Source organism: Rhinoraja longicauda, chromosome 17 (assembly GCF_053455715.1).
Source record: "Rhinoraja longicauda isolate Sanriku21f chromosome 17, sRhiLon1.1, whole genome shotgun sequence".
Lineage (NCBI taxonomy): Eukaryota > Metazoa > Chordata > Chondrichthyes > Rajiformes > Arhynchobatidae > Rhinoraja > Rhinoraja longicauda.
Genome location: NC_135969.1, coordinates 37,057,079 through 37,201,257, shown reverse-complemented (window position 1 = coordinate 37,201,257; position 144,179 = coordinate 37,057,079). Strand labels below are relative to the sequence as shown.

The 144,179-nt window shown below is 42.9% G+C and overlaps 4 protein-coding genes and 3 non-coding genes across 10 annotated transcripts in view; 4 read left to right on the top strand and 3 right to left on the bottom strand.

The window, feature by feature from the left end:
- Positions 1-3,070: 3,070 nt before the first annotated feature.
- tmf1 (TATA element modulatory factor 1) lies at positions 3,071-40,734 on the bottom strand. 3 transcript variants are annotated; one of them, XM_078414523.1, is made up of 17 exons: positions 40,339-40,734; positions 27,867-29,161; positions 26,892-26,995; positions 25,776-25,902; positions 24,623-24,728; positions 23,360-23,502; positions 22,867-23,033; positions 20,717-20,873; positions 18,890-18,982; positions 17,063-17,219; positions 15,654-15,846; positions 13,721-13,790; positions 13,541-13,633; positions 13,248-13,367; positions 8,240-8,392; positions 7,058-7,183; positions 3,071-5,456 (listed from the first exon to the last, which is right to left on the bottom strand). In XM_078414523.1, the coding sequence occupies exons 1-17, from the start codon at positions 40,496-40,498 to the stop codon at positions 5,313-5,315; spliced, it is 3,408 nt and encodes a 1,135-aa protein (XP_078270649.1). In that variant the 5' UTR covers positions 40,499-40,734; the 3' UTR covers positions 3,071-5,312. The 3 variants fall into 3 exon arrangements, with proteins under 3 accessions (XP_078270649.1, XP_078270651.1, XP_078270650.1); XM_078414525.1 differs by having other exon boundaries at positions 25,785-25,902; XM_078414524.1 differs by having other exon boundaries at positions 27,867-29,158.
- Positions 40,735-42,043: 1,309 nt separating this feature from the next.
- LOC144602018 (U4 spliceosomal RNA) lies at positions 42,044-42,184 on the top strand. The gene has a single exon (XR_013548405.1). It is a non-coding gene; the product is annotated as a U4 spliceosomal RNA (small nuclear RNA).
- A 16,993-nt stretch (positions 42,185-59,177) lies between these two features.
- On the top strand, positions 59,178-59,318 carry LOC144602017 (U4 spliceosomal RNA). Its single transcript, XR_013548404.1, has one exon. It is a non-coding gene; the product is annotated as a U4 spliceosomal RNA (small nuclear RNA).
- A 1,099-nt stretch (positions 59,319-60,417) lies between these two features.
- LOC144602016 (U4 spliceosomal RNA) lies at positions 60,418-60,558 on the top strand. The gene has a single exon (XR_013548403.1). It is a non-coding gene; the product is annotated as a U4 spliceosomal RNA (small nuclear RNA).
- A 4,090-nt stretch (positions 60,559-64,648) lies between these two features.
- On the bottom strand, positions 64,649-101,548 carry uba3 (ubiquitin-like modifier activating enzyme 3). 2 transcript variants are annotated; one of them, XM_078414520.1, is made up of 18 exons: positions 101,525-101,547; positions 101,317-101,355; positions 98,534-98,654; positions 94,576-94,656; positions 93,268-93,350; positions 92,200-92,280; positions 88,963-89,006; positions 85,907-85,971; positions 82,551-82,706; positions 81,515-81,617; positions 79,370-79,483; positions 79,225-79,278; positions 73,627-73,663; positions 73,452-73,533; positions 71,118-71,218; positions 69,927-69,990; positions 69,779-69,833; positions 64,649-67,753 (listed from the first exon to the last, which is right to left on the bottom strand). In XM_078414520.1, exons 1-18 carry the CDS (start codon positions 101,542-101,544, stop codon positions 67,665-67,667), a joined length of 1,389 nt encoding a protein of 462 aa, XP_078270646.1. In that variant the 5' UTR covers positions 101,545-101,547; the 3' UTR covers positions 64,649-67,664. The 2 variants fall into 2 exon arrangements, with proteins under 2 accessions (XP_078270646.1, XP_078270648.1); XM_078414522.1 differs by lacking the exon at positions 101,317-101,355 and having other exon boundaries at positions 101,525-101,548.
- An 11,085-nt stretch (positions 101,549-112,633) lies between these two features.
- Positions 112,634-137,779, top strand: LOC144601927 (PRA1 family protein 3-like). Its single transcript, XM_078414516.1, has 3 exons — positions 112,634-112,956; positions 134,448-134,665; positions 136,377-137,779. The coding sequence occupies exons 1-3, from the start codon at positions 112,781-112,783 to the stop codon at positions 136,547-136,549; spliced, it is 567 nt and encodes a 188-aa protein (XP_078270642.1). The 5' UTR covers positions 112,634-112,780; the 3' UTR covers positions 136,550-137,779.
- A 4,430-nt stretch (positions 137,780-142,209) lies between these two features.
- Positions 142,210-144,179, bottom strand: part of lmod3 (leiomodin 3 (fetal)) — a 14,453-nt gene continuing 12,483 nt past the window's right edge. The window contains exon 3 of the mRNA XM_078414515.1: positions 142,210-142,634. Coding sequence (XP_078270641.1) covers positions 142,608-142,634 — 27 coding nt within the window. The 3' untranslated portion in view covers positions 142,210-142,607. The remainder of the gene's footprint in view (positions 142,635-144,179) is intronic.

Genomic DNA, 144,179 nt, shown 5'->3' with positions numbered 1-144,179 from the left:
GGGGAAGAGACATCACCAAACATATGCATTTTCTTAATTTCTCTTGCATTGCAACATTGACTGCATTCCGTGTGTAATTCGTTGCCTATAGAGCATTTGGATCCGGAGTGAAAGGCATCAAAAACAGAAAGTGCAGGCAGTTGAAATTGGTGGGGTTTTTTACATCATGTTGGGCCGATGGCCCCATCCCTCTGCTATATTGTCCTGTGTACTGCCTTTTTGTTCCCCCAAATAAACTTTACTCAGAATAAAAAATATATATACACAAAACAAAAATTGTGCAAAATCTCTCCACACATCCTCAGTGTCTATACGTTGAATAGTGAGTCACACAGTAATGCTCACATCCATCTTTAGACAAAACACACAATGCACTCATGTGGCCTCCTGGGGTGATATCCCTTGCATTGTTTGAGGTGTGTCACCACTGGATTCAATGTCCAACATCAGAAGGACCCTAGTCAGTTGTCGTCCCAGATAGTTTCAGTGTTGGCTGCACCGAGCTTCAGTGTGCCTCCCAGCACATACGCCCGCAATCTGGTATGGGCCTGTCGACAACATTGCCTGAAGGACATCTCGCTCTGCTGGGTCTCCCAACAAGTTGATTTTGGGTAGACCAAAGTTCATCTTTCAGAAAGTTGCTTATCTTCACGCAGCACTTGATGTCCATCTCCGAATGTGTCGCTGGGAGTAGTCCGTAAATCTGAGAGCTTGGCTGCCTGGGATGAGCCACGACAAGGCCCCTTGCATCATTTCTCTTCACAAATCCACACTCTGCCAAGAGTTCAAGTCGTTGAAATTACAGTTCTTCGACTTTGATCTTGGACAAAATTATTCCTGATGAAACGTATATATTGTCCAGTAACAGAAAACATAAGAATGGTTCAACTTCACTATGGAAGATTTTTTTTTTTTTTTTAAACATTATTAAATCCATCACTCAAACTTTGCTAAATGTGAAAAGCAACAGAAGTCCGCATAAACCATTCAGATTGTTAGTCATGAGGGTGTTTCCTGCGGTTTCATTCATTGCTACATCCAGGAGATATGAGAGCCAACATAAAAACAAAGCTTACCCACTCAGCCGTTTACAAATACATGCAGAAAATTTTATACCCAAGCAAAAATATTTTGGTGACTTAACATAACCCTTGCACTTTGTAAAAACAGGAAATGGAGGATTTTTTTTGTTCCTATTATTAAATATTGCTTATGATTTCTAAATGCTGATACAAAGATCTTAAAGGAACCAGTTGAATTTGTTCCAGCAACCGGTATTCCATAGTTCCTACACATAAGAGCCAGATAGAGCTCTTAAGGATAGCAGTCAGGGGGTATGGGGAGAAGGCAGGAACGGGGTACTGATTGAGAATGATCAGCCATGATCACATTGAATGGCGGTGCTGGCTCGAAGGGCCGAATGGCCTCCTCCTGCACCTATTATCTATAGTTCAGAGTCAGAAATAATATTTTTTTAGGGTAAAATGTTTTGCCAAAAAGGGGGAATTTCACAATCCTTGAAATATGCAGAATATTTCCCAGCACAATAACTAGTCAATGAACAAAATCTATTTGTAAATTAGTCCACAGTGATTAGTAAGGAAAAGGGATGAAAGGTTAGAGTAACCATCTGCTTTTAAAATACAGTTTTTAGGCATATATTTTAGCAATATAACAATCTTTAAATAACGTCACATCTTGGTAAACAAATAACTGTTATTCATTCATACAAAGCAGAATGACCGAACACAGAGGTCATACCCCTCCATAATAATACATGGTTAGCAGGGATGGACACGAAGTTCACAAGAATCTAATTGGAAAAGATTTACACAGAGTAAGCGAAATAGCAAGTTCAGCCCAATTTGGGAATCTGTTACCTAAATAACAAAGTTAAGGGATTTGACCAACGACGCATCAGAAGAGTGTTCAGATGTTCTCAAGAAATTATATTCGTATTAACAATTTTTGGATGCTGAGAAATTTACCAACAGATCAGATTTGAAATACAGCAGCTGTTAAAAGCATGCAGATTAAGTTAGTTTATGCAGGAAACATTGACAATGCATGTAAGCAAAGGCATGTTGTTTCCAGATTGTTGTAATAAACAATGATAATCTCAGATGTGACATGCATCAGATCAAGGAAAGCAGATGAGACAAAGTACACACAATGGCGAGCAACAGTCTGAGGTGATCCACATCTTGCTTCACATTGATATTCTGGTTAGTCCAGAGTTGTGAGGAAGATTGGCAGCATCCATCCAATCTGGCTGGGTGAACATGTACCGACTATGTCTGAAGAAGGGTCTTGACTCAAAACATCATTATCCATGTTCTCTAGGGGTGCTACCTGACAACTGAGTTCCTCCAGCACTTTGTATCATTCCTTGGTAAAGTAGCATCTGCATTTCCTTGCTTCTGCATGTACTGAAACAATTGTGTTACCTTACAATGAGTGCATTGTAACTGACTGTTAAGTAACATTTTGTTTTTGGAAATTCCGTCAAAAATAATTAAGTGTCAAATCTTTGGAAAATCCCCCCAAAAATCCTATATTCTAACAGATGTCACTTAAGGTTAGTTCATTAATGTCCATTACCTACTGTAATTTCATTTAGAGATGTCAAAGGATTTGAAACAAAACCAACCGTGAAACCACTAAAAATGAAGAATTGCAGTTTAGTTTAAAAAAATAAAAAAATAAAAATTCTGCATTTACAGAGTTCTTGTAACCTGGCCTGATTAATCGTATTTCATATTACCAACATACGTCAAAGTTACTCAAGCATCTGACCATAATTTTGGCTATCCCTATCAATACCACAACACCAACACTTGCAACTGTGTATACAATTGACTTTAGTTCTCCTTTTATCCAGAAAGCCACTGACACCACAATTCAGGGGTGATGTAGTCTAGCATTGGCCAGCTGGCTGTTATCATCTGAGACTTCTTGAAAGCAGAAGCTTGAAAAAAATCTTTATGAAAAGGTAAATAGGGAATTATTTACAATACCTATTATTGTCAAACTTTACCAAATGAGTAGGAACATATCCAAAAAATGACCATTGTAAGAAAAAAAAATTGTGATTTATTCAAACCCTTCAATGAAGACATAAGAAACTGAAGTTAGAAGACACAGCAGAATGATGTGCTCAGAGAAAAGCATTTTACTATCCAACTAACAATAAATATTAAATAAAAAGGCACATAACAGCACAATAGGAAATCACCAAACACTAAGATCTGCAGATAAAATACCTTGTCCCTCAGTCACCAATAACTGAAGATATGCATGCAGTACCTTCTAAAATGTATTTTTCAACGTTGAACACAGTGAATGAGAAGATAAACAATCCAAATATTTGTTAACAATATCCAATGAATATTAAAAAAAAATTAAACGATCTACTTTTTCAGAAATTGGTGTCATGTTCAGAGATGTAAAGCAAATCTGCTAATTGTCTTAGTCACGAGATACCGAATCGCCAAACATTGCCATTCATAATTGAACAAAGCAAAATCATTATTTTTATAAATATACGAGTTGAACTTAGAAGTAAAATATTATATTGAAATATGAACATAAGATCACAATTCATATACATTGAGCTTTGCCATAAATAAATACTCTTCCAAAGTTTGCACATGTTATTTAGAAATATAGGCACTTCATGTTTTATGCATGTTTGAATTACGCATTTTTGGAATAATCCGCTTGTCTAATTACTACCAATGTTTAATTTACGCACTCCTCTATTTTTAGAATAACGCACTCAAATTTATACCTGACATCGTATAGCAGTGTAGTCGCCTGGCATATTTTATTTATATGCTTAATTGACATGCTGCTTTTCAAGCATAAAACCTGAGGTGCCTATATAGTGTGACATAAATGCTTTTCTTATAAAATCAGAATAGTGATACTCCACTAAATTTACTAATCGCTAAAATTCATGTTTTTCCAGAGCCAATCAACTGTGCTAATCAATAATGATGTGCCAACTTCTGCTCTGCATAGATACTGAATAGTTTTGATCATTATTTCTTTCCTTCTTCTCAGTTTTGGTGTTTAATCAGTATTAAGGCAAGATGATTTATGAGGGAATGAAAGGGACCAGTCATTCCTGCACCATATTTTCTCAAGGCAGCAAGATTACTTCTAATACTTCACTGAAACCAGCAACCGACTGACAGGACTGACTATTGGTTGAAAAAAATGCTTGGTGCTTATATGGAAAGAATAATTCACTACCAGTTTTAAAACTATATTTAAAAGAAAAACAATCCTCTTTAGGTTCCAGCCCAAGGAAGAAATATTGTTGAAGTCATTTTTCAGTTACTATATCTGACGAAATGTTTAAAGTTTATCCATACCATAATGAACAGCAGCAGATCAGATCAGAGACTTTATTACCCAAGTCCCACTGTTACACAAAGTAAATTATTTACATTTTAAATTTACATTTGAAAGGTATAATAGCGCAGATTATGAATTCAAGATTTAGAAAATTTGTTTAAATAAAGCATTTTAATTTACTTTCAATGCACAGAATATAGCACCAAAGATGATCTATTAATATAACTAAGTGCATATGCTATGCAGAAGAATCCATATTAGTAGACTTTAAATCATGTACTAAATTAGTGCAACTATTAGCAAAAGTAGACCAATATACAGGTTCTTTTAGCCAATTATCAATAGCAAGACATCTTGTATTGAGATTGAGATCTATTTATATTCCCATAGCAAGTAATTTTGAAATATTTGTATAGTTTAATAACAATTAGAACATTGAATAGTATTCAACAAATTGGATTTATTTTCAAATCGTTTAATAGTACATTTATCTGAATGTCATGGAGTGTTTGAGTATTTGATTTACTAAAACACTTTTCCTCTTTAACAGATTAAAGCTTTGTGCAACGTAACAGCATCTAGCTGGTCAACTAAGTCTGATAACAAAATTGGTCCACCTTATACTTGGAAATACAATTCTGCAGAGAAAATGACATTTGTCAGATCTTCACCCAAAGGATCAACTCCCGTTTACTTGTAATATTGCACTTGAATATTGTATTTCACATATGTACATGTTGCATTAGTAATTTTTTTCAACACCAAAGTATTGTGTAGTTTTCCTCTAAGGCAACAACAGATGATTAACAAAACACACTAAAGAATAACATTATATTTACAAATCGTACATTCACACTCGATGCCAGATAACTGTCAGCAGTATTGCATTTCACATTAAGGGAAATTTTGGGGGGGGGGGGGAGAAACAGTCAACTAAAAGATAAAGCAAATCAGGTCAGCCTCTGTTTTAATAATTCATCAATCTGGGTCTTGTACATGTTTTTCACATCTTCCAAGTCCAGTCGCAGTTCCTCGGCCTCCTCAGCTTTCTCACCATACATCTGCAAGATGGTGTTGTATCGTTGATCAATATCCTAAAAAGTAAATTATAAAAGTTTATTGGAAACAAGCATTATTACAGTACAAAAAAAAAGACATGCTGAAATGAGTAACTTTTGTTTCTTTCAAAAAATCTTAACTTAAAAATTGTAACCAAATGACAAAGTTCTTTAACAATGCTGCAAACACTGGATAAAATATGCAAGTTTATATTTACATTAAAGACTAGCAAGAAAAATACTCAAATACTTTTAGGTGGACAGTATGAAGAAAATACAAATTTCAGAGGCCCCACTCTCGAGTTGGTGGGTCTGATTTACTCCTCTCGAGACTGAGCTAGAGGGAGAGGTTGAACAGGTGGGAACTTTATTCCATGGAGCTACGGACAGAGGTTGGACAGAGTGGTGATCTTATAGAAGTGTATAAAATCATGAGGGGCAAGGACAGGGTGAATGCACAGTATGTTTCCCCAGGGTTGGGGAATCAAGAACGAGAGGGCATAAATTTAAGGTGAGATTTAATAACAACCTGTGCAGCAACTTTATCATACATTGAATAGTACATATATGGTACAAGCTACCAGAGTAAGTGATTAAAGCAGGTACAGTAACATTTAAGACATTTGGACAGATACATGGACAGGAAAGGTTGAGGGATATGGGTCAAATGCGGGCAAGTGGAACCAGCATAGATGGGCATATTGGTCGACATGGACCAGTTGGGCCGAAGGGCCAATTTCTGTGCTGTATGCCAACAAATTATCGTTCTGTGGTGGTTCCCAAGGGTCAGGCCACTCCCACATCAAACCCTTCGGCACAGTGATGGACAGGTCCGGGGACGGCCCCCAGCTACGGGTATAAGTAGCAGGGGTTTTGGAGCAAGAGCAGTCTTCAGCCTCTCACTGAAGCGGAGAGTAGTGTGCTGCTCGAAATAAAAAACCTTTACGGAATTTGGCTGGCTTCTCGACTTCATTCCAGGCCCATTTCGCACACCAGCTACAGTTCCATCTTTTGTCAATAATGTACTACTTCCAGCCTTTTTTCCTCTTTGCTTCAGTCTAAGTGGTTCTTTGATGGCTTGCATTCCAGAGGGCAAGGTGTCCTTCAATTGCTTTCGCAGGTAGTTAATATTAACATGCAGGTTTTGGCAGCGAGATGGTACATCAGCAAAAACTCAACCTCTACTCATGCGACATGTATTCTGTCAATGTTCCTACTTACTGATTGAGAATGTGATGCATTGCAGTGCTTATTTTCCCAATTCAGAGACAGTGACTAATTTCAATCTACCTACCTTCCCAAGTTAGAAACAAAATGCTGGAGTAACTCAGCAGGACAGGCAGCATCTCTGGAGAAGGAATGGGTGGCGTTCCGGGTCAAGACCCTTCTTCCGAAACATCACCCATTTCCTTCCCTCCAGAGGTAGTGCCTGTCCCACTGAGTTCCTCCAGCATTTAGTGTGCATCTTCGGTTTAAAATAGCATCTGCAGTTCCTTCCTACACACTACCTACCCAAGTCTGAAGAACTGATCATTTTAATAGTAGAGATGAACGATTGAATTAGACAGCTCCTGCAAAATGCTGCAGCTACTGCTGTTAATAATTTTCACCTGAAACTGCAAATAGATAGAACATACCCAAAGCTGTGCACGCAACTTGGGGATTTCATCCACTTTCTCTTGCAGTTCATCATTCTGGGTGGTTAATTTGACAAGTTCCTCAGCCATGTTGGCTCGACTTCTTTCAAGATTAGAAATCTCAAACTGTAAAGAATAAAGCTTGATTTAGTTCATCCGTAACATTTTAATTGAGGAGGAAAAAGATCAAAGTGATTCATTTAATCATTAATTTGACAGTGCACAAAACAAGAAGAAAGATGCAAGCAATACTTGCTCAAACTTCAAAGTAAATGTCATCAGTTTACATTGATAATCGAAAAACGGGGTTGATTCCACAATCATTTGAAGCAAGGCACAGTTGGGCAGTGGTAGAGTTGATGCCTTACAGCGTCAGAGACCCGAGTTCAATCCTGATCACGGGTACTATCTGTATGGAGCTTGTACGTTCTCCCCTTGACTTGTGTGGGATTTCTCCCGGTGCTCCAGTTTCCTCCCATGTTCCAAAGACGTACAGGTTCATAGGTTAATTGGCGTTGGTAAAATTGTAAATTGTCCCTAGTGTAGGAAAGTGTTAGTGTGCGGGGATTCTTGTCGGCGCTGACTTGGTGAGCCAAAGGGCCTGCTTCCGCGCTGAATCTCGAACTAAAAAACTAAACTAAAAGGGACAATAAATAATAATTGTTAAACAGGCACTGCAACTTAAAACCCAAGGTAACTTTTTTTTTAAATCAGTCATTCCATTTTTAACATGGTAAAGGAAGCATCGCTGCGGAAACCAAGAAACAGCGTTCACAAAAAGTCTCAATGCTGACGACATCTCAGCACAGCATTCTGGAAGGAAAAGTTGCCAAAAATAAATAATCTTATTCTATGTATTAATTCTGCCAATATCCAAATTTAAAAAAATTCACCCTGACAAGCCAGTGTAACCCACGACTAAGTTAATGTGAAAAAGATGTGAAGAATAGTTTCTACCACTGTCTTCAACAGGCTGTCAGACCAGATTTGAGACATAAAGGACTTGTGCCAGAGGTACAGTGCATTTCAAAACAACTGGTGGCTGTGGCTGAGGGAACCCCCACCTCAAATTAAACACCAAATCTACTAATGCATCAAATACAGTCAATATATTACAAAATGAGATGTAGTATATTTATAGATGTCTTTACACATCACATTAAATCCTTTATTGATACCAACCTGCAGCTGTGCAATTTCCCCCTCACGTTGCTTTAGTTGAGACTGCAAATTTTCAAAGATGCTTGATTCTCCCCCCATTCGGAGGACTTCGTACAAGTTGTTATTACTGGCTGATGTGGTTAGAGGTGTAAGTGAATGTTCAAACAGATCATCCTGAAAAAATGCGCATCATTACTGAACTTGCAGAGTCATAGTTATAGAGTCATACAGCATAGAAACAGGCCCTTTGGCCCAACTTGCCCATGCCAACCAAGATGCTCCATCTACACTTAGCTCAATGTAGGTTTGAGTTAAGTTTATTTTATTGTCACGTGTACTGAGGTGCAGAGAAAAAGCTTTTGTTGCATGTTAACCAGTCAGCGGAAAGATAATACATGATTACAATCAAGCCATCCACTGTGTACAGACACACGATAAAGGGAATAACATTTAGCGCATGGTAAAAGTTCAATAAAGCCCGATCCAAGGTAGTCCAAGGGTCTCCAAGGAGGTAGATAGTAGTTCAAGACTGCTCTGAAGTTGTTGGCAGGATGGTTCGGTAATGTAATGTTCAATGCATTAAGCATTGTTATGCAATTTGTGCAAGTCAGTGAGGAGAGGGGACTATCCATCTGGCCCAGCCACTTAAATTTTGCCTGGCACAGAAACCAGCACCCCAACTCAAGCTAGACCCTGCAGCCACCATAGGCGTTTATCTGCATACCTTTGCATGGGAACAGAGCCTGTTGTGTGCGTGAAAAGTGTCTGTACGGATTCTCTCTATTTTGACACCACATCTTTAATTTATGCCAGACTGGATATAGAGTGCCATTGGGATGGGGAAAGAGTTAAAATCAAGCCCATTGACTGAAGCACAAGGAAACATTTCCCAGATTAAATATGAAAAACACATCAAATTATTTGTATTAGGCGAATCATCATACAAGGTGCCAATGCGTCCATATGGATTTGATTAATTATTTGGCTACTACACAATATCAAACCTTGCATATTACTGCCATGTTTGTGAGATGATAACAACATACATCAGTATGCCACTATGGCAAAATCAGAAGTTATGCCTGTTTCAAACCAAGCAAAAATGCCAAGATCATTACTGCCATTTATCTCCATTGCACCAGGACTCCAAAACCGCAATGACCTTTCCAAGTTGTTAACATGTCAGATTCTCTGAAACCCTTCCAGGCAGCTTTGCTGCTAAATTTTATTTCCCGAGTCCCTTCAATGATCTGCAAAGTTACAGGGGCCTACAATAGGGCTTGAGAAATTGGACTCAACAGTATAATGATGTTATGTTGCCTCAAAACAGCCAAGTCAGGAATCAAAGTTAAGATCTCAAAACAGGAAGCATTTATCATGCTTCCTTTTTAATTGCAGATTATTAGAAACCTTACAGAAACAACCAATAAGCTGATTTGAACAGGCCATTCTCGACTGGGTATTGAGTAATGAGGAAGGGTTAGTTAGCAGTCTTGTTGTGCGAGGCCCCTTGGGCAAGAGTGATCATAATATGGTAGAGTTCTTCATTAGGATGGAGAGTGACAAAGTCGATACAGAAACAAGGGTTCTGAACTTAAAGAAAGGTGACTTTGAGGGGATGAGGCGTGAATTGTCCAAGATAGACTGGCGATTGATGCTGAAAGGGTTGACGGTGGACACGCAATGGAAGGCATTTAAAGGTCGCATGGATGAACTACAACAAGTGTTTATCCCAGTTTGGCAAAAGAACAAACCAGGAAAGGTAGTGCATCCATGGCTAACAAGGGAAATCAAGGATAGTATTAAAACAAAAGATGAAGCATACAGATTAGCCAGAAAAAGTAGTCAGAGGACTGGGAGAAATTCAGAGTCCAGCAGAGGAGGACAAAGGGCTTAATTAGGAAAGGGAAAATAGACTATGAGGGAAAACTGGCAAGGAACATAAAAACAGACTGCAAAAGCTTTTATAGATATGTCAAGAGAAAAAGATTAGTTAAGGCAAATGTAGGTCCCTTGCAGTCAGAAACAGGTGAATTGATCATAGGGAACAAGGAGATGGCAGACCAATTGAACAAATACTTTGGTTCTGTCTTCACTAAGGAAGACATAAACCGTCTGCCGGAAATAGCGGGGGACCGGTGGTCTAATGAGATGGAGGAACTGAGGGAAATCCAGGTTAGTCGGGAAGTGGTGTTAGGTAAATTAAATGGATTAAAGGCAGATAAATCCCCAGGGCCAGATAGGCTGCATCTCAGAGTGCTTAAGGAAGTAGCCTCAGAAATAGTGGATGCATTAGTGATAATTTTTCAAAACTCTTTAGATTCTGGAGTAGTTCCTGAGGACTGGAGGGTAGCTAATGTAACCCCACTTTTTAAAAAGGGAGGGAGAGAGAAAACGGGGAATTATAGACCAGTTAGCCTAACATCGGTAGTGGGGAAAATGCTAGAGTCAGTTATTAAAGATGTGATAGCATCACATTTGGAAAGTGGTGAAATCATCGGACAAAGTCAGCATGGATTTACCAAAGGCAAATCAAGCGAATGGTATGTTGGCATTCATAGCAAGAGGATTTGAGTTTAGGAGCAGGGAGGTTCTGCTGCAGTTGTACAGGGCCTTGGTGAGACCGCACCTGGAGTATTGTGTGCAGTTTTGGTCTCCTAACCTGAGGAAAGACGTTCTTGCCTTAGAGGGAGTACAGAGAAGGTTCACCAGATTAATCCCTGGGATGGCGGGACTTGCATATGAGGAAAGACTGGATAGACTGGGCTTGTACTCACTGGAATTTAGAAGACTGAGGGGGGATCTTATAGAAACATATAAAATTCTTAAGGGGTTGGAGAGGCTAGATGCGGGAAGATTGTTCCCGATGTTGGGGGAGTCCAGAACCAGGGGTCACAGTTTAAGGATAAGGGGGAAGTCTTTTAGGACCGAGATGAGAAAACATTTCTTCACACAGAGAGTGGTGAGTCTGTGGAATTCTCTGCCACAGAAGGTAGTTGAGGCCAGTTCATTGGCTATATTTAAGAGGGAGTTAGATGTGGCCCTTTTTGCTAAAGGGATCAGGGGGTATGGAGAGAAGGCAGGTACAGGCTACTGAGCTGGATGATCAGCCATGATCATATTGAATGGCGGTGCAGGCTCGAAGGGCCGAATGGCCTACTCCTGCACCTATTTTCTATGTTTCTACGTTTCTATGTTTGTAGTAAGTAAAATAAAAGCCAGTTTTTCCCCCACATTAAAGCACAACAGCACCAGAATAGCAGTACACCAACGCTGGAAATAAGGAAAACAGCACCTCATATTTCGGTTGGACAGCTTCCAAACCAGCAGTATGAATATTGATCTCTCCAACTTCAAGTAACCCTTGCTTTCCCTCTCATTCCAGCCCTCCCCCACCCAGGTTCTCCAACTAGTTTCACTGTCCTCCCGATTAATTTTACTGTTTGATTGCCTTGTTGTCACCACCCCCTCAGCCAACAATGAACCATTCTAGTTTTCCTTGCTCATCGTCTGCTTTGATCTGTCGTGTTCACACCTCCCCTTCCATATTTCTAGTTTCCCTCTCCCCTGACTCCCAGTCTGAAGAAGGGTCTCGACACGAAACGTCACCCATTCCTTCTCTCCAGAGATGCTGCTTGAGTTACTCCAGCGTTTTGTGTCTATCTTTGGGGTAAATTATTGACGGATAAAAAGCATGAGTGCTTACAATTAATGTTTTAATGAAGCAAATTAATGAATCATGTTGATGTTGCAGTAATAATGTTGCCAGTTCAGCTCCTTTAAGTTCTGCTGTGCATTCATCAGCACAGAATATTTCTCTAACAATTCTACACTTGTTACAAAACTCGGATAAACCAGCATCCTCAAGACTTGGGTGGCATTGGGTTGGCAAACCTTTCAGACAACTTGATATTACTCTTAATAATACTCCAACACACTTATAATTTACTTCTTTTAAGATCTTGCATAATAGTATAATAAATTATATGAAACGGGGATAACATAGTGTATGGGTGATTGTTGGTTGGCATGAACTCGGTGGGCCGAAGGGCCTGTTCTCACGTTGCATCTCCAAACTAAACTTTTCAATAGACAATAGGTGCAGGAGGAGGCCATTTCGAGCCAGCACCGCCATTCAATGTGATCATGGCTGATCATTCTCAATCAGTACCCCGTTTCTGCCTTCTCCCCATACCCCCTGACTCCACTATCCTTAAGAGCTCTATCCAGCTCTCTTTTGAATGCATTCAGAGAATTGGCCTCCACTGCCTTCTGAGGCAGAGAATTCCACAGATTTACAACTCTCTGACTGAAAAAGTTTCCACCTGAAAGTCGGCACTCTGTATCTTCCCCTTTGCTCTATCTATTGTACTTAAGTTTCAACGAATTGTATTTATGCATGGTATCTCTGATCTGTTTGGGTAGCATGCAGAGCAAAGCCTTTTACTGTGCTATGGTACATGCGACAATAATACACCTAAACAGCCTGGTGAACCAAGAGAAATGAACCTGTAGCTCTACACCATCTGAACGGCTTAATATGACGCTTAAAACTGGTAACATCTCATGAGAGATATGACATGTTGGCCTCAAATTTCCACCCGTCTCCCCTGTGAGTACCTACTCCTGCGGGAAGTAAGTTTAAAAGAGGGTGTGACCTCTCCCCCAACAGGGAACTTTGTGTCACTCAGTTGCAAATTGCAAGGCAGTGAATCGCTCTAAGAAATAAAAATCAGGCAGTCACGAGACTTGCTGTTGCTTTCCAAAACTGAGTTGTAAGGGAAATCAGTTCCTGTCTGCCTTCCTATGTTTATCATCTAGTTGTGTAGAGTTTGATGCTTCACCCCTCAAAGTGGTGAATAAGAGTACACTATTCCTCTCTGCAGAGCTATTTTGTCATCCTTCCCATTCTCCCACATTTGTACATGCCCTGATCGTGCTTGAATATTTTGACAGAGAACATCTTTTTCAGCCCCTGAACACTTCCCAGTCAATTATTTCACCCGACTTCCCTCTTGGGCATTCCTACCTGTAAATGATTGGAGGTTTGTAAAATTGCCATCTCAGTGCCACTGATGGAACTGGATCGAGAGAGCGTTGGAGTGCTTGTCAAAGCCTCTGGTAGCTGATTAGTAAGCAGCTTCCTCTCCTTTGAAAGAAAGAAAAATTGCAAAGAAATTGCAAAACATGGAAAGTAACGTAGTCCATAAACAATTATTCCTTATTCATAATGGCAATTCCAAGTAAATAAAAAGGATCCAAATATCAATTAGATATACTAGGTTTTCATATTTACAATTAAAAACAAAATAAGCTAAATACCTTCTCTTTTAGTGTATCTTGTGCAAGGATTGCTTTTTGTCTTTCCTGTTCAACTTTCAACTTTTCAATTTCCAACTGATTAGTCAAGGCATTCTAATGTGGGAGGAAATATCATGAAAAGGATTGAGAGACACTGATTCAGTTGACTGATCGAATTAATTAAATTTAAATTTTTGTTACCTTATCTTTCTTTGCTTCTTCAAGAGCCTTCCTGTATTCAGTCTTCAGATTGTCAAATGCCACATGATGCCTGAAAATAACAAGTGCTTATTTTCTAATAACCCAATTGCTTTTCTGGATGTACGTTAACATTAAGTAGAATAGTTTAATCATTAAATCCAGACTTGCATCTGGGCAACATTATTAAAAAAATATTGTTATTGATGTCAATTTTAAGAGTTTCATTACACATCTGCAAGTCCTATTGAAATACTTGTGTCAACATTTTAACATTACAAATTTCTGTATCCATATTTGTAATTGCCTTTGTCCATAGAAAACAAAATTGCATTGAGAGGGGTTTGCAGCACAAATTTTCCAGTGATTCGGATCATCATCGTAAAGCCACATCATATAAGTTACATATTCACAAAGTGTTGGAGTAACTCAGCAGGTCAGGCAGCATCTCAGGAGAGAAGGAATGGGTGAGGTTTCAGGTCGAGACCCTTCTTCAGTCTGCTGAGTTACTCCAGCACTTTGTGAATACCTTCGATTTGTACCAGCATCTGAAGTTATTTTCTCACATAAGTTACATATGTAATTGAAAAACCAGATGATTTGCTTTTTATTTACTTTGTCTAATGTTAATGTTTCAATTAACTTTTGTCAGTTAAATCTATTTTTCTATAAATATGTTATCAACTTTCATATTTTTTTAAATTCTGTAAATCACATTGAACATTTAAAGGCAGTTCAAATGCCTTTGGCTGTAGCGAGCAGTCTCATTACTACTAGTGGCCACATTTCCTTAGGTAACGACTGCAGCAACAGAGCCGACAGGACAACTGGGTTTTGTAGAGTTACAAGTACAGCCCCGGAAGTTGCTTGGGGGAGGTAGTGGCGGTGGTTGTTGGGAGACCAGACACCCCACCATTGACTCCATCTACGTTTCTCACAATGCCTTGGAAAAGCAGCCAACATAATCAAAGACTTGTTCCACCCTGGCCATTCCTTCACCCCGCTCCCGTCAGGCAGAAGGCACAGAAGCTTAAAAGTTCCCACCACCAGTCCCAGCTTTTCCCACTCTGTTATAGGGTTTCCGAACTGTCCTTGCATAAGGTTGGGTATTGTTTGATTCACCTCTACCCCTTTGTGGACAGTGGACTTTGTCTTTAGAACCATAAGTATAAGAAAATAACTGCAGATGCTGGTACAAATCGAAGGTATTTATTCACAAAATGCTGGAGTAACTCAGCAGGTCAGGCAGCATCTCAGGAGAGAAGGAATGGGTGACGTTTCGGGTCGAGACCCTTCTTCAGTCTGAAGAAGGGTCTCGACCCGAAATGTCACCCATTCCTTCTCACCGGAGATGCTGCCTGACCTGCTGAGTTACTCCAGCATTTTGTGAATAATTGTCTTTAGAACCAGTCATTACAATGCTGAGAAATGTGTTCTGCAGTCTCTATGTTTCGATTTCACCTATTGTTGCGTTTGTCTTGATTGTATTTACGTGCAGTATTATTTGATTTGATTAGATAGCGTGCAAAACAACGCCATTCACTGTACCTCAGTACACATTCTGTCCTTCGAAGCAAGCATGGCAAAATATTAATTACTGCATAGATCCAACAGGTGACATTGTTCCAATTAAAACAAACATTTGATTCAAAACAAACTTCTTAAGTAGAAGATAGACGCAAAATGCTGGAGTAACTCAGCGGGACAGGCAGCATCTCTGGAAAGAAGGAATGGGTGATGGGTAATTTGGAGAGTCATGTCAAAAATTCCATGCGAGAGACAAAGAGTAAAACGGCATGGAAAATTATCAAAATTATTGTAAAGGCCAAGATTGTCAAAGGAAATTATTGAAAATTTATAAAAGTTCGATGTGATGGCACTTTTAATACCCCAAATTCTCTTTTTATACCATCTTATCAACCATGAGCTTACTCACCTATTACTTTCATCTTCAGTCTTCTCAAGCCTGGCTTGATCTGACTCCAGTTGAGCTGACAATCTGCTCTTCTCCTGACGTAATAAGCCGTTTTGTGAATCCAATGAAGAGACTTGCATTCGAAGGGTAAGCAGTTCTTCTGAGACGGCTCGTTCTTTTTCCAGAGCAGCAGCCAGCTGAGCTTGACCATCAGCTATGAAGAAAAACACAAATATTTTTTGGTGCCTAAACATCTCAAGAGTGTTCAATTGTCATAAATACAGAACACGGAACAATTAAATTCTCACTGTGGCTAATTGATGAACAGCAATTCTCAATTTGCGGAACTACAAAACATAACTCTAGTTACTTCATAATAACTTTAAAAATATTTCTCCATACTCCTGTCTGCCACAAGGGACAGCAGACTCAGGGATTGCTTCTTCGCCTCTGCAATCCGGTTTCTGAACAGATATTCCATAAGCTAAGGTTGTGTTCAATTCATCAGTACCCCATTGAGGATATTGGACTCTATCTAACAAACTCATGCATAACACTGCCGAGAACTATATTCTGCCCTCTGTATCTTCCCTTTGTTCTATCTATTGCACTTGAGTTTGAACTGATATCTATATATGGTATATCTGAAAAAGACACAAAGCGCTGGAGTAACTCAGCGAGTCAGGTGGCATCACTGGAGAACATGGATAAACGAGGTTTCGGGTTGGGACCCTTCTTCAGACATAGTGTCTTTTTTTGTAAACCAGCATCTGAAGTTCCTCGTTTCTCCATAGAATATCCAATCTGTTTGGATAGTATGCAAAACAAAGCTTTTAACTGTACCTTACTACATGTGACAATAATAAACCTAAACCTATTTTACCGAAAACATGATCACTGAATAAACATCTCGTGTGAAATTTACTTTGCCTGCATTTAGAAAAAAACAAAACACTGCTAGTGAATGGACAGCAGCTGAATTCAACACTCGGTTACTATGTATGCCAAGAATAAAAAAGTATTTCAAACAATATTTGCAATTCTAAAATAATGCATCTGCAAAACACAAACTGCTGAATTATGCACCACAATTGAAACAAGTCATGCCAACAGCCTGTTTCCATGCTGTTTGACTCCTACTCCAAAGATTATTTCAAATACTTCACGTCTCAGGCAGGAGAGATGAAAACGTCATCTTCAGATCTGGGTTAAATTCCCTTCAGCTTTCAGTATCTGAAGGCTGCAAATGGAATATATTGCATCATGGCCAGATTACAAATGAGCAATTGCCAAGGAGATCTTTCAGTATTTGGTAATGGGGTAATCGCATAATAGCAAGTAACGCTCAACTAACTGGCAAATTTGATGAATATTTGCATATTTGTAGTCACAATTCCTGTTCCCTGATCTTTAAAGATATTCATTGTTACCTAAGCGATTGGACAAGTTCTTTTCCAGTTTTTCCCAGGATGCGGACTGTGCCACAAGTGTGGCCTGTAGGTTTTCAATCTGTCGTAGAAGCGGCCGGCTTGCAGATGTAACACTTTGGCTCAGCTCCTGGTTGCGATTTTCCGCTTCCTGAAGTCTCTGTAAAATTCATAAATCAAAATGTTCAGGTTAAGAGGCATTTTAGTCTTACTTAGACAACTTTCAGGACAGCACAGTTGAATAGTGGTAGAACTACTGCCTTACAGCGCCAGAGACCCGGGTTCATCCTGACCAAGGGTGCCTGTCTGTACAGAGTTTGTACGTTCTCCCTGTGTTTTCTCCGAGATCTTCGGTTCTCTCCCACACTCCAAAGGCATGCAGGTTTGTAAGTAAATTGGCTTGGTATGAATGTAAAATTGTCCCTAGTGTGTGTAGGGTAGTGTTAATGTGCAGGGATCACTGCACATTAACACTGGGCCTGTTTCCTTGCTGTATCTCTAAACTAAATCATCCTAAACTAAACTAAAGCAATGTGGAATTACACGCATTAACATTTATAAATAAATCAAACTGTACTGAATGGTCCATAATGCAGGGACTGAAGTAAAACAATCGGGAGCAAGAAACTATATTAAATTTTGATTTTGAAAAAGTAAAAATATTCTGAGCTTGTTTTTCTTCCCAATCTTCTCCTTTTAAAACACCCACCCCCAATTTCACAGATGTACAATGATAATGTATACCCTGACCTCCCAACATTTGATTTTACAAATTCAGAATTTTGATGTCCAAAATTCAGAATTTTACATCAAAATTCATAATATGGCGCATTATGCAACTTTTCAGCAAAAAAAAGTATGCACGCCAAATGCACGTAGGCGCTGCGCTACATTCACGTGTGACAAAAACGACTAGTATTTCCAACAGTCTGTATGTAGTTCTTGGACTACATGTATAATGTCAGGCCTATAATGAGTATATTCTACTGTTATAGAAAAGTTATTGAACAAAAATAGTTTTTACAACAATGAAAAAATTGTTTTTGTTTTGTTTTTTCTAATTTTCCTTTTCCTTACACATCCTAATTCTCTTGGTATTGAATAAAAGAACAATGGTCATAAAATGTATGACTAAGTTATGAAGAAAGAGTTTCATTTAAAAATTGCACATACCTAATTTAATTGAAGACATACTTGCTCCAATGGTCAACAGCAAATCACAATGGTCCATGTCCCCCCCAAACCCATGTCCCCCCCAAACCCTACTCACCCCCCTCCCCCCTACTCCCCCCCATCTCCCTTACCCCTCCCACCCCCCTTACTCCCCCCACCCCTCCCCCCCATTCCCCCCAAATACATTCCTCCACAACCTCCTCCACCCCCCCGACCCCCACACCCTCCTCCCACTCCACTGCCCCCCCCTCCCCCGCACCCCAACCCCCCGCAGCGAGGCCGGGCCAGCGGCGAGAGGCGAGGTGAGGCCGGGCCAGCGGTGAGGTGAGGCCAGAGGCGAGACCTGGCCAGCGACAAGGCGAGCGGTGAGACCAGCGGTGAGGCGAGGCGAGCGGCGAGGACGGGCCAGAGGCGAGGCCGGGCCAGCGGCAAGGAGGACAGGCCAGCGGCTAGGTGAGGCGAGGCCGGGCCAGCGGCGAGGTGACGACGGGCCAGCGGCGAGGAGAGGCCGGGCCAGCGGTGAAGCGAGCGGCGGGGCGAGCGGTGGGGCATGTGTTTTGTGAGACGAAAAATGTGAGACGAAATCAGAATGGCGGAAATGAAATAATAAAGTGGACACTTTTCGCCAAATTCGGAAGGGTTGGGAGGTGTATATACCTGTTGTAATTCACCAATTTCTTGACGCAAGTAGTCTTCTTTCCTGACTTGCTGTTGTTCGGCACGTTGTAGACCTAACCTGAGATCTGCCACCTGCGGATGAGTCAAAAGTAACCAGATTCATGAACCATACAAAATGTTAACCAAAGATATTACTTCAGGATATGGTTCACTTTTATACTTTAATAATTTGATTATAAAGTAAAATATACAATTTAGAACTGAGAACAGTATTATTTGTCCATGACAATAAATATACAAGTTTAAATATTTTTAGAAAACAATAAATCACGCACAATTAATGCAACAAAAATTTTTTTTTTAATAAAACTGCTTTTCTTGGTTAACTCCCCCATTCAGTCAACATCAGGGAACGGCCTCGACATTTATAAACTGCATCAGTGTAAGTTTGCCTCTTTAGTTTGGAGATGCAGTGCGGAAACAGGCCTTTCGGCCCACCGAGTCCGCACTGACCAGCGATCCCCGCACATTAACACTATCCTACACACACTAGGGACAATTTACACATGCACCCACAATTAACCTACATACCTGTACGTCTTTGGAGTGTGGGAGGAAACCGAAGATCTCGGAGAAAACCCACGCGGTCGCAGGGAGAACATACAAACTCCGTACATACAGCACCCGCAGTCGGGATCTAACCGGGTCTCTGGGCCTGCAAGCGCTGTAAGGCAGCAACTCTACCGCTGCGCCACCTTGACCGCCCTGTTCCCAGCAAGTGCGCGAGGTTGGTCCAGTAACAACTTTCTCCAACTTTACTTCCAAACAGATGGAAGTATTTGGTTGCTGATTTGCTTGGACCAAGATTAGAAACTTTGTCAGATTGAAAGACAAGAAACTTTGCAGTCAGAACCCACTGCCACTATTTACACAATCTAAAAAATAAAAGCGTTAGATTCTGAAAAGTGGTTCTCTTCACTCCATATTTTTGATCTAATTGGATGCATGGCCAAATTCCACGCTTAATTTTAATTGAGGCACAGGGTTACTAAACATCAGTGGCCATGTGGCTTCCAGCCAGAAAGCATGTGCCTGGATTCAGGAGCCCCAGGCCAATATCACCTTACAGCCTCTCACACATCATTGCTGTAATATCTTATACAACAAAAATAATTGGATTAAAGGGGATTTTTAGATACATAAAAGTGAAACATATGTTAATACACATTGGTGTATTTAATTGGTTGCTTATCATGGGCATCTGAGTAATTTTATCAAGAACAGATTTTCAGGATGTCCACCTACATGTCATGTTTAATGCATGACTAAATAGTGTAACAATTGTACTAATTTATGATACACACAGTGTTGGAGCTACTCAGCAAGTCAGGCATCTCTGGAGAAAAAGAGTATGTGATGTTTCAGGGTGGGACCCTTCTACTGACTGACTGAAGAAGATTCTCTGTCTGAAGGGTCTCAACCCAAAACGTCAACTGTCCTTTTTCTCCAGAGATGGTGCTTGACCCACCGTTACCCCAGCATTTTGTGTCTATCCTGGGCAAGATTGTGCGGTGTCCTCTCTTGTAAGATATGAACCAAAAGGTTTTTCACAATAAAGTGGAAGTTTCAAGGTCACCAATATTGATTGTCTAAAAGAGAATGAGAATGTATTTAATAATCCAAATACAATTCCACAATCAAGTATAGATCATAAGATCTTAAGTGATAGGAGTAGAATTAGGCCATTCGTCCATCAAGTCTACTCCGCCCTTCAATCATGGCTGATCGATGTCTTCCTCCTAACTCTATTCTTCTGCCTTCTCCCCATAAGCTTTGACACCCGTACTAGTAAAAAATTATACTAACTTGATCAGCAAGTGCCTCTTGCTGCTGCCTGGCCTCTTCCTGGGCTCGCTCCAGTGCCACTGACAAAGCTTCCTTGGTTTTAATCTCGTGACTCAAAGCTGCCTCCTGGGCTTCACTGTCTTTAGCTGCATTTGCCTTATGTAGTTCAGCAAGCTCTCTGAAAATAATATAAAGTCAATGTTAGGAGACAAATTACAAGAGGCAGCCAAGTATCCCATTACCTGACTTATGGACAGCCCATTCATGCAAACAGGCATTTGGCTGTCTGATCGGATGGAGAGTGATGGATTTGCTGGCTGCCACGAGGCTGCATACATCTTCTACAAGATGGCAGCAGGGCTCCACCACACGCCTTGTTCGTTTAGTTTAGTGATACATGCCCTTCGGCCCACCAAGTCCCTACCAACCAGCCAACCCCGCACATTAACACTATCCTACACAAACTAGGGACAATTTACATTTAGACCAATATATAATTAACCTACAAACCTGCATGTCTTTGGAGTGTGGGAGGAAACCGAAGATCTCGGAGAAAACCCACGCAGGACACGGGGAGAAGGTACAAACTCCGCAAAGACAAGCACCCGCAGTCGGGATCGAACCGGGTCTCTGGCGCTGTAGGGCAGTAGCTCTACCACTACGCCCTCAACTCAAATCCCCCAATCAGTTCCACCATGCAAACATAGTTCCCAACTACAAGCAGTGGACTGCAGAATTAACTAATAAACTTGCTATTAATAGCCTAGTGAACTTAACCTATCCCCTTGAAAAGAGAGGAGGGTTTCTAAACACCTGCACACATTGAGAGCGCAGGAAGGACCTGGTAGGTACGGGGACCATGTATAAACACTGCTGTAATTTCTACATGGTCAAACTAAAATGTATAAAAATGGCCTTTATTAAAATCTGACAATGTGCACTTTAACATGTGATTTTTTTCTATTACAAATCTCAAATTGTGGCGCACAGAGGCAACTAAATAAATGAAGAAGGGTCTCGACCCGAAACGTCACCCATTCCTTCTCTCCCGAGATGCTGCCTGACCTGCTGAGTTACTCCAGCATTTTGTGAATAAATCGATTTGTACCAGCATCTGCAGTTATTTTCTTAAAATAAATGATGGGTCTTTGTCCCAAACATTAGTTGAATATAGGAGCAAAGAGGTCCTTCTGCAGTTGTATAGGGCCCTTGTGAGACCGCACCTGGAGTACTGTGTGCAGTTTGGGTCTCCAAATTTGAGGAAGGATATTCTTGCTATTGAGGGCGTGCAGCGTAGGTTCACTAGGTTAATTCCCGGAATGGCGGGACTGTCCTATGTTGAAAAACTGGAGCGGCTAGGCTTGTATACACTGGAATTTAGAAGGAAGAGAGGGGAACCTATCGAAACATATAAGATTATTAAGGGGTTGGACACGTTAGAGGCAGGAAAGATGTTCCCAATGTTGGGGGGGGTTCCAGAACCAGGGGCCACAGTTTAAGAATAAGGGATAGGCCATTTAGAACGGAGATGAGGAAAAGCTTTTTCAGTCAGAGAGTTGTAAATCTGTGGAATTCACTGCCTCAGAAGGCAGTGGAGGCCAATACTCTGAATGCATTCAAGAGAGAGCTAGATAGAGCTCTTAAGGATAGCGGAGTCAGGGGGTATGGGGAGAAGGCAGGAAGGGGCTACTGATTGAGAACGATCAGCCATGATCACATTGAATGGTGGTGCTGGCTCGAAGGGCCGAATGGCCTACTCCTGCACCTATTGCCTATTGTCTATTATGGAGGGCATTGTAAGTTTCTACTTCATTTAGATGAGAAATGCAGCAGCTTGAGGTCTAGAAGCAAAATGTCATGGGGAAACAGCTTCCACAAATGGAGGAATAAGTAACTATTGAATTTATCTCAAGTCAGTCCATTCACAGAACTTTTAAAACAAAGTTTAATGCTTCCCTTTCAGCCCTTCAAACAGGTACATAACAACACTTAAGTCATTTGGACATGTACATGGATATGAAAGGTTAGGAGGGATATGGGTCAAACACAAACAAATGGGGCTAGCTTAGAAGGGTGACTTGGTCGGTATGGACAAGTTGGGCAGAAGGCCCCGTTTCTGCACTTTTTGACTCTATGACTTTGGACATGAAATAGAAATCATATACTCTTACTTGTATGAGCCATCAAGTGCAGACTGAAAACTACGATTTTTTTCCTGAAGCTCATCCAAGTTTACTTGCAACTTGCTAATCTCTTTTTCTTGCTTCTCCACGACAGCATGCAGCTTTTTAATATTCTCTCGATGCTGTTTTTCCACTTCTTCTTTACCATCAAGCACCTGCAGAAAAGAAAATCACAAAACTTGAAGTGAATTTCTGTTTTAGCCTACACGTAGATAATTATTAAATTCAAATTTCCCAATTTTATAGTGTTTAAAGTCAGTCTAAAATTGCTCACGTTTTCCTGCAATGCCTTAAATCACAGCAGACAAACTGAATAAAACTTGAAAGGAAATTAGGTTTTCTGGCCTTGACCAAAGTATTGTTTTTAGAATTAATTGAGCCCCCACCCTCCTGAACAAAACATTTAGTCACATTGCACACCCAAGTAATATTTTAATATTTGAACTCATTTCCTTGAACATAATAAATCTCTTTCACTGACCTGCTGCAGATCCTTAATTTCTTCCTCTTGTTCTTTGGCCTTCTTGTTCTGTTTTGAAATTAGTGCCTCATGTTCTTTCTCTTTCGTCCTTAGTTTCTTTATTGTATTTGAATTGTGCAAGTGCTGTTTCGAGAGCTTCTCTCCTGAAACCAATGTATTTATTGAAAATGAAGTGTCAATTGTTTGGAATCGTTGTTTCCAGCAACCAAAAGATTACCAGAGTAAAAGGTTTACATACTTTTCTAACAACAGCAAACTTAAAATGAGGTCTGATTATTCAGCTCCCTGTAGCAAAAGGTCTGGTCCTGAACAAAAGCAGATTGTTTTTACTTTACTGGGAGTCCACATCAAAGAGGATCTGACATGGACAACACACATTGCCGCACTGGTGGGTAAGACAAAGCAGCGCCTTTACCACCTTAGACAGCTGAGGAAATTCAGAGTGTCTCTGAGGATCCTTCAATGCTTCTACTCTGGGGCTGTAGAGAGCATCCTGTCCGGCAACATCACAGTCTGGTTTGGGAACAGCTCTCTCTGCCCAGGACAGGAAGGCCCTGTTCGGCAGAACGCACCATGGGAAGTACACTCGCCCCCCTGCAGGACCTATACATCAGGAGGTGCAGATCGAGAGCAAGCAAGATTATGAGGGACCCCTGCCACCCCAGCAACAGACTGTTCCAGCTGCTACGGTCAGGCAAGCGCCTCCGCTGTCACGCTGTGAAAACGGAGAGGATGAGATGGAGTTTCTTCCCAGAGGCCATCAGGACTGTTAACTATTATAACTCCAGGGACTAAATGTTGTCTTTTCTGTATTAACTTTAATTTATATGCTGTAACTGTAATTCTTTTTTTTGCACATTCCGCAGGCATTGCCACTTTCATTTCACTGCACATCGTGTATGTGTATGTGACAAATAAACTTGACTTGACTTATAGCATGAATATATATGAACCCATGTATTTTGAGTATATAAATATACTCAAAATACACGGGTACACTCAGCGATGTTGTTCTTTTTCCTGACCTCCAGTCTGTAAGCAAAGAATCCAAACACTGTTAAAAGTGGGTTAGACATTGATATGTTATTTTATTTGTACAAGTATTAAATTTGGTCTTTTTATTTCATGGAGTTGTGCATAGATCTCTCTCTGAAGTGTAGAATATGAGTATTTGGGAATACACAAATTCTCAGTGATTGCTCTATTGAATGGTACAAATATTTAACATAGTTATGGTTTAATATCTTAATTTTTTTTTCCTACCTTCCTCCAGCAGTCCCCTGATCTGCTCATCCTTCTCTTGTACCAGATCTGCCGTTTCATTGGAAGTAAATCTGGTAGACAGTTCCGCTTTCAGTGTCTTTAATTCCTAATAGCTCACAAATCACATGGAGGGAAAATAGTAAGTTTCTAATAGTAAATTTCTATGTATAAACATTAACATTTTCAAATATTATAATTTATTCCACTCCATATACATGCATTTATTTATTCGGTAACTTTGATCATGCTCAAAGCTACTCATGCAGGAGCCAAACTTGCAAGAAATTTCAAATTATAAAAATGGGAAAGTTAGATAAATTAAAAGCTCATGTGTAGAAACAAAGAATTTCCCAGTTAAAACATGGTCATAGAGCCATATAGCAGCAGGAATCACTGGAGGAAGAACACCGAGGTGGACCTGTCTGAGGAAGGATCTCGACCTAAAATATCACCTACCCATGTTCTCCAGAGATGCTGCATGATACACAGAGTTATTTTGTGCCCTTTTAAAGTAAAAACTCAGTAACTTGGCATGTGGCGTTAATGGTGTTAATCAAATACTGTAATTAACCCAATGTCAGCCAAGGGTACTTCCTTATTGATGCCCTAATATCAGTCAGGTTCACCCTCACTGTCCCGACTTTAGTCTAGATACTCCATTAGTCATGCGCTGATATCAGTTAAATGTTTCCTTATCACTGTAGCAAGTATTCCCTCCATAATGTCTCAATGTCAGTGTAACTCAACCGTCAGCCTGGCCATTCCATGAGACTCATCCAGATATCAACCTGGGCAGCCCTCAAGGACTGGCCCACATGACCTGGGTGCTCCATCAGTACTGCCCCAATATAATCCGAACAGCCCAGGCTCTCCCTCACCACTGTCTCGGTGTCCACTCAGCCCCTCTTTAAACCTATAATAGTTTCCACCCAGTGTTCCCTCAGCAATCTTTGTGCATTGGCCCAGCGGTTCCCCTTCAGCCTGACTCTTCCCTCTGAGATCCCTGTCTGGAGCATGTCAGATAGTGAAACCCTCATGTCCCGAATAACAACATTTTCTCTGTATTACAAATCTTCTCCCCGACACTCCCCCCCCCCCCCAATTGTAGATTTTAACCCAAGAAAATCCAAACAGCAGTAACAACTCTGCTTACTTTTTTTACCTCATCCCTTTCTTTACAAGCAAGCTGGGCTTTCTTTTCAGTTTCTGCAATGCGTTGAGTAAACTCATCCTTGATAGACGAGATGCTGCTGGTTTCTTCCTTTAGTCTGATCATCTCGCTTCAGGTGTAGAAAATAAAGAACTTTAGCGCTTTTACAAACATTTACTGAAATCATTCAAAATTATTAACATATCAATTACCACATAAAATGAAAACCAAATTGTTATTTTTGTATTGAGTTCTGAAACACAAATTATAGTTAACTGTAAAAAATTGGGGGGAAAATTTGCCAAAAATGTCAACCTTACTTTCCTGACAAAATTGAAAGGCAGGAATGCACCTTGCTTACAAATGGAAAGACCGGAGGCAACTTTTAATCACTGTAAATTGAACTCAGGAACCCAGGAACACACAAAAATTAAACTTTTCTCTGCATTTACAGGTACTTCAGCAAAACATTCATTACTGTTACATTATGCTGGATAGAAAAGCAAACTATAGTTCAGAATGTAAACTAAAACTGATAAGAGCTGTATAATTTGGTTCCTTATTCTCTATCTTATCAGTGCTAATGTCCTCATTCAAATCTTTTATCATCCCAAATAGTTGAAAAATAAGAGATAACCACAAGCAGAACTAGATTTTGCTTCACCAGTCCTCAATTGTGGCTGAAACGATTAAATATTGAATTAAAAGTATGGATTACCTGCCGTTACTGCAACAAAGTGAGATGATGAATTAAAGGCCGAGTAAAATATTTTAATAGCAGTAACAATTCTAATTTTCAAAACAAAATACTTGCAATTATCCCACCACAAACGCATTAAGTAAATCAAAAATTGCATTATTTTATTTTAAATGGAAGATATACTCTGGCATATTTAAAAACTAATAAAGATTTGAGTGCAAAGAAAAATGTCCTGTTGTTCTCTTTGAAATAGATTTCAAAATGTTAGATAAATCAATTAAGCCAAATAATACTGGTGCATTCCACTCTTTTATTTTCTAAGGTATATAAATAAATGGGGTTTTTTAAGTTGTAACTCTTTGCAGCGACCTGTTATTATATACACCTAAACCAAGCACACTTTAATAAACCTTACTTACTCTTTTAGGTTATCAATTGCCTCTTCCAATGCTGCCTTATCTTTGCTAACACACAACAATTGTGTTTCTCGCTTTTCCAACTTGTCTGCCAAATCATCAATTATCTGAAGACCATTAAAAGATAAATATGAATAATACTCAAAAGGTTGAAATCAACTTTAGCAATAAAAAACAAACAAGAGTAAACCAGGGCAGAGTGGAATTGTGAAACACATTATTGTCAAGGGCTGGTAATCAATCCAGAGCAAAGAGAATCATGATTCAAACACCATTCTGCATTGTTATTATTTATTTCAACCAGAGAAGCACAGTGGCGTTAGAGTTGCTGCCTTACAGAGCCAGAGACCCGGGTTCGATCCCGACTACAGATGCTGGCCCTACGGACTTTGTTTGTGCTCCCTGTGACTGTGTAGGTTTTCTCCAGGTGCTCCAGTTTCCTCCCACACTCCAATGGCGAACAGGTTTGTAGGTTAATTGGCTTGGTATAATTGTAAATTGTCCCTGGTGTGTCGGATAGTGTAAGTGTGCAGGGATTGCTGGTCGGTGCTGACTCGGTGGGCCGAAGGGCCTGTTTCCACGCTGTATGTCAAAGCTGGACTAAATATCACCTGGGTTAAATGCAATAGGACAACTAATGGAACAGGGTATGGAATTGATGCTTTAAGTGCCAGCTCCACCTCAATTGATAATGGCCCTGCTTGAGTTTAAAAGGATATTAGTTGATCCCTTTCCAAAGATTTTATCTTGCATTTCTAAAGTGACACACGTGTAGCATTGAGGGAATACCAGACCACCATTTTTAAATTGCATCTGCTCTCAGGCAGAATTCTCCTGTGGGAATATTGCAAGTTACAGAAGGAAAGCAAAAAATTAATCTTGAGGGGAAGCTCCACACACTAATTATATAGGCAATCCAGCACATAAATCTTTAAAAATATTATAGATGTAAAATTATGGAATTATAAATAGGTTTACCTGTTGCAAATCATGTTCACTGCTGGGCTGACATTCATCTCCAGCAGTTCCTTCGGGAAGCCTGTTAATTACTGTACACTCCACACCTTGGTTCTCAATTATTGTTAGACCAAGTACAGGCCAGATCTCTGGCTGCTCACTGTTCACTGGTGTTGCACTCCGACCACTCTCCTCCATTTCACTTTCATCCAGCACGTTCTCCTTCTGAGCATCATTTGTGCTCTCGTCCACATTCTCCACCGGGTCAACAGTTGGCGATCCATTGCAGACAGACGGAGTAAGAGATCCCGAGGCAACATTGCCGTTTCGACCTGACGTTTCATCGTCCGAGTTAATCTCACTCACGCTCCGGCTGTCTAATGACTGCACGCTGAACGTGTCAATTCTCTCAAAAGCATCTGAAGAGCCGCTGCTCTCAGTGAGCTTCTGATATTCGTCCAGAGGATGGTACTCAGTGCAGGCCGACGTTGACAACAGCTGAAAGGATGTCTGCATCAAATGCAGATTAGCCTTTGAATCTGCAGCTTCCTGCCTCGAACTAGCTGAGCTCTCACTAATGACACTCTCGTGGTCCAGCACCTCAATGTCACTGGTAGTAGATGTTCCTGATGAAAATGTGCTAATGGGAGGGGAGGGAGTATTACTTTGCCGGTCCTCAGATTTTTGCTCTTTTGCTTCCAAGAGTGAATCCTTCTCTGAAGCAGTGTTCGATTTTGATGGACTGTTAGGCGGACTTGGATTTTTTTCTGAGTTCTTACGCACCCTTTCAATACTAGAAGCAACCAGTGCGTCTGGCTCGATTGCTTCTGCAGTCCCCGACACACATTCATTTTCCGTCACAATTAATTTTACTTCATCGTTACTCTGCAGCCCCTCACTTTCAGACTTTGCACAAAGCATCTGGTGACCATTTAGCTGATCTGTCACCTCCAAATCATTGTGTACATTCTGGGCTAAATCTGCACAGTCTTCATCGGAATTTGCCTTTTCTGGCACATTTAGCTCAACGGATTCAGTGAAATGAACAGTCAACGTTGCTTCTACTTCATTGGGCAGTTGAGATTTGCTCGGGGGCGTAGAGACAACTGGAATTTGCTCCATAATTTGAGCATCTGATGAATTAAGAAAGGCATTGAAGAAGGTCTCAGATTCGTCTACCACAGTTCGTGTAACTGGTGTGGTAATAGCTTTCGGTGAATCCACAGAGTGCAGTTCAGGGTTGTCTTCTGAAGATGATCCCCATTGTGTGGAAACCCATCCTTCGTTGATCAAAGAGCTTTTACCCAACAATGCTGCTGTAATTTTTTTTTAAAAAGATGCAAAATCAGAAAACCCATTTCAACATATTTTCAGAAATACAATCTCATCTCTATAGCAGTCAAAGGAATTACTAAAAGTGCAAATAAATTTAATGACATGATTGATTATACATTTCTTTCCATTGCAGCAATTGTAATAGCACCCTTCTTGGAAATCAACATATCTGTAAGAGAAAGAGAATATTACCATAAAAAGGAAAGGCAAAAGCAAGTTGAAGAGAAGGTTTTTTTTTAAAGCAACGGAAAGAAACAGAACAGTAGCAAGACAGCAGTTAGAAGTGAAAATGCTAATGAACAGCAGCATAAAGGTTTAAAAATCAGCCTTCAAAATAGGGGCATAACGATGGCAATGAAGCTGGGAAGCAGAGCAATCTGAGAAATCTGGTGATTAATACATAAAATACGTTTTCAGACAAAGAATTGTACCGATAAATGTACCTGTACCTTAATTGGTACAGTCACTGTACCTTAATTGGTACATGGGACAATAAACTGACCTTTGAAATACAGATATATCTTCTTAATTTGTTATTGTCAAGGGTTGACTGGTTTAATTGAGGCAATAATATTTTGTTCAAAAATTTTTTTTGAACAGTAGATAAAAAGTTGAAAGAACTGCTAGAGCTGAAATAGTGATAAGATTATTTTCATATCACAAATATACAAATGTTGCAAAAGCACTTCCCTTTCCAACAAATCTGTGCAAGAGTCATTGTTTGCAATTGAAACCACAGCTAAAATTTTACCATTATTTTCCTGTTGCCAATTTTTTGTCTTGCTGTGCTATGTGGAGCAATTTCAAAAGGTCCTTGTTGTCCATCCAGTGCTTCAAAAGGTGTACAGATGCTGGAGTAACTCAGCGGGACAGACAACAGCATCTCTGGAGAGAAGGAATGGGTGACGTTTCGGGTCGAGAACCTTCTTCAGACTGTCCCGTTGAGTTACTCCAGCATTTTGTGTCTATCATCGCTGTAAACCAGCATAGAAACATAGACATAGAAACATAGAAAATAGGTGCAGGAGTAGGCCATTCGGCTCTTCGAGCCTGCCCCGCCATTCAATATGATCATGGCTGATCATCCAGCTCAGTAGCCTGTACCTGCCTTCTCTCCATACCCCCTGATCCCTTTAGCAAAAAGGGCCACATCTAACTCCCTCTTAAATATAGCCAATGAACTGGCCTCAACTACCTTCTGTGGCAGAGAATTCCACAGACTCACCACTCTCTGTGTGAAGAAATGTTTTCTCATCTCGGTCCTAAAAGACTTCCCCCTTATCCTTAAGCTGTGACCCCTGGTTCTGGACTCCCCCAACATCGGGAACAATCTTCCCGCATCTAGCCTCTCCAACCCCTTAAGAATTTTATATGTTTCTATAAGATCCCCCCTCAGTCTTCTAAATTCCAGCGAGTACAAGCCCAGTCTATCCAGTCTTTCCTCATATGCAAGTCCCGCCATCCCAGGGATTAATCTGGTGAACCTTCTCTGTACTCCCTCTAAGGCAAGAACGTCTTTCCTCAGGTTAGGAAACCAAAACTGCACACAATACTCCAGGTGCGGTCTCACCAAGGCCCTGTACAACTGCAGCAGAACCTCCCTGCTCCTAAACTCAAATCCTCTTGCTATGAATGCCAACATACCATTCGCTTTCTTCACTGCCTGCAGCACCTGCATGCTTGCTTTCAATGACTGGTGCACCATGACACCCAGGTCACGTTGCATCTCCCCTTCTCCCAATCGGTCACCATTCAGGTAATACTCTGCTTTCCTGTTCTTGCCGCCAAAGTGGATAACCTCACATTTATCCACATTATATTGCATCTGCCATGCATTTGCCCACTCGCCTAATCTATCCAAGTCACTCTGCAGTCTCCTAGCATCCTCCTCGCAGCTAACACTGCCACCCAGCTTCGTGTCATCCGCAAACTTAGAGATGTTGCATTCAATTCCCTCGTCCAAATCATTAATATACACTGTAAATAACTGGGGTCCAAGCACTGAGCCTTGCGGTACCCCACTAATCACTGCCTGCCATTCCGAAAAGGACCCGTTTATTCCTACTCTTTGCTTCCTGTCCGCCAACCAATTTTCTATCCACCTCAAAACTGAACCCTCAATACCGTGTGCTTTAAGTTTGTACACCAATCTCCTATGTGGGACCTTGTCGAAGGCCTTCTGAAAGTCCAGATATAACACATCGACTGGTTCTCCCTTATCCACTCTACTAGTTACATCCTCGAAAAATTCTATAAGATTCGTCAGACACGATTTGCCTTTGGTAAATCCATGCTGACTTTGTCCGATGATTTCACCACTTTCCAAATGTGATGCTATCACATCTTTAATAACTGACTCTAGCATTTTCCCCACTACCGATGTTAGGCTAACTGGTCTATAATTCCCCGTTTTCTCTCTCCCTCCCTTTTTAAAAAGTGGGGTTACATTAGCTACCCTCCAGTCCTCAGGAACTACTCCAGAATCTAAAGAGTTTTGAAAAATTATCACTAATGCATCCACTATTTCTGAGGCTACTTCCTTAAGCACTCTGGGATGCAGCCTATCTGGCCCTGGGGATTTATCTGCCTTTAATCCATTTAATTTACCTAACACCACTTCCCGACTAACCTGGATTTCCCTCAGTTCCTCCATCTCATTAGACCACCGGTCCCCCGCTATTTCCGGCAGACGGTTTATGTCTTCCTTAGTGAAGACAGAACCAAAGTATTTGTTCAATTGGTCTGCCATCTCCTTGTTCCCTATGATCAATTCACCTGTTTCTGACTGCAAGGGACCTACATTTGCCTTAACTAATCTTTTTCTCTTGACATATCTATAAAAGCTTTTGCAGTCTGTTTTTATGTTCCTTGCCAGTTTTCCCTCATAGTCTATTTTCCCTTTCCTAATTAAGCCCTTTGTCCTCCTCTGCTGGACTCTGAATTTCTCCCAGTCCTCTGGTATGCTACTTTTTCTGGCTAATCTGTATGCTTCATCTTTTGTTTTAATACTATCCTTGATTTCCCTTGTTAGCCACGGATGCACTACCTTTTTCCTGGTTTGTTCTTTTGCCAAACTGGGATGAACACTTGTTGTAGTTCATCCATGCGACCTTTAAATGCCTTCCATTGCATGTCCACCGTCAACCCTTTCAGCATCAATCGCCAGTCTATCTTGGACAATTCACGCCTCATACCCTCAAAGTCACCTTTCTTTAAGTTCAGAACACTTGTTTCTGTATCGACTTTGTCACTCTCCATCCTAATGAAGAACTCTACCATATTATGATCACTCTTGCCCAAGGGGCCTCGCACAAGAAGACTGCTAACTAACCCTTCCTCATTACTCAATACCCAGTCTAGAATGGCCTGTTCAAATCAGCTTATTGGTTGTTTCTGTAAGGTTTCTAATAATCTGCAATTAAAAAGGAAGCATGATAAATGCTTCCTGTTTTGAGATCTTAACTTTGATTCCTGACTTGGCTGTTTTGAGGCAACATAACATCCTTGATCTGCAGTTCCTTCCAACACACTATCCTTGATCTGCAGTTCCTTCCAACACACGTCAAAAAGTGCATTTGTTCATGCGACATTTGACGGCGAGGGTTAATACTGCCCGCAGGGTTACCCTTTAATCATCACAAACTTTAGCCAGTCTTCTCTTAATAGAGAGTAGAGCAGAACTGCGTTACTAATACTGGTAACGGTCGGCCGCGGGATGTTTCAGCGCCCGGTGCGGCTCGGCCGCGGGGACTTGGGCTGGGGGAAGAGAGCGGAAGTTTTGTTGCCTCCATCACAGTGAGGGGGTGTTTGGAGTCACTGTGATAGATGTTTGTGTTGGGGTTGTGTGTCTTGTGTTTCTTTTTTTGTGTGACTGCTGGTAACGTAATTTCGTTCGGTACCTCGGTACCGAATGACAAATAAAGGGTCTGTATTCTGTATTCTGTATTCTGGTATCCCAGAGGAGATTAACTGCAATAGCTACCAGGCATTAAACTTAGACAACATTGCCTCAAGCACTGAATAAACATAACTTTCTTTGACAAGGGCGGGAATTCTGGTGATGCATCATTGAGCTCAGGAATTTTGGCATCATGTTCGGCACAGGCATTGTGGGTTGAGGGGGTCTGTTCTTGTGCCGAGGTGTTCCATGTTCGCAGAGTGGGTGGCTATATGGAACAAGCTGCCAGAGGGGTAGTTGAGGCAGGTACTATAACATTTAAAAGACATTTGAACGGGTACATGGATTGGGCAGGTTTAGAGGGGCAAATGCAGGCAGGTGGACTTGTGTAGATGGGACATCTTGGTCGGCATGGACAATTTGGGCTGAAGGACTGACTGTATGTTCTAAATATATAAATTGCTTATCTTCTGTAAGTGAACAGTGCTCTCTAATGCGTTGCCATAGATTGTGATATTAGAATGGCTTCCACAATCGTATTGATTTTGACTGAGAGTATTATCTATTAATTAAGAAAACTAAATTGCGTTTTCCTTCTGCAATGTCATCTGCTCTCTGTATTCAACATTGTCAACATAAATATGGAAGAGTGGTCAGAAAACTGAACATGTTCCAAAGGAAAATTGCAAGTTCAAGCCAAAGGTAGCTGGATGACAGGAAGGAAGGAGAAAGCTCAACGTGTTTTTTTGTGTGAAATAAATCATGGATTTAGATTTACACGCAAGAGACATTTGCTTACGATGCAAAAATTGGTCAAGTATTAAAGAAAGCACAGACTTCAGCAAGGTGTCAATGGCACCAATAGAATTAATTCCTGAAAGATGTTGAGCGTGCATTTGATGGTGAGTGGAGATGCAGACAAGACGGGGAGGGGGTTGGGGATATAAAACAGATGGTCACCAGAATAACCAAAGGCAGCACAAGTTGGCTAAAGCAACAGGATACATTGTTTTTATGCCAAGGTACAGAAAACCCTGGATGTCATGTCAGAAATATACAAAAGATTAGTCAGACGTCAGTTTAGAGAATTAAGAGATACAGCGTGGAAACAGGCCCTTCTGCCCACCAAGCCCTTGCTGACCATCGATCACCCATTCACACTAGCTTTATGTTATCCCAGTTTCTTATCACACATACTCGGGGCAATTTACAAAGTCAATTGATCTACCAGCCTGCACGTTTTTTGGGATGTGGGAGGAAATCGGAGCACACAGAGGAATCCCACAGTGTCACAGGGAGAACGTGCAAACATCACACAGACTGTACCCGGTCTGGATCGATGCTGGGTCTCTCGTTCTGTGAGGCAGCAGCTCTACCAGCTGCACCACTGTGCCGCAGTTCTACATATAATTGCAACCACCACATTACAGAAGAGTTTGAAGCTACTGGAGAGCATACAGGAAACTATTTCATAACTGAATTTAATCCAGATGTAACAAATAATAAATTGTCTCAATAGTGTGGATTTACACGTCTTGCTTCATTTAATATGGGTTTAACAAGGAGCATGTTAGAGCAGCAGGCAATCAGAATTACTTTCGACCAATTGATTTGGATGGGTGGAAACTCAATGCCCAATAGAATAGAAGCAGAAGCCATCTCTTTTTAATAAAACTGCTGGTCACTTGAAATCTGAACACAGAAGGGCAGGCATCCAGAATAAGAATTAGCCCTAATATTATACAACCATGGTGGAACTACTTCATTTCCCCCTGTGCTACAAATGAGGTTTTGTGGATGAGCACAAAGAGTTTATTTTCAGGATTTAAAGTTTGTTCTCACTGGGGACCATATATATTGGCAATGCTTAAGGAAACACAAAAATAACATTCAGCAAGTTTGCAGGCATTTATTTCCACCAATTTGCTTTCGGTGGATTTTATTTATTCGTGTCATCACACAACTGTTTGCCAATAGCGAGCAAATTTTAGTGCCACGTCGTTGGCCTCTGCAAGATCCTTTACAGTGCATGTGTCATGCAGCGTGTCGGTGGATGATACTAGCATTAGCTATGTTTTTTTCATACAGATTTTTAAAAACATTTAACATTTCATAAGGAGAATCAGTAAGATTATACCTGATTCTTTTTGGGGTATAGTTTACTTGCATTTCAACATGTAAACATGCAGGATGTAATCCGAACAAACAGCCTTTCCATTAGAGCATTCGTAAAACACTGGATGGGCGCCTCTTGGTATTGGTCAGCTCCCTCAGCACAGAAACACCCCCTGCACCCACTATCCCAGCCAGCTGGTGGCCAAGGCAAATATGATAGTGGCATTTATGAGGCATTTTGGAAGGCATGTGGATATGCAGGGAGTGGAGGGATATGAATTATGGGCTGGTAGACAGAGATGGTCTTGGCATCACGATCGGCACAGACATAGCGGCCTGTTCTTGTTCTTCTTCTATGTTGTAACATAATACCCAGTCAAATAAATAATTTGCAACTTAATTGCCATATTAAGCTTATTATATCTATCAAAGATATACCCTTTGTCTCTGAAGAAGGGTCTCGACCCGAAACGTCACCCATTCCTTCTCTCCCGAGATGCTGCCTGACCTGCTGAGTTACTCCAGCATTTTGTGAATAAATCCCTTTGTTCTCCACATTGTTCTCTGCCACAGAAGACTAAACGGTTTTCTCCCTTTGGTACATATGACAATAAACCTAAACCTAGACAAAAGGTAAACAACATGCATTACACGGTTTTCTCTTTCCCAGTTCAGATGCAGGGTCGGAGACTCAAACCGCTTCACCTTCTACAGGTGCTGCCTGACCTGCTGAGTCCTTCCAGCATTTTCTGTTTATTTTTCAAATTTCCAGCATCTGCAGTTTTTTTTTTTAAATTTTCATTTTGGTTATCAGCAGATGCCATCTGGTGGCAGAAATAATCAAAGTTTCAGATGTTGATCGTAATCTAGACAGGAAATGTCAAAACAAGAACAGTAGGACATTCATGGAGAACTGAGCGCATTGCAGATGTGGAAAAAATGTAGCAGCTAACTAAAATGATTGTATGCTCTCAGCACAGCCAAAATAATTAGCTGTTTAAAGGGTGGATAGAAGCATATAGATGGGTGGAACATTTTTTGTTGTTTATTATGGTGTTTACAGAGTACTATGTTTACATCAAAGATACATACAAAAAGTTGGAGTAACTCAACAGGTCAGGCAGCATCTCTGGATAAAAAGGTGACGTTTAGGAACCCTTTTCCTGACCCAAAACATCACCTATCCATTTGCTCCAGAGATGCTGTCTGACCCACTGAGTTACTCCAGCATTTTATAACATATATAACATATAACATATAACATACAACAACTACAGCATGGAAACAGGCCTGTCCGGCCCTACCAGTCCACGCCGACCATTCTCCCTGACCTAGTCTCATCTACCTGCACTCAGACCATAACCCTCCAATCCCCTCCTATCCATATACCTATCCAATTTACTCTTAAATAATAAAATCGAGCCAGCCTCCACCACTTCCACCGGAAGCCCATTCCATACAGCCACAACCCTCTGAGTAAAGAAGTTCCCCCTCATGTTACCCCTAAACCTTTGTCCCTCAATTCTGAAGCTATGTCCCCTTGTTGGAATCTTCCCCACTCTCAAAGGGAAAAGCCTACCCACGTCAACTCTGTCCGTCCCTCTCAAAATTTTAAAAACCTCTATCAAGTCCCCCCTCAACCTTCTACGCTCCAAAGAATAAAGACCCAACCTGTTCAACCTCTCTCTGTAGCCTAAGTGCTGAAACCCAGGCAACATTCTAGTAAATCTCCTCTGTACCCTCTCCATTTTGTCGACATCCTTCCTATAATTCGGCGACCAGAACTGCACACCATACTCCAGATTTGGCCTCACCAATGCCCTATACAATTTCAACATTACATCCCAACTTCTATACTCGATGCTCTGATTTATAAAGACAAGCATACCAAACGCCTTCTTCACCACCCTATCCACATGAGATTCCACCTTCAGGGAACAATGCACAGTTATTCCCAGATCCCTCTGTTCCACTGCATTCCTCAATTCCCTACCATTTACCCTGTACGTCCTATTTTGATTTGTCCTACCAAAATGCAGCACCTCACACTTATCAGCATTAAACTCCATCTGCCATCTTTCAGCCCACCCTTCCAAAAGGCCCAAGTCTCTCTGTAGACTTTGAAACTCTACTTCATTATTAACTACACCACCTATCTTAGTATCATCTGCATATTTACTAATCCAATTTGCCACACCATCATCCAGATCATTAATGTAAATGACAAACAACAGTGGACCCAACACAGATCCTTGGGGCACTCCACTAGACACTGGCCTCCAACCTGACATACAATTGTCAACCGTTACCCTCTGGTATCTCCCATTCAGCCATTGTTGAATCCATCTTGCAACCTCACTATTAATACCCAACGATTTAACCTTCTTAATCAACCTTCCATGTGGAACCTTGTCAAATGCCTTACTGAAGTCCATATAGACAACATCCACAGCCTTGCCCTTATCAATTTCCCTGGTAACCTCTTCAAAAAATTCAAGAAGATTAGTCAAACATGACCTTCCAGGCACAAATCCATGTTGACTGTTTCTAATCAGGCCTTGATTATCCAAATAATTATATATATTGTCCCTAAGTATCTTTTCCTTTAATTTTCCCACCACAGACGTCAAACTAATAGGTCTATAATTGCTAGGTTTACTTTTAGAACCTTTTTTAAACAAAGGCACAACATGCGCAATGCGCCAATCTTCCGGCACCATCCCTGTTTCTAATGACGTTTGAAATATTTCCGTCATAGCTTGATTTTGTGTCTATCTTTGCTATAAACCAGCATTCAGCAGTTCCTTTTTAATACTGTACATATCTGTTATGCTGCTGCAAGTTAAAATTTCATTGTTCCATTTCGGGAAATACGACAACAATAAAACATTCTTGACTTGATTGTCTTGAATTGCAGGCATGTTGAAGCTAATACTGGGTACAGCATTACTTGATGACTTGTAAGCAACTCATTAAAAGTGAGCAATCCTGTAGCCCTGCGTATGTTAGAACACGGCACAGTAGAAAATGCTCCCGCAACCAAGATTCAATCCTGATCTGCGTGGTCTGCAGATTCTTGCTGTGACCACAGGAATTATCCCCAGGTGCTCTAGTTTGCTCTAACAGCCCAAAGATGTGCTGGTTGGTAGGTTATAATTGGTTACTGTAAATTATCCCGAGCGTAGGAATCTGAGAAGTTCTTGGGCACAAAAGAGAATAGGTTACAGGGAAATAAGATGGGAGACTGCCATAATAGATTTGCTCAGAGAGCTGGAATTGGCTCAAAGAATAAAATGATCTTGTATGTCATTAGTAAATATTAAACAAGGAAATTGTTGTTTTTTTAAAAAAGCATGACATAGCTACAATTTTGGAGAGAAATATAGGGAAACAGAGTTTGAGTTAAACAAGGAACTGCAGCTGCTGGTTTACAGGACAAGATAGAGGGAGAACTGGGAAATGGGAGGGGAAGAGAGGGACAGAGGAACTATCTAAAGTTGGAGAAGTCAATGTTCATACCGCTGGGCTGCAAACATTGACTTCTCCAACTTTAGATAGTTTCTCTGTCCCTCTCTCCCTCTTCCCAGTTCTTCCTCTATCTTCCTGTCTCCACCTAAATCCTTCTTTTGTCCCGCCCCCCTGACATTAGTCTGAAGAAGAGTCTCGACCCGAAACGTCACCCATTCCTTCTCTCCAGAGATGCTGCCTGACCTGCTGAGTTACTCAAGCATTTTGTGAATAAATACCTTCATGAAGGTTTTGAGAGATGGAAGAAGGCAGAAATATTACAGAATCACAGAATAATCCTTTGCTTTGCCTGTCATAACATGCCTGTAAATTTGCTCTCATCACTCATTCAACTCCCTTAAGAACAATGCAATTGAATATGCCTGCACTGCTGCCTCCAGAACTACTGTAGACATTAATGACTAATAATGTAAACAAATACATTTTTCTTCCTGCTCTTTTGCCAATCGCTGTCATTCTTCATCGACAAGTTCCTCTCAGGGAAGTATTTCACTCAATCTACTCTATCTAATTACTTCACAACTAAAAGTACCTCTCACAGACCTTATCTATTAAAGGGGACAACCCTGGCCTATCCAGTCCATCCACAAGGCACATCTCAGGAATCATTCTGATTTTTTTTTAAAGCACACTGCTGGAAGAACTCAGGGGGGCCAAGCAATAATTGTGGGAAGAAATGGTTTCAGATCAAAACCTTTCTTTGAGCATTAGGTCTTAGATCCTCCTCATACCTACCCCATTACCATGACCCTGCTAACAAACATCAGTGACATTTCCCAAACAACAGATCTCATCACTTCTGGCAATCTCCCCTCCACAGCTGCCAACCTGACAGAGCTCCCTACTCCACACTGCCAAGTTCTATCTCCTAGCCAAAATCCACAAACAGGAATGCCCTAATAGGCCAATGTTTCCACCTGCCCCTCCAAACTCATCCCCTCAACTCCATCCCATATCTAGTCCCTTCCCATCTACAGCCTGGAAACATCACACACATCCTGAATCTGAAGAAGGGTCCCAACCCAAAACGCTGTCAATTTCCCTGTAGATGCTGCCTGACTCACCGAGTTACTCCAGAAGTTTGCTTTTTGATCAAGTTTCCAGCATCAGCAGTCTCTTGTGTCATTCTGATAAATGTCTCCCTCATCCTCTCCAAGGCCTCCACATCTCTCCTGTATCCTCCCAAAGCCTTCACGTCTGTACTATACCCTCTTCAAAGCCTCCACACCTCTCTTATACTCACTCCAAAGTCTTCGCATCCTGACTGCGTCCTCTCCAAAGCATCAACATCTCTCTGATATCTCCAAACCCTTCCCACCTGTCCTATAATCTCTCCAAAGCCCTCACACATCTCTTGTAATCCTTTCGAAAGACCACACCTCTTCTGCATTCTACCCAAAACTTCACGTTTTTAATGCATCCGCCTTCACGAGCGAAAGTGACGGCCAGAATTGCACACAAGATCCTTGAGCTGTAGGTGGAAGGGATCAACCCGGCTTTTTGTTGGACACAAAAAGCTGCAGTAACTCAGCGGGACAGCCTCCCTCGCTGGACGGGAGAGACGGGGAGAGCGGAGCGGAGCGGCTCTGGGCCCGGCTGAGGGGGGGAGCTCCGTACCTTGTTGGTACCCGGCCGCGCCGCCCCCAACACCGCCGGCGGCCACCCAGGGCCCGCCCTCGTCCTCCTGGATGTCCAGCACCCTGTCGATGGACTTCTGCGCTTGCGACAGCGCCTGCTTGGCGAAGCTCGACAGATGCGACGTGTTGAACCAGCTCATGGCGTGAGGCGGATCCGGCACGGAGGCCAAGGCAGAGGCCCCGCGGCGGATCCACCGACAGCCGCCGCTGCTGTCTCCCCCGTCCGTCAGTCCGCCCGCTAATCAGCCAGCCAGCAGGCAGGCTCCACGCCCGGTGAGGCCGTTGATTGCGAGTCTCCGGCTCCGTCTCCGGCAGCTCTCCACGTAGCAGCGATGACGCGCTCAACCAGCCCCCACTGCGCATGCCCCTGCCCAGCACTTCGTCTCTCACGCACACTGAGCATGAACCCATGCCCCGCACTCCCATCACGCATCGCGGCCCCATGCCCCGCACTCCCAGCGCACAATGCCCCACACTCCCAGCACACAATGCCCCGCACTCCCAGCACACAATGCCCCGCACTCCCAATCTGCGTATGAACCCTTGCCCCGCACTCCCATCACGCATCGCGGCCCCATGCCCCGCACTCCCATCACGCATCGCGGCCCCATGCCCCGCACTCCCAGCACACAATGCCCCACACTCCCAATCTGCGTATGAACCCTTGCCCCGCACTCCCTGCATGCACCGCGACCCCATGCCCCGCACTCCCAATCTGCGCATTCCCTTGCCCCGCACTCCCATCACGCACCGCGGCCCCATGCCCCGCACTCCCAGCACGCACAGCATACAATGCCCCGCACTCGAAATCTGCGCATGCTCTTGCCCCGCACTCCCACCACGCATCGCGGCCCCATGCCCCGCACTCCCAGCACGCACCGCATACAATGCCCCCCAATCTGCGTATGAATCCTTGCCCCGCACTCCCATCACGCACTGGTCGACACAAAATGTTGGAATAACTCAGCGGGACAGGCAGCATCTCAGGAGAGAAGGAATGGGTGACGTTTCGGGTCGAGACCCTGCTTCAGACTGACACAGCATGCACTGCTTGTTATTTAACTATTTTTAGGGGGGGAGGGGGTAAATGTGTCCTGGTATGAACATCGACTTCTCCCACTTTAGATAGTTCCTCTGTCCCTCTCTTCCCCTCCTCCTTCCCAGATCTCCCTCTATCTTCCTGTCTCCACCTATATCCTTCCTTTGTCCCGCCCCCCTGACATCAGTCTGAAGGAGGGTCTCGACCCGAAACGTCACCCATTCCTTCTCTCCTGAGATGCTGCCTGACCTGCTGAGTTACTCCAGCATTTTGTGAATAAACACCTTCGATTTGTACCAGCATCTGCAGTTATTGTCTTATACTGACCTATAATAGGTCCGTCGTTGAACTTTAAACCAACTCTTCAAACAAGCCAACGATCCCTGCGTATTACGTGACCTCGATTCCTCGTGACGCAACGTACACGATTAGCATACGTACATCCCATAATCCTTCTCTTTATCTTTATTTGTTAGTTTAAATGTTTCCAATACAGATATCTAAGTAGTAATGTGATATATATATATATAGAGATAAACTCTATTATAAACTATGTAACACTTCTGTACCGCAAGGAGTAATCTGTTCGCTGTGACTGAGAAGTGTATGCATCTGCGAGACAGGGGCTCCGAGCCGGTTTATCGGTAGCTTTGCGCAGTGGCAGTATCGTAGCCGATGAGGTTTATCCGAGGCGCGATTATTGCTTATTGAAAACTTTTCCCAATACCCCGCTATGACGACTTGAAATATAGTCGGCAATGGCAATTTTTGACAGTCTCTGCGGAGACTTCATTATAAAATTCAAAAACAGATTATATTTTCTAACTTGAAATCAAAGGTACTAGAGGAATAATTATGTTTGATGATACCATTAAAATGCAGAATATAACTTATCTATAAATTCACAGAGTATTGTTATTTTTCTTTTTTAATGTTTCTGCCTACTAAAATGGCTTTTAGTAGGTAAAAACCCTACTACGGTTTTTAGGGTCGAGTGGGTCTATCTTGTACCTCTAGTATCTTTGCTTGAAATATCTCATTCATATTATTTTTTAATAGCCATTGGCAGTCCAAACTGGAACCGAAACAATAGACAAAAGGTGCAGGAGTAGGCCATTTGGCCCTTCGAGCCAGCACCACCATTCAATGTGATCATGGCTGATCATTCTCAATCAGTACCCCATTCCTGCCTTCTCCCCATACCCCATGACTCCGCTGTCCTTAAGAGCTCCATCTAGCTCTCTCTTGAATGCATTCAGAGAATTGGCCTCCACTGCCTTCTGAGGCAGAGAATTCCACAGATTTACAACTTTGACTGAAAAAGGTTTTCCTCATCTCCGTTCTAAATGGGCTACCCCTTATTCTTAAACTATGGCCCCTGGTTCTGGACTCCCCCAACATTGGGAATATGATTCCTGCCTCTAACGTGTCCAACCCCTTAATAATCTTATATGTTTCGATAAGATCCCCTCTCATCCTTCTAAATTCCAGTGTATACAAGCCTAGTCGCTCCAGTCTTTCAACATATGACAGTCCCGCCATTCCGAGAATTAACCTAGTAAAACTACGCTGCACGCCCTCAATAGCAAGAATATCCTTCCTCAAATTTGGAGACCAAAACTGCACACAGTACTCCAGGTGCGGTCTCACTAGGGCCCTATACAACTTCAGAAGGACCTCTTTGCTCCTATACTCAACTCCTCTTGTTATGAAGGCCAACATTCCATTGGCTTTCTTCACTGCCTGCTGGACCTGCATGCTTCCTTTCAGTGACTCATGCACTAGGACACCCAGATCTCATTGTACGTCCCCTTTTCCTAACTTGACACCATTCAGATAATAATCTGCCTTCCTATTCTTACCACCAAAGTGGATAACCTCACACTTATCCACATTAAACTGCATCTGCCATGCATCCGCCCATTCACACAACCTGTCCAAGTCCCCCTGCAACCTCATAGCATCGTCCTCACAGTTCACACTGCCACCCAGCTTTGTATCATCTGCAAATTTCCTAATGGTACTTTTAATCCCTTCATCCAAGTCATTAATGTATATTGTAAATAGCTGCAGTCCCAGCACCGAACCTTGCTGGTCACTGCCTGTCATTCTGAAAGGGACCCATTTATCCCTATTCTTTGCTTTCTGTCTGCCAACCAATTTTCTATCCATGTCAGTACCCTACCCCCAATACCATGTGCTCTAATTTTGCCCACTAATCTCCTATGTGGGACCTTGTCGAAGGCTTTCTGAAAGTCAAGGTACACTACATCCACCGGCTCTCCCCAGTCAATTTTCCTAGTTACATCCTCAAAAAATTCCAGAATATTAGTCAAGCATGATTTCCCCTTCATAAATCCATGCTGACTCGGAATGATCCTGTTACTACTATCCAAATGCTCCGCAATTTCATCTTTTATAATTGACTCCAGCATCTTCTCCACCACTGATGTCCACAAGAATATCTGGGAGATTGTTTGTATCTTCCTTAGTGAAGACAGATGCAAAGTAGCGGTTCAACTCGTCTGCCATTTCCTTGTTCCCCATAATAAATTCCCCTGCTTCTGTCTTCAAGGGACCCACATTTGCCTTGACTATTTTTTTCCTTTTCACATACCTAAAAAAGCTTTTACTATCCTCCTTTATATTATTGGCTAGTTTACCCTCGTACCTCATCTTTTCTTCCCGTATTCCCTTTTTAGTTATCTTCTGTTGCTCTTTAAAAGAGTCCCAATCTTCTGGCTTCCCAATCTTCTTTGCTATGTTCTACTTCTTCTCTTTTATTTTTATGCTGTCCTTGACTTCCCTTGTCAGCCACGGGTGCCTCTTACTCCCCTTAGAATCTTTCCTCCTCTTTGGGATAAATTGATCCTGCAACTTCTGCATTATTCCCAGGAATACCTGCCATTGCTGTTCCACCGTCTTCCCCGCTAGGGCCTCCTTCCAGTCAAATCTGGCCAGCTGCTGCCTCTTGCCTCTGTAATCCCCTTTGCTATACTGTAATACTGACACTTCCGATTTTCCCTTCTCCCTCTCAATTTGTGGAGTAAAACGTATCATATTGTGATCACTGCCTCCTAATGGCTCTTTTACCTTGAGTTCCCTTTATCAGATCTGGTTCATTACACAACACTAAATCCAGAATTGCCTTCTCCCTGGTAGGCTCCAGTACAAGCTGTTCTAAGAATCCATCTCGGAGACACTCCACAAACTCCATTTCCTGGGGTCCAGTACCAACCTGATTTTCCCAGTCTACCTGTATGGGAGATAATACGATATTATTTTATACATTAGACATTGTTACGATATTATTTTATACATTAAACATTGTTGTTTAAGGTTTGTAACTACTTAGGCATTAGGCACCTCTCTGTAACTAATTAAGGCTCTCTAGACATTCCTTACCCTTGACACCTGTCTGTAAATGCTCTGCTCAGGCGGATAATTAATGGTGGAGCGAGGAGGAGAAACATATGAGTTGGAATGATGGATGAACCAGAATAGAAGATAATGGTGGCAGATAAAGAAAGACATAGGCCTTGGGGAGATGAATGGATGTGAGGGATGGACTAGCAGGGAAATAAGGGAGGCGAAGTATGAAGGGATGTGAGCATTGAGATAAGGATAAATTACTGAATGGGATTTAATGGTGGCGGGACAGACGGGTGACTGCAAAGAAATGAATGACTGAAGAAAGGAGTGTGGGTATGAGGTAATGTAAAGAAGATAAGGTTTGGAATAATCCTATAAATATAGACTGCCCGATGTACTAAGTGGGCAGTCAGATGGTTGACATCCTGATTGTTCCAGCCGTTGTTTGCAAATAAAGGCTTTTAGCTTCTTGAAGAATTCTCCGTGTCATCTGCTTCATTTTGAACACCAGTAACCACGACAAAATTGGCGTAGTCGGCAGGATCGGAAAGAGGCCCGTTCAATCATGGACGACAAGCTAAAGGCGCTTCCAAGCCCGTCAGGGGCTCCCCGGGACAACAGGAAAAAGGGTGGCCACCCGCAAAAAAAAAAAGGTAGGCAGTTTTCCGCTTTATTTGGACTAATAGCCTGTTGAAAACAGGGACCACTGGTGGCACAGGAGCGCCCAGGCGGTCCAAGGGCCTCTCCGATCCAACAGAACCTATCGTTAAATTACTCTAAAAAAAGGAGACCCGGAGGATTGCTGGAGAAGGCTGCGCAGTGGGGTAAGTGGATAATAGTCCAGTAAGATTGTGTGACGTCAATAAGACCTTGTGGATACCGCCCTAAGAGGATAGGTGGCTGGATAGACGAGGCATCCTGTGGATACCGCTCTAGTCAACTAGGGATCTGCACGGGCAAGATAAGACGTCCTGTGGATACCACTCTGGTTGGCTAGGGGTCTGGACGGGCAGGATAAAACGTCCTGTGGATACCGCTCTAGTTAACTAGGGATCTGCACAGGTAAGATAAGGCGTCCTGTGGATACCATTTTGGTTAGCTAGGGGTCTGTACGGGCAGGATCAGAGGATCTGTGGATACCGCCCTAAGTGAGTAGGGGTTTGTACGGGCAGAACAAGAATTGGAATAATTGGATAACATAAAAATAATAAAATTGCAAAATATTCAAGGAATATAGTAGAACTGTAGAAGATAGAAATAGCGTAGTAGGTAGTATAGTGACCATAAAGACGGAACGGAGTGAGAACAAGGACTGCATTTAAACTGACTGACCAAGTGCACTAAAATAAGACGAGTACAATGAATAAAATAACTGCAGTTGAACTACTAAGTAAGAAATTCCCCGTATCCAAAGAGGATATTAAAAAAATTCTGAAAAATGGGAAAAAAGGACGAAAAAATTGGTTACGAAATGGCCCACGGAATGATATAAATATGATATAAATTTTGATATAAATTTTGATATATTTATATTTGATATAAATATGTGTGATGAAATGGAAGTGTTAATTAAGAACTATAAGCCTAAAGATAAATCAGAAACCCGAGTAACGAAAAAGGAAAAAGAACTAGACGTGCTTAAATTGTTTAGAATAGAAGGAGAAAGGCTGAGGAAAGCATACCAGGAAAAGAATACCACCCCAAACAAGGGTGAAGAACCCGAAAAACAGCATGAAAGTCAGGAGCTTCAGGAGAAAAAATCAACTCTGTACCCCAGCCTAAGGGACCCTGGGTATCCCCCTCCCTATTCAAGCCAGGACGGAATAAAGCAGTGTCCTTTGCTGAAGGGAATAGTGGAGATAGAGGGAGAAGTCACAACTTGGAACGATGAGCAAGACATAAAGGAATATAGACAGAGAAGGGGGCAGCGAGAGAAGGAAAGGATGAAGCAAGAAGCACGGGAACTAGAAGCAGACATCAAAAGGCTGCAGGACCTCAGGGACAGAAAGATTTATGAGACCCGTCAGGCACCAAATGAGGAGTATGAGGGAGACAGCAAAGCAGAATCACAGGCGAGTAATCAGCAGGCATCAGAGAGAGGGCAAAACTATGAGAATGAAGCAGAATTAGAAAGTGATGGGGAAAGAACAAGGGAGTGTAGAAGGGAAATAGAGGCATCCATAAAGTGCTTAGAGATAGAGATGAGGGAGATGGAAAAAGATATGGAAAGAGAAAGAAAGGAAAGCCAGGGGTACGCCCAGAGAAGAATGAGGTGGGAAAGTATACAGGTAGAGCCACAACAAGAGATGGCAAACGGGATACAGGAACTGAGGGGGAGAATGATGCCATTACTTCTGAAAAAGGCAGGACAAACCCAGTATATTCCTTGGGCGGCCCGAGACCTAGAAGGGCTGAGAAACACCTTGCCCAACATATATGACGGGGCAGGAAAATGGATTAGGGCCTTTGAGGAGGAAACTATGGGACGATTATTGGCTATGGGAGATTTGAAGGCACTACTGGTGAAGGTAATGGGAACCACAAAATTCGCAGAGCTGTTTGAAATGGCTGGAATAAAAAACGCAAATAACCCGATGATTGATGGCCAGTCATTTGACCTAGTCAGACCAAGGGTATGACAGGCCCTCAGAGACTGTTACCCGCTCAAGGTGGACCCAAAGACATTGAGGGGAGACCCGCTGGGGGACACGGATGCTCCCTCCGGTTAAGTCCAGACTGGAGGAAGTGGTGGGATTGTCAACCATACCTCACTCCCAGTTCAGGGACCACCTGGTTCATGCAGTTGACAAATATTGTAAGGATAGAAAAAGACTGGTGGACCAACAAGAAGAGGTGCAGAGAAAAGTGATGCAAATGCAACTAGAGGAGCTGAAAAAGAAAGAACGTGAAAAAGGAAAGAAAATGCTGACAGTAACAACAGACCCGGCTGAAACAGCAGAAATAAACAATGCACTGATGCAGAGTGAGTCCTATGACAGAGCCAGGCAGAGGCCAGAGAATCCCATGCCAATAATAAATGTCTTTGGGGGAACGTTTCCTCAAATGTCCTATCAGGGGCAAATCAGATCAGGAAATCAGCCCCGACAGGCCTGGGGCCCCCAAGGGGGGACACAAGGAAGGGGACAAGGAAGGCCAGTAAGTAGATGGGCAGTTGATAAAATATGTTGGGGATATAATCAGGTAGGTTAATTCCCGGAATGGCGGGACTGTCGTATGTTGAAAGGCTGGAGCGATTGGGCTTGTATACACTGGAATTTAGAAGGATGAGGGGGGATCTTATTGAAACATATAAGATAATTAGGGGATTGGACACATTAGTGGCAGGAAACATGTTCCCAATGTTGGGGGAGTCCAGAACAAGGGGCCACAGTTTAAGAATAAGGGGTAGGCCATTTAGAACGGAGATGAGGAAGAACTTTTTCAGTCAGAGAGTGGTGAAGGTGTGGAATTCTCTGCCTCAGAAGGCAGTGGAGGCCAGTTCGTTGGATGCTTTCAAGAGAGAGCTGGATAGAGCTCTTAAGGATAGCGGAGTGAGGGGGTATGGGGAGAAGGCAGGAACGGGGTACTGATTGAGAGTGATCAGCCATGATCGCATTGAATGGCGGTGCTGGCTCGAAGGGCTGAATGGCCTCCTCCTGCACCTATTGTCTATTGTCTATTGTCTATTGTAGGGCACCTGAGGAGGGACTGCCCACACTGTCCGTGGCCCGGTCCATACCCACAGGAACCCACAGGGGCTGAGCAGTGTTTTAACCCAGGATCGGCCCCAACGGGCCCGACTGGAGGCCCAATTGGACTCATGAATCCCTATGCTAGATATTAGGGGTGCCCAGAGAACCCGGATGGGAAGGGACTTTACCCAATGATAACACAGGAGGCAGAAGAAGAACCCATGGTTCAGGTAATTTTGGGGGGACGAGTAACACCTATGATGATAGACACTGGAGCCACATACACTTGTGTGCAGCCGCAGTATGCCTCCCACCTTCTCATGTCAGGAACTTTTATTAAAACTGTAGGGTTCTCTGGAAAAACACAGTTAACACGATACCCGACCCCCGTAAGTTTGAAAATGAATAATAAGGAAATAGTATTGCCGGTATTGGTGTCCAAAGGAACCCCCATTAATCTGCTAGGTAGGGATGCCTTGTTGAAGCTGGAATAAAAGTTAGAATGTACCAGAAATGGCCTGAACGTGGAGAAATTGAATACCCAGTTGTTTATGGGGGAAGCTAGGAAAGCTAATATATTTTGGATAGGAAATATAGAAGATCAAATTTGGAATACGTGGAACAGATGGAAAGAGGGAGTAATGACCATATTAGCCGAAGCAAGCCCGCCCAAAACTGAACTACATTGTACAATACGTTTTGACGAAACCCAGGACATAGGGCAGGAAAGGTTGTGGTGCCTGGGAACATGCGGTCAGCATCACTTAAGGGCAGAAGCTATAATAGTTGAAAAACAAGGGGCAGCCTTGCAAATTAAATGGAAAACTTTTTTGAAAAATGGTATGGGGTGCCGGGAGCTGCAACCCATGTGACATTACTAGTAAATAAGGGATATCAGTCCAGGGACTTGGGGCTCATGATGAAGCAAGTAAACACTATTGTTAACTGGAAAAAAATTACACCTAAGGTATGGAAATCTGAGGACGATAATTATGTCAAGATAGTGGTGAGCATAGATATGGTGGGAACGACAAAAGAGGTTGAAATTAGTCCCCAGCAACATCTATGTTTATTACAGAAGGGAGAAGGTCAGACAAAGGAAGACATGTTAACCAGGCTACCACGTGGCCTGTAGTCACAACATGATGCAGATTTTTTTTTTTTATATCAAAAAATACTTTATTCAAATAATAAATATCATTCACAAAACATATTCTTAAACAAGGAAAAGTGAAATCCGCAAACCCGGTAGAAATAGAACTAAAGCAGGGGGCAATTTTGCCAAGGAAACCACAATACCCCTTAAAGCCAGAAGCAGAGGAAGGCATAGCAATAACTATACAGGGTTTGTTGGAGGCGGGAGTACTCATCAAGACAAAAAGTCCTTGTAATACCCTGCTGTTGCCAGTTTTAAAAGCAGACAAGACAAGGTCAAGTCAAGTCAAGTCAATTTTATTTGTATAGCACATTTAAAAACAACCCACGTTGACCAAAGTGCTGCACATCTGATTAGGGGGAGAAAAAAAAGAAACATACAGTGGCAGGCAGCCAAACACAACGGCGCGGCCATCTTGAACAAAATGTTTAACTAAAGCAGAATGGTGTCCCGCGGCCGCGTCGCACCGGGCGATGGAAGGCCCCGCGGCCGAGCCGCACCGGGCGCTGTTCAGTCCCGCGGCCGAGCCGCGCCGGGCGATGGAAGGCCCCGCGGAAGAGACCTAAAAAAAAAAAAAGATTTCCCCCACCCACACCCCCCCCCCCACATACCCACCCCCCTCACCACCCCCCCCCCCCCCCAACCCACCCCACCCCCCCCCCCCACACATACACAACCAAAACAAAACACCCCACCACCAACACACAAACACCTCTTCCAAAATGTATGCGGGATAGTTTACCGGAGATTAGTGCATGATTTGCGAGCAGTCAACGAGGTGGTGAATGATTGGCCAGCAGTGGTTCCAAACCCACACACACTGCTGACTAACATTCCACCGGAGGCAGCGTACTTTTCAGTGATAGATCTTTGTTCAGCATTCTTTAGTGTGCCTTTAGCGGGAAGATGCCAATTTTTGTTTGCGTTTACTTACAGGGGCATTCAATATACTTATACTAGGATGCCGCAGGAATTTAAACACTCGCCTCATGTTTTCAATCAAGTACTGAAGGCAGATTTGGAAGGTATATCCCTACATAGTATGTTAATACAGTATGTGGATGATTTGTTGGTCTGCTCTGAGAGTGAGGAGCAATGTGAGCAAGACACCCTGATTCTTTTGGAAAGGTTGGCGTACGGAGGCCATAAAGTGTCCAGGAAGAAGTTGCAGTTTTGTAAGCAACAGGTGGATTATTTAGGACGACTGATCTCCGAAGGAGTAAAAGCTATAGCACCAGGTCAAATTGAGGCAATAATTAAAGCTCCCAAGCCTCAGACAGTAAAGCAAATTATGACATTTTTGGGAATGTCTGGATATAGCTCAGACTGGATTGGAGAATATGCTGAAATTGTGATGCCATTGAGAAAAATACTGAAGGAAGCGGGACACACAAATTTGAGAAATGTTTTACAATGGAATGAGGAGGCGGAGACAGCTTTTAACACCATTAAGCGAGAGTTACAGTCAGCCCCAGCCCTGGCCCTGCCAAATTATGAGAGGGTCTTTCACTTGTATGTTTCCAACAGGCAGGAGGGCTACGCTGCAGCAGTACTGATGCAGGAAACAGGCATAGGTAAAGCTAAGCAGCCTGTAGCATACTACAGTACAAAATTAGATGAGGTGGCCCAGGGTTACCCACCCTGCTATCAGGGACTGGCTGCGTTGCACTATGCGTACAACAAAGCCTCATCTATAACCATGGGCTATCCTGTAACTATATATACACACCATAAAGTAGTAGAGCTATTGGAGAAGGGGAAGTTTGTATTAACACCAGCCAGAATAATAGCATTTCAAATGCTGTTGACATTCCCAGCAGGGCCGTCTTAACGCATGGGCCTGATGGGCACTTGCCCGGGGGCCCACGAGCATAGGGGCCCCATGCTGATCTGTGTATGTTAAGTGACTTGCAATAAATAAATACTACTTTAAAAATGTAGGTTCAATAAGTGCTTTTTTCGCAACATTTTCGGTCACTAAGTGCTTCTCACAGCGATCTGTAAGTGCTTTTCGCAACAATGTAGCACCCTAAGTCCATCGCTAAGTGCTTTTCGGTAAGTGCTTTTCGCCGGCACGACAGGGGGGGGCTGGTAGGGAAAGGGGGGTGGGGGAGAGTAACGGTAGGGGCCCCAATACACTGCTTTGCCCGGGGGCCCATAATGCTGTAAAAACGGCCCTGATTCCCAGACATTACAATATAAAGATGCACCACAAGTAACATAGCTGATTATGTTCCACTTGACTATGAGGGGGAACCCCATGATTGCGTTGGGGAAACGATGTTTTTTTCTAAATTAAGGACGGACTTACAATCAGAACCACTGAATGATGAGGACAAGAAAGTTTTGTTTGTGGATGGTTCATGCTATAGGGATTATGATGGCAATCATGCAGGATTTGCAGTAGTGCAGCAGGACCAATCAGGTTTTCAAACAATCAGATTAGAAGCTTGCCCACAACCTTGTTCAGCCCAGTTAGCAGAGATTAAGGCTTTAACAACAACGTGTGAAATAATGATGGAGGGTGAGAAAGCTGACATTTACACAGATTCAGCATATGCACATGGGGTCTGTCACCTGTTTGGGGCAGTATGGAAGCAGCATGGCTTCAAGAAAAGCAATGGGGACCCCATACAGCATTTTCAGCAAATTTCAGACCTAATAAAGGCACTGACTAAACCTAAGGCACTAGCTATCGTTAAATGCCAGGCACATAAAAAGGGAAACGACATGATCACAAAGGGCAATCATGCCGCAGACGAAGCAGCCAGAAAAGCGTCTGGATGCCAATCAGCCATTATTGCCCCGCAGGTAGATTTGAACCTGCAAACCCACACAGGAGGATATAGTTGCGATGCAAGGTAGGGCTACTTTAGCTGAACAAACAATATGGAGACAGAGGGGAGCCAAACAGAATGTAGAGGGCCTGTGGACTACGGAAGAAGGTTTGCTGGTAGCACCTACACCTCTGCTGACCATTCTCATCTCAGAAGCGCATGGGCTAGACCACTGTGCAAGGGAGGAAGTGTTAAGGAAGATAACGAGAGATGGATTTTGGTCACCCTATCTACAGGCTTCAGTAGATTACATTTTGTCACAATGTGAGATATGTGCTCAAAACAATGTTAGAAAGGGAATAACAACACCTATAGGACATATACCTGTGCCCGAAGGACCATTTAGGCACCTGGTTATTGACTATGTGGACATGCTGAAAAAAGTAAGAGGGAAAAGGTATATGCTGGTAGTAATTGATAGATTTAGCAGATGGGTGGAGGCAGTACCATCTAAGGATTTAGGTGCAGGAACTGTAGTCAAGTTTCTGACAAATGAGGTCATCCCACGATTCGGCATACCAACCGAAATCAGTTCCGACAATGGAGCGGCTTTTATTCAAAAAACAGTTAAGTTGGTGCTGCAAGCCCTGAGAGTGAAACAAAGATTTGGGTGTGTATACCACCCTCAATCTCAGGGCATGGTAGAAAGAGTTAATGGAACATTGAAGGCTAAATTGAACAAGATTTGCGCAACTACAAAGTTAAATTGGATTGATGCCCTGCCATTGGCATTAATGAGCTGTCACATGCAAACTAATCCAATAACTCATTTAACACCACATGAGATGCTCACTGGCAGACCCATGCCGATGCCCAAATGGAGAGGTCCTTACAAGGGACCAAGTTTGGAGCAATTAGAGGTAGAACTTAAACAATACATGCAACAGTTAACTATGATACACAAGTCTATTTACACACATGAAAAGCAAAAGGAGCCAGAGGCGGACCAGGGAGAAGGACCTATTAAACCCGGAGATCAGGTCTATGTGCGAGCCTTTCGATGAAGGTGTAATGAGCCAAGAAGGGAAGGACCGTTCACAGTAACCAAGGCCTCACCGACTGCTATTCAGGTAGAGGGCCGATCCACATGGTACCATGTCAATCATTGTACAAGGACTGTCCCACAGGCACAACCTGTGAATGACCTCGAGGTAAACGGGAAAGAGAACGAAAATACAGGAGAAAAGGTAAGCGAGCGTGAGAACGAAAACGCAGGGGAAGGATCAAGCATTGACCAGATCATAAAGGAAGTCTTTGGGGACATTAGTGACTCTGAGGTTGTTGACGATGAGGTTGTGGGCGTCTGTCCTCCTCGCGACAATGTGGACAGGGGCGACGGGGTGGGGGGCAATAGTGCCTCTCCCGAATCAGACCGTGCCTCTCCCGAATCAGATCTGGGAGCCCTCGATTTCACAGCTTTTGACTGGGTGGAACCAGACTGGTCCTAATACTACCCTGCTTAGAGTTAGGGGAACAGAGGCGGGTTCGAAGGAACATTGAGGATAGTGATGACGATGACTCACATAACTTAGTCGCATGGCGCACAGCGACCACTAATGATTGGTATAAGTGGGCACAGTATACGGCACACACTATGCAACAATCACAATGTATCGTGTGCGCCAAAGCCAAGGAACAAATACTGGCTATACCAGACCCTCACAACTTTACGCATTGTTCAAGATTAGACTCTTCAGAGGTTAAACAGAATGCAGGTTACGGGCACCAACTCTTTGGCTGGCTAGAAAACATTCTAGGCAGATGGGGAGCGTGGTTGGTTAAAGTCGGGATGACTATCGGAATCACCCTGCTTATAATTACTATTGTATTGTGTTGTGTTTTTCCATGTATTAAATCTCTTCTAGTGAAAGCTACTGCGAATCAGCTGCCGTTGCTCCAGAATACGGGCAAATTTCATCTCCAGGAGAAACAGATCCCTCCGATAGAATACAATACTGTTGAGCAATTTACTCCGGAAGATTACTAAGAACGTAGTTGTAAGGGAAGCTGGGTCTTTTTTCCTACCCTAGACATATGGGGGTAGGTTTTTGGCTGAGTGACCCAGGATGTTAGCATGTTGGAAGAAGAACACTGACAAACTGCACATTCTTTATAAAATCCTAAGTTGGGGGGCTAATGGTTGAGAGTGGATTTATGATTTGAGTTAACAACATGTGCGTTTTTTGGTTTTCTTTTTCTGTGAGACCGTGTAGGTCTCAAAGGGGGGAATATGGGAGATAATACGATATTATTTTATGCATGATATTATTTTATACATTAGACATTGTTACGGTATTATTTTATACATTGTTGTTTAAGGTTTGTAACTACTTAGGCATTAGGCGCCTCTCTGTAACTAATTAAGGCGCTCTAGACATTCCTTACCCTTGACACGTCTCTGTAACATAACATTCCTTTGCTTTAGCTTGAACCCTTGCTTTAGCCTAGATGATAAGGGTGGCAGAATCCGAAGAGATGCAGACATTCATCAATGAATAGGATTTAATGGTGGGAAGAGAAGAGATAAGGAAAAACATAGGCCTTGGGGTGATGGATGGATGTGAGGGATGAACTAGCAGGAAATAAGGGAGGCGAAATATGAAGGGATGTGAGCATTGAGATAAGGATATATTACTAAATGGGATTTAATGGTGGCGGGACAAACAGGTACTACAAAGCAATGAAGGACTGAAGAAAGGAGTGTGGGTATGAGGTAATGCAAAGGAGATAAGGTTTAGAATAATCCTATAAAGATAGGCTGCCCGGTGTACTAAGTGGGCAGTCAGATGGTTGACATCCTGATTGTTCCAGCCGTTGTTTGCAAATAAAGGCTTTTAACTTCTTGAAGAATTCTCCGTGTCATCTGCTTCATTTTGAACACTTGTAACCACGACAGTTCATCCATGCGGTCTTTAAATGCCTTCCATTGCATATCCACCGTCAACCCTTTAAAAATCAATTGCCAGTCTATCTTGGCCAATTCACGTCTCATGCCCTCAAAGTTACCTTTCTTTAAGTTCAGAACCGTTGTTTCTGAATTAACTAAGTCATTCTCCATCCTAATGAAGAACTCAACCATATTATGGTCACTCTTGCCCAAGGGGCCACGCACATCAAGACTGCTAACTAACCCTTCCTCATTACTCAATACCCAGTCTAGAATAGCCTGCTCTCTCGTTGGTTCCTCTACATGTTGGTTGAGAAAACTATCCCGTATACATTCCAAGAAATCCTCTTCCTCAGCACCTCTGCCAATTTGATTCACCCAATCTATACGTAGATTGAAGTCACCCATTATAACTGTTTTACCTTTGTTGCACGCATTTCTAATTTCCTGTTTGATGCCATCCCCAACTCTACTACTACTGTTAGGTAGCCGGTACACAACTTCCACTAGCGTTTTCTGCCCCTTAGTGTTTCGCAGCTCTACCCATATCGATTCCACATCCTCCAAGCTAATGTCCTTCCTTTCTATTGTGTTAATCTCCTCTCTAACCAGCAATGCTACCCCACCTCCTTTTCCTTTCCGTCTATCCCTCCTGAATATTGAACATCCCTGGATGTTCAGCTCCCAGCCTTGGTCACCCTAGAGCCATGCCTCCGTAATCCCAACAATATCATATTCATTAATAACTATCTGCACATTCAACTCATCCACCTTATTCCGAATGCTCCTTGCATTGAGACACAAAGCCTTCAGACTTGTTTTTACAACACTCTTACCCCTTACACAATTATGTTGAAAAGTGGCCCTTTTTGATTTTTGCCCTGGATTTGTCTGCCTGCCACTTTTACTTTTCACCTTGCTACCTATTGCTTCTACCCTCATTTTACACCCCTCTGTCTCTCTGCTCATGCTCCCATCCCCCTGCCACATTAGTTTAAATCCTCCCCGACAGCACTAGCAAACACTCCCCCAAGGACATTGGTTCCATTCCAGCTCAGGTGCAGACCGTCCTGTTTGTACTGGTCCCACCTCTCCCAGAACTGGTTCCAATGTCCTAGAAATTTGAATCCCTCCCCCTTTCCAAGCCACGTATTCATCTGAAATATCCTCCTATTTCTACTCTGACTAGCACGTGGCACTGGTAGTAATCTAGAGATTATTTCCTTTGAGGTCCTACTTTTAAGTTTATCTCCTAGCTCCCTAAATTCACCTTGTAGGACCTCATCCCGTTTTTTACCTATATCGTTGGTGCCAATGTGCACCACGACAACTGGCTGTTCACCCTCCCCCTCCAGAATGTTCTGCAGCCGCTCAGAGACATCCCTGACCCTTGCACCAGGGAGGCAACATACCATCCTGGAGTCTCGTTTGCGGCCGTAGAAACGCCTATCTATTCCCCTTACAATTGAATCCCCTATCACTATAGCCCTTCCACTCTTTTTCCTCCCCTCCTTTGCCGCAGAGCCACCCACGGTGCCATGAACTTGGCTGCTGCTGCCATCCCCTGATGAGCCATCTCCCCCAACAGTATCCAAAATGGCATATCTGTTTAGGAGGGAGATGACCGCAGGGGACTCCTGCACTACCTGCCTACTGCTACGCTGGCTAGCGGCCATCCGTTCCCTTTCTGTCCGCTTATCTTTTACCTGCGGTGTGGCCAACTCACTGTACGTGCTATTCACGACCTTCTCAGTATCGAGGATACTCCAGAATGAATCCAACCGCAGCTCCAACCGTTCAATGCGGTCTGCCAGGAGTTGCAGCTGGACACACTTCCTGCACACGTAGTCATCAGGGACACGGACAATATCCCTGATATCCCACATGTTGCAGGATGAGCATTCCACGGGGCCACGGGCACTGACATGTCTTACCCCCAAATTAAATCAACTCACTCCCACTTTAAAAATCTTAATCCTTTAAACTGTACCTTTACTAAAAAGTACTGTACCCTTAACTCACTGAACCCTTAACTCACTGAACCCTTAACTCACTGAACCCTTAACTCGCTGAACCCTTAACTTACTGAGCCCTTAACTCACTGAACCCTTAACTTACTGAGCCCTTAACTCACTGAACCCTTAACTTACTGAGCCCTTAACTCACTGAACCCTTAACTCACTGAACCCTTAACTCACTGAACCCTTAACTCACTGAACCCTTAACTCACTGAACCCTTAACTCACTGAACCCTTAACTCACTGAACCCTTAACTAAAAAGTACGAACAGAAAGCAGAAATACAACCCCGGGGTTACTCCCAATCAGCTGCTTCCTCTAGTCCGCTTCCACCAATCAGCGGCTTCCTCCAGACCACTTCTTTTGAAGTGTGTTGGAACGTTTTTAAACCTACCGCTCCTGGGCCTCCGATCATGGCTGATCATCTAAAATCAGTACCCCATTCCTGCTTTATCCCCATATCCCTTAATTCCTTTAGTCCTAAGAGCTAAATCTAACTCTGTCTTGAAAACATCCAGTGAATTGGCCTCCACTGCCTTCTGTGGCAGAGAATTCCATAGATTCACAACTCTCTGGGTGAAGAAGTTTTTCCTCATCTCAGTCCTAAATGGCCTTATTCTTAAACTGTGACCCCTGGTTCTGGGCTCCCCCAACATCAGGAACATTATCTTGCTTCTATCACTTATGACCACAGTCTAGGGTCATATCATATCATATCATATATCTACAGCCGGAAACAGGCCTTTTCGGCCCTCCAAGTCCGTGCCGCCCAGTGATCCCCGCACATTAACACTATCCTACACCCACTAGGGACAATTTTTACATTTACCATGCCAATTAACCTACATACCTGTACGTCTTTGGAGTGTGGGAGGAAACCGAAGATCTCGGAGAAAACCCACGCAGGTCACGGGGAGAACGTACAAACTCCTTACAGTGCAGCACCCGTAGTCAGGATCGAACCTGTGTCTCCGGCGCTGCATTCGCTGTAAAGCAGCAACTCTACTGCTGCGCCACCGTGCCGCCTTCTGCTGCTGGACATTAGGGGGCAGGGTGTGGTGGAGACGCCCCTCAAACACAGGAAGGGATTTCACGCCAGGGGGCCATATGAGTGGCAAGGGTGGGGGGGGTAAAACTTTGTGATTTGTGTAAACGGTATTGAATATGCAAATAACCTCTGAGAATGTCGGACACGTTTTTTTTCACGGTTCCTGTATTGTATATATTTTTTTACTGGAATAAAGTTTGTTTCGATTTTTTATAAATCATGGTCGGCACAGATATTGTGGGCGGAAGGGCCTGTTCGTGTGCTGTGCTCTTTCTTCTAGATTCTGTGACACAAGGATAAAGGGGCCCCATTGGCTTCCTCCTGCTGCAAATCATTTTTGCTGTATTATAACTTAAATTAATAGTTATTTTAAGATTTTCTTACTCAAAAAAGCTGGAAAAAAATGGGAGGAGCAAATGCTGAGCCTGCAAGCAGAACGAAACCAAACTTGCAATCGGAAAATTCAGGTGAAACAAGCAGTAGGAGGGTTTGTAGCTTTGGCATCCCGCCCTCTATTCCACTTCAGTGTTGACACAAGACTGCAGAGTGATTAAACATGTATTGCCCTCTTTCCCATAATCCTTTACCTCCAACACTAGATTCTGCCGACAATTGTCCCCCTTATTTGGATTTCTAAAGCAAACTAACACGATCCCTGGTCCTTAAAATAGTACATCATGGTGAGAAAAGCAGAAAATGTTTGAGAGGCGTCACCACAGCTGTAAAGATGGTTGACCAGGAGGACGTAGGCTCCGAGCCGGTTTATCATTAGCTTTGCGCAGTGGCAGTATCGTAGCCGATGAGGTTTATCCGAGGCGCGATTATTGCTTATTGAAAACTTTTCCCAATACCCCGCTATGACGACTTGAAATATAGTCGGCAATGGCAATTTTTGACAGTCTCTGCGGAGACCTCATTACAAAGTTTAATAACAGATTGACATTTCTTAACGGAATATATAATGTTGTACATGGTTTTATATAAACAGCTGTATTCATTGGCTGCATGGGGCAATTTTTTATTCCAACGACTGAGGGTGTGTTCCACCAAGGAAGTAGATATTAGTGTAGGAAGAAACTGCACATGGTGGCTTAACACAAAAATGCTGCAGTAACTCAGCGGGACAGACGCAGCGTCTCTGGAGAGAAGGGATGGGTGACGTTTCGGGTCAAGGCTCTTCTTCAGTCACCCATTCCTCTGCAAGGAAGTACGGATGTTGGAATCTTAAGCAAGCACAAAGTGCTGGAGGAACTTAGCGGGTCAGGCAGCATCTGTGGCCCCTAAGACATCAAAAATTGAATTAGGTCATTTGGCCCATCCAGACTGCTCTGCCCAACCCTGATCTATTTTTCTCTCTCAACCCCATTCTCCTGACTTCTCCCCTTAGTCTTTGATACTCTTACTTATCGTGAACCTAGGTATGTAGGTATGTAGGTTAATTGACTGGGTAAATGTAAAAATTGTCCCTACTGTGTGTAGGATAGTGTTAGTGTGCGGAGATCGCTGTGCGGCACGGACTTGGTGGGCCGAAAAGGCCTGTTTCCGCGCTGTATCTGAAATATGAAGAAATTTTTTTTTAAAACCTATTAATCTCCACTTTTAAAATATCCAATGACTTGGCCTCCACTGCCGTCTGTGGCAATGAATTACACAGAATTATCACCCTCTGACTCAAGAAATTCCTCATCTCCTTTCCACAGCAATGTTTCGTGTCTGGAGTCTTCAGACTGATTGTAGTGGGGGGAAGAAAGCTAGAATTGGCTATATTTAAGAGGGAGTTAGATGTGGCCCATGTGGCTAAAGGGATCAGTGGGTATGGAGAGAAGGCAGGTACAGGTTACAGAGCTGGATGATCAGCCCCTTATTTGGATTCCTAAAGCAAACTAACACGATCCCTGGTCCTTAAAATAGTACATCATGGTGAGAAGAGCAGAAAATGTTTGAGAGGCGTCACCACAGCTGTAAAGATGGTTGACCAGGAGGACATAGGCTCCATGCCAGTTTATCATTAGCTTTGCGCAGTGGCAGTATCGTAGCCGATGAGGTTTATCCGAGGCGCGATTATTGCTTATTGAAAACTTTTCCCAATACCCCGCTATGACGACTTGAAATATAGTCGGCAATGGCAATTTTTGACAGTCTCTGCGGAGACCTCATTACAAAGTTTAATAACAGATTGACATTTCTTAACATGGAATATATAATGTTGTACATGGTTTTATATGAACAGCTGTATTCATAGGCTGCATGGGGCAATTTTTTATTCCAACGACTGAGGGCGTGTTCCACCAAGGAAGTAGATATTAATGTAGGAAGAAACTGCACATGGTGGCTTAACACAAAAATGCTGCAGTAACTCAGCGGGACAGGCGCAGCGTCTCTGGAGAGAAGGGATGGGTGACGTTTCGGGTCAAGGCTCTTCTTCAGTCACCCATTCCTCTGCAAGGAAGTACAGATGTTGAAATCTTAAGCAAGCGGGTCAGGCAGCATCTGTGGCCCCTAAGACATCAAAAATCGAATTAGGTCATTTGGCCCATCCAGACTGCTCTGCCCAACCCTGATCTATTTTTCTCTCTCAACCCCATTCTCCTGACTTCTCCCCTTAGTCTTTGATACTCTTACTTATCTTGAACCTATTAATCTCCACTTTTAAAATATCCAATGACTTGGTCTCCGCTGCCGTCTGTGGCAATGAATTACACAGAATTATCACCCTCTGACTCAAGAAATTCCTCATCTCCTTTCCACAGCAATGTTTCGTGTCTGGAGTCTTCAGACTGATTGTAGTGGGGGGAAGAAAGCTAGAATTTAGAATTACAGCATACTCGCTGGAATTTAGAAGACTGAGGGGAGATCTTATAGAAACATATAAAATTCTTAAGGGGTTGGAGAGGCTAGATGCGGGAAGATTGTTCCCGATGTTGGGGGAGTCCAGAACCAGGGGTCACAGCTTAAGGATAAGGGGGAAGTCTTTTAGGACCGAGATGAGAAAACATTTCTTCACACAGAGAGTGGTGAGTCTGTGGAATTCTCTGCCACAGAAGGTAGTTGAGGCCAGTTCATTGGCTATATTTAAGAGGGAGTTAGATGTGGCCCTTGTGGCTAAAGGGATCAGTGGGTATGGAGAGAAGGCAGGTACAGGTTACTGAGCTGGATGATCAGCCATGATCATATTGAATGGCGCTGCAGGCTCGAATGGCCTACTCCTGCACCTATTTTCTATGTTTCTAGAGGTGGGGGTAGGTAAGTCAAAGCTGGCCAGCGATTAGTCTGATGGGTTCCCAACCCAAAACATTACCTATCCCACCATTTTCCGAGATGCTGCCTGGCCCACTGAGACACTCCAGTGCTTTCTGTCCTTTTTAAGTGATAGGTGGATACTGATTTAATTGGCAGATTATTGAGTCTCTGTCAATTACATTTAATTTGTAATAAGTTTTGAGTATGAAGAATGGTCCCAGCCTGAAACAGAGTTAGTTACATCAACACTTCAGTTTAGTTTAAAGTTACAACGCTGAAACAGGCTCTTTGGCCCACCACATCCGTGCCAACCAGCGATCCCCTCACATTAACACTATCCTACACACATAGACAATAGGTGCAGGAGTAGGTCATTAGGCCCCTCGAACCAGCACCGCCATTCAATGTGATCATGGCTGATCATTCTCAATCAGTACCCCGTTCCTGCCTTCTCCCCAAACCCCGCCATCCTTAAGAGCTCTATCTAGGAGAGATTTTACATTTATACCACGCCACTCAACCTACAAACCCGTACGTCTTTGGTGGATGAGAGGAAACCAAAGATCTCGGTGAAAACCCACAGGGAGAACGTACAAACTCTGTACAGACAGTACTCCTGGTCAGGATCGAACGCAGGTCTCTGACGCTGCAAGGCAGTAGCTCCACGACATGGTGTCTTTTTTTGGAAACCAGTTTCTGCAGCTCCTTGTCCCTCCAGCAGTTTATGTTTTGCTCAAAATTCCAGCATCTGCAATAGTCAATAGTCGTTTATTTGTCACATACACATAAATGTGTAGTGAAATGAAACATTACCCGCAGTTGAACAATAAGACCAATAAGAATAATCAATAAAAATGCAATAATACATACAATCACAAACTAACACCAAACAAAAAGAAACATCCATCACAGTGAGTCTCCTCCAGTCCCTCCTCACTGTGATGGAAGGCCACAATGTCTTTGTTTGTATCTTTTCAAGATGTAGCAGTTCTTAAACTTTTACCTGAGAACTACCGACAGGCAGCCTTTCAATGCTCAGCGAAGATGTGTAAGTTAAAGATAAAGTTATATTGCCTTATTTAGTTTTATTTGCAGTTTGAGTTACTACCTCGCCTTATGTGGCCACTAACCATGTATGGCATCACCCTCACAAGAGTCGAGAAGATGGAAAGAACAATTAGCTCTTTTGTGAGAAAGTGGTTAGGTGTTCCTCGATGCCTGAGCAGCGTAGGCTTGTACGGTCAGGGGGTACTTCAGCTGCTTCTCTCTAGCCTCACAGAGGAGTTCAAGTGCACTAAAGTCAGACTAGAGATGACCCTGGCAGAATCGAGGGACACTGTTATCCGAGCTGCTGCCCCAACCCTGGCAACAGGAAAGAAGTGGACGGCTAAGAATGCAACACAGCAGGCAAAATCTGCTCTCCACCAAGGCGACATGGTAGGGCAAGTCCAACACGGACGAAGTGGCTTGGGGCTTGCCGGAAAGCGACCTTGCTGGAACAAGGCATCTTCACTGGAGCGCCGGAAGTTGGTCACGGCCGAAGTCCGCCGACAGGAGGAGTCGAGTAGGTGAGCCAAGGCTGTGTCGCAAGCTAAACAGGGCCAGTGGATGAGATGGGAGAGTGTGGAAAAGCGGAAGATCAGCTGGAAGGACATGTGGGAGATGGAGGCGAGCAGGATAAGCTTCCTCATTCGGGCAACCTATGATGTCTTTCCTAGCCCAAAAAATCTCAACCAATGGCTGGGCGAAGATCCATCATGCCCCCTGTGTTCAACACCAGCCACACTTAAGCACATCCTCACTGGGTGTAAAGTGAGCCTCTCCCAAGGACGGTACACCTGGAGACATAATCAAGTGCTCAAATGCCTGGCAGCGACTCTGGAAAGCAGATGATCAACCACCAATGCCCTGCCGCCCAGAACAACCAACCCAGTTATGCCAATTGCCTTTGTTCAGGAGGGGGAACAAAAGCAACGGAAAATTCCACCAAGGACAAGATTTGGACAGCTGGAGGCAGCCCGGGACTGGCAGATGCGGGTGGATGTGGACCAACGGCTTACAGTTCCACCAGAGATAGCCATCACCAACTTGAGGCCTGATCTTGTCCTCTGGTCCAACTCTCAGCGCATGGTGTATTTTGTGGTGCTCACAGTCCCTTGGGAGAATGCTGTGCAGGAAGCCTTTGAAAGAAAGAATCTGCACTACAGACCTTGCAGCGGAGGCAGAACAGCGGGGCTGGAGAGCAAAGATCTGCCCGGTAGAAGTTGGATGTCGAGGATTTGTGGCAACATCTACCGTAAGACTGATGAAGGACCTGGGGATCAGCGGACAAGCCCTAGGCCAGGCTATCAAGGAAACATCACGGGTGGCAGAGCGGAGTAGCCAGTGGCTCTGGCTGAAGAGGAAAGACCGCATCTGGTCTCCCAAATAAGCCGGCTAGGCAGATGCAGAGGGGGGGTGGTTCTGGGACGCCAGAATGCACTGCTGAGCCTCCTGGAGACGTCGTGGGTCCAATCAGCGAAACGTCGATGAAAGTAGGTGCCCACTTGATAACCCCAATGACGTGTCTGCCTAGCCTTTCTCAACATCGGAGGAGCATAGGTGAGTGCATAAGCCTCCCATCACCACCGGGAGCAAGTTGACATTTGGCACTTTGGATTTCTAACATCCTGTCCTGTGTATTTGGAAACATATTTAAAAAGCAACTTTGCAAGTTCTGAATATACAATTGAAAAGGGGGTAACCAGAAAGCAGAGGAACAAGAAGTATTTTTAGTTGTGTTTTGAATTAATTAATTTTTATTACAACCTTTATCACAAAGGAAAAGTGCAGATGGCCTGCAGCATTTATAAAAAGACATACCACTTGAATTGTAATTTTAGTTTCAGAGATATTTAACAAGGAACCAGGCCTTCGGCCCACCGAGCCCCCACTAGTTCTAACCTAAACAGGGACAATTTACAGAAGCCAATTAACCTACAAACCTGCACGTCTTTGCAATGTGGGAGGAACCCGGAGCACCCGGAGGAAACTCACAGGGAGAACACACAAACTCTGTAGTCAGCCCCCGCAGGTCCCTGGCACTGTAATACAATACAATACAATTTATCTTTATTGTCATTGTACAGGGGTACAAGATCGGGAATGCGCCTCCCATACGACGCAATAATTTAATTAATTTAAACAACAACCCAACGAAACAAATTGTAACAGTTTTAAAACAGAATAAAGTGCAAGTAGATCTGTGCCGAATCACTGTGCGTTTTGACCATCCGGCTCAGCAGGACCGGTTCATAGCAGCTATGGCCCTGGGGATGAAGCTGTTCCTGAGTCTGGAGCTGCACCATTGCGTTTCTGAATTTAAAAGTGGTCCTCAACAGAGGTTTAAACAAAAACACTAGAACGAAACCAGGCGGACAAACAGTATCTTCAGTCATGCAATTTCAGAATTTCAAAATGTTCTCAAGTCAGTTCGATGAAAAGTAAGCGCTCCACATAGAACCCTGATGCACAGGCAGAGTGGGAACGAAGCCACTGCCGAGACTCATAGCGTCATCGATTGATACAGTGTGGAGACAGGCCCTTCAGCCCAACTCGCCCACACCGGCCAACAATGTCCCAGCTACCCTAATCCCACTTGCCTGCACTTGGTCCATAACCCTCCAAACCTGTCCTGTCCACTCAATGCCACTGGTCTTGGAGATAGGGAAGTGAAATTGAGAACTCCAAACTTTATCAGTCTGAAGAAGGGTCTTGACCCGAAGCATTGTGTGTCCATTTCTCTCCACAGATGTTGCCAGAGTTCCTACAGCAGTTTGTTTCTTGTCGAATTTTTGTTTGCTATCCATTCTCCCCTACTGACATTGCATGTATGAACATCAAATGATCACAGGACTGTTCATTTCTTTATTTTCTTCCCTACATCCTGTGGACGGCTTGATTGTAATCATGTATTGTCTTTCCGCTGACTTGATAGCACGTAACAAAAAAGCTTTTCACTGTACCTCGGTACATGTGACAATGAACTAAACAAAAATTAAAGTAAACTGAAGATAGATACAAAAAGCTGGAGTAACTCAACGGGACAGGCAGCATCTCTGGGGAGAAGGAATAGGTGACGTTTGGGGTCGAGACCCTTCTTCAGACCTCGAAAGACCCGCTGAGATACTCCAGCTTTTTGTGCCTATCTTCGGATTAAACCAGCATCTGCAGTTCCTTCCTACACAAAAATTAAAGTAAACTCGCGCTGGTAGCCAATTCAGTAGCACGATACTTCACACAAAGAATCACCCAACACTTACTGTTTAGGTGGGGAATGCAGAATTTGTTGAGAATTCAGAATTTTGTTCATGTCTGTGTGAAACCACATATTTAACCAAAAAGCCAATCTTAACAACCGGATACTGACACCACAAATGTTTTACAAGAAAAAAAAAACTTGAACAACTATAAAACAACTCTACAACAGTCTTAATAGGATGCATTGCAGTGTCATGCAGCCTGATAATCACCACTGTGCTGCTTATGTATAATTACAATAAATAATATTTCCAAGTTGGAACTTGCCATTTTGGAAATTCTCCCATAAAGGAGCTGTCCAACACTCTACCAGTGTGCGGACTTCGCTGGTCTGCATGGACTGGGCCGAAGGGCCTGTTTCCGCACTGTATATCTAAACTAAACCAAAAGATGCAATGTATTAAAATCTTTCTCAAGTTCCAGCCTATGCTGCAACCTCTATTTCTCTGTGCTGGTTAGTTGCTAATTTGCTTTCCTCTGAGACTCAAAGCTCCACATGCCAATTCCCTAGCAACTTTCCAAATGTCTTCACGCTATTTTGTTCATTTCAGTCAACATTTGATCACGGGACCACAAACTCAGCAAAAAATATCACCTTGTTATTTCTGTATTGAAGCAGATTTGCTGCTTCCAGAGAGAAAAAGTCCCCCACAAACCTCTGAAGATCAGTCTGAAGAAGGGTCTCGACCCGAAACGACACCCATTCCTTCTCTCCAGAAATGCTGCCTGACCCGCTGAGTTACTCCAGCTTTTTGTGTCCATCTTCACAGAAACTTCATGATGGATAAAAACCCACCCCATCTTTTTACATTAGTTTTTCAGGCATGTCACAATTGAGCAGAAGACCATAAAACCTAGGAGCAGAATTAGGCCATTCGGCCCATCGAGCCTGCTCCGCCATTCGATCATAGCTGATCCATTTTTCTCTCTCGACCCCATTCTCCTGCCTTTTCCCCGCAACCTTTGACACCCTCACCTTAGATGGTCTCCACAATATGTGTACACACTTACCGCAAACTTGAGTTTGCAACACCACAATGTAATATTATTTACTTTATTATAGTATTCACAAACTTTGAGAATAAGTAGCAGGATGGAAGATAATTTACATTTTAGAAACTTTAAAAAAAAACATGGAACAACTTCTCCTTTGGGGCTTCCCTCCAGCTGCAACCCATTGATCGTGCACAGCATTTAAAAGTACATTGTTGCCAAAAACGTGGAACACAACTGGCCTTTTGTCTGACTTAGTTCCTAAGCCATTACATATAAGGTTTAAGAGCATTAATTTGAGTCAAAATAAATTTAAGTGGCTTTCTTGTTAAGAGTTAACATCCCATGTCAATAAATATATAAAACCTAAACTTGCAAAAGATCGACAAAAAGCTGTACACGTTTTGAAACAAAATTCATCCCTTGCTTTCTTAATATAAAATAATCTTTGAAACTCTACACTTTGGATGTCAAGTGACCAAGAACAGCAAGGGTCAGTTTCCTATACACAATGTCTCTGTTATTACTTTACGATCAGCTCATGTCACATTTAAACCATAATACATAAAATAAACTCTCATTTCTTTCCGGGTCTGTGGTGATAATATTGAATATATTCAAACTCAAGTCCAAGTCCATTTGAGTGACGAGGTGCACTGATGATCAACAGATCAATTTTCCTAAACTAACATTTCAACTATTCAAAAAGTTTGCAAAAGAACAAGTCAAGTTGTAAAGTGGAGTTTGAAGAGCACTGTTTGTGGTGTCGTAACATCTGCCACGGCCAGCTCCTGCCCATTCGTAAGCCCCAGTTCTGGAAGATAAGATCATTTCAACTTGGTTAAAACTGGATTCTTCACTGGGGAACAATAACCAAACACATGCAAATGCCTACTGGAAAATGTCAAGTGTTCCTTCGCAATTAATATTCAATGCAGCTTCCATTATCCTATCAATCATTCCCATTGTACATTGTCTCAACAATATTAATAGTTCATGAGAACATATATATTGAACAAGCCCTTTGTGGTGGTGAAAAAGGCCACTTCAACAATTAGCACATCCATTAACTGAAGTCAGTCACAGTCTTTGCTAGGATTCGGGAAGGAAAAATTGGTTGGAATTTTCAAACATATTGTTGTACTGAAAGCCACCGCCAACTCCCCTAACCCTCCGCGCACTCTCTCTTTTCATGAACCCACAGGTCACACTTCCCTTCCCAGCTCCCATGGTCGTGGGCAGTCACCAGTGCTGTGGCAGCACAGCTCCAGAAACTGTTCAGAGATGCAGCATGGAAACAGGCTCTTGGATCTGCTCCAACCATCTCTCACTCTTTCACACTAGTTGCGGGTTATCCCACTATCCCATCCACCCCCTGCACGCTAGGGGCAATTTACAGAGGCCAATTAATCTACAAACCCTCATGTCTTTTTCAGTCAGAGAGTTGTAAATCTGTGGAATTCTCTGTCTCAGAGGGCAGTGGAGGCCAATTCTCTGAATGCATTCAAGAGAGAGCTGGATAGAGCTCTTAAGGATAGCGGAGTCAGGGGGTATGGGGAGAAGGCAGGAACGGGGTACTGATTGAGAATGATCAGCTATGATCACATTGAATGGTGGTGCTGGCTCGAAGGGCCGAATGGCCTACTCCTACACCTATTGTCTATGGGATGTGGGAGGTAACTGGAGCACCTGAAGGAAACTCATGCGGGAACGTGCAAACACCACACAGACAGCTCCCGAGATTTGGATTGAACCCTGAGTTTTGTTGCTCTGAGCTCTACCACGTTTCATCCCAACCTCCAGTGCGGCCTCCGCCTAACTTGCACGTTTTCTTTGCAACTGTATGTGTCTACTCTAGATGCTCTGATGTGCTCCCGCAACTGAGATATGTGCTGGTAGGTTAAACTGGAAACAAATTGCCCGTGGTGTAGGTGGTTGGGAGGTTATTTGTAGTAGATAGCGGACGTGTGAGACAGAATTAATTTTTTTTAAAAAATAGTGTGGAAATAGGCCCTTCGGCCCACCGAGTCCACGCCGACCAATGAACACCTGTGCATTAGCTCTATCCCACACACTAGGGACAATGTATACAGAAGCCAATTAACCTACCAACCTGCACATCTTTGGAATGTGGGAGGAAACCGGAGCACCCGGAAAAAACCCCACACGGTCACAGGGAGAACGTGCAAACTCCTTTTGGACAGCACCTGAAGTCAGGATTGAACCGGGTCTCTTGCACTGTACGGCAGCAGCTCTACCATTACACCACTGTGCTGCCCTTCCAACACTTTCTTCCACATGATGGAAAAATGCGCATGGCAAAATTATTTGGTCATTGCAGAAGGACTGGGCAGACTCTACGACTATATTTTGACTCCGAGCCTCCAGCTTTCAACATCCTGCCTGTTACTGTTAAATGGGTTTACATTGTTGACTTGATCGAGACAAAATTCTTGCAAGAAACTGAAGATGATTTACAACAAAGACACTATCTGCTGGAGAAACTCAATGGGTCAGCAGCATCTCAGTAGAACATGGATAGGTGACGTTTCGGGTCGGGACTCTTCTCGATCCATGTTCTCCAGAGCTGCTGCCTGACCTGCTGAGTTACTCCAGCACTTTGTGTCTCTTTGAGGGGCACAATGTATGCCAGGCTTCACAAACTGATTCCAAAGGTTTACTTCAGCAAACCAGTAGACTGGTCACATCCAGAGCAGAAAACATCAAGAGCTCAAGGCAGGTGGTTGCAAGACTGGTGCACAGCAACTTAAAAAGAACCACACTGTGAAGAATAGGAATATTAGATGTGCTTGGGAGAACTCTTCCATCTTTAACTTACCCTTTAAAGTTTTTGATAGATTTGGTCTTGTTCTTTCTTCGATTGATGCAACCGTCTGCAAAACCAGACCTGACAGTTAGCTTTCATTGCACCCACGTTTTTTTATTGTTTAGCCATGAATTAATAAATAAGAAGTTATATACATAACCTGTAAATAAAGTGTTTTGTTTTTTCCATCCATAGTTGCAGTGATAGCTGGTGACTTCATTTGCCTGTTTAAAACAAAAAAGAACATTTATTAATCAATGAATTTTTACATCCATCCACATTTTCATTGAGGCCAATAGTGGTTAGATGGCTTCACTCACTTTGTCCTGGAATCACTTTGAGTATCTTACATTTTTCTCTTGTGCAAAGTGATGTTAAAGATAAATATTGGCCATCAAATTTCTAGAATGATCATAGGGAACAGTAGAATTAGGCCATTCGGCCCATCAAGTCTACACCATTCAATTATGGCTGAATAAGCTAAATAAGCAAAACAAGCAAAGCTAAATAAGCAAAACAAATTCAATAAATTAATAATCGTAATACAAGCACAAAAAATAACTGAAGTCTGTGGCGCAACTATAGAAATGTTTACTTGCTGAGGATAGTATTGTGTCGTGTTCAAGAGCCTGATGATCTTGTGCCTGTCCTCCCTACAACCAGCAGATATCTTTAACTTTTAGTCAAGAGTGATTTATCGTCAAATGTCCCAGATAGAACAATGACATTCTTACTTGCAGCAGCACAACAGAATGTGTAAACATAGTACAGGGCCATCACGGTGGCGCAGCGGGAGAGTTGCTGCCTTACCGCGAATGCAGCGCCGGAGACCCGGGTTCAATCCCGACTACGGGCGCCGTCTGTACAGAATCTGTACGTTCTCCCCGTGACCTGCGTGGGTTTTTTCCAAGGTCTTCCGTTTCCTCCCACACTCCAAAGACGTACAGGCTTGTAGGTTAATTGGCTTGGGTAAATGTAAAAATTGTCCCTAGTGGGTGTAGGATAGTGTTAATGTGCGGGGATCGCTGGTTGGTGCGGACCCAGTGGGCCGAAGGGCCTGTTTCCGTGCTGTATCTCTAAACTAAAAAGTACACTGATATGTACACATAAAAAACAACAATAGGGCAATAATAACAATAATAGTCTAAGCAGTACAGAGCTTATAGGAGGTGCTTAATAGCCTCATGGCTGTCGGGAAGAAGCTGTTCCTGAACCTGGACGTTACCGTTTTCAGGCTCTTTACACACAGTGTGCTTGAATTCATCAGGGAGCAAGTGCAGCAATATATTCAAAGTGGCCACATACCTATGTCAGTAACAGGTAAATATTTAAGGAGGACGAAGGAACTTACAGTGAAGCACTCTGAGTTAAGTGGTCCAGGAGTTCCTGAAGTTTTGCGGACGGTGGAAACTGTAGATCCTGAGGCACCTGGCTGCAGGCAGGGCAGTTTTCCTTTGAATTTAAACAACCAGACAAAAAATCAATAGAAGCTTCTGGGTTTTCCTGTTAACAGTTTTGAGCCTTTAAATAGTCGAGAGATTGAAAAAAAAAATCCAATAAAATCGATAAGCACGTTATTTTATTGAATGGGTTGTGATTTCATTAAATCATTAGATTCCAATTACTCAAACAGAACGATTTCTTCACCATGAACTATTCATCCCCACAGAAGAGTCATGCAGCATTGACACAGGTCCTTCAGCCCAACTTACCCACACCGACCAACATTCCACATCTACACTAGTCTCACCTGTCTGTTTTTGGCCCATATTCCGTTAAGCTTATGCTATTCATGTACCTGTCTAAATGTTCCTTAAATATTGCGATAGTATCAGCCTCAACTATCTCCTCCAGCAGCTCGTTCTATACACCCACCACCCTTTGTGTGAAAAAGGTACCCCTCAGATTCCTATTAAATCGTTTTGCCCTCACCTTAAATCTCTGTCCTCCGCATCTCAATTCCCCAACTCTGGGCAAGAGTCTCTGTGTGTCCATGATGATTCCTCTCATGATTTTGTACCCCTCTATAAGATCACCCCTCATCCTCCTTCGCTCATAGGAATAAAGCCTTTGCCTGCTCAACCTCTCCCTGGAGCTCCAGTACAGATTTGTTGTGATCAGGCTGCTGCATTTCGTCACGTTGAGAACAAGGGATTAGCAGTTGACGGGAGCATCCAAAGCATAAATTAAACCCTGCATCAGAACTTCCAAGCACACAGGGAGTTCTGGTGTAATGCAATAGTTGTGTTCCTAAGAAACTTCGTTATAGACAATCGCGTTATTATAACAATCGTTTCAATTTGTAGACTTGCAATAACAAAGTTATTTCCCTGCAGGATTTTCAATAGTTTATTGTTGTTACTGCAAGCTACAAATACAAAAGGCTGCATTTAACATTGTTCTTTGGAGTATCATTGCACAAGTGGCGATACAAGGGATTGCTTGTCAATTTCAAAGCCTACCCAAAGTTACTGACAGCCAGATTACTGAGGGAGGTCACATGGAACTAGTTTTTTTGTTCCCTGTACCGTTTAAATCCAAGATAGCTTTTTTCTCCCCTTTCTGTCTGTTTCCAAAGTAACATTTAAATGGTTCTCTAGTTCCCAATCAAAATCACATTATAACCAATTTGGCTCAAATAATCCAGATAATGTTGTCTAATTCATCGTTTGTGTTCTATTCAATTGATGTTACGGAAACTCATTATAACAGAACTACTTGTATTAACATTTACTTTTATATATATATATATATATATATATATATTTCTACTGTTTTAGTTGATCCACCCTTTTGACAAACAGGTTTCTCACTTGATTACTTGGCTTGTGGAATTAGGATACTGCCTACGCGACACAGTGGCGCAGCGGTAGAGTTGCTGCCTTACAGAGAGAGACCCGGGTTCGACCCTGACTACGGGGGCTATCTATGAGTTTGTACATTCACTTGTGACCGTGTGGGTTTTCTCTGGGTGCTTCGATATCCTCCCACACTCCAAAGTTGTACAGGTTTGTAGGTTAATTGTTTTTTGTAAATATTTGTTCCTCGTGTGTAAGATGGTGTTAGTGTACCGGGTGATCACTGGTCGGCGCGGACTCGGTGAGCCGAAGGGCCTGTTTCCACGCTGTTTCTCTAAAGACTAAAGTAAAGTCTAGAGTCTATTGCCATAATTAAAAGGATGCACCCTAATTGTTTCCATGTTTCAAAAGATACTTTGTAGCTACGGGTCAAATATAAATGGTTTTGTATTCAACAGTTTAGCATTACTCTCCGATTTTCCTTGAAGAATCATATGCTCAGTTTTCATGCGTTGAAACCAAATATCTCTCGCCTTTCCTTGAATCATGAAACAAGGATTCTCGGAGTTCTGGTAGCTTTGGGGTCAGACACTCACTGCACAACAATACTTCCCTACCCATCATGTTTATTTTGCCTAGCCTGATGAAGGGTCTCGACCCGAAACGTCACCTATTCCTTTTCTCCAGAGATGCTGCCTGACCCACTGCGTTATGGTGTCTATCTTATGTTTATTTTGCTGCTCATTATTCGCACACTAAAAATACCATTCTATGCAGTGGTAATTACTAAAAAAACGGATAAAAAATAATTACAATCCAGAGGAAAAATTGCTCCAACGTAAGCATCTATTATTTGCTCCATTACCTTTGAAGTGTTGAAGACTCACCTTGCGCTCTGCTTCAAATGTGTATGTGTAAAGCCCATCAACATCATTGAAGACCAAGTAGTTATTCAGAGGAATATATGCACTGAAAATGTAATTTCCATACAATTAAACCTTTATCATAAATGAGGCAAGATTATAAATATAACTGATCAATTGTTTCAAAATTTAAATTCACCTTGATGCGATTTTGAATACTTCAGTTGCACATACCGCTAAGGAAGAAAAAAGATCACATTCAATGCTCGTGTATAGATTTAAAAAACAATATATTTTTCCTTTAAGTGGTCATGAACATCCGCAAAATATAATGCTATTCAGTTCCTGCCAGCATTTTCCGAATTAAAAAGCCCAAGAAAAATTGACAAATATTTATTCACCTCCCTAATCTTTTTTTTCCTTCACATTTTACACAAAATTAAAGCTTTTTATAAACTCATATCTATATGCATTGTCGACATGCGATGCCAAATATGTGCCAACAACGCACATAGATATACTGGCCTGCTAAATTACACATATCGTATCATCATATCATCATATCATATATATACAGCCGGAAACAGGCCTTTTCGGCCCACTAAGTCCGTGCCGCCCAGTGATCCCCGTACATTAACACTATCCTACACCCACTAGGGACAATAAGTTGAAGTAGGAACGGAATTAGTGTCTACAGATGGACACAAAATGCTGGGTTAGCTTAGTGGGTCAGGCAACATCTCTGGAGAAAATGGACAGGGGACGTTTTGGATTGGGACCCTTCTTCATTGTATATCATCTATACAATCCATTCATTGACTGATCCAGTGTGTAATTGAGGTTCTAATGAACGAGGTACTTCGCTGCGAGGCTGCTCCAGCTCAACAACCACTCCACTCCGCCATGCATCTCTGCCATCATCAACCACGGACTTCTACGACGACCCGGATACATCCACAGAGGCTCCGGTCGCAAGTTTCCTTACTCCCAGACCGGTCACTCCATCCCCGCACTCTGGTCAGCTGAGCGGACTTCCACTCGTCCATTACGTCATCACAATAACGCACACGAGCGCGCCACCCACACCATACAAAGCAACATGAAGCTCACTCTGTTCAATATCCGGTCCCTCAACAATAAAAGCCACATTCTGAATGACTTCATCCTGGACAATAAACTGGACTTCCTCTGTCTGACTGAAACCTGGCAACAACCTCTGGATTACCTCTCACTCAACCTCACTACACCCAACGGATACTCCTACATCAATAAACCACGCTCGGAGGGCCGAGGTGGTGGGATTGCCGTAATACACCGACAGGACTTCAAGATCAGCCTCATCTCCATCTCATCTGCTCCTTCATTTGAACACCTGGCTTTCAAACTCTCTGGCCACACACAATTAGTCATGGCAGTTGTCTACCGCCCTCCCAAACCACACCCATCATTCCTTTCTGACTTCTCCGACTTTCTGACCCAGTTCTGTTCTCTCTCCCCCTCAATCCTCCTCCTCGGTGATGTCAACATCCACATGGACTCCACTGACTCCACAATAACCGCTGACTTCACTGAAATACTCAAATGCTTTAACCTCGCTCAACACGTCAATTTTCCCACCCATAACCGTGGGCACATCCTGGACCTTGTCTGCTCCACTGGACTAAATCTACATCACCTCTCTGGCTCCGACCCCACCCTCTCTGATCACTTAGCCATCACCATGTCCGTCAACATTCCCACCCCAGCTCCAAGGCAAAAACGCAAAATCAACTTCCGTAAGCTGAACTCTGTTTCACCTACCTCGCTCTCATCCTCCCTCTCTGAAAAAATCTCCGCCTCTCCCTTCGTTGACCTCCACAGCCCCTCTGACCTCACTGACTACTACAACCACACTCTCTCCTCCCGCCTCGACCAGCTTGCACCTATAAAAACCAAAAGAGTTTCCTTCACCCACTCTGCTCCCTGGTTTACCCCTGAACTCCGCATGATGAAAACCCATGCCCGCCAACTTGAAAGACTCCGCAACAAAACAGGTCTCACAATTCACTCCCAAGCCTACAAAGACCACCTGCAGCAATACAAAGATGCCCTCTCCCGCGCCCACTCCACCTACCACTCTCAAATAATTCACTCTGGCTCCGGAAACCCAAAAGCACTCTTCTCTACAATAAACAAACTCCTCAGCCCCCTGGACACCATCTCCCAGTCATTCACAGTTGACAAATGCACCTCTTTCCTTTCATTCTTCCAAAGCAAAATAGACAGCATCTACAGCACCTTAACCACCAACGCACCTGTTCCCCCTCAAACCACCTGCTCCCCCTTATCCTGTCAACCCCTGTCTCAGTTCTCCCCAGTCTCCACCACCGACCTCTCTGACCTCTTCACAGGAATAAAAACTGCCACCTGCTCTCTGGACCCCATCCCCTCCAGCTTTGTCAAGGCCTGCCTTCCTGCTCTCTCCACTTATCACTGCAACAATAAACTCCTCCCTGTCCACTGGCATCGTCCCGCCATCCCTCAAAATCGCTGCTGTCACCCCCATTCTGAAAAAACCTGGACTCAACCCTGACACCCCAAACAACTTCAGACCAATCTCCAATCTACCCTTTCTGTCCAAAGTTTTGGAACGCGCTGTAGCTTCTCAACTCAAATACCACCTCTCTACCAATAACCTGTATGAAACTTTCCAATCCGGATTCCGCTCCAACCACAGTACTGAAACTGCGCTCCTCAAAATCACCAACGACCTTTTCCTCTCCTCTGACACTGGCAACCTCAACATCCTCATCCTACTTGACCTCAGCGCCGCCTTTGACACCATAAATCACTCCATTCTCCTCACCCGACTTGAAACCTCCTTTAACATCACCGGCACAGCCCTATCCTGGATCAAATATTACCTCTCCGACAGGCACCAGTTCATCTCCATTAACAACTGTAAATCCCCCACCGCTCCCCTCCCCCAAGGCTCAGTCCTTGGCCCCCTCCTCTTCATCCTCTACCTGTTCCCCCTTGGTCAATTAATCCGCCGTCATGGTCTCAACTTCCACTGCTTCGCCGATGATATCCAGCTCCTCATCTCCACCAAGTCAATCTCCACCACCACACACTCTACACTGACAAACTGCATCACTGAAATAAAATCTTGGCTTCAATCAAATTTCCTCAAACTCAACTGCAACAAATCCGAAATCATCATCATTGGTCCAAAAACGCTCACCAAATCCACCCAAAACTTCATCCTCAATATTGATGGTCTCCCAGTATCCACCTCCCCTCACATCCGGAATCTTGGAATCATCTTTGATCAAACCCTCTCCTTCGACAAACACATCAAACACATCACCAAGACAGCCTTCTTCCACCTCAAAAACATCGCCCGTCTCCGTCCATCCCTCTCCTCCACAGCTGCAGAAACCCTCATCCACGCCTTCATCACCTCCCGTCTGGACTACTGCAACAGCCTCCTCTATGGCTCACCCTCAAAAATCATCAGTAAACTTCAATACATTCAAAACTCTGCTGCCCGTCTACTCACCCACTCCCCGATCCGTGACCATATCACCCCCGTCCTTTACAAGCTCCACTGGCTCCCCATCCCCCAGAGAATCCAGTACAAAATCCTCCTCATGACCTACAAAGCCCTCCATAACCTGGCCCCATCCTACCTGTGACCTCCTCCACAGACACACTCCCACCTGCACCCTCCGCTCTGCTGCTGCCAACCTCCTGTCCCCCCCCATCCGGACCAAACTCAGATTCTGGGGGGACAGGGCTTTCTCCATCGCTGCTCCCACCCTCTGGAATTCACTACCCCAAACCGTCAGAGACTCCTCCTCACTCACCACATTCAAAACATCACTGAAGTCTCACCTGTTCAGCACTGCCTTCAATCACTGACCGTCACCTCACCTTCTGTCTCCTTTTTCTGTTTGTTTACTTATTTATCTATTTATTTTCTTCTCTATGTTCTAGTAATCCCTGTAAAGCGTCTTTGAGTGTTTGAAAAGCGCTATATAAATGTAATGCATTATTATTATTATTATTATAAGTATTGGAAAGTTAACTGTTGCCATCTGTTGTCTTCCCTTTGTATTGCAAGAATTCAGAAATTTCAAAAGCTTTTGTGAAGAATGTGCAAATATTAAAAGGTGAGTGCAAACTTTGCATTAGAAGGGGAATGCAAAGAATGCGAGAAATATAAATGGACCTTTTAGGGATATGCAACCAACGCAATATGATAACCGGCTAGTTTTACAACACCAAATGTTGAATGTAAGTACACATGACAACTATACTGACAAATCCCACAGCGTATATAGCGTTCAATTTGGAAGGCAATGTGTACTGTACTGAACTGGGGGCAGCACAGTGACATAATAGCAGAGTTGCTGCCTTACAGCGCCAGAGTCCCGGAATCGATCCTGACATGGGGTGCTGTCTGTACGGAGTTTGTTCGCTCTCCCCGTGATTTCTCCTCCCACATTCCAGACGTAGAGGTTTAAAAATTAATTGGCTTCGACAAAAGATTGCAAATTGTCCCTAGACTGTGGGATAGTGTTAGTGTACCATCGATGGTCGGCGTGGTCTCGGTGGACCAAAGGGGCCTGTATCTCTAGACTAAACTATACAAAGTGGACACATTTCAACTTCACAAATACAATGGATGAAAATCAATCCTCCCTTGTACAGTAACTTGCATTTAACAGCCAAACAGAAATTAGCCTCCCCACACCTGTCGAAATAACAATCTTATTATAAATGTTGGATTATAAATTGAAATTTCTGAATATTTATTGGAATAATGAATATTGAGAATATACAACTAACGCAATGCTTTGTAAACATAAAATTGTTTCTATCCCTTTCCACAGATTCTGCCAAATTTGCTCAATGTTTCCAATATTTTGTCTGTGTTTCACACTTTCAGCAGTTGCGGTCTTCTGCTTTTTGCTTATTTTGCCTGAAGAGAATTTTTATGTTGGAAATCTTGTACAAACAACTTTGGAAATATGGAGTAGAGCTAAATAACTCCCACAACCATCTCAACTCCACTTCTTCCCACCTTGCTTCCTGCAAAGACTCTATCCCCTACTCCCAATTCCTCAGTCAAAGCCACATCTGCACCCAAGATGAGATGTTCCATACTAGAACATCCGAGATGTCCTAATTCGTTAGGGAACGGGGGTTCCCCTCTCCCATCATAGATGAGGCCCTCACTCGTGTCTCCTCGGTACCCTACAGCTCTGCCCTTGCTCCCCTCCCTCTAGTCGCAACAGAGACAGAGTCCCCCTAGTCCTTGCCTTCCACCCCATCAGCCATCGCATACAACACATAATCCTCCAAAATTTCCACCACCTCCAACGGGATCCCACCACGAGCCACATTTTCCCATCTCCACCCCTTTCCACCTTCCACAGAGACCGTTCCCTCCGCAACTCCCTGCTTAACTCATCCCTTCCCACCCAAATCACCCCCTCCCCAGGTACCTTCCCCAGCAACCGCAGAAGATGCAACACCTGTCGCTATACCTCCTCCCTCGAGAAAATGATCAGCTCCACATCAGAATAAATTGTGTATCATGGGACTATGAAATAATTAGTAGAAATAGAAAATGACTAACTACCATCTATACTTAGTTGCAGCTGGTGAGATTCTGCACTTTGCCTGCTACAGATGGCTTCTGTTACCTGTTATCTCTAGTTTGAAACCTAACTTTACAAAGTGGGAGCAAACATATTGACGGGCATTCTGAAAGCCTCAGCTTGAGATATTCCTTCCCCATTAACGGTACCTGCAATTACAGCATTGGTGGATGCCACTGCAGGGATAATTCTCTTCACCACACCTGGAACAAAAGAAAAGGTCTCAGAAACCTGCATTTAATTTACCCAGCGCAAATGTGCAAACCGTCTGTGTCCAGGTTTAATGCGATTCACCTTGCGTAAGCCTGTATGTGATGCCGGTAATGTTGAACTGTGCAGCTCTTTCCTGCGATTTCAGAAAAACCCACTGGATGTGCTCCGGGTCATCACCGTCTAGGCCAATGCCCTCTGTAGGAACAATAAGGTATTTCAGGAGGTAAAAAAACATGCTGTGCACACGCACTGCTGCTGGCAAGAAAATACCAAATGAATCCATTAGACTGCTGAATATAGATCAAATGCCGCAAACAGAAAAACTTCCATTGAAGTACAGTTTTCATAAGTTCTTAACCTGCAGTTCCTTTCTGCACATGTTCCAGATTTCTCCCCCCGACTACAATCAGTTGAAGAAGGACCGTGACCCGAAACGTTATCCATCCAGATCCTCTAGAGATGCTGCCTGACACACTGAGTTACTCCAGCAGATAAACACAAAATGCTGGAGTAACGCAGTAGGTCAGGCAGCATCTCTGGAGAAAAGGAATAGGTGACGTTTCGGGTCGAGACCCTTCTTCAGACTTTCTGCATTCTGTGTATGGTACTTTACTAGGAATCACACGGTCTAATTCCTCATCTCCCCCCCAAAAAAGAATATTCTCTGTTTACAATATTCATTATCATAGCTCTTACAACCCAATAGAACCTGTATTCATTTTCAAGTTAACCCGTGTTTGGCTTTAGTGGAATAAGCTTTGCCTTTAACGTTTCAACCTTATTTCACTCTTGTTCAATCCTTGGCCTAGCATCCAGATGCAATCAAAGTCCTGAAGGTGCTGGATTCCTGGAGTTTTACTCTACTGGATTTTTGAGATGAGTGGTCACTTTGGGGAGTATAACCCATGCCAAAGTAAAGGGATTACTGTAATTCAGTTGGTGTATTCCAAAATGAGAAACTGAACAAAAACTACCTTCTCCCACCCTCCCTGGGAAGACCTAGTCAATAATTAATATAGTGTCTAATGGGACAATCAGAGTTAATAGTTGACTCAAGGGGCGGTACGGTGGCGCAGCGGTAGAGTTGCTGCCTTACAGCGAACGCAGCGCCGGAGACTCAGGTTCGATCCTGACTATGGGCGCTGTCTGTACGGAGTTTGTATGTTCTCCCCGTGACCTGCGTGGGATTTCTCCGAGATCTTCGGTTTCCTCCCACACTCCACAGACGCACAGGTATGTAGGTTAATTGACTGGGTAATATGTAAAAATTGTCCCTAGTGTGTGTAGGATAGTGTTAATGTGCGGGGATCGCTGGGCGGCGCGGACTCAGTGGGCCAAAGGGCCTGTTTCCGCGCTGCATCTCTAAATCTAAAAAAATCCCCCAAAAAATCAATATCGTTCTAAGTTAAACTTTATATGATTAGACTAATTTTTAGTTCAACTCTCAACAACTTACTAGAGTCTCACTATCACTATATGCTCAGCTTCCACTTTGCTTACAGCGGAGTTTGCAGTCTGTACACAATAATGGGGTTGTGTCTTAAAGAGGCCTAGAGTCATACAGCATGGAAACAGGCCCTTCAGCCCAGCCTGTCCAGGGCAACCAGGTTATGTAATTGAGCTGCTCATTCGGCTCCATTTGGCCCACATTCCTATAACATTCTCTATTCATGTACCTATCTGTCTTTCAAACATCGCCATTACACCCTCCTCTGACAGCTCGTTCCATATACGCACCACCCTCTGTGGGAATAAATTGACCTTCAGGCCTCTTAAATCTTTCCCTCTCACTTTATCTTAGGTTTTATATTCGGAAATCTTTTACATGCACAGTAAACAGTGCATATAACTCAAATTTAGTTTAGTTTCGAGGTACAGCATGGAGACAGGCACTTTGGCCCTCCGAATCTGCGCTGACGAGCAATCCCCGCACATTAACACTAACCTACACACACTAGGGACAATTTTACATTTATACCAAGCCTTATTAACCTACAAATCTATGCATCTTCGGAATGTGGGAGGAAACCGAAGGTCTCAGAGAAAACACACGCAGGTCACGGGGAGAATGTACAAACTCCTTACAGCCAAGCACCTATAGTCAGGTTCAAACTCGGTTCGCTGGCATTGTAAGGCAGCAGCTCTACCACTGCGCCACCGTGCCGCCCATGTTTTGTTTTAAAGCGTTTTCAATGAAAATTCCAAAACAGACTTAACTAACTTTACCTCCAAAAGGATTTTCTTTGGGCCACTGTAAGATTCTGACGTATTCAATACAGTGCTCTGGTAGCCTGGGCATAGAAGCAATGGTACACATCGGAAAGTTTATCTGGAAAAGTAACAAGAGGTTGCAATATTACCCCCAATTGCTACCATGCCGTCAGGAACCCTACCACACAAATAAGGGAAAATTAAAATACGACCAAAACACGATTAGCTACAATCTTATCAAATAGCAGACCAGACTTAAAGGGGATGAATGGCGTACTCCTCTTTCAATTCCTTATGTTATTCATTTGTTAAAATTTCAATACATGCAGAAAAAAAATCTAAATTTTCTCTGTTAGTTGACAAGGAGTTAAATGATTTAATTTAAAATATAAAACAAACACAAATACGTGGAAATCCTAGAAAATACTTCCACACTTTAAAAACACCAGTGAGGGAAATGCTGAGATTAAAGAAAAATAAGTTGAAAGTTTCACACACACTACCAGTGATCACAAGTGCAGTAATGCTGTCTTTATCTCAGGGTGAGGATTCTAAGACTAGAGAGCATAGGCTTAAGGTAAGAGGGGAAAGATTTAAGATGAAGCTATACATACGGATACAATGATGATGTTTAAAGGCATTTTGACAATTTCTGGAGAGGAAGGGTTTAACAGACAATGGGCAAAATGCAGCCAAATAGGATTAGGCCAGTATGTCAACTTGGTCAGCATGAACAAAATGGGCCGAAGGACCTGTTACAGCTCTACCACTGATAGGATCAAGGTTGAGGTTACTTTAGTCTTGCTTGGAATAGTGTAGATTGATACATGGAATATTAATCAATGGTAATCAACTATCCATACTAATATGGACAGAACTTTAAAGTTAAAAAAAAGAATTGAAGAGCAAAATTGGGATTTATTAAAAATTTCTAAAATAGAACGACTCATGGTCTCAAATAAGAAAACTTTTTATTAAATGATTAACTTTAACATCAAGCTGAATGAGTTCTAAATACTGAATCAGTAACACTTTTGTGATGCTGAGTTACCTGTGGAGGGTACAGTTCCAACGTGCACTCTATACACGCTGTCATTCCTGGAAGTATCACACGTGCATTCCCCTTAAACCCTTCAGTCCCACCGTCAATCAATGGAATAACGGAGCTTGCGTCTAGAGTTCCATCTTCAAAGTTCAGCAGGGATATCTGCGTGCAACAATATCTTTTGTTGAAACATCATCTTCTACACCATGCAATCAACAATTGGATAATGGACACACTCTGGTGGCTCTCTTATCGACCGTAACAACAAATCTAACATTTCATTTTGTTAATTCTTTACCAAGCACATATGATTTTCCAAGTTAATTTTACCACAGGCTCCAGCATTAGAGTCAAGAGTGTTTTATTGTCATATGTCCCAGATAGAACTATGAAATTTTTACTTTCAGCAACACAACAGAATATGTAAACATTGTACTCTGTAAAGAATATACGCGAAAAAAAGTTCAGCGTGTATATATACACACACATATATAATATACATATAGACACACGTACACATAAAAACAGCAATTATGCAATATTCCTACAGTAGTAGGAATATTGCATAATTGCTGTTTTTATGTGTACGTGTATATATATGTATATTATATATGTGTGTGTATATATACACACTGAACTTTTTTTCGCGTATATTCTTTACAGAGTACAATGTTTACATATTCTGTTGTGTTGCTGAAAGTAAAAATTTAATTGGCATATAGTTCCCTGCTTTTATCCTTCGTTCCTTGCAGAACCAGGGGCCACAGTTTAAGAATAAGGGGTAGGCCATTTAGAAAGGAGATGAGGAAAAACTTTTTCAGTCAGAGTTGTGAATCTGTGGAATTCTCTGCCTCAGAAGGCAGTGGAGGCCAATTCTCTGAATGCATTCAAGAGAGAGCTAGATAGAGCTCTTAAGGATAGCGGAGTCAGGGGGTATGGGGAGAAGGCAGAAACGGGGTACTGATTGAGAATGATCAGCCATGATCACATTGAGTGGCGGTGCTGGCTCGAAGGGCCGAATGGCCTACTCCTGCACCTATTGTCTATTGCCTATATTCTTTGTTCTCAAGTAGTGCATTTAGATTTGCTGCTTTCCAACCCCTCGCAATCATTTTGAAATCTAAGTTCACCTGCACGGTCTAATCCATGACATCCAAAAACCCCATAAACCCAACACTGTGGGCTATTAGTCCAGGTGACTCGTCAGATATTGGTCCTGTTATTTTCTCCAGTAGTTTCTTTGCTAATGTCTTTCGGGCTTTGCCTTAAAGGCACACAAATTACTTGGTTGAAATATCTGCCAGTTCCCATTTCCCCAATACAAGTGACTATGCAACGGTATATTTTATTAATTTGCATTTAAAATGCAAATGCGTTCTTTATAAATTGGTTTTATACCTCTTGATAGCCTGCTCCCATTCCTAGTTTTCTCAACAACAACTTGGGAGATTCTTTCCCAACTTTCCAAAATTCTTCTCAATCCTCAAGTTTAAAAAAAATCAAAATAAACTTGATTCAAGAAAAAATATGTACAATCCACGATCTGCAAAAAATTATTCCCACATTGTCGGAGGCTACACATACATTCAATAATATTTACATAAATCACACATTTACCCAACACCCATGCCACTCATGTGCCCCCTTGGCGTGAAATCCCTTCCCTAATTTTCAGTCTCAATCCTCAAGTTAACCCTATTTTGTGACAACATTATTAGGTTTAGGCTATTCCTTTAACCTACCATTACTATTCCCTTTTCTCGTTACCTCTTTTGGCCCACTTTCTCAATTTTAATTTCCTCTAATGGATTGGATATCTGTTACAAACGATGAATTATTGAGTTAAATGTTTCCCGCAGCTTAATTTGGTCTCACAAACTGCCTTTACACCCAATTAATGTTTGTCTTTTCTTCCGGCTTTGAACCCTGTTTTTTAATGTAACTATATCATTCTCAAATGCTAGATGAAAATCTATTACTACCACCCTTCCCCAGAGAAATTTTGACCACAAGGTTTTTAATTAACCCAATTCCACTGCGCAGTGCAAAATCTTATACATGTTTGCTTCAAATTGTTTTTTTGCTATTCTGATTAGAAAGCTATCTTGATTGCATTACATGGACTCAACTGTTATGGCTACAAATAGTAATGGTGTCCTCTTCCTGACCACATTCCTTTGTTCAGCTTTCCTAAATTATAAAATTCATACTTTAGTTACACAAAAATGTCAGAAATATTATGAAAAAGAGAACATCCCATCATTACTCCAATTTCATTTTACAAACATTATAAATTTACAGAACTAAAATATTATTTTGCAATGGTGCAACATCTTTTATTTCAATCCAAGGTTACCAAATGTTTTAGTTTTCATTCCCACTGCAGGAACTAAATCAGGAGAATATTTCTGAATAAGATTTCCTAATGTTAAAGATGTAAAACCAATAATTAGATACAAAAGGGATCAATATTTTAACGCAGGTTTGCATGCCATCTGCACGCAAAATACAATTAAAATTGTAAAGTATTTTGAAGTTTAGCACATTAATAGAATACAAAGATGAATCAATCCATTCAAGTCAAGACCATCCCAAATTCCTGTAACTGAGCTGTGCAGCCCAACTCATTCACTGTTTCCCTTCATCTAAGCTTCTGATTAGAAATGTTTCCACAACATATGCAGCAACCATAGTTCTGAATTGCCAGTTATTCACCAGGATCACTGCAATCACTAGAAAGGATAGATTGAAGAAAACTATTGCTCTAATCAAAGGTCAACGGAGACTTAAGTTAGCTGGTAGAGGGATAGGAGCTGAAAGGAAAATCACTTTGTGAGTTGTGGGCCCCTGGAATTTGCTGCCTCAAAGGTTCTCAAAAGTTATCAATGTTCAGTCAGGGCTGTGGACCAAGAGACCAAATGACTTATCCTGAGCTGTACATTTCTCTGATTCTATCACATAGATTAGATAGAGTATATTTCTTATGCTTGCATTGATGCAAGGAAACAGGATTACACTGGTTTATTAAATAACAAACAGCACCATGCTGGGTATGGGGAGAAGGCAGGAACGGGGTACTGATTGAGTATGATCAGCCATGATCACATTGAATGGTGGTGCTGGCTCGAAGGGCCAAATGGCCTACTCCTGCACCTATTGTCTATGCTGTTTGGATAAAAGACCACCATCTGAAAAGAACACCATCTCAGCAGATGTAGTCTTGGTGACCAAGTGGACCTTGTATTTTCAGTTTAATGAACTATGCTTTGACAATTTTTCCTCATGATTCTGTCATATGTGGCCGCCTTAATGGAGCCATTGTAGGATACTGATGGTAAAAATGTTTTCAGTGTTATACGTACCAACATCCCATTGATCCATCGTCGTGCAATTATAGAATCTAATCCACTAATTACGATGTGAAATTCTGAAACACAAAAAAAACTCAAGTGATGTTTCTGCTTCAACTTAATAATTGTCCTTAATAATTTGTCAGTGTTTTCTTTTGAAGCTGGGAGGACCAAGGAAAACTAACTTTTCAAGTATTATAGAGATCTGAAAAGTGAATTAAAACGGAAGTGCTCAATTTAAACTCTTGAAAATGGCATGTCCAACAGAATTGAAGAGTCCCGACCCGAAACACCACCTATCCTTTATCTCCAAAGATGCTGCCTGACCTGCTGAGTTACTCCAGCAATTTGTGTTCATCTGAGAAATATCTAGTATTCCTGTTCCTTTATGTCATTCAACCTTAATACCCCCTCATCAACGGGGGGGGTTATTGAAAGAAGCATTATTTTCCCCAGATAATATCTTTGAGGGCTAGCAGTAGGTGAGAGGGGCAAAATTTAAAGGAGATGATGGGTCATTTTTTTTTCTTTTTACACAGAGGGTGGCGAGTAGTGCCTGGATCGTTCTGACAGGGGTGCTGGTGGAAGCAGATATGATGGTATTTAAGAGGCTTTCAGATAGGCACATAGATATGGAGGGAATGGAGGGATGCGAATCACATGCTGGCATAGGATGGGAATAGTGGACAGACGACTTAACAATCCACCTGTATGACTTTATTTCAAAATATTTATTCATTACAGTTAATACAATCGATACTTCTTTTAGTTTAGTTTCGTTTAGTTTAAAGATACAGCGCGGAAGCAGGCCCTTTGGCTCATCTTTGGAGTGTGGAAGGAAACCGGAGCTCCCAGAGAAAACCCAAGCAGATTTACGGCGAGAACGTACAAACTCCATACAGACAGCACCCATAGTCAGGTTTGAACCCGGGTCTCTGGCGCTGTAAGGCAGCAACTCTACCGCTGCGCCACCTCGACATTCATGGTTTTATGAATTTAGAACATTCACCAACCATGTAATCATTCTGTTCATGATTCCTCCTTAAACACTGCACCCATGCAGAGTTTGAGACACTCTCAAACAGAGGCAAAGTCCTCATTGTCCAATGACAGCAGAACATGACTTCTAGTACTATTTCATCACCTCTCCTCTTATCCTCCTATCAATTACTTCAAATTTACACCCCCTGGTGTTTGATTCCTCAGCTAAGGGAAACAATTCCTTCTTATTTACTCCATCCGAATGCCTCATTACTTTATAGATCTTTATTAAATCTTCACTCAGCCTCCTTGGGTTCAAAGAATCCAGCCTTGGCTTATAGACAATAGGTGCAGGAGGAGGCCATTCGGCCCTTTGAGCCAGCACCGCCATTCAATGTGATCATGGCTGATCATTCTCAATCAGTACCCCGTTCCTGCCTTCTCCCCATACCCTCTGACTCCGCTATCCTTAAGAGCTCAATCTAGTTCTCTCTTGAATGCATTCAGAGAATTGGCCTCCACTGCCTTCTGAGGCAGAGAATTCCACAGATTTACAACTCTCTGACTGAAAAAGTTTTTCCTCATCTCCGTTCTAAATGGCCTACCCCTTATTCTTAAACTGTGGTCCCTGGTTCTGGACTCCCCCAACATTGGGAACATGTTTCCTGCCTCTAACGTGTCCAACCCCTTAATAATCTTATATGTTTCGATAAGATCCCCTCTCATCCTTCTAAATTCCAGTGTATACAAGCCTAGTCACTCCAGTCTTTCAACATTCTTTCCTTACAACTATAATTTTCCAGTCCTGGCTTCAACCGGCTCTGAAACTTTTCCTTTGCAGTCATATCGTTATATTACTGAAGAGAGGTACTCAAAACTTCACTGTAACTAGCACTGTACATGGTTCTAACAGCTCTTTTCTGCTACACTTCAGCTATGAAGAAAAGCATCCTATTGCATTTTAACCACCTTATTGATCTATACATCCTTTATGAATTTTTAGGCATACAACAGAAGGTATATTTGTTCCTCAACACCTACTTAATATCCTCACATGTATCATGTATTTCCTCGTCTTGCTGCACATCTTGCACACCTCAAATGCTTGTATTTGTTTGGATTAAATTCGGCCTGTCACCTCTTTCTACCCTAGTGACAGACCACTTTTGAGGCAGTATTTAGAAGGGGTCAATCAACAGTCAGTGAGGAGTTTCCCCTTACCAAATCCAAGCTGTCCATTACTGATCTGTGCTTATACCATTTCTTTGTATAATTTCCACCAATTTGTCCACTGCTGAAGTTAAACTAAATAGCCTGTGATCCCCCCCCCCCCCCTTTTTAATCAAAAGTGTAGCGTGAATTGGGCACTTGAATTCTCTGGCACCACTCCTGTAACCAGGGAGAATTGAAAACGATGGTTAAACCGCAACAGTTTACACCCAAGTCTGTTGTGAGTTAATAATTGTTCTATTCAGTGTTTGCTTCAAATAACCTATTCAGCTGGAAAGCAGCATTGTACCCTGAGCTTGAGTGATCGACATTCCTAATCTAATCCCTGTCGTGAAATAAGGAGGGTACAGATAATCAATAGCAGCGATGGCTATGATTTATGTACCAAACCCCTTTACAGTTAAGTCGCCTCCATCGTCTATAGACAAAAGTGAAGAGTGGTCACGTGAATGTGACCTCCGAGGGTCCGCAACATTTATGAATGACCATTCCAGTAGGAAGGCCGGAGAAAACTGACAACAAAGGGAAAGAAATGGAAAACATTCAATTATTAAGTAGTATTTTAAATCTACTGAGGACCAAGCTTCTTGCGCACATATTTAAAAAAAAAAACATATTTTGGTCAAGGTTTTGAACAATAATGCATGATCTACTGAACATTTGTGCAATGCAATTCACGGTAAAACAAAACTTTGGGGTATTTATCCAGGAGAACATAATTCTATGCCATATACTGGAAAAGTCTGATTTCCGATTTCTAATTTGAAGTTAAGAGTCTGTAAGAATTTCAGCTTTGTTAATAAACTGTAAGCTTTCATTAATGCAGATTAAAAATCTTAACAAGATGCATTACTTACGTCTGTAAAAGGATTCATTGAAATCTTGTATCCGTTTAAAATGACTGAAGATAAAGTTAAGAATTGTTGCGACAAGTTTTAAGTAACTATAGTACTCCAGCGTTTTGTGTCTACCTTCGATTTAAACCAGCATCTGCAGGTTTTACCCTATACAAATGTAACTACATCCCTTGGCTTTGCTTCCTAACTTCACGATGGTTGTATAAATTGTAATATCTCTGCCAAAGTCGTTGACAGTATAGGTGCACCAAGGTACAGGTAGTCCTGCTATGATACGTGTTTCCAAAATGCAAATTGGACATAAACCAATTGATGAAGCAGGAAACAATATTGGTATTACACAGGCCGAATTGGTCATAACACGATTACGATCAAAAACTAGAGGACTGCTTAAAAGTTACTTTGGAAATTGATAAGCTGAAAAACAAGCTGTCTTGGTCGTGGTGGGGGGAGAGCAGCCTAGGGGGGAAAAAAATCAGTTACCATGTAAGCTCCCCACAGTAACCAGGCATCATTGTCTCTTAAGAACAATGCAGCTATCTTAATTGCAAATGGCCATTGAAAACGACGAACATTCGTTTCCGTTGACACTTGTGCGAAGATATGCTGTTAAAACAATATTAGTATCCAGCCTTTAGTATTTTTAGCTTGGAAAAATAAAAGTAACTTATTGCTATTGAAAGATATTTACCTGTAACAATTCTGCAGGAAAAATAACTTTGTTATTGCAAGTCTGAAACTCTCTAGCCTTTAATCTCCTTTCCCCCACTGACACAATTGTGTTTAGAATGCAACTTTTCGTAATATGATATTTCTGTTATGAGGTGATAACTATCACCTCATAACAGAATTACATGTACAAGTTGACTACCCACTTTAGCCTGATTGAACTCAGCTATGCTAGATTTAACCTAACCTTTAACCTAGACTTTGGAGATACAGTGCAGAAACAGGCCCATTCGACCCACCGAGTCCGTGCTGACCAGCAATCACCCCGTACATTAGCACTATCCTACACACTAGGGACCATTTACAATTTTACCAAAACCAATTTACCTACAAACCTGTACGTCTTTGGAGTGTGGGAGGAAACCGGAGCCCCTGCCGAAAACCCACGCAATCACTGGGAGAACGTACAAACAGCACGCCGAGTCAGGATCGAAACCGGGCCTCTGGCACTGTCAGGCAGCAACTCCACCGCTGCACCACTGTGCCGCCCCAAAGTGCTGAGTTCCTCCAGCAATTTGCATTTTGCTCAAGATCCCAGAGTCTGCAGTTTCTTCTGTCTGTCATCATAATCAATTAGCTAAATGAGAAATTAATGAAAACTTAAAGACCTGAAATGCTATTGAATAAGGAGGTGGTACTGGTCAGCAAGCACAAAGATGACAGGGGAATAAGACTTGGTGCAAGTTGAAATGCAGGCAGCGGTATCATGGATGGGCAGATGTAGGGTGGAAGTTTGGTAGTGGCCCAGAAGTCAAGCCTTAGAATGGCCAAAGATATGGGTTGAGAACTTCAGCAAATGAACCGTTTGCAAAAATGCTGCAATGATGGAAATACTATCCATGATGACAATGTGCGTATGGTTGGAAACACATCTCAGAATCTCATATAACACCAAGGTCATAAATGGTCTGGATCAACTGCATGTTTTTGGATAAAGCATGTGCATTCAGATGCACAACAACGACCTTTTATCGAAGACAAAGGTTGAATTCGTCACATCCTTCTTTTTATAACGGAATTAATGTTTTCATTAAAATGCAATTGCTTTTTACTTTTGCGTATTGCGTACAATTAAGTGCCGCAATTTCCCGTGGATATGAAAATATAAGCAGCCTTTTGCCATTGGAATACTGGGTTAGTCTTCATTACACCTAAAACAGACACACCTTCCACTCGCAATATGCAATAAAGAGTTCCATCTCCAACCAGCTATCAATACATATCTATATACAAGTACATCAATAGACAATAGACAATAGACAATAGGTGCAGGAGTAGGCCATCCAGCCCTTCGAGCCAGCACCGCCATTCAATGCGATCATGGCTGATCACTCTCAATCAGTACCCCGTTCCTGCCTTCTCCCCATACCCCCTCACTCCGCTATCCTTTAGAGCTCTATCCAGCTCTCTCTTGAAAGCATCCAACGAACTGGCCTCCACTGCCTTCTGAGGCAGAGAATTCCACACCTTCACCACCCTCTGACTGAAAAAGTTCTTCCTCATCTCCGTTCTAAATGGCCTACCCCTTATTCTCAAACTGTGGCCCCTTGTTCTGGACTCCCCCAACATTGGGAACATGTTATCTGCCTCTAATGTGTCCAATCCCCTAATTATCTTATATGTTTCAATAAGATCCCCCCTCATCCTTCTAAATTCCAGTGTATACAAGCCCAATCGCTCCAGCCTTTCAACATACGACAGCCCCGCCATTCCGGGAATTAACCTAGTGAACCTACGCTGCACGCCCTCCATAGCAAGAATATCCTTCCTCAAATTTGGAGACCAAAACTGCACACAGTACTCCAGGTGCGGTCTCACCAGGGCCCGGTACAACTGTAGAAGGACCTCTTTGCTCCTATACTCAACTCCTCTTGTTATGAAGGCCAACATTCCATTGGCTTTCTTCACTGCCTGCTGAACCTGCATGCTTCCTTTCATTGACTGATGCACTAGGACACCCAGATCTCGTTGAACTCCCCCTCCTCCTAACTTGACACCATTCAGATAATAATCTGCCTTTCTATTCTTACTTCCAAAGTGAATAACCTCACACTTATCTACATTAAACTGCATCTGCCATGTATCCGCCCACTCACACAACCTGTCCAAGTCACCCAGCAGCCTTATTGCATCTTCCTCACAATTCACACTACCCCCCAACTTAATGAAGAGAAAATTAAAAATTTGTCTCGAGACAAATCTGAATTTACTGACATTCTAATGTACAAGTGACCAGATTATGAGCCTGTAACTATATTTTAAGGACCTCTCCAAGGACTTACATTTAAGTGTGGCGATCTTAGCACCAAACAAAAAGCACTAAGTATTCGGAATACCTAGTGAGTAAAAATAAATCCATAATAGGGACCAAGACTCTCAGAAATCAATTAGCTAACTCTGCAAATGTGCACTTGAAGCTAGTTTTCGTTACAGTCATCCTGTGAAATGCTAATACCATTTTCAGATGTATTTCAATTTATTGCTACAATAAATCTCCCAAAAGGATACGGAACCACATTGCAGCCAGGTATTCGACCATTAATGAATTCAGCGGCAACTTCTGCTTTTGGCCTTCCTACATCCTTTGGTCTGTTAAACAAAAATCAATTAGTTAGAACATTTTCATTAATATCTTTGAAACAAATTTTAAATTCAAGACAGAAGTCAGTTGAAATTTCACTACTGTAGAAGATTAGCACAAGCATATCCCTCAGGCATTTTATCGTGGAAAATTAAAAGTCATAGTGTAGGACGTACTACATTGGTACTGACAGGAGAATGGCTGCGTAAGAGAACGCAGACAGTAAAATTAGGTGCGTCAAAGGGATCAGGTCTGGGCATTAACTTTTTATAATCTAGACAGCAGATCTCAGAGTGTGGGCTTTTTGAGTAAGTGAAGATTAGTATTTATTATTTTACTAAGTTTATTCTAAGTAACAAGAAGATGCATTTTGGGAGGTCTAATAGGGTTAGACAAGCACCATGAATGGCAGGGATATAGATAGGGAGTACCGAGGAGCTCGCAGTCTCTGGTTAGAGACTGACTTCGGGAGCTCCAAGCTCGACCGCCCCGATCGCGGGAGCTTCGATCACCCCTACCCGGGGGCTTTGATCGCCTCAACACGAGGGCTTCGAACACCTGCTGCGGGAGCTTCTATCGCCCCGACAGATGGTTCGACTGTCCCAACCGCGGAAGAATAAAGAGGGAACAAAATTGACTTTATTGCCTTCCATCACAGTGAGGAATGTGGGGAAACCGCTGTGGTGAATTATGTTAACTTTTATGTAGTTTGTGTCTTGGTGCTTTTTTTTAGTATGGCTGTATGGCAATTCGAATATCAATGTACCTTAATTGGTACATGTGACAATAAAAGACCTTTGAAACCTTTAGTTCAAGTATATTTTGAGGAATACTAAAGATGCTGCAGGTATAAAACTAATAAACACTGATACCAATATTTTTACAAGCTTTCTAAATGAAAATAGCTGCAAATATTTATAGATGTAGCATATTTTCATCTAAATTGCAATCCTCGTGACTTAAATTGTAAAATCCAACCTTATGTAATTGCTCACCGAAATAAAAATTGTCTGTTCAGATTAGAAACATCTATTGTATCCATATCAATGACATCAATTTGTCTGAAGCCCATCAGTGCCTGCAGAAAGAATACATAGGTTCAATACATGGGCACATAACAAATGATCTTTGTGCTTGAATAGATTCATTTGAAACGTTGATTTGTTTAGAAAAAAATCTGGTGGATAGAAGGATCTCGACCCGAAATGTCACCCATTCCTTCATCCAGAGAAGCTGCCTGTCCTGCTGAGTTACTCCAGAATTTTGCATCTATCTTAATACAAATACGGACTGCTTCATTTATTCTGCACATCCTTATTGTCATTATATACCCCCTCTGCAGAGGGCAGTGGAATATATATTCATTAAACAGCTTACTCAGGAACCTTACAATATCCAAGACTCAATTCAACTTGAAAGGTCTGTGTGACACTTCTTGGAAATAAACACTTCACATGTAATGTATCTGTGACAATGACTTTCCCCACATACATCCAGCGAAACACAGCCTTTAATACAATATTGCACATTCAAGGACAAAGAAACATATTTTCTATTAGAAACCTTTGAACTCCTATTTGGTTGTTGAAATTCCACGACAAAATGTCTGTCAAACGGCCCTAAAACATTCATGCAAACAGTCCATGGTAATTCAAAGGACATGCAGTATGTAAGGATTTATTCAGCAAAAATACAAAATAGAGCTGTTTTTTAAACTTTAAATTCCATAATAGACAAAAGGGTGAGATGAAAACTGGACGGATTGGAAAGAACTCATTATTTCAGGATCCAGCTACCTAACTAGCAATTTAAATATTTTCTTCGCATTTGTGGAGATTTTCTTCAATATAATGAATGTTATATAACAAATACATTTTTTTGTTATACTTTCATGGAATGTGGTAACAATCTATTCCCCATGCCTAACTGACCTTGAATTTGAAACAATTACAAAACCAACTGTATATAGGCACACACTGGATTCATTAATGCTCGTTAGCACATCAATCCAAATGTGATTCTATCACAACCCAGTGGGTCCATGCTCACACTAATTGTGTTCCAGGTTAACCTAATTAATCAGATATAAATTTCCAGCTGCCATGCTGTGAAATACATTTCAATTTGTGCTTCTAGATTATGCCTTCAAATTTCTAATCCAGGTCTTTCGATTAGCCCATTACACCTTGCATCATAAGACCTGATGTCAAACTCTGATGGGGCTTGTATGGAATCACAAATTGCACCCCCACATGATTTCAGAACATAACAAGCAAACTTAAAATTAAAAATAAATACATTACCAGATTTTTAAGGAGCTCACATCCTAAACCTCCTGCACCGATAACTAAAACTTTGCAGGTCTCCAGCAGAAATTGGAGTGACTGAAACGAGAAATACCATGGTTTAGTCCACACCAGATGGAAAACAGAAGCATTACTTACTATGTTGGGAGGAGCTACCAATGCTGTTTGCACCGAAGATGGACACAAAATGGTGGAGTAACTCAGATTTCAAGTCTTCTTATCAAGTCCACATCACAAGATTAGAAATTATTCAGCCAGAGCTGAACACACTTCTCGGCATCTGCATACAATGGTGTCTTGCGCTTCTTGTGCGTAGTGGTGGAAAGATTGGTGGAAACAGGACTGCGACGTGAACGCTCTTTCCTTGATCCCCAGATTTCAAGTAACCCTTGCATTCCCTCTCCCCCACCATGGTCGTCCTGTCAGTTCTGCTGTTTGCTTCTATGTATCCCTTTGTTATCACCCCTTCCACAGCCAACAATTGACCATTGTAGGCTCCACCTTTCCTTGGTCATCAGTGCCGGCTCCGATTTGTTCTGAACCTTTTCATACCACTAGTTTCCTTTCCCCCTGACTCTCAGTCTGAGGAAGGGTTTTGACCCAAAACATCACCTATTCCTTTTCTTCAGAGATGCTGCCTAACCCACTGAGTTACTCCAACATTTTGTACACAAAATGCTGGAGTAACTCAGCAGGTCAGGCAGCATCTCAGGAGAGAAGGAATGGGTGACATTTCGGGTCGAGACCCTTCTTCAGTCTGAGAGTCAGGGGGAAAGGAAACTAGTGGTATGAAAGTCTGAAGAAGGGTCTCGACCCGAAACGTCACCCATTCCTTCTCTTCTGAGATGCTGCCTGACCTGCTGAGTTACTCCAGCATTTTGTGAATAAATACCTTCGATTTGTACCAGCATCTGCAGTTATTTTCTTATACCAACATTTTGTATCTATCTTCAGCATTATTTATTTATTAACAGACGATAAATAAATTCACTCAAAACTAATTATTTAATAGAAAAATTAATACATCTTATTGTTCTCAGGAGTTTTCAAACATGTTATCTTTTATGGAATTATTTCTGCTTTCAGCCCACCCACAATGTTAAATATTTAGCTCTCTATTCAGATTGTTGGAATTTCTATACATAACTGAGCAGTATGAAGAGAGGGGGATTATACACGCTTTCACAAGTTACATATCATGCAAACTAAGCTCTTGATAATTTTGAAATATAGCCATTGGGATGAATATGCTACATTTGGCTCCAAGTCTGAATAACCAAGATTTTACCATCTGAATCAGACTACTTCCCCAACACCAGCTACAAACTGATCATCAAGAATATATATTGGTAATGAAATATATTTCCTGAGCATCTCATTTTGGTACAGTAATCACAATGCATTATTCTCATTACAATATTTTCTGATCAACGGCCGTACGTGCTCATTTTCATACGGTGTTTATACCTAATCTGCAGCCTCCGTTAACTGGATTTACAAAGCCAACAGATAAGACTTTCATCATCGGCATCAGATCCAGACCTTAATCTCATGTGTGAGAAACGTAAAGGACTAAATTCAGCTCTTCCTGTTTTCATTATTTTAGACTTTAGAGATACAGTGCGGAAACAGGCCCTTCGGCTCACCAAGTCTGCGCCAACCAGCGATCACCCCGTACACTAACGCTATCCCACACACTAGGGACAATTTACAATTTTACCGAAGCCAATTAAGCTACACACTTGTACATCTTTGGAGTGTGGCAGGAAACCGGAGCACCAGTCATAGGGAAAGGTACAAACTCCATACAGACAGCACCCGGTCAGGATCGAACCTGGGTCTCTGGCGCTGTAAGGCAGCAGCTGTACCACTGCACCACTATGCCACTTCAAAGGGGGTTACAGGCAGTTAACTGCCTGTAAGTGGGGACAGGGAACATAATTGTCTACACTTTCAATATATTAAAAAAATAAGCAAATCTCTATGGTCTGTGCATACCTTCTAAAGGCAAACGGACACCATTATAACAAGAGCTTAAAAGTCTTTATAAAGCAAAGAGGATGTTGTCAATAAGATTTACGATGATTTTGTCTCAGATATATCAGCGATGAATGAAAGGTATATTGTATGAACAGCAGGTGATGATATGCACAGGAAATAGGTCAAAGGAGGTGTCTGAGTTTACAGAATATTTTGGACTCACAACGTATATCTGAAAGATTAATGTATATATTGATTTTGCATCATATTGTTCAATGGAAGTTAAGACCTAGTCCTCACTTGATGCAGAGAATAAGTGAAGACACTGAACCAGACAACTAGGTGTTATTTACAATAATTTTTAAATATGTAGTTTACTATTAACATTTTATGATTAATGGACCAGAAGGCCCAAGACATAAAATGGAGGCCCATAAGGTTATTAAAGGGAAGCTGCTGCAAATGCAGCTTGACAACTTCACTGGGACAGTTTTATATACACGGTAATTACAGGAAAGTAATGCATCAATCAGCTCAGTGGGTTAATGGTGGCACTTATCCTTCATGTGAGCCTCACCTGACCCCACTTCACCTCAGTCTCACAAAAGCTACTAGGTCTTCTTTTTAATTTTGTCTACTCTGTTTCATCTGAAGAACATAAGATCAGAAGAATGAATAAACCTTTCCACCCTTTCCCATGCCCCACCACTCAAAATAATCATTGCTAATCCATCACCTCAGCACAACCTTCTAGTACTAATTCCTTATCCCTTAATATACACATTGGTGCAGCAGTAGTTGTTGCTTTACAACCCAGAGACCTGGGATCGATCCTGACTACAGATGCTGTCTGTATGTTTAGATGTTCTCCATGACTGCTTGGGATTTCTCCGGGTGCTCCGGTTTCCTCGCACAGTCCAAAGACGTTTAGGTTTGTGAGTTAATTGGCTTCTGTAAAAATTGTAAATTGTCCCTAGTGTGCAGGATAATGCTAATGTACTGAGTGAACGCTGGTCGGCAGGAACTCAGTGGGCCGAAGGGCCTGTTTCCACGCTGTATCTTTAAAGTCTAAAAAGTGAAGTCTATATATTTAGCTTTGTCTTGAATATTGGCTGCAATTAAGCCTTCACAATCCTCTTGTTTCTAAGGTCTCACTATCCATCTAATGACGAAGCTTAATTTCATTCCGGAATGGCCAATCTTCATTTTGAGATTCTGAGTTGTAGATACACCAGCCAGGAGAAATATCATCCGTGCATCTCCTCTCTCAAGTCCCAAAATAATTTTTTCACATCTCTTTGAGTTATGAGAGATCACAGATCTAGTTAGCTAATCTCATTTCAAAGGATAATTTGTGGCATTTTGAATCAACTTTTACGTGCATCTACACTGGTTCACTTATGCAAGTCTCACATTTCAGTTTGAGTTTAGTTTATTGTCACGTGTACCGAGATACAGTGAAAGCCTTTTGTTGCGTGCAAACCAGTCAGCGGATTGATTGTAAATAAATGATTATAATTATAGGTGTTCACATTTGGAATGAAAAAATCTGACTCAAAAACTGACTAAATAATGATTAAACAAGATCCTGCAGATAAAAAGTGAATGAAGCCACACAAATGGCAATTTAAAATAATACAAGCAATTGACCAAATCAGACTGGCCATCTTTACCTCCTACCATTAAATTACAGAAACAGGGCTATTGTCTGAAACAAGTTCAAAAGATAAAATTGACTTCACACAATCATTTAGATCAATTAAACCAATAAAAAAGGAAACCTATAGTGTTTCAATTATTAAGCTTCGGGTTTCAAGTCAGAGGTAGTTTTTTTTCTCATTCAGTTAAGATTCTGCGGGATTCACGAGCATCTCATTATGACAGGACAGCAAGAGCATGCGTCAAAAACAAACGACAAAGCACAGTTGCAATCCAGCAGCAAGAAAGTTTGATTTAAAGTAACTTTTTCTCTCACTTCAGCACTTGGCTCAAAGCCGGGGTGTGTGAACGGTCCTGAGCGCTCGAGGAACTTCTTCACGTGATTCCAGCGACCTTCCCAGTCTCCAGTGTCCCCGTATCCACCATCGACAGCCATTCTGCACAGAACACAATAAAGAACTGGAAGTTCAGTTTTCACAACACAATCATGTGAGAAACATTCAAAATAACCTTGTTTTTGTTTAATAGAAACTAATTGAGACAAAAACTGAATGATATTCAAATATGAATAAATTTGAACTACCACAGTTTCGGTCTCAAAAGCGTGAAATTGAAGCCTTTGTCAATTGATATTTTCACCAATCTCAACAAAAGCATCTGTGTCTAAAATAATGAAGGGACATTGACCTGAAATATTAACTGTTTCTCTTCCCATAGATAATGCCTGTCCTGCTGAATATTTCCAGCATTTTTGTTTTCATCGTCTAGAATGAAAATGGGTCCAAAAATCTTCACATGGAATGGAAACAACCACCCCTGACACCAGATAATGTTACAAGTACTGATTTTCCCAATTTTCCATTTCAAATCTCCCTTACCCCTAACATGGATGCAAAACAGGAAGTGAAACAAAAGAAACCAAGCAAAAATACAGATGGCGCTACAATACAAATCAGTGAATTAATGTCTGGGTATGGGGCAAGAGAGAGTTAATTAAAGAGAAGGGCAAAGCAGGGACTTAATATCAAGGAGCAACAAACTGCACACACTGGAAATCCGAAATTTAAAAAATGCTTAGCAGATCGGGCAGCAGCTGTGAAGACAGCGTGTTAACATTTCAGGTCAAACCTTTCATCAGATGCTATCTGGTTTGCTGTACATTTCCATCATTATCTAAAATAGACACAAAGTGCTAGATTAACTCAGCATGTCATCACTGGAAAACAAGAATAAGTGATGTTTAGGGTCAGGATCCCTTCTTCAGTGTGAAGAATGGTCCCAACCCAAATTTTTATCTATTCATGTTCTCCAGAAATATTTGTTTTGGTAAAAATGACATGAAAATACTCACTGATGTACACTCTTTGAAATATAGCTCTTCTGGTTAAATGCACACAGTAACGGCACTTGCAGAAATGGTATACACATAAGTGGGAGTTTATGTTGACAATTTGTTTCATGCTAATAAATAAACGCCAGGATGATTTAATTGAACACAGAAAGGTTTCCTTCCGCCCCCCATCCCCCCACTACAATCAGTCTAAAGAATGATCCCGAGCCAAAACGTCACCTATCCATGTTCTCCAGCGCTGCTGGCTCACCCGTTGAATTACTCCAACACTTTGTGCCTATTTTAGAAAGTGATGTAATGTTCAACAAGCTAGATAGCATCTGATAAAAGGTTTGACCTGAAATGTTCACATGCTGTTTCTTCACAGGTACTTTTCTCATAAACTAGCATCTACATTTCCTTGTGTCTATAACAAAGTACAGCACAGGAACAGGATTTTTGACCCAGTCTCTGTGCCAAACTTGATGCTAAGATAAAAAAAATCTCCAGAGATGCTGCCTGGCCCGCTGAATTACTCCAGCACTTTGTGTTTATCCAAGACAAACTAATCTCTCTCTGCCTGCACATGACCCACACCCTGCACATTCATCCATGTGCTTATCTAATTGCAAAAACATATAAATGTTGCACAAGAGCGTGTTTTAGAAATGTATAGGAAAGAACCGCAGATGCTGGTTTACACCGAAGATGGACACAAAATACCAGAATAACAAAGCGGGTCAGGCAGCAAATCTGGAGAACATGGATAAATGACATTTTCAATTGAGACCCTTCTTCAGACTGTCAGGGTAGAGGGAAACTAGAGATATGGAAGGATAAGGTGTGAAAACGAAATCTCCTCTGCCTCCACATGACCCATACCCTGCACATCGATCCATGTGCTCATCTATAAACAAAACGTCAAAGTTTTTACCTTTTAATTGCAAAAAAAGTCTGCACGGGAGGGTGTTTTAGATAAATAGATATAACTGTCTATTTATCGATTTTCATCTATATTTATCTCAGCTAGCAATGAACCATTCTACATTTCTATGTCCCAGAGGCCCAGGTTGGTTCCCGACTACAGGTGCTGTTTGTACAGAGTTTGCACATTCTCCCCTTGGGTTTTCTCCAGGTGCTCCGGTTTCCTCCCACATTACAAATACGTGCGGGTTTGTAGGTTGATTGGCTTCGGTGAAAATGGTAAATTGTCCCTAGTGGGTGTAGGATAGTGTTAGTATGCGGGGATTGCTGGGCGGCCGAAGGGTCTGTTTCTGCATTGTATCTCTAAATCTAAAAATCTAGAAGGGTCTGGACCCGAAATGTCACCCATTCCTTCTCTCCCGAGACGCTGCCTGTCCAGCATTTTGTGTCTATATATTCGGTGTAAACCAGCATCTGCAGTCCCTTCCTACACATAAATCTCCTTGATTTCACCGTCTGCTTTGATCCGTCCTTTTCACACCTTGCCCATCAACATCTCTAGTCTCCCTGACTCCTCGCCTGAAGGGTCTCGACCCCAAAACTTCACCCATTCCTTCTCCTCCAGAGATGCTGCCTGACCGGTTGAGTATATGTTACTCCAGCATTTTGTGTGTGTGAGTATACACAATATATTCAGTATACATTTTGTGTGAGTGTGTGTGTATATATATACGCAATATACTCAGTATACACAATATACATTGTATGTGTGCCTTATCTTTGGTATATAACCAGAATCTGCAGTTCCTTCCTACACGCACACACTTCATTCATCCGACACTAACTTGTCTGTGTGCTCTTCTATTTTCCTTCTTTTCTTCTCCCTAGAAAAAAAGGACAAGAGAGAATAAAAGAAGGGTTGCTCGGTTCCCCACCCTGGCTGGGAAGGAGAGGGAGGTTGTGGGGTGGGTGATGAGGTGGTTTATGAGGAGTAGGGGGGGAGGGGGAGAGGGCCTGAGGGGGGAGATAGTGAGACGACGCTGAGATACTCACGGCTCCGCCGCATCCGCCATCGCCTCCCTCCCACCCGCCCACAATGCCCCGCGCCGCCCCGCCCACAATGCCCCGCGCCGCCCCGCCCCCCCGCCCCCTCCCTCCCACGATGCCCCGCCCCGCCCTCCCTCCCTCCCACAATGGCCCGCGCCGCCCCCCTCCGTCCCACAATGCCCCGTGCCGCTCCCTCCCACAATGCCCCGTGCCGCTCCCTCCCACAATGCCCCGCCCTCCCTCCCTCCCACAATGCCCCGTGCCGCCCTCCCTCCAGCCCGCCAATCACCAGCCTCCCCCGCCCGCAACGCCGCGCTATCATTGGCCCAGCCCGGCTCGCTATGCAAATCACCCAACCAGAAAGGATGCTAGAGGAGTAAGATGGACAACTCCGTCGTAATCGCCTGTGCTGAAGTGCAGTACGTAAGGGGAGCGGAACGTCCGCCATTTTAGGAGGCAAAACCCGCCGTTAGATCTGCCTCTCGCAGTGTAATCAGTGTTGTGGGGGAACAGTATGTGTGTGATCAGTGTTTTGGGGGAACAGATGATACCATTAAAATGCAGAACATCTGCCAACTCACATTTTTTTGTTATTTTTATTTTTAATGATTTTCCCCCTGCTTAATTTCTCTGATTTTATTATTTCTTACTGTTTCTGCCCATTTCCCTCCCATCCTTCCTCCCCAGCCCCCTCTTTTGTGCAGTTTCCCCTGTATTGCTCAAACACACACATTCATATATATATATCACAAAATGCTGGAGTAACTCAGCAGGTCAGGCAGCATCTCAGGAGAGAGGGAATGGGTGACGTTTTGGGTCGAGACCCTTCTTCACCCATTCCTTCTCTCCTGAGATGCTGCCTGACCTGCTGAGTTACTCCAGCATTTTGTGAAATAAATACCTTCGATTTGTACCAGCATCTGCAGTTATTTTCTTACACTTCATATATATGTATATATATATATATGAATGTGTGTTTGTGAGAGGCGAGATCGAGATAAATAGATCTCAAATAAACAAAAACTAAACTAAACTAAACTTAAGGTGCTGGAGGAGCTCAGTGGGTCAGGCAGCATCTCTAGATAACGTGGACACCCCTCAGACAGGGGAAGGGAATCCCCCAGGCATGCAAATCCCTTTGGGGGCCTGAAGGTTAAAATGAAGGATATTCATAATAAACACAAATAAAAATATCTGTGCAAAGCAGCTTGCCATACATCACATGGAAATATGGAACTGCAGATGTTGGTGTACAGAAAAGGACACAAAGAAGAAGGGCCTCGACCCAAAACATCAGCCATTCCATCTCTCCAGAGATGCTGCCTGCTCCGCTGAGTTACTCCAGCATTTTGGGTCTAACCAGCATCTGCAGTTCCTTCCTACACAAAGGACACAAAGTGCTGGGGGAAAGAAGTGGGTCAGGCAACATCTCTGGAGGACATGGACATCCCTCAAACCAGGGGAGGGGATCCTGATAACCACCTTCGTGTGTGGCTGCATCAGGCTGTGCATAGAGCCTAGGGACATGGGCACCAAGTGTCACTACCTGCTGGAGTCCTACCTGTCCCCGGTGTTGTGAAGGATGGGCCTGGCGCAGATGCCACACCAATATGCTAGTCAGCAGGACATTGCCGCACCATCTGTCCTTTGTGGAAATGTTTTTCCGGGCTAAAACCTTTGACCACATGTCCATCAGCAGTGGTCAGCATGGAACATCATGCAGGCACTGCAGGGAAAGGACTCGATGGATCCTGTGGCGTGGTTCCTAGAGCAGATTGCCCAGCTCATCTGGCAAAATGCCTCATCAGCAGAACTCACCAACTGCCTTAGAGCTGGTGGTGAGAGGAGCCCTCCCAGTCAGATCCTTCCTGCACTGTTGGAATCTTACTACCAGCGCACGCTGCCCGTGGGAGCACCGCTACGGAGAGGAGATGGTCACCCACCTCTTTGCAGAGTGTGGATTTGAGAAGAGGTTATGGAGGATGACTTAAGGGTCTTTGGCACGGTTCATCCTGAGTAGCTCTGTAACTGAGGATTCCATAACTTTACGGGCAGTTCCCTGGGACATGTTTGGAGACGGACATCAAGTGCTGCTGGAAGATTACCCAAAACTGCCCAAAAACCAATGGTAGTCTAAAAGCAACGGTGAGAAGAGAACTGGACTGATTGGAAAGAACGTGTTATTTCAGGATCCAGCCACACGACTATCAATTTAAATACTTTTGTTGCATTTGTGAAGTGATTTTCTTCAATATAATATAAGAAAATAACTGCAGATCCTGGTACAAATCGAAGGTATTTATTCACAAAATGCCGGAGTAACTCAGCAGGTCAGGCAGTGTCTCAGGAGAGAAGGAATGGGTGATGTTTCGGGTCGAGACCCTTCTTCAGACTAATCTGGAGAGAAGGAATGGGTGACGTTTCAGGTCGAGACCCTTCTTCAGACTGATGGAGAGAAGGAATGGGTGACGTTTCGGGTCGAGACCCTTCTTCAGACTGATCGGAGAGAAGGAATGGGTGACGTTTCGGGTCGAAACGTCACCCATTCCTTCTCTCCTGAGATGCTGCCTGACCTGCTGAGTTACTCCAACATTTTGTGAATAAATTCTTCAATATAATGAATGTTATATAACAAATGCAATTTTGTTCTTTGGTCTTTGCTCTTTGGTCTGCCCAAAAGTTGTTGGTCTCCCAGCAGAGCAAGGTGTCTGACAGGGAATGAGGCCGACTGGCCCGCTCCAGACTGCAGGAGTAGGTGCTGCAGTTTCCCATTTTCCATTAGGCTTTGCTCTAATGAATTCCAGCTCAGCTCATCTGGTTCTTGACTGCTGATGAGTGAGAAAGTCCTTCTTATTGATTACCTAATGTAGGTCTCTTGTGGACACATTTACATCCAGATAAGATTGCCCCCTCACCGTCCTCTGCTTCAAAGAACAGAAGGATGCCATTAAGCTGGAGAGAGTGCAGAGAGGATTTACCAGGATGTTGCCAGGATTTGAGGGCCTGACCTACAGGGAGAGATTGGAAAGGCTTGGACTTTATTCCTTAAAGTCCAGGAGGCTCCATGGTGATCGTACAGAGGATATAAAATCACGACAGCAATAGATAGAGTGAATAAACAGTCTTTTACCCAGTGCAGGGGAATCAAAAAGTAGAGGACATAGATTTTAAGGTGAAAGAGTTAACATGAACCCTTAGTTTAGTTTAGTTTAGTTTAGTTTAGAGATACAGCACGGAAACAGGCCCTTTGGCCCACTGAGTCCACGCTGACCAATGACCCCAGCACATTAATACAAGCCAACATACCCTAGGGTCAATTTACACTTATTCCAAGTGTACAAACCCAAGCCAATGAACCTACAAACCTGCACGTCTTTGGAGTGTGGGAGGAAACCGAAGATCTCGGAGAAAACCCACGGGGAGAACGTGCAAACACCGTACAGACAGCACCCATAGTCAGGATCGAACCCACGTCTCTGGCACTGCAAGAGCTGTAAGGGTACAACTCTTCCGCTGTGCCACCGTGCCGCCCCTGAGGATTCCTTAGCGTGGTGGATATATACAATGAGGTACCAGAGGAAGAGCTGAGGCAGGTACCATAACAATATTTTAAAGACATTTAGGCAGGTATGTGGATAGGAAAGGTTTAGAGGATTAAATAGGGACAACTCTTAGATGGGACATCTAGGTTATCATGGGTGAATTGGGCCGAAGGGTCTGTTTCGGTGACATATGACTCAATAACTCTAATACTAGAATCCATGTCAAAAGTGCTGTTTTGACTGTTCATCCAGTTACCACTCCCTGATTTTAGGATATCTAACAATGGTGAAAATTGCTTTATTCTTGGACAATTGTTTCCTTTGGCATTAGATTGATTTACCGGGTTTAGCCCTCTCCACTTTTGCTGGCCATCCAACCCCAAGGAGCTGTTAGAGTCATGGAATCATCGGCATGGAAACAGGCCCTTTGGCCCAGATTGCCCATGCAGACCAAAGTGCCCCATCAACACTAGTCCCAACTGCCCGCGTTTGGCCCATATCCCTCAAAACCTTTCCTATCCACGTAACTGTTCTAAATGTCTTTTGAATGTTGTTGTTGTACCAGCCTCAACTACCTCCTCCGGCAGCTCATTCCATATGCCCACCATCCTCTGTGTGAAAAAGTTGCCCTTCAAATTCCTATTACATTTATTATTTTTAAACTTTTCTTTATTTTTTATTTTTTAGAGATACAGCGCAGAAACAGACCCTTCAGCCCACCGGGTCCGCGCCGACCAGTGATCCCGGCATATTAACACTATCCTACTCACACTAGGGACAATTTTTACATTTACCAGGCCAATTTACCTACATACCTGCACGTCTTTGGAGTGTGGGAGGAAACCAAAGATCTCGGAGAAAACCCACGCAGGTCACGGGGAGAACGTACAAACTCTGTACAGACAGCACCCATACAGTAAGAGCTGTAAGGCAGCAACTCTACTCCCTCACCATTCACAATCTTTCCCCTCTCACTGTAAACCTATGTCCTCTGGTTCTTGATTCCCCAACTCTGGGTAAAAGACTGTGCAACAACCCTATCTATTCCCCTCATGATCTTATACACCTCTATAAGGTCACCTCTCACCCCCCCTGCGCTCAAAGTAATACAGTCCCAGCCTGCCCAACCTCTCCTTATAGCTCAGGCCCTAAAGTCCTGGCAATATCCTCGGAAAAAAACTGTTCTTAGAAGCTGAGCAGTTGATTTGTTAATCAATTTGGTTGTGGTATAACATGAGTCATGTACTCCCTCACTGGGTATTCTTGAAGCCATGATTCACTGTGTGGTCTCGGGCCTATAAAATGAACAGTCCCCGTGGAATGTTCGGCTTAAAATGAGGCAGCTGTGAAGGACAGTTTCTATTTTTAAGCAAACGTAAGTGTTGATGATTCAAAAATATCAAATAGCTTGGGCTCAGTGCACAAAGACTAACATGTGCTAAAGCACAAAAGGAAAAGACTTTTAGACTGTAGACGTTAGAAATATAACGCGGAAGCTGGCACTTCGGCTCACGGAATCCAAGCCGACCAGTACACTAGCACTATCCTACACAATAGGAAGAATTTACAATTTTTTGTTATCGGAGCCAATTAACCTACAAACTTGTAAGTCTTTGGATTGCAGGAGGAAACCGGCGCTCCTGGAGAAAACCCACACAGGTCATGGGGAGAACATTCAAACTCCATGCAGAAGGCACCCATAGTCAAGATCGAACCTGGGTCTCTGGCGCTGTTAGGCAGCAACTCTACCGCTGCGCCACCTTGCCGCGAAATCAACAAAACTGATAATGCTTACAATAATGCAGTAACTTTGCAGTTTGGGAACGTTTGACATTTTGCATACTTTGGTTTAGTTTGAAAACCTTTAGCACAATTTGGGGCAGCACTGTGGCACAGAGGTAGAATTGCTGCCTAACAGCACCAGAGACCCCGGTTCGATCATGACCATGGGTGGTGTCTGTACGGAGTTTGTATGTTCTTACTGTGACCACATGGGGTTTTCGCTAGGTGCTCCGGTTTCCTCCCACATTCCAAACATGTGTAGGTTGTAGGTTATTAGGCTTCTCCCAAAAAATTGGCCTTAGTTTGTTGGATAGAACTAGTGTACACGGTGACAGCTGGTCTGCATGGATTCAGTGGGTCAAATGGACTGTTTGAAAAGGGCTGTATCTCTCCAGAGATGCGGCCTGTCCCGCTGAGTTACTCCAGCATGTTGTTGTCTATCTTCGATGTAATCCAGCATCTGAAGTTCCTTCTTTCACCTTTGTGATCTTTCCCTAAAGAGCTTTTGTGATGCCTGCCCACAAGCTTCACCATGACCCTCAGCACATGTTCCAGCACTTTGGAAGGTGCTGGTCGATAGTATTTGATTGCTGACACCTTACACTGAAAGACCAACAAGTTTCAACAGATACAAAGTTGTATAAGCATGTTATGCAGTCAGTCTACTTACTTGTTCCCCAAGTTTGAAAAAGCACAGGGCATATTATATGAGCTAAGGATGTATACAATTTTTACAGTTATAATGTTGAGAAAATGGCAGCCATTTTACACACTGCCAAGGTTCATAAATAGCAACGTGATAATGATGTGATAATATTTTTTGATATTGGCTGATGAAAAAAAAAAAATCATTGAATAGCCAATTCCTCGTCAGGAGATAATCTTTTGGGATTGATTACCTTTATTTGAGAAAGCAGACAGGACCTTGTTTTTACATTTCATCCAAAACACCTCCAATATCGCAACCATTTCAATGGCACTTTCAATTGTACTTTAGTTATCACATGTACTGAGGTCCAGTGAAATACACTTCTGCATGCAGTTCATGGTACAGCTCCTGGGGAGCCGAGCGAGGAGGACGACAGCACGACCACGCTTGGCCAGGCCGACCCTGCAACGCCGCCAGGACAACAGACCTTTATGGTCAGGTCAAGTTACCCTGCACTTACAACAACTGGGACTTGACAATGGTGCCAAAGTGGCGACGCTGTATACAGTCTCAGTGTACTACTGCTACACAATAGTACTCTTTCTGAGATGCTTATCTACGTGCTTATGTACAGTACTGAAGTGTATACAAAAATAAATTTCACTGTACCTCCGTACCTGTGACAAATAAAGTACCTTACCACACCTATACTAAATACCATCCCATACAAGTATCACTATACATAAGCATTTAGGTACATCCTAGATAAACATCTCAGAAACAGTACGTGTATAGATAGACAATAGACAATAGACAATGAACAATAGGTGCAGGAGGAGGCCATTCGGCCCTTCGAGCCAGCACCGCCATTCAATGTGATCATAGCTGATCATTCACAATCAGTACCCCGTTCCTGCCTTCTCCCCATACCCCCTGACTCCGCTATCCTTAAGAGCTCTATCCAGCTCTCTCTTGAATGCATTCGGAGAATTGGCCTCCACTGCCTTCTGAGGCAGAGAATTCCACAGATTCACAACTCTCTGACTGATAAAGTTTTTCCTCATCTCAGTTCTAAATGGCCTACCCCTTATTCTTAACCTGTGGCCCCTTGTTCTGGACTCCCCCAACATTGGGGTCCTGCCTCTAACGTGTCCAACCCCTTAATAATCTTATACGTTTCGATAAGATCTCCTCTCATCCTTCTAAATTCCAGTGTACACAAGCCTAGTCGCTCCAGTCTTTCAACGGGAGTGCCAGATCATAGCTTGTTCTTGGACCTGAAGTCTCCACGTACTGAGACTGGATTACCGGCACTCAGATACAAATTTTGAAGAGGCCAAAACAATTTTGGAAAGGGTATAAATGCCATATATTACACCAAGTTGAAAATAACCCATTTCTGTGCACCCTATTTGTACAGGTTGTGATTCATCGTGCCTGAACCCTTGAGATATCACGAATTAGAAAATCTCTATTTTTTTTGTCATCTCATCCAAGTGACAACAATATTTTCATCAATTGCCTTTGTTTTGGCAAACATGTTGAATATTTGAATATATAGGTTTCTGCTACAATATGTACTGGATATTGGATATAACACAATTGATAAATGTAGATCATTTTCTTCATATTCCGCTTACAACTTTGGGTTGTTTGCAATGGTATGAACATAGAATACTCCAATTTTAGGCAACCTCTCACTAATCCCACCTACCTCAAACCCTCCCTCCCTTTTCTCCCCTATATGCCTTTCCCTCCCCTGTGTCCTGCCTGCACTCCCACCTATTTCTTACCTCCACCCATCCCTCCACCCTTCTGCTACTCTCTTCCCTCTGGCTTCACCCATCCGCAACTCTTCAAACCTGTCGCACACCTTTCTTTCTTATCTCTGGCTTTTGTTCCAACCATCCGCCTATTAAAAAAAAAACCTTGCCTAAGTCAACCTGTTACCTGCCATGCTTTGTCCTGCCTCTTCCCCTTTTCCAGCGTTCTTCTACCCCCCCCTGCAATCAGTCTGAAGATGGGTCTCAACCTGGATCGTCACCTATCCATGTTCTCCAGAGATACTGCCTGACCCGCTGAATTACTCCAGCACTTTGTGTTCGTTTGTTTCTTATTAACCAGCATCTGCAGTTCTTTGTTTCTGCATCATTAAAACCAGGTTTTAATATTGGCTAACTTTACAGTAGTAATTCATAAGTTATAAGTTCATACATTATAGGAGCAGAATTAGGTGTTTCGCCCCATCAAGTCTACTCTGCTATTCAATCATGGCTGATCTATCTTTTCCACTCAACCCCATTCTATCCCATAACCCCTGACACTCTCACTAATCAAGAATCTGTCAATCTCTGCTTGAAGAATACACATTGACTTGGCCTCCACAGCTGCCAATGGCAATGAATTCTGACTAAACCCAAGATTAAAGTAATTTCTCCTTTTTAAAGGTTATTTTTTTCTGCTAACCCCTATAATGAGCTGTTGCATTAAAACAAAATCAGAATATTTACTGCAACAGCAATAATGTTTAAATACAACATATTTAAAATCAAACTGGGAGAAGGTACATAAAAAAACAACATAAATTCTGCTGTATGCCTAATAATATGAAGTGCAGCAAATGAATATAAATAATGGCCTTGAGATTCTGGTCAATGACAGGGATATGACGGTTACTACCGACCATGAACACTGATGTTAAGACGGTTTGTTGGCATGGATTTCCATTTTTCTAATGGATTTTGCAGTCTGACACCAGCTGACAGAAACCTGTGCCTTCTACTGTGATGCCATCAAATTATTTAAGCAGCCAAGCAGTTTGAACAAATGTTACCTATCCATATTCTCCAGAGATGCTGCCTGAGTTTAGAGCTACAGCTCTGAAATAGGCCCTTCGGCCCATCGAGTCCTACATTGACCACCAATCACCCAGTCACACTAGTTGTATGTTCTCCCACTTTCGGATCCACTCCCTACACACTTGGGGGCAATTTTACAGATGCCATTAATCTACAACCTCTTTGGGGTGTGGGAGGAAACCGTAGCACCCGGAGGAAACCCACGTAGTCAAAGGGAGAATGTGCAAGCTCCACACAGAACAGCACCTGAGGTCAGGATTGAATGAGGGTCTCTGTGAGGCAGTAGCTCTGCCAGCTGCGCCACTCTGCTGCCCTGAGTTACTCCACCACTTGGTGTTTCTTTTGTACCAATAGGTATCGTGGTAAGAAAGTGGCCTTCTGATACAACTGTCACAGAATCCTAGTTTTACAGCACGGAAATAGGCTATTCGGCCCCTCTTGCCTGTGGCGACCAGTAAGTCTATATGAGCTGTGAAGATACCTCATCAAATTTACCACTGAAGTCAACCTCTGGATTTATGTGTTTAACAACACAAGAGTGCACTCTGGAAGTTGCTGCTACTTTTAATTATAGACAGCATTTTTGTCATTAATACTGCCACTAATTCTAATGGTTCATTATTTAATTCCAAGATAACCAGTAGAAATGACAGCAGCCAAGTAGAATCAAGTGTAAACAATTTTCCTTTGTGATTGGTCTTAAAGTTGTTATCTTAACCACATCTCATTCTGCCTTCCTAGTTGTAACCGCAGAAAATTATATTTCCACAGCTGGTGGATGTCACTTTACTTTGCATCTTCACTGGGTTTTGCCATTAATAGTTTAGTCTAGTTTAGTTTATTGTCACATGCAACAAGTACAGTGAAAAGCGTGTGTTTGCCTGCTACCTAGTCAAAGACTATACATGAATGCAATCAAGCCATCCACGGTGCAAATAAGCTCTTTGGTCTGCCTGAAACGTTGACCTCCCAGCAGAGCAAGATGTTGTCATGAAAAATATGCAGGATTCAAGGATTCGGATCAATGAATGGAGGAAGCACATGGTGAAGAGCACAAATAACTATTTATTCAAGCGAAACACTTTTGTTGCGTGCTATCCACTTAGCAGAAAGACAATATATGATTACAATCGAGCCATTTACATAATAACATTTTCTGCAAAGTAAAGCCAGCAAAGCCCGATCAGGGATAGTTTGAGGGATCACCAGTAGTTCAGCACTGCTCTCTGGTTGTGGTAGGATGATTCAATTGCCTGATAACAGCTGGGAAGAAACTGTCCCTGAATCTGGAGGTGTGCACTTTCACACTTCGATATCTTTTGCCTGAAGGGAGAGGGGAGAAGAGGGAGTGGCCAGGGTGCGACTCGTCCTTGATTATGCTGCCGGCCTTGCCAAGGCAGCGCGAGGTATAAATGGAGCCAATCTAAGGGAAGTTGGTTTGGGATGGTTTGTGGGCTCACATAAACCATCCTCCCTTCTATTGACTCATTTATATCTCATGCTGCCTCGGCAAGGCCAGCAGACTGTAGGAGTACGTGCTGACGGACTCACTGAAGCTCGATGCAGCCAACACCAAGGCCCTGTGGGGGAGGACCACAGTCTAGGGTCCTTCCGCTGCTGGACATTGGGGGGACATGATCCGGTGGAGACGGCCCTCAAACAAGGGAAGGGATATCACCCCAGTGGGCACCTGGTCAAATGATAGATTGTGAACACCACCGATTATAACACCAATGAATGTACGAATGCTGAGAATGTCTGAAGAGTTTTTGCACTGTCCTTGTTTTGTATAGTTTTTTAAATTCTGAATATAGTTTATTTTGGGAGGGGGGGGGGGGTGCACAGATAAAGGATAGAGGGCCAAACAATTTAATTTATTCACAAAATGCTGGAGTAACTCAGCAGGTCAGGCAGCATCTCAGACTGAAGAAGGGTCTCGACCCGAAACGTCACCCATTCCTTCTCCCCTGAGATGCTGCCTGACCTGCTGAGTTACTCCAGCATTTTGTGAATAAATCGATTTGTACCAGCATCTGCAGTTATTTTCTTACGCCAAGCAATTTCAATTTTGTAAGTTTTTCTTTGAAAAAAAAAATCTGTAATTGGCTTTTATTAAAAAGCAGGAATCTTTTGATTTGATTGCTGGCTTATCTGCGTGGTTTGTTTTGGAAAAGGCACTTGATTAGGCCTGGGTGTAGTGGCCTTGCACTGTGTTTTTTCCCCCCTCCCCCTCCTAGAGTGGATGTAACCTGCGCATCAGACTTGACTCAGACAACGTGATCTGTAGGAGAGGCGGTGGCAGTAACACCAGGCAGTGACGCTTTGTCAAGAGCTGTAGGCTGCTGCTGCTGCTGCTGTTGTTGTTTCTGCTGCGGTTTCCTTGCCTCTCTTCCCCCTCTCTCTCTCCACCACCGCCGCTTTAACATTAAAAATGGAAGTGAAGTTCGCTCCTTTAAGACCCTGGGACGATTTTATCCTCGGTTCCACGCGTTTCGCCAAGCCAGATTTCCGAGACTTGGCGAAATGGAACAATCGGGTGATCAGCAACTTGATGTTTTATCAGAGCAACTACCTCGCCGTGGCTGTCTGCCTCTTCTTACTAATCGGGTAAGGCGACTGACTCACTCACTGCTTAGAGCCTGCAGCCATTTGTTTCACACACGTTTGCTTAAATGCCACTGTCTCTCTTCTGTACTGTTGCAATAGTCTATGTGCCATCATTATTTTATAATGCTTGTACGAGCAAATTCTAGTTTGGTGCAAGGAACCCTGCAACGCAGGAGGTATCATAGGCCATAGAGCACAGAACAGCACACTACCCTTCGGCCCACTATGTCTGTGCTGAACATTGATGTTTACTTCAACTAATCCCCCCCCCCCCCCCCCCCCTCTTGTCTGTACATGTTCAAAAATACTCCCAGGCCAACTCAAAAATAATTTTAGACGTTCTCAGAAAAAGCTCTCGGGAAAGTAAACCTGGGGGACTCCAGAAAAGTGCCACCTTGGCTGGATAAGCCAAGTCCGAAGAAGGGTCTCGACCTGAAATATCACCTATCCATGTTCTGCAGAGTTGCTTCAGCACTTAGTATCCTTTTGTTAGCCCAGTCATAGCTCAGTCGATGTCTAGAATGCAGTGAATTAGCTCGTGTTGCACCCATTCCTAACACAATTTAATCTATTCCCTGTTAATCTATTCAGTGTCTCCTGAGAGCGAACTTGTAACAATTATTTTTGTACCTGCATTGAAACAATTTGGTCCCTAACGATGATTGGATTCTACCGTTGGGCTCCTCCATTCGAATGTACACCACAATAGGTTTCTGTTGCAGTTTTGAAAACTGTGGAATATTGAGAGTTTGTGTCCAAATATTTCAGTGAAACTGAAAGGTAGCAACTACACATTTGTTAGATTGGACTCAATCGTGTCAGTCCGGATCATTCTCGTAGCCAACACCCAAGATGGTTATCTGAAGAGTATTTAGTTTAAGAGTATTGGTTGGAAATCATACTGGATAAGATTTACCATTTGTTTTCCACAACAAGTTCGCAACCTGGTGTATTAGCTACACAATACTATTTGTACATTTAATTCTGAGATCGCAATAAAACGTGCAGGATAGTTTCCTTTTTATTTTGTTTCAAAATATTTTAAGGGCCATATTTTTAGCCTCATTATGACATTAACAATTTTTCAAGCTTGGAAGTTGATTCTCTAGGTTAAAGCACCTAGATAAAATTTGCATCGTTTTTGCCTATTTTTAGATATCCAGTGTCTGTAGGGTTTTTTTTTGTTGCCTATTCGATAAGTCAGGATGGTTCCAGATTCAATTCACAGTGTACAGTACACAGTTTCCTGAGTTGCATAATGTACTTAAGGTCTCAAGGTTTCATTCAAACAATATTTGTTTCCAGCAAGGAAAACAGTCGGGCAGCATCTGTGGGGGGAAATGAACAGACTATGTCTTGGGTTGAGATTCTTCACATGGGCTTGTCTATCGGGTTGAGAACGTCTCAATCCAAAGCATCAACTCTCTATTTCACTGCAGGTAAGGCATCATATTCAGCACAGATTTTGTTAGTTCCAGTTTAATTTATTGTCACGTGTACTGAGGTAGTGTGAAAATCTCATGTTGCGTGCTAACTGGTCAGCGGAAAGACATGCAACAAGAGCTTTTCACTGTACCTCAGTACATGTGACAATCAACCAAACTGTAACTGTAACAATGTCTGTGCTGAACACGATGCTATATCTGGAGGGAAATGGAGAATTGTTGCTTTATGTCGAGACCCTTCAACTCAACTGGGCTGAAGTGTTGTCTGTTCTTGTGCTGTACTGTTTGTTCTATACGACACGAGTACGTGCTGAGTTCCTCCAGTATCTAACTCTCTTGCCTCCATTATTTCTTTACCCTTTAACTTTAGGTTATACCTTCCATTGGTTGAGTTGTGTAATGCAAATGCAACTCTGCAACCATGCAAAATTCTGAAAGGTTTCCAGCATAAATAATTCACAAAATGCTGGAGTAACTCAGCATCTCTGGAGAGAAGGAATGGGTGACTTTTCGGGTCGAGACCCCTCTTCAGACCTTTGGGTCTCGACCCGAAACGTCACCCATTCCTTCTCTCCAGAGATTGTGCCTGTCCTGCTGAGTTACTCCAGCATTTTGTGTCTACCTTCGATTTAAAGCAGCATCTGCAGTTCTTTCATACACAAATAATCTTCTTTGCTTAAAAAGAAGATTTAATGTAATTGGGTATTTGAGTGCTTATTGTTGGTTAAATAGACCATAAGTAAAAGAAATTGGCTCACCCTGGATTGATAATTTTACCCAAATTACTGCATTATCTTGTATCTGGTTTCTTTGTTGTTCAGCACAATAATTGATTTTTGGATCATGTCTATTTATTGTCAACTAACTATCACTACTTGGAAAATTTTCATGTACTTCAGAGCAGGAGGGGAGAGAAATTTTGAATGTAAAAGTGTTTTGCAGCTGAGCAGTGTTCTCACCTCATGGCAATATGATCTTTTACAATCAGGATTGTTATTAATGCTTTAATTGTCAGTAATTAAGGCCAATTAGACCAATTATCCCACTTATTGGTGACATATTGGAGGTCAGAAAATTCAGAGTGCTCTGAATAGAATATTGAACTATCCTGATTTGTGGAAAAGGCAACATTGCAGATGATGAAGTCCTGAAATTAAAAAACAAAAACAAATGCAGGAAGTACACAGCTGGTCAGGCAGCTTCTGTGGAGGGAGAAATAATATTTCAGTTTGACCTCATTTTAGACTGGTCAGTTCTGATGTCACTGGAAAGAGCTGTTTACATCACTGAAAGGTGAGAAGGGAAAAGAATCAAAGGGCACCTTCTACCTGCAGAATGACTTCTACAGTTTGCGATTGAGTAGCCAGGGTATGTAACCTGCTGGTGAACTTTGCAAGTAGTTTACTACAGTATATTTAACTTTCTGTGGAGGTTAAACATCTGTTGAAGTGAAGTATTAAAAAAAATAGCTGTTTAAAACAGTAAGGTGAGTATTAAGGTAAATCGAACCTCGAGACTGGTGATGCATGGTGGCTTGGCGCTTTTAGAAACATAGAAAATAGACGCAGGAGTAGGCCATTCAATATGATCATGGCTGATCATCCAAAATCAGTAACCCCATATCCCTTAATCCCGTTAGCCCTAACAGCTATACCTAACTTGTGATCCTTGGCTGCAAACCTATGGAAGAAAACAATGAGAGCTTGACTTTAGTTTTCCAAAATCTTTTGGAGAGCAGTTCGGAGAAATTTGAGGCATCAATATGACAGGATGCTGTAATGAGCCAATTATTGATGCATTTCCTGCTCGGTGTAGTACAATTGAGAATTTATTTGCATCAATTTGAGGTTCATTCATTCTTTGCACGTGTAGGGAGGAGCAGCAGATGCTGGTTTGCACCGAAGATAGACACAAAAAGCTGGAGCAACTCAAACAGCCGGTCAGACAGCATCTCTGGAGAAAAGGAATGGGTGATGTTTTGGGTCAAGATCCTTCAGACTGAGAGTCAGGGGAAAGAGGAATGAGACGGTCTCATTTAAACCGAACAGATGTTTCCACTAGTAGTAGAGTCTAGGACTAGAGGATATAGCCTCAGAATTAAAGGACATTCTTTTAGGAAGAAGTTGAGGAGAATTTTTTTTGTCAGAGGATGGTGAATCTGTGGATTTCTTTGTCACAGAAGGCTGTGGAGGCCAAGTCAGTGGATATTTTTAAGGCAGAGATAGATCTTGATTAGTACAGGTGTCGGGGGTTATGGGGAGAAGGCAGGAGAATGGGGTTAGGAGAGAGAGATAAATCAGTCATGATTGTATGGTGGAGTAGACTTGATGGGTCAAATGGTCTAATTCTACTTGTATCACATGACCTAATGACCCTATGACCCTGACTCTCAGGGTCTCGACCCAAAACGTCACCTATTCCCTTTTCTCCAGAGATGCTGCCTGACTCGCTGAGTTACTCCAGCTATTTGTATCTATTTTCTCTTTAAGTAGCATCCATGTTCTGAAGAGGCAATGGCACCTGATTACTGCAGAGAACACACTGAAATAGGTCCCTTTCCCATGCTGATTAAATCAGTTTTTTTTTTGCCTGTCAATTTCTAAAATAACTTAAGTGGTTTTCTAGTTCCAGATTGCAATCATGTTGCAACCAGTCCACTTAATCCAAATAGTGCATTAGGGCAGCACGGTTACTCAGCTGTAGAGTTGCTGCCTTACAGCGCCAGAGACCTGGGTTTGACCCTGACTACAGGTGCAGTCTGTATGGAGTTTGTACATTCTCCCTGTGACTGTGTGGACTCGGTGGGCCGAAGGGCCTGTTTCTGAACTGTATCTCCAAACTAAACTAGTGCTCCTTAATTTGTGTCATGGAAAATAGAGGAAGGAACTGCATATGCTAGTTTACACCAAAGATTGACACAAAATGCTGGTTTAACTCAGCGGGCGGGCACGCAGCATCTCTGGAGAAAATGGTCTTGACCCGAATTGTCACCCATTCCTTCTCTCCAGAGATGCTGCCTGACTCGCTGAGTTACTCCAGCATATAGCCTCCTGATTTTATAAGAATGAATGTGCAGGAAGAAACTGCAGATGGTGGTTTAAACCAAAGATAGACACAAAAAGCTGGAGTAACTCAGTGGGTCAGGCAGCATCTCTTTGAGAAAAGGAATGGGTTTCAGGTCGAGGCCCTTCTTCAGACTGAGACGGTCTCGTTTCCCTTTCCCCTGACTCTCAGGGTCTCGACCTATAACATCACCTATTCCTTTCCTCCAGAGATGCTGTCTGACACGCTGAGTCACGCCAGGCTTTTGTGTCTATATAAGAATGCATCTTGCCTCTACATAATAATCAGCAGGAACAAAAGGGGCTCTGGGTCAGTTAATTCCCGCAACACAACAGTGCAATGAGCTGAAACTATCGTTCTTGCCAGACACACTTAAGGGCCTGCAGTTCCAGAAAATGTTAAATTTTTAATAAGCAGCCATGAAAATATCTTGAACGTATAACAAAGTGAATCAATACCAGATGACCCGCTACTCTTTCTCCCAACCTGTTCCCACATCACAACAATATACGAGAGGAGACACAAAGATCTGCAGATGCTGGTTTACGAAAAGGACACCGAGTGCTGGAGTAGCTCGGTGGGTTAGGCAACATCTCTGGAGAAAATGGATAGGTGACGTTTTGGGTTGGGACCCTTCAATGATTGTGGTTGGGGTGTGAGGGGGGGGGGAGTAAGCTGAAAGAGAGGTGGTGGGACAAAGCTGGCAAGTGTTATGTGGGTGTAGGTGAGGGGGGGGGGGGTTGATTGGCATATGGATGGACAAAGGACAAAGATGAATAGACAAAAGGCTGAGAGATGAGGGGAGAAGAGGTTTAAAATGTGAAGCCAGATGAAGGAATGTGGATGGGAGGGGGAGGGGGAGAGAGATATATGAGAGGAAACCTTTTAACTTGCTTACTGTCCTGAAGGTTTTGTAAATTTTGAATTATCTGCCTAGCTCTCTTGCTGGAAGGATTATTGAAATTAGGAAGTATTTCTCGCTTTGCAAGGCAGGTTGTTGTTTGGCAACATAGATGACCCAATCTTGGCTTCAATCCACAATAACAAAATGCCTTGTATGGTGGTAAGATGTTGGTCACAGTCGCAGTGCAATGAAGGCCACCGTCTGTGGGTTCATTTGTGTAGTACATGAAGCGTTTGAAGCAGGTGATTTTTTCCCCTCCCAGGCCTCGTACTCTGATCTATCAATTGTGGCTACAATGAACTAGTAGTCGGTGTCTTACAAAATGGAAACAAGGCCCACCTCCTCCATGCCGACCAGAATGATCCATCTAAGCTTGTCCCATTTGGCTCATATCCCTCTGAAGGGGCGGTTTGATGGCACAGCGGTGGAGTTGCTGCTTACAGCACTCGAGACCCGGGTTCAATCTTGACTACAGTTGCTGTTTGCACGCTCTCCCTGTGACCTGCGTGGGTTTTCCCCGGGTGCTCCGGTTTCCTCCCACACTACAAAGACGTACAGGTTTGCAGGTTAATTGGCTTGGGTAAAAATTGTGAATTGTCCCTAGTGTGCGTAGGATGGTGTTCGTACACTGGGTCATCGCTGGTCAGCGTGGAGTCAGTGGGCCGAAGGGACTGTTTCTGCACTGCATCTCGACTCTAACCTTTTCCTATCCAAGTAGCTGTCCATGTGTCTTTTAAATGTTGTTATACTACATGTCTTAACCACCTCTGGCATCTCATTCCAAAAACCAACCCCACTGAGTGGAAATATTCTGCCAGGGATGTAGGTGAGAGTGCAAATTTTATCTTGGGCTCTATTTGAAGGCCAACCATTATAATTCTCCTTGTCCTGTTCCGTTCCATTGATAGGTATAATTGACTATCAAATGATGCAGCTAATAAATAGCTAAAATAATATGTATAGCACTATATTCAACTTGCATTTTTAGCCTAACCCTTGTCTGAATATTATTGCAAAATGCCTTGGTTAGTTACCTAATTTGTACGCAACCAGGATCTTAGTTTTTTTAGTTTAGAGATACAGTGTGGAAACAGGCCCTTCGGTCCACCGAGTCCGCACCGACCAGCGATCCCCGCACATTAACACTATCCTGCACACACTAGGGACAGTTTACACTTATACCAAGCCAATTTACCTACATACCTGTGCGTCTTTGGAATGTGGGAGGAAACCGAAGATCCCGGAGAAAACCCACGTGGTCATGGGAAAAAAACGTACAAACTCCGCACAGACAGCACCCGTAGTCTGGATCAAACCCGGGTCTCCGGCGCTGCAAGTGCTGTAAGGTAGCAACTCTACCGCAGTGCCACCGTGCCGCGGTCACACTTCAGCTTCCTTGGTATGTATAACGTAGCAGTGTGACTTTGTAAGGCTGGAGCGATTGGGCTTGTATACACTGGAATTTAGAAGGATGAGGGGGGATCTTATTGAAACACATAAGATAATTAGGGGATTGGACACATTAGAGGCAGGAAACATGTTCCCAATGTTGGGGGAGTCCAGAACAAGGGGCCACAGTTTAAGAATAAGGGGTAGGCCATTTAGAACGGAGATGAGGAAGAACTTTTTCAGTCAGAGAGTGGTGAAGGTGTGGAATTCTCTGCCTCAGAAGGCAGTGGAGGCCAGTTCATTGGATGCTTTCAAGAGAGAGCTGGATAGAGCTCTTAAGGATAGCGGAGTGAGGGGGTATGGGGAGAAGGCAGGAACGGGGTACTGATTGAGAGTGATCAGCCATGATCGCATTGAATGGTGGTGCTGGCTCGAAGGGCTGAATGGCCTGCTCCTGCACCTATTGTCTATTGTAATCTTTCCAATTTTTTTTCCACCAGTACCTCACCAATGGCTATTTATAAATGCCGAGGAAGTATGCCTTAAAAATGGAAACTATGCTACTCTGGTAGTTTCTAGGGTGGAAACCTGGGAGTTAGTTGAGCTTTTAAATTGTCTGTTAGTCATAATTGATGGAAGGGCTGTGGGGAAATTAGGTGGCAAGCACTCATAGTTTCCAATGAATTTGGCAGCAGAAAATGAATGATGAGTTCAGAGCTGTGGAATGACAGATGCTGGCTGAATTTTGGCAAATGATTCTTGAGTATGCTCCAAATACACTCGGCCAATAAGCATTTTCAGTGGACTAATTTGTTGCCTGACTCTGATATGCTATTACATTATTAAAGGCGACACATCTTCTTTTCTGTAATTCCCTGTTTTTAATCTTCGCAACGTGGCAGTAATGGCTTGAGGGAAAAGTGGAAAAATAATGGCTGGAAATTTCTCCAGACTTTTGCTCAAATAAGCATGTTTTCTCAGTGCAAGCTGAACATTGTAGAAAAAGATTATATACAAATATTGAAAGTTTTGCCCAAATATAGCCCAGTTATACAAACTGCAAAGTGTGAAACAAAATGCTGGAGGGGCTCATTTGGAGCGGCAAGAGTCATTTGCTCAGTCAAGTCATTTAAGGATGGCACGGTGGCGCAGCAGTAGATAGAGATGCTGCCTTACCGAGGCCCAGGTTTGATCCTGACAACAGGCACTACCTAGATGTTCTCCCTGTGATCGTGAGGGATTTCTCCGGGTGTTGCGATTTCCTCCCGCGTCCCCAAGATGTGTAGCTTTGTAGGTTAATTGGCTTCTGTTTAAGTTTGTCCGCTGTGTGTAGTATAGAACTAGTTTATAGATGATCGCTGGTCGGTGTGGACTCAAGGTGCCAAAGGGCCTGTTTTCATGCTGTATCTCAAAATTAAATTCAATGGGTCAGGCAGCATCTCTGGAGAAAATAGATTTGACACTGCCTGACCTGCATTGCTCTAGCATTTTGTGTCTATCTTTAATATAAACCAGCATCTACAGTTCCTTTTTATTACAATATTCAAAGTATATTGAGTTTGTCTTGCACACACTTTTCAGGATGTCCAATATTTTATGGCTCTCCATCATACTCTGCCCATGTCACAGAATTTCTTGTAAAAATAAGAGTCCGAAGAAGGGACTCAACCCGAAATGTCACCTATTCCTTTTCTCTAGAGATGCTGCCTGACCCGCTGGGTTACTAAAGCATTTTGTGTCTTTCTTCGGTGTTAAACAGCATCTGCAGTTCCTTCCTTCACACTGTGTTTTTAATTGTTGGGTTGTGAGAGAGAGAGAGAGAGAATAATAGGAGAAACATAGAAATTTAGGTGCAGGAGTAGGCCATTCGGCCCTTTGAGCCTGCACCGCCATTCAATATGATCATGGCTGATCATCCAGCTCAGTAACCTGTACCTACCTTCTCTCCATACCCCCTGATCCCTTTAGCCACAAGGGCCACATCTAACTCCCTCTTAAATATAGCCAATCAACTGGCCTCAACTACCTTCTGTGGCAGAGAATTCCAGACTCACCACTCCCTGTGAAGAAATGTTTTCTCATCTCGAGAATTATACTGGGTCTGGCTTCTTTTAACACAATTTAACACTTCTTGATTGTTGTTCCCTTAAGTATGCCTTGAAGCATACTTCATGATTTCAGTTAATTTCTCTGTTTCAAAACTTGAAGGGGGAATTCAGTTTTTTCTGAGCCCTAGATAGACACAAAAAGCTGTAGTAACTCAGCGGGTCGGAAAGCATCTCTGGAGAAAAGGAAAAAGGAAAAGGGGAAAGTTTTGGGTCAAGACCCTTCCTCAGACTGAGATGCTGCCTGTCCCGCTGAGTTACTCCAGCTTTTTGTGTCTATCTTCGATGCGAACAGTGAAACGCAGCAGGATGACAGTGAAACTAGTACAACGATTAGGACGGAGAGAGAGGTGATGCAAGAGTTGACTGTTCTTGCTGATCATTACTCATTTCAATGTATTTGAGTGAAATCGGGAAGATAGTTTGATGTCTGTTTCACTTTCCAACTTGGTTGCCATCTGTGAAGAAACCAGTTGGCCGGTTTTGGCTCATTCACCCACTGTCATCCCTTAAGTAAATGAAGAGGGGTGGGGGAACTGCAGACACCATACATTCTGTAATAAAAACATAAAATGTTGGTCAGGCCGCATCTGTGGAAAGAGAAACTGTTAACTTTTAAAGTCGAAGACCCTTGCTCTGAACTGAGAGAGAGAAAACACTTTTATCTACATAGCTGAGGAAGTGGGAATGGGTGGAGTAAATGACATTTTTGATGGTGAAATGAGAATGGCACTGCACTGGGGCACGGACTATCAAACACATACTGTTAGGGGTACCAAGGTGGCGCAGCGGTACAGTAGCTGCCCGACAGCGCCAGAGACTCAGGTTCGATCCTGACAATGGGTGCTGTCTATACGGAGTTTGTACGTTCTCCCCGTGAACTGCATTGGTTTTCTCCGGGTGCACTGGTTTCCTCCCACGCTCCAAAGATGTACAGGTTCGTCGGTTAATTAGCTTGGTATAATTGTAAATTGTCCCATGTGTGTGTATGTGTAGTATAGCGTTGGTGTGCAGGGAATGGTGGTCGGAGTGGACCTGGTGGGCCGAAGGGCCTGTTTCCGCGCTGTATCTCTAAACTAAACTAAATTAAGTCAGGCTGTTTTTCCATTGATGACAGTTTGGAGTTCCACATCATCGTCCCCTCCAGACCTGTTGCTGAACTCTGTGAACTGCATCTCTACACATCCCTTTGAAACTGGATCCTCCACTTCCTCATCAGCAGACCACAATTGGCATGAATTGGCAACAGTACAGTCTTCTCGAGCCATCAGCACAGGGGCACCTCGAGGCTTATGCTCAGTCCCTTGCTCTACTCACTCTATACTCCTGATTGTGTATCAGGACAGAGTTCCAACTCCATTTTTAAATTCACTGATTAAGCCATCGTTGTTGGATGAATTACAGATAATGATGAGTGCAGAACGGGGGGTCGAACATCTGACCGTGGGAGAAGACGGCAGGGGAAGAGAAAAGACATTCTGGCCTTCCATCACAGTGAGGAGGTGACTGGAGGGTCTCGCTGTGATGGATGTTTCTTTTTTGTTTTTGTTTGTGTTGATAGTGATTTTGTGTGATTTTTTTAAATTTATTGCTCTATTGCTGGACTGTGGGTGACCTTTCATTTCACTGCACATCTTGTATGTGTATGTGACAAATAAACTTGACTTGACTTGACTTGATTGGTTCCAGTACAACAAAACCCTTGCTCTCAACATCAGTAAATCCAAGGAACTGATTGTTGACTTTGGAAGAGTTTCAGTATGGTTTATTGTCACGTGCACCGAGGTACAGTGAAAAGCTTTTGTTGCGCGCTAACCAGCCAGCGGAAAGACAATGCACGATTACAATCGAACCATTTGCGGTGCACAGGAAGGCCGAGGGTCCACAAACCTGCCATCATCAAAGGGTTGATGGTGGAGAGGGTCAATAACTTAAAGTTCCTGGTCGTATATCTCTGAAGACCTGTTCTGGACCCAGCACATTGGGACCTTTCTTTATGATTGCACCAATGCCTATTATATATCCATCGAAGACCGAGGAGATTCGGTATGTCGATGACTGCTCTCTTGAACTTGTACAGGTGTGGGGTAGAGAGCATATTGACTGGTTGCGTCACACCCAAGAATGAAGGGGATTACAACAAATGGTGAACACTCCCCTTGCTGTTATAGTCTGAAATGTCTCGCTTATTCATTTCCTCCAGAAATGCAGCCTGACCTGTTGAATTACTCCACCACTCTATATCTTTACCTCTCCCTCTGTTGATCTTTCCATTCTCTTCACACCTTCCTGCCAGCAACTGGCTTCCGTACAGTAACGCCTTCACCTACCATCCTCTCTCCCACACACTCCCCCTGCCCCCAAATTTACACCTTTAGCACGAACGGGGTACTGATTGTGAATGATCAGCCATTGAATGGCGGTGCTGGCTCGAAGGGCCAAATGGCCTACTCCTGCACCTATTGTCTATTGCCTATTGACCCGCTGAGTTCTTCTAGAGTCCTTTGTCATTCTTTCAGCGATGCAGTCTGACCGTATTGGTGCAGCTTTGCCGATTCAGTTTCACAGAGCACCACTTTGTGAGTGAAGTCTAATGTAAGCCTAAGGACAGCACGGTGGCGCAGCGGTAGAGCTGCTGCCTTGCAGCGTCAGAGACCTGGGTTCAATACTGACTACCGGTGCTTGTTTGTACGTTCTGCCCGTGACCTGTGTGGGTTTTCTCCGGGATCGCCAGTTTCTTTCCACACTCCATACAGGTTTGGAGGTTAATTGGCTTCAGTAAAATTGAAAATTGTCCCTAGTGTGTGTTGGATAGTGTTGGTGTGTGGGGGGGGGGGGATCGCTGGTCGGCGTGGCTTCGGTGGGCCGAAGGGCCTGTTTCCGCGCTGTATCTCTAAGCTAAACCAAACCATATAATTCAGCTCTGGTTTATAAACAACACCGAGGAATACAAGGTTCACAGGATGTAAGCATGTTTGTTGGGGGTAGTTCTATGGATTTCCATTACATTCATTTTATCTTGGGCATATGAATTCCTTCTGGAGATTTTGACAGGCATTTCCGAATGTAGATGTTGGAATGTTAAATTGCCCCAACAGTTTAAATTGAATTATCTAGCAATTTGTAACCCCAAACTAAAACAATGTTTGTGGCACAAAAGGACACAAAGTGCTGGAGTAACTAGTTCAGCAGGTCAGGCAGTATCAGTGGAGAACATGAATAGGTGACGTTTTGGGCTGGAACCCTTTTGACATTGTGAAACTTGAGGCTGAGTCTTGAGAAAAATGTCCTATTCTTATTTTACACAGATGTTGGTGAATATGTAGAATGAGCTGCCAGAGGGAGTGGGTGAGGCAGGTATAATAACAATATTTAAGTACATTTGGACAGGTAAATGGTGGGAAAGGTTTACAGATACAGCACGGAAACAGGCCCTTCGGCCCACCAAGTCCGCACGACCAGCGATCCCCACACACCGACACTGTCCTATTTACACACACACCAAGACAATTAACCTACAAACCTGTACGTCTTTGGAGTGTGGGAGGAAACCGAAGATTCATATTTTTTTTATTCATATTTCAGATACAGCGCGGAAACAGGCCTTTTCGGCCCACCAAGTCCGCACCGCCCAGCGATCCCCGCACACTAACACTATTAACACCATCCTACACACACTAGGGACAATTTTTACATTTTACCCAGTCAATTAACCTACATACCTTGGAGAAAACCCATGCGGTCACGGGGAGAACGTACAAACTCCGTACAGACAAGCACCCATAGTCGGGATCGAACCCGGGTCTCTGGTGCTGCAAGGGACATGGTCCAATCGTGGGCAAAATGGGACCAATGTGGATGGGGCATCTTGGTCGGCATGGATGAGTCTGGCTGTGTTTAGACAATAGGTGCAGGAGGAGGCCATTCGGCCCTTCGAGCCAGCACCGCCATTCAATGTGATCATGGCTGATCATTCTCAATCAGTACCCCGTTCCTGCCTTCACCCCATACCCCCTGACTCTGCTATCCTTAAGAGCTCTATCTAGCTCTCTCTTGAATGCATTCAGAGAATGGGCCTCCACTGCCTTCTGAGGTAGAGAATTCCACAGATTCACAACTCTCTGACTAAAAAAGTTTTTCCTCATCTCAGTTCTAAATGGCCTACCCCTTATTCTTAAACTGTGGCCCCTTGTTCTGGACTCCCCAACATTGGGAACATGTTTCCTGCCCCTAACGTGTCCAACCCTTTAATAATCTTATATGTTTCGATAAGATCTCCTCTCATCCTTCTAAAATCCAGTGTATACAAGCCTAGTCGCTCCAGTCTTTCAACATATGACAGTCCCGCCATTCCGGGAATTAACCTAGTAAACCTACGCTGCACGCCCTCAATAGCAAGAATATTTTCTCCCCTCTATGTTCACGTATGGTCCACACTGATCAGCTGTTAATTGTCAAGGTTTCCCTGACCTCTCCAGGCTGCCACCACTATCTTTACGTCATCCTCTTGGTCCCCACCTGACAGATAAAAACATTCACTGTGTGTCAACATTTTAGTTGCCGCACTGCTACTTGCCATTTGTTTGCAAGTTGATTAAACCTCCTCTTGCATCAACATAAAGCCTTTAAACAATTTGACCTATATAACATCTATAATTCATGCACCACATTAAAAAAAAATAACACTACACGATCCACTTCAGTACAAATTCTCTCTTTTAGTGAATGCATTTCATTTCCTTTGCCCTTTTTAAGTTATTGATGTTTAACCTGTTAATTTTTAAATGGGTCAGTTGAGACATGTATGGGAGGGAGAGAGGGAATACGTTTTAGCAGATGTGTGCAGTAATCCCTTCTTTTAAGGCAGAGGCAGATAGATTCCTGATTAGTACGGGTGCCAGGGGTTATGGGGAGAAGGCAGGAGAATGGGGTTAGGAGGGAGAGATAGACCAGCCATGATTAAATGGTGGAGGAGACTTGATGGGCCGAATGGCCTAATTCAGCTCCTGTCACCTATGACCTTGCACCATATGATACGATAGAACTTTATTTATCCCAGGAAGGAATTGATCTGCCAACAGTCATGAACCACAAAATACATGAAACATGAAATTAAAGTGACGAAAGGATTGGGGACATGCAAAGATGGGGGGGGGGGGGGCGGGGGAGGGAGAGGGGAGTCAATCTTGACCCCTTTATAACAGATTTCCGTTATAGCGGACGGACCTGCCGACGCCACCCATGACAGCCCCCCAGGTCCGGCCCAACCTCTGGCTCGCAGGGCTCACCAGCAAGCCCTCCTTCGCCCACTGCATGGTCCAGTAGTGGTGGCTCACGTTGTAGCCCCTGGGGAGAGCGCTCTCTTCAGGCCACCACCACCGACGGGATGCGCTCGGTCACTGTGGAGCTCCCTCCCCTCTCACCAGATGCCGCTTCTTCCTGTCGGCTGTCACTTTATCCGCTCCCCACTCCATCACCGACGCCTCCCCCTCCCCCTCCTGTTGCTCGGTCCGCTCAGTCTTTTCTCCTCCCCCCCCCCACTGGTTCAATGGTGCTTTTATTGTCGCGTGCCAAACGCACAGTGAAATTCTTTTTAACAAACAGTCCAGTAGAGTATTGCCATGCCCACGAACATCCTGTTGGATATTTAAAAAATATTCTTGTTCGTACGAAGCCTATGAAACCAAGTCTTGTGTTTGAATGGCTTATTCAAATGAATGAATGAATGAATGATAAGGTCATAAGTGATGGGAGTAGAATTAGACCATTCGGCCCATCAATTCTACTCCGTCACTCAATCATGGCTGATCTATCTCTACCTCCTAAATGTATTCTCCTGCCTTCTCCCCCATAACCTCTGACACCTGTATGCAAACACGAAGGTATGCAAAGAGTCGCCACATAAAGGGCGCCGACAAATATTTCACTTGTGGTCCCCCTTAGTTCACGGTGGCTCCTGCCCCACTCTGGGTCCTTCTTTGTTCTCCCCCTCGGCAGTTGTCACCTAGTAAGCCATATGGCTGAATGTGTATCAGCTGACAGCAAAGTCGTAGATGCGAATAACTTCTGTGGCTGATGTTTCCTTTCTCGTACGACGACTCAACCACGTTACTATTGGGTAAGAGAACGTTGGAGAAAAACATACCTCGTGGATGATGTTATGAAATATTTTGTAGCTGTGTATCATGTGACTTGTTGAAATCGAGAGCTCAATCTTCCAACGTGTTGTTGCTTAGCACCTTTATGCTGTTTTTAAAACTCCGAAGTTTTCGTCAGAGTTATCAAAAAAAAATCTGACCATTGGCATGTTGATGTCAAGTTCATTAGTTCATGAGACTTAAGAGCAGGGCTGAGGAGTCGATACCCAAAACACTGGACTCCGACTCCTCGATTTCTTGTGACTCCGATTCCGACTCTGCCCCGACCCCTAGGTAATGCTGTAGCGCTGACGGCATGGGGCTGAGGTGAGTGGCACCCTCTCCCCTTCTCTGTCCCCCCTCACCCGCTCACGGCCCAGGGAGATACACACCGCCTAGCTACAGGCTTCGTCAGTTGGAGAGGTTGCCGTGCCCGCAGGGTTGTCCCAGGAGAGGCCCGCAGGAGAGAATTGGACCCAACTTGGTCTAGTAGTAATTAAAACTAAATGCATAGGTAGTTAAGTTTGCTACAAAAGTACATTCCTAAAATATATTAAATAACTTGTCCTTGGGAACAGAATTGCTTCTGCCAGATCCTCTTTCATTGAAGCCCTTAAATCTGATTGAATTATTTTCAGTGTGGAGAGCAGCCTCTCCACGCTGACCTGAGTGGGTGGCTTGGCTGTTACTATCGTGGTGGCAAATCTTCCTATTCCTGGATAAGCAGGGATGACTTCTTGTACTGTATGTTTGGATGAATGATCATATTTCTCTACTTCTTTTAAACCACCAGGAAAATCTTGTTTAAATTCCATTAGTTTAACATTGAAAGGCTGCCTTCGCATGTTTAAACGGGAACGCTTTGCTCTCGACTGTTCAATTTTATCGAAATATTTTGCAAAATCTGACTCTTCATCATTTGAAGAGGATGACGATTTGGTCCTCCCATGATCTTCATTTTGTGGTTCTTCTGACTTGTCAGGTAGTAAGTAGCCCTTGTATCCAAACTGCAACATCACAGAGGGCCTCTCATGCTTTAGTCATTTGATCTTCACGACCGCCCCGACGTGCAGCAACAGCGGCAGCAGCAGCGTGTTCGCCCGCCCCGGATCGGACTTATCATCGGCGGAGCCGGCCGTCTTCGGAGGCTGCGGGAGCGGCTGCGACTCGCCTTAGGCTCGGCCCGCTGCGGACCGTCCGGCGCGGCCTGCAACCACAACAGCCTGACTGCGGGAGAGGACAGCAGGAGAAGGGAAAAGACATTGTGGCCTTCCATCACAGTGAGGAGAGGACTGGAGGAGACTCACTGTGATGGATGTTTTCTTGATGGATGTTTCTTTTGTGTGTTTTGGGGTTGTGTAATTTTAATGCCTATTTTGATGCTTTTGTTGTTGGACAGTGGGTGACTGAATTTCGTCCAATTTGGATGACAATAAAGCTATCTTGAATCTTGAATCTTGAAAAAAACAAGATTCGGTCCGTTGGATCTACATAGACAGCAGCTAACAAGATCTGATTTTCAAGCACCAGACCGTCTCTTTTCTTCTTTGACAATACAATTCCTTCAGCAATTAATCCTCCAGCTTTGGATAGGTGAAATATTAAAAAATTCCACTCCCATAGGAATGTACCAGGAGTTAAATCCTCTGCTTGCAGCCATTTGGTGCCTGCTTAAGGGTGAGCAAGCAGAGCTTCTAATTGTGATACCTCCCTCCATTGACTTTCAATCAGTAAGACCTTGGAATTTTCAATGTCTTCTAGAAGGGGTTTTAGGACAAGCAAAAGCTTAACCATCCTATATGTGCTGCCCCAGCGAGTTGCTTGGTCCAAAATAGCTCCCTTTCCTGCACATCTCTGGAGGACAGCATCAATTTTAGAGGTCCTGGCTGCTGTGGCTACTTGCCTCCCCTTACCTATCAGAGTAGCTGCACGGCGTCTTTCCATCCATCTCTTATTGCTAGTTGCAATGTATGTACAGCACAACGCATTCCTTGGATTAGACAGATCTGAGATGCCCCCTCAACAATATCATCTAAAGTTTCTGTTCTATTTCTGCTATTTCAGTTTCAGAATCTGCATCAGAGATCTCCCTTTCAGTAGTGACTTTTTCTTCTTCAACTTTATTAATCTTTTCTATTGTGCTTAGCATATTTGAAGCATTATCAGTGACGATGCATAGAATCTGGTCTGTCTTAATTTCAAAATCTTTCAAAATTTCTTCCGCTAAGTTCTGGAGATAAATGCTGTCATGATGTGCCTTGGTGTCCTTTACTCCTAACGTCCGAGTTACTATTTTATTGTTTTCATCAACCAATCTAGCATTGATGGCAAAATAGTTAACTCTGTGACGAGTGGTGGCATCCATTTTAATGAACACTAGACCAAGTGAACCTGTTGGGAGAATGGTCGGCGTGGACTGGTAGGGCTGGACAGGCCTGTTTCCATGCTGTAGTTGTTATATGGTTATTATATGGTTAAACCTCTCCTGCATTGGTGCAGTACCCTCTCCTTCCCCCCTCCCCTCCTTCCTGCCCCCCTCCCCCCCACTCCATACCCCTCAACACCCCTCAACCTCCCTTATCCTCCCTCCTCCACTCCCTCCCTCTCCCCTCCCTCCCCCGGAGATAGATTTAAACTTTAAAATATGAATAGCTTTAAAAATATAACACCAATTTCAATGAAACCTCTTCCATTAGCACCAAAGGAATGATGGTGAGAAAGGTGGGCCTAAAATTGTCGCGCTATCGTGTACCGTTTTGGCTGTAGTTCAGGAACAAACAAACGAGAGTTTCAGTATATAGATGAACCGCCCCTTAAGAGTTTTTTGAAGCTTTTCCTTTTCATTCTTGGCTTCTTCAAGTCTAAGTTTTCTGATACTCTCCCTTGCCAGAGAAACTCCTAGTTTCTTAGCCATTTCTCCATTTAGGTGCAGAAAGGCTGGTTGTGAAAATCAAGTTAGGGCTACACCATTTCTTACAACGTTTGATAAGGTGTTTCTTAAACATTCCTGTGGTCATTATTACAGTTACCTTGTAGTAATGACCCTTGTAAGTGATGCATGTCCAGGTTGTGCCTCAGGAGCTGTTTTTTTTGTTGCTGACTTTAATTTAGTTGTGCGTTTTACATCTTTACCTTTTTCTCGGTCTAAGTAACACGCGCTGTCCTGGAGCTCCGGCATCACTCTTATCCAGGGCTTGTCCCATTTTCAGCCCGCTTTATTACTATTAATTTACACAGACTGACCTGCTCAATTCACAATAATCGATTCCAATTTACATAGACCGGATGTAGTCTGGTCTGTTCAATTCACAGAATTCTCTTACCAATTTACACAGACCCCCCTGAGTAGTCTGACCTGCTCAATTCACATAAAATAGATCGCAGACCACGCTAAGTCTGACCTGTTCAATTCACAGAATTATTTACCTAGTATTGTCTTCTTAAAGGATCTCGGCAGGGAACCAGTTCATGTACCAATTCCTCTTCAGTAAGCATGCGGGAATGGGAGAGCAACATACTCGTTGCCCCTCACGGTCCCCCTCAAAAGTATTGAGCACAAACAGTACATTTATACCTGATTTTTCACAGGCAGTTAATCACAGTCAGTGCATTCCTTAGCACATTCCTCAACACATCCCTCCACTAGCTCATATCTTTCCTGGCACCAGTTCTGATCTTGTCTGGATCACACTTGTCTTTCAAAGTGATTTGACTTAACAATCGGGCGTCTTATGTTTTTTTTCTTCCCAGCATCCTGAAGCTGTTTCTTTTGTCGTGCATTAAAACACAATTTCAGTTACTCACAGCATTTTATCTTGTTTCCACATATTTCCTGCACGAGCTGTTCCTTAACCCTTTCAGTTCTAAACTCTTTCACTGATATACTTTACTTACCTTTACTAACTCACTTTAATAGTCTCTATTAAATAATTTGAGGAAACTTGCTTTAAGGGGTTAGTGGGGTCAATGACCTGTTAGTTTAGGTCAGGTTGGGGGGGGGGGTTGTCAATGGAATGCAGCCCCCCGATAGTTTAGGTTAGCCGGTGTTTACTATACTTTTGCCTAAATGAGCTCTAACCTTTTTTCCCTTCATTACCCCAACCCCTTACTAACCTTTTAACCGAGAATAATGTGTCAAGCATCCCAATGAAAGTAGAAATTATGGTTTGTATTGACGACAAATTACTAAATTCTTTGACGCTTTGCCAAGACTAGTGTTTATTGCTGTTGAGAAGGAATTAATCATCACTGACGATTTATTTTGCAGTAAATCATGAACATTCGTAATCTGTATTCATTTATAAATATATTTCCCCATAAATGAATGACTAAATTTACCTTTTGAATTCAGAAATTGTCCAGGCGTGTTCGCTCAGTAGCAGGTGGAGGGAAATCAGCTGGTGATAGCGTTTGTTTACGTTTTGTTTCTCGTGGTTCTGCCGCCAGATGGCAGCACTGATGTGATTTCTCATTCTCTTGGGTGGAAATAAAGTGTGCGGTATGTTTAAAAAGTGGTTTTTTTAAAAACCTGATTTACGTAGTCTCTGAAATTTATGTTGAGGTCGTAGTCAGGACTTTTTTACCGACTCCAGCAGCAACAAAATTGCTCTGACTCCTTGACTCCACGACTCCACTCTCCACAGCCCCGCTTAAGAGCAGAATGTCAGCTCCGCTCTTCGATCGTGGCTGATCTATTTTTCTCTCTTAACCCCGTTCTCCTACCTTCTCCCCATAACCTTTGACAACCTGCGGCACGGTGGCGCAGCGGTAGAGTTGCTACCTTACAGCGAATGCAACGCCGGAGACTCGGGTTCGATCCTGACTACGGGCGCCGTCTGTACGGAGTTTGTACGTTCTCCCCGTGACCTGCGTGGGGTTTCTCCGAGATCTTCGGTTTCCTCCCACACTCCAAAGACGTGCAGGTTTGTAAGTTAATTGGCTGGGCAAATGTAACAATTGTCCCTAGTGGGTGTAGGATAGTGTTAATGTGCGGGGATCGCTGGGCGGCGCGGACCCGGTGGGCTGAAGGGCCTGTTTCCGCGCTGTATCTCTAAATCAAAAAATCTACAACCGGGCTAATCAAGAACCTATCAATCTCCGCTTTAGAAATACCCAATGACTTGGTCTCCACTGTCGGGTTCCACAGACTGATAACTGAAAGCTTGCTCAAGGCAGCAGGTCTTCGGGACTTGGAGTAGTGCTGAGGCAGAGAGCATTCTTGAACAAAAAACCTTTGTGTACAAAATCACGAGAGGAATTGATCAGGTAGATGTACAGAGTCTCTTGGCCAGAGTAGGGGAATCGAAGGTGAAGAGCGAAGGATTTAATAGGAACCTGTGGGGTAGCTTTTTCACACAAAGGGTGGCGAGTGTATGGAACGAGCTGCCGGAGTTCAGGCAGTTACCATCGCCATATTTAAGTGTTGTAGTTATTAACCTATTAACAGAATAGTCAGACAACCAAAATCGTTTAACCTCTTTATTCTACTCACCGAGGTGGGAGAGAGCCTAGATACCGGAGCGTTCAGAAACGCTCAGGAAGCTAGTGTAGTCTCTCTCTCCGAAAGCTTACATTTACACACCTTTTATACCCTAAATACATGTGCCAGTATTTTTCCATCGCTGCCTTATATGGCAAGTCTACAATGCCCTATAAATCTCTATGTGTCTTTCGGGACCTCCGTGTCAATCGTGACCTCTTCTTTCTTGGGAACAAAGGGCAGTCCATATGGCAAGATGTTCTTCTTAACACTTCAAAGCTTTGAGGCCAGTTGCTGATATCAGAGGATACGATCAGCCATAAACCATGCTTCCATGCTAACAACAGGATGCCCCAGGAATAATCCGAGCTGGAGCTTTTACACTCCTGCAATAAAACCCACATTACTGCGTAATGTTAGCCCTTACATAAGAACCTTTTGGACGGTTACATGGGTAGGACAGGTTTAGAGAGATATGGGCCAAACACAGGCATGTGGGACTAGTGTAGATGGGACATGTTGGCTGGTGTGGGCAAGTTGGGCTGAAGGGGGTGTTTCCACACTGTATAACTCTGTGACATGAATGTCAATGGGGAATGATCAACGTGGAGAAAATTCTGTTTGTATGGAGTTTGTACATTCTCCCCGTGACTGCGTGGGTTTTCTCCAGTTTTCCACCACACTCCAAAGACTTGCAGGTTAACTGGGTTTATAAAAATAAAACCTGTAAATTGTCCATTGTTTGTAGGATAGTGCTCATGTGCGGAGTGATTGCTGGTCAGTACAGACTCGGTGGGCCTAAGGGCCTGTTTCCATGCTGTGTTGCTGAAATCCAAAGTAAAGTCTAAAAACCAGTTCAAACGGCCATTGCTGTTTTCTGGGCAATACACTGGATTTGCAGCGACATCTAAAATTTAAATGTCGAATGATGTTGGGTTAGGATACTGATGAATCTTCTTTTATCGGCAGGTTTATGAGTCCATTGGAAATCATCCTAGGAGGAGCAGTGGTGACAGTGATATTCATGGGTGCTCTGTGGGCATCTGAAAATAAAGCCGCGATTGGCCATTTCAAACGGCAGCACCCAACTTTCTTTGTTATGGCCGTTCTAATGATAAGCTACTTTTTGCTTTCCATAATCGGAGGTGTAATGGTTTTCCTGTTTGGAATCACACTGCCATTACTTTGTAAGTATTGTGTTCCCCCCCCCCCCCCCCCCCACCCAGTTTGTCGTACTAGTTACACTGTCGCCTTGCCTAGTTTCGCTGTTTGCATCACTCATTATCACCTTTTCCACCGCCAACAATGGAACATTGTGGGCTCTGCCTTTCCTTGGTATTGATATTAGGTATTGATATTATATATTTTAATAAGAAAAATGGTGCCTCTTGCATATGGACTCAAGTTATAGGAATAGAATTAGGCCATTCGGCCCATCCAGTCTACTCCGCCATTCAATCATGGCTGATCTCTGCCTCCTAATCTCATTTCCCTGCCTTCTCCCCATATCCCTTGACACCCATTCTAATCAAGAATTTGTCTATTTCTGCCTTAAAAACATCCACCCTACCGACTTGGCCTCCACAGCCCTCTGTGGCAATGAGTTCCACAGATTAACTCCCCTCTAAATAAAGAAGTTCCTCCTCACCTCCTTTCTAAAAGAGCGCCCTTTAATTCTGAGGCTATGACCTCTGGTCCTAGAGTCTCCCACCAGTAGAAACATCCTTTCCACATCCACTCTATGCCTTTCATTATTCTGTAAGCTTCAGTGAGGTCCCCCCTCAACCTTCTAATCTCCAGTGACTAGAGGCCTATTGATGTCATAGAAACATAGAAAATTGGTGCAGGAGGAGGCCATTTGGCCCTTTGAGCCAGCACCGCCATTCAATATGATCATGGCTGATCATCCAAAATCAGTACTCCGTTCCTGCTTTTCCCCCCATGTCCCTTGATTCCGTTAGCACTACGAGCTAAATCTAACTCTCTCTTGAAAACATCCAGTGAATTGGCCACTGCCTTCTGTGGCAGAGAATTCCACAGATTCACAACTCTGGGTGAAGAAGCTTTTCTTCATCTCAGTCCTAAATGGCCTACCCCTTATTCTTCAACTGTGACCCTTGGTTCTGGACTCCCCCAACATCGGGAACATTTTTCCTGCATCTAGCCTGTCCAATCCCTTAAGATTTTTTAATGTTCTATAAGATCCCCTCTCATCCTTTGAAATTCCAGTGAATTCCCAGTCGATCCATTCTTTCATCATGTGTCAGTCCCACCATCCTGGGAATTAACCTGGTCAAGTGCTCATCATATGGTGACCCACTCATTCCTGGAATCGGTGGACTGCCTTGTGCATACGGCACTAACTGGGGTGATTGTGCTTATGTACTGGGATAGTCTTGTGGATCTGGTGCATGTGACAACAAGAAACCATTGAAACTAGATATTGATATTAATAATAACCTTTTACTATAAATAAAAAGTAAACAAATTATTCTCAATATTAATCTTACTTAAGCCTAAAGCTAACTAAAATTGTGTTACTTAATTCAAAGGTAGATATAAAATGCCGGAGTAACTCAGCGGGACAGGCAGCCTCCCTGGAGAGAAGGAATTAGGTGATGTTTCTGGTCCAAAACCCTTCTTCAGACTAGAGTCAGTGGAAAGGGAAACGAGGGATATAGACGGTGATGTAGAGAGATATAGAACAAATGAATGAAAGATATGCAAAAAAAAGTAACGATGAAAAAGGAGACAGGCCATTATTAGCTGTTTGCTAGGTGAGAACGAGAAGCTGGTGCGACTTGGGTGGGGGAAGGATGGAGGGAGAGGGTTTGCAGGGGTGACATGAAGTTGGAGAAATCCTGTCTAATCTTAAAACCTTTTCACTTTTTGTTTTAGTAATATTTGTGCATTCCTCTCTACGGCTTCGTAACCTTCAGAACAAGTTTGAAAACAAGATGGAGGAGATTGGACTTAAGAAGACCCCCATGGGCATCTTATTGAATGCTCTTGGTCAAGAACAGGAGCACATTTCTAAAATTGCTGATATCTTGGCACAAGGCAAAAACTAACCAGGTTCTGATTTAATTTAGCTCCTCCTTAAGAGTTGTGTTGTGCAGTATTCCTGGAATAAGGTTTTGCCATTCTTTAAAGAGCCTTAACAAGCTGGTATTGATATTAATTTTGAAGTATTCCAAGCTGATATTAATGCTTCACTCTCGATTATTCCAAAGTACAACTGGAAATGTTTTTTGCAAAGTGAGATATATTGTGGAAAATTAACTGCTTGTTACAGTGACAATATGCAATTTTTGTCTTTGTGTACATTTATGGATTTTTTCTTATCCGAATCACAGCTATGATGGGATGTAACCAATTTATTTGGATGACGTGTAAACTTGCACTTTCTGTGGTACCTGTATTTATTTCTGTTAATTGGTTGAAGGCTGATTTAGAATTGAAGGAAATTATCTTTAAAATATTTTCATTCATAAATAGCTAAAAGAACAGAGTATATAGAGTTGGTGTGGGGTTATATGAAAGCACTATGTTGACATTTTCACTAGTTTTGAACAGATCATGTTGCGTATCCTTCCTGTTCAGTATGATCTTGCGCAGAAATGTTTATTAAAAAGCCTTCATTGGTTTGATATTTGGGAAATAGAATGATCAGTTTAACTCAATAGACACAAAAAGCTGGAGTAACTCAGCGGGGACAGACAGCATCTCTGGAGAGAAAGAATGGGTGACGTTTCGGGTCGCGACCCTTTTTCAGAAGATGCTGCCTGTCCTGCTGAGTTACTCCAACTTTTTGTGTCCATCTTCGGTTTAAACCAGGATCTGCAGTTTCTTCCTACATGGCTTAACTTAATAATTCCACTTAACATGATGAACGAATTTGGGTATGGTGCGAAATTGGAGAAATCAAAACACGGTATAAAACAATTTAAATATCATTTTAAATTAATTTTGTGCTTGTAAATTTGAGTACATTAGGATTACTGGTGTCATTCCATCAGAATGAGAAGCATGTTTCATGACCAATATTCCTCCTTGGCGATTCATATCAACTTTTACAAAACCTAATAGTCCTGAAAGTGAGCTTAAACAAAATTTGCATCCTTGAGGATTTTGGCTTATTTTTATTGACAAAACTACAGATGTAATGCTTCAAGTTTTCCAATAGCTGTTAAATGTGGAGTATGAGCTCAATTTTGTGTATAAGGTGTAATTGCGTTATCTATTTTCAGGTCCAAAGATATGCAACATCTTTTGCATGCAATAAAAACTACTTTAAATTACTGTTGTATTCTATTTTGACTATCATTTTTCAGAAATAATTCCGAAATCATTGAATTGGGCCATTGAGAAACCAAGGATTTTGGCACAATGGCCCAGTGATAGAGTGGCTGCCTCACAGCGCCAAAGACCCGAGTTCGATTTTTGACTATAGGTGCTGATTGTACAGAGTTTGTACGTTCTCCCTGTGACCTGTGTGGGTTTTCTCCGAGATCTTCGGTTTCCTCCAACACTCCAAAAACATACATGTCTGTAGATTAATTGATAAAATTGTCCTTGGTGTGTGTAGGATAGTGTTAGTGTGCGAGGATCGCTGGTCAGTGCAGATTCTGTGGGGACAAAGGGCCTGTTTCCGCGCTGTATCTCTAAATTAAACTAAACACACTATCCAAATTTACAACAGCACCATGGTAGTAAGCGGAACACCTGCAAAATCGCATCCGTTCATGGGTAAAAGATTGCAACTGTTAACAAAGCACATTCTTGGTAAATGTTAAAGTTTGTGTTTGTTTACTTCCAGGGTTTCTCTCCACACTTACCATTTGCTAGGGTTATCTACTGAGTTGGATTTCATTTTTTTTTCTCTGAGGTTACCTGAGGGGTAACTTTTGCTACACAAAGGGTGGTGGGTGTATGGAACGAGCTGCCGGAGGAGGCAGTGGAGGCAGGCACTATTGCAATGTTTAAGAAGCATGGTACATGGATAAGACGGGTTTAGAGGGATATATGGGCCAAATGCAGGCAGGTGGCCTAGTGCAGATTGGGCATGTTGGTCGGCGTGGGCAAGTTGGGCGGAAGGGCCTGTTTCCGTGCTGTATGTCTCTAATTGTAAAATGCTCTGACAATCAGAGGCTATGAAATGAGATATAAAATTGTCCCTCAAATTATTACCTAAATAAACTCTTGCAGAAAAATGCATTTTACTGATCCACACATTTCAGGTATTATGCTGATAATAATCTCTTATTCTTTGATGCAGCTTCGCAGGGAATTTTAATCTCAATAATGAGTTGAATATTTTCATTTAAAGATTACAAATGCCTGGTGAAGTCTAACTTTCATTGAGCAATTTGTGGGCATTGAAAGAAGTTTAAGTCTGTTTTTAATGAATCTTGTCCTTATTACCTCCATCTCCTGGAATATCCTGTTAATGACAGGAAATTATTCTGAGATCTTGAGCTATATTTACTTAAGTGCATTTCCCGGCTTTGTTTTTGTTGCAAAATCCATTCGCTAAAAAAAAAAATCAAATTTCTGCTGGAATCACTGTGCTCATCATGTTTGCTTGTATACTGCTTGCGTTAATTTGGAACGGGCTGCAAAGCATGGAGCTTCCAGGCCAATAACATCAGACACCTAGGGCAATATTTGGCTCTGCATCAGTGGACTTAGCTGCTGGGTTTCCAAAGGGCTCAATGAGACCAGCTGCAGAGGTTTGTGTTAATATACATTTTCTTTTTCCATTGATTACAGTGTAAATTGAAGTCGCATCAAAGGGACGTTTAAGTTGATCCAAATAAGTCATTAGAGTTTTAGTTTAGAAATATAGTGCGGAAACAGGCCCTTTGGCCTAACGGGTCCACGCCAACCAGCAATCCCCCCTCCCCGTACACTATCCTAACACAATAGGAACAATTTACAATTTTTTAATCAAAGCCACCAACCTGTACGTCTTTGGAGTGTAGGGAGTAAACCAGAGCACCCGGACAAAACACACGCAGTCACAAGGAGAACGTGCAAACTCCGTACAGGCAAGTACCCAGAGTGAGGTTCGAACCCGGGTCTCTGGTGCTGTATGGCAGCAACTCTACTGCTGCATCCCTGTGCCACCGCACCAGTTATACACCAGTTGCATAGCACAAATATAAAAATATATAATGTTAAAAATCGTTCACTTCTAACCTAGCAATTTTTTCGTTCTGCTAATTAATAATTTGTCTATGTGCAAATTAAATTATAGGAATTTGAGTTCTGATAGATTCTTGATTAGTACGGGTGTCAGGGGTTATGGGGAGAAGGCAGGAGAATGGGGTTCGGAGGGAGAGATAAACCAGCCATGATTGAATGGTGGAATAGACTTGATGGGCCGGATGGCCTAATTCTACTCCTATCACTTAAGGGGTAGGCCATTTAGAACTGAGATGAGGAAAAACTTTTTCAGTCAGAGTTGTGAATCTGTGGAATTCTCTGCCTCAGAAGGCAGTGGAGGCCAATTCTCTGAATGCATTCAAGAGAGAGCTAGATAGAGCTCTTAAGGATAGTGGCGTCAGGGGGTATGGGGAGAAGGCAGGAACGGGGTACTGATTGAGAATGATCTGCCAAGATCACATTGAATGGTGGTGCTGGCTCGAAGGGCCGAATGGCCTCCTCCTGCACCTATTGTCTATTAAACTATTGAAGCTGTTGTACTATCATGTAGAGAAAAAACACCATTGACCTTCGTGGAAGGAAACCATTCAGGTCCAGCAACACAACTCCAATCTAAATCTATTTGACTGATTCTGAATGTCATAAGGACAGTAGGGAGGAGCAATAAAGTCTGTATTCCCACTGCACAAGAAACCTCATTTAGAATAACTATTTTGCTATAACTTGATACAGATTTTGTTGTTAATCCTATGTTACAACAATTCTATTAGAAGTGGGCTTTTTCCCCCATAAATGTTCTTTAAGCAAAGATATTACTGTTCAATATAATTGGCCTTTATGAATCCAATTCTACAGTGCAGTTTATTGGAGATTTATTGCCTTTTGTCAATAGATAAATCATTTGCAATTCAGATTTTCTTGAAACATATACTTCAATACTGTTTGTAATTTATTGTGGTTTTCTTGATGTTTAGGTACAATTTAGACTTTTGAGATACAGTGCAAAAACAGGTCCTTCGACCCAACCAGCGATCATCCCGCACACTAACACTATCCTACACACTACGGACAATTTACAATTTTACCAAACCCAATTAACCAACAAACCTCCACGTCTCTCGAGCGTGGTAGTAGACCGGAGCACCCGGAGGAAACCCACACGATCATGCGGAGAACGTACAAACTGCACCGACGGCACCCGTAGTCAGGATCAAACCCAGGTCTCTGGCGCTGTAAGGCAGCAACTCTACCGCTGCACCACAGTGGCACTCGAAATTGTGCTGAAGGTTTTCAAATTAAACTTAATTATGCAAAATGTCAAATGTTCCCAAACTGGGAACAGTTCCTACATTTATGTTGTTATTTACCAGTTTGTTGCTTCAAGTCAGTGTAACTTCTAAAAGATTGCAGCAGCCTATATCAGTTTTACACCTTGCTACTTTGCTGTACCCAGCCATTGTAAATTAGTCACCTATGCACCTTTGAACACCATCTAAAGTCATGGAAAAGCAACAACGCAATGCACCTGCATCCTCCAATGACAATTAGTTGCAAATTAGCTTTATCACTGAGTGGGGTTAATTGCCGACAGGCAGTGCAGTTTACTTTTGATTGGGTAATTTGTGGTGCAAGAGCACAATTCTTAATTCCAGGCACCAAGTAATATGTCCAGTAATGCTCCCATTAGCTATATAACATTCTGTTTAATTGCAGCACAGTGGTGCAGTAGTAGAGTTGCTACCTTACAACGCCAGAGACGTGGGTTTGATCCTGACTATGGGTGCGGTCTGTACGGAGTTTGTACGTTCTCCCTGTGATCGCGTGGATTTTCTCCGGATGCTCCGTTTTCTTTCCAAAGACGTACAGGTTTGTGTGCTAATTGGCTTGGTAAAATTGTAAATTGTCCCTATTGATTGTGTTAGTGTGCGGGGATCGCCGGTCGGCATGGACTCGGTGGGCCGAAGGGTTTGTTCTCGCGCTGTATCTCTAAACTAAAAAGCTAAACAAAATATTCAGGGGTCTAGAAAACTTGGTTTTCGTCTATGTAGACTTTCCACAAAACGTGTGTTTCAAACGTAAAAGGACCAACAAGAATAAACACATTAAGTAATGCTCATCCAACATGTGGGGTCTGAAGAAGGGTCCCGACCCAAAACGTCACCCATCCATGTTCTCCAGGGATGGTGCATGACGTGTTGAGTTACTCCAGCACTTTGTGTCCTTTCATGTGGAAAAATGTACCATTTCATGGTTCACTAATAAACTAGAGTGGAGTGAGTGCTTTCCTGAAAACTTTCCTGTGGATTCTAGGCCTTTGCAATGAAGTCACAGAGGGCGGCACGGTGGCGCGGCGGTCGAGTCGCTGCTTTACAGTGCCAGTGATCCGAGTTCGATCCTGACCATGGGTGCTATCTGTACAGAGTTTGTACCTTCTCCCCGTGACCTGGTGGGTTTTCTCTGGGTGCTCCGGTTTCCTCCCACACTCCAAAGACGTATGTTTGTAGGTTAATTGGCTTCTGTAAAATTTGTAAATTGTCCCTACTCTGTAGTAAAGTGCTAGTGTACGGGATGATCGCTGGTCGGCACGGACTCGGAGGGCTGATGAGCCTGTTTCCGTGCTGTGTCTCAAAAGTCTAAAGTAAGGTAAAACATGCTAAAATGTCAAAACATGACATGACATCAACATAAGGCTAATATTTTATAATTTCATTTTATAATACATTCCAAATTCCCAGATACAAATCAAAGTGAATAAGTAACTTTCTAAGACAATACGCTGTTTATGCATATAGTTTATGTAAAAGATAAACACCTGTAACCTGTTCTTATTCATTGTTCCCACACAGATATGCAAACAGTAGGGATCTGCCAAAGGTTTATTGTGACACACCGTTTCCAGTGTTGCACGGTTAAAAAATGTTAGCCAAGTATCCACTTCACTGGCTCCCCATGTTAGCAAGACTAATCCAACTGCTTTGGAAGTGGAACCTGTTAAAGAGAGAAAACAAAGAATGAATGTCATCATTTGGACAAATTGCAACCACTTGTGCAAGAATATCAGAAGCCAAATGCCTTCTGACATTTTAAAGAACTGATTGCGCGGTGGCTGAGCAGGACCTTGCATCATTCATGAATGCAGAGTGTCGGTCATATGACATTGGCTTCAATTCCAAAATATTCAGCAGAGAAAGGGCGGTACAGTTGCTGCCCTCACAGTGCAAGGGACCCGGGTTCGATCCTGATGACGGACGCTGTCTGTACGGAGTTTGTACGTTCTCCCCGTGACCTGCGTGGGTTTTCTCCGGGATCTCCGGTTTCCTCCCGCACTCCAAAAACTTACAGCTTTGTAGGTTAATTGGCTTTGGTAAAATTGTAAATTGTCCCTAGCGTGGGTGGTATAGTGTAAATATGTGGGGATCGCTGGTCGGCGCGGACTCGGTGGGCCACAGGGCCTATTTCCGCGCTGCATCTCTAAACTAAACTAAACTGAAAAAATCATGCATTTGAAATCAGTAAAACTAATGAGGTGCCACAAGGAGCGGTGGTGAGACTTGACTATTTATATTAATGGCTTGGCAATGGGGCAAATGTATTGTAATCACATTTGCTAGGAAGTATATAATATAACGTTAGGTAGGTTAGCAAGTTGTGAGCAGAACACTGGACAAGCAAAAACAAGTAGATTGATTAAGTCGTAGAAGGCCATTGCCTGTGTTCACCTGTTACCTGCCACTCGTTGTCCTGCCCCTTCACGCTCTTAGCTTTCTTCCCTGCCCTATAATCAGTCTGAAGCTGAAGGGACCTTCTGAAGATCCGAATCGTCATAAGATTATGAGTGATAGGAGCAGAAATAGGCCACCTAATTAGACATCACTTAAACATGTTCTCCAGAGATGCTGCCAGACCCGCTGAGTTAAAAAGGCACATTTTTAAAATAGCATGAGACAACAAAATGTTGCTTACAAAAGGATTCGTGTCTCCTCGTACATGAAAAACAAAGTCCGCACGCACTTACAGCAAGTAATGAGCAAGGTTGAATTAATTGAATGCCTTTTAGAAACATAGAAAATAGGTGCAGGAGTAGGCCATTCGGCCCTTCGAGCCTGCACCGCCATGCAATATGATCATGGCTGATCATCCAGCTCAGTAGCCTGTACCTGCCTTCTCTCCATACCTCCTGATCCCTTTAGCAAAAAGGGCCACATCTAACTCCCTCTTAAATATAGCCAATGAACTGGCCTCAACTACCTTCTGTGGCAGAGAATTCCACAGACTCACCACTCTCTGTGTGAAGAAATGTTATCCTTATCCTTATCCTTAAGCTGTGACCCCTGGTTCTGGACTTCCCCAACATCGGGAACAATCTTCCCGCATCTAGCCTCTCCAACCCCTTAAGAATTTTATATGTTTCTATAAGATCCCCCCTCAGTCTTCTAAATTCCAGCGAGTACAAGCCCAGTCTATCCAGTCTTTCCTCATATGAAAGTCCCGCCATCCCAGGGATCAATCTGGTGAACCTTCTCTGTACTCCCT

Coding starts and splice junctions, on each gene's coding strand:
- LOC144601927 (XM_078414516.1), top strand. CDS start 112,781: ATGGAAGTGAAGTTCGCTCCTTTAAGACCCTGGGACGATTTTATCCTC. Junction 112,957..134,447: donor TGCCTCTTCTTACTAATCGG/GTAAGGCGACTG, acceptor TTTTATCGGCAG/GTTTATGAGTCCATTGGAAA. Junction 134,666..136,376: donor AATCACACTGCCATTACTTT/GTAAGTATTGTG, acceptor TTTTTGTTTTAG/TAATATTTGTGCATTCCTCT.
- uba3 (XM_078414520.1), bottom strand. CDS start 101,544: ATGGCGGATGCGGCGGAGCC. Junction 94,657..98,533: donor GCTTTGAGCCAAGTGCTGAA/GTGAGAGAAAAA, acceptor TTCTCGTTTCAG/TCACTCCAATTTCTGCTGGA. Junction 92,281..93,267: donor AACAGACAATTTTTATTTCG/GTGAGCAATTAC, acceptor TTTGTTTAACAG/ACCAAAGGATGTAGGAAGGC.
- tmf1 (XM_078414523.1), bottom strand. CDS start 40,498: ATGAGCTGGTTCAACACGTCGCATCTGTCGAGCTTCGCCAAGCAGGCG. Junction 17,220..18,889: donor AAATTGGTGAATTACAACAG/GTATATACACCT, acceptor TGAATTTTACAG/AGACTTCAGGAAGCGGAAAA. Junction 13,634..13,720: donor AAGAAGCAAAGAAAGATAAG/GTAACAAAAATT, acceptor CTCCCACATTAG/AATGCCTTGACTAATCAGTT.